The sequence below is a fragment of the Mercenaria mercenaria genome, chromosome 18, assembly GCF_021730395.1.
Source record: "Mercenaria mercenaria strain notata chromosome 18, MADL_Memer_1, whole genome shotgun sequence".
NCBI lineage: Eukaryota > Metazoa > Mollusca > Bivalvia > Venerida > Veneridae > Mercenaria > Mercenaria mercenaria.
In genome coordinates, this window is record NC_069378.1 from 3,212,064 (window position 1) to 3,356,242 (window position 144,179).

General features: G+C 34.8%; 1 protein-coding gene and 2 long non-coding RNA genes across 11 annotated transcripts; 2 read left to right on the forward strand and 1 right to left on the reverse strand.

Moving 5' to 3' along the window:
• The first annotated feature begins 5,410 nt into the window (after positions 1-5,410).
• On the forward strand, positions 5,411-16,283 carry LOC128550798 (uncharacterized). Its single transcript, XR_008368465.1, has 3 exons — positions 5,411-10,894; positions 11,307-11,406; positions 11,783-16,283. It is a non-coding gene; the product is annotated as an uncharacterized LOC128550798 (long non-coding RNA).
• Positions 16,284-19,640: 3,357 nt separating this feature from the next.
• On the reverse strand, positions 19,641-99,069 carry LOC123538663 (myosin-IIIb-like). 9 transcript variants are annotated; one of them, XM_053530602.1, is made up of 39 exons: positions 98,726-99,069; positions 91,565-91,740; positions 88,229-88,333; positions 85,731-85,830; positions 84,423-84,499; positions 82,402-82,547; positions 81,658-81,723; positions 79,348-79,438; positions 78,531-78,686; positions 77,879-78,100; positions 77,191-77,274; positions 76,687-76,837; positions 76,326-76,377; positions 73,877-73,975; positions 73,381-73,492; positions 71,672-71,801; positions 70,712-70,928; positions 69,124-69,265; positions 68,234-68,387; positions 66,800-67,021; positions 65,490-65,504; positions 59,617-59,756; positions 59,176-59,190; positions 57,659-57,673; positions 50,367-50,479; positions 49,505-49,654; positions 48,421-48,532; positions 47,620-47,782; positions 46,969-47,049; positions 46,294-46,455; positions 44,161-44,345; positions 43,628-43,912; positions 42,799-42,872; positions 41,493-41,570; positions 40,344-40,451; positions 37,728-38,357; positions 33,643-33,723; positions 27,000-27,482; positions 19,641-25,909 (listed from the first exon to the last, which is right to left on the reverse strand). In XM_053530602.1, the coding sequence occupies exons 1-39, from the start codon at positions 98,871-98,873 to the stop codon at positions 25,660-25,662; spliced, it is 5,790 nt and encodes a 1,929-aa protein (XP_053386577.1). In that variant the 5' UTR covers positions 98,874-99,069; the 3' UTR covers positions 19,641-25,659. The 9 variants fall into 9 exon arrangements, with proteins under 9 accessions (XP_053386577.1, XP_053386578.1, XP_053386579.1 ...); XM_053530603.1 differs by lacking the exon at positions 65,490-65,504; XM_053530604.1 differs by lacking the exon at positions 59,176-59,190.
• LOC128550799 (uncharacterized) lies at positions 94,154-97,092 on the forward strand. The gene is made up of 2 exons (XR_008368466.1): positions 94,154-95,826; positions 96,899-97,092. It is a non-coding gene; the product is annotated as an uncharacterized LOC128550799 (long non-coding RNA).
• Positions 99,070-144,179: the final 45,110 nt, after the last annotated feature.

Here is a 144,179-nt window from a genome sequence, read left to right on the forward strand (position 1 = left end):
TATCCAACATATTTCCAACGTCTCCTAGACGTCTAAGTCTGACGTCTATTAGACGTCGTGGTTATGACGTTGGTTAGACGTTGGATTCAGGTCGCCGACGTCGCGACCAAAATCCAACGTCTAACCAACGTCGGTACGACGTCAGGTGTTTACTGGGTTGCGGCTTATACTTTTGTGCTGAGGATAGAGGTGAAGTGCATTTGAACTTGCACACAAAATTCCTGTTACATTATAAATAATTTTACATTATAAATAATTATTATGGAGCATGAGGTTATTTAGAACAATCACCTTGATAAACAACCGTTGAATTTTCCTGTTATATCAGGGTGGAGAACGCACGTGACTTTCGTATTGTACGCACGGGAAAATCTAACATTTTTGCGTATATTTTTATTATAACCTTGACTAATTTTAATAATATAAAAATATGGTGGCATATTTCTGCCACGAGATAGCTAGGTAGCTATCACGATAATATATTATAAACTTTCCAAGAATCTTGTATTGTTTTTTTTTCTTTTTGAAAACATTTCAGCAAAACATAATATTTTCTAGATATCTCATTTGTTTCCTGGAAATATTTAGCACAAAACTACGCGTTAAAGTAAGTGTTTGAAACTGCAACGAGATACTTGGTAGCTATCACGGTATTAAATTACTATTCTAAACTTTCGAGAAAAGCTGTGCATTTTTCCAAAGAGCAATAAAAACAAATTTATTTTATATAGTAGCATATTTCCACTATGAAATAGCTAGGTAGCTATCGCGATACTTCATTCAAACAATCGTCTCGATAAAGCGAAGTTTTCTGAAAAGATTATCTCAATAGTGGAAGATTTCCTGGAAATATTATTGTGATAATTAACATAATTTTCTCGATACTTTCTCGATACTTTTTGTGTAATTGCCCACCGAGATAAATATCTTGCTTTGGGCTCTTAAACGAGTGGACGAAAAAAAAAAATCTCAATTCTAATGTAAATTTTCACAATAATGTTTCCAGGAAACTTTCGACTATTGAGATACTCTTTTCAGGAAACGTCGCATCCATCTCGTGGCAGAAATATATGCCACCATATAAAAATAAGTGCTTTCATAGACATAAAACATCTTGACAAACAATCTCAATACATTTCTCAAACACCTTGCCGAAATGTTTTTTCATTGACGAAATGTATAGATAAACGTGCACACTAGGATTTTTGCAGTGTAATAAGAAAGTATGTGGCAGATGACTAGTGCCGAGGAAAGCCCACGACTTGCTGTCTTTGATTCTTTTTATCTTATTAAAATCTGTAACAAAAATCATAAGCAAAAATGTTGCTTGATTTGAGATATTTCTTCCCTTGTGCACGATACCAACATGTCACATGGGTTGACCACCTTGTATAGCATGTGGGCCTTTTTAAAGCAGATAGTGGCCAGCTTAAATCAACAAAATACGCTTAAATTTTAAAATTGATTAATCAAATTCGAATTAAGTTATAGATAATTAAAATCATTTTTTTTTCTGTGTTAAAATCACACTAGTCACTTCCCTGCTTAAAAGAATTATCAGGTAATACAAAAGACAATCAAAAGGGTAAACTTTTTAAGTATTTAATTTCTATTAAAATCTATTGCAATAAACATGCAGGGAAATGATGTTCAAATGGCCAGAAATTTTAAGTTATATTTCTATTTATTTTTATTTTATTTCATTTATTCATTTTATTTATTCCCAGATAGCAGACATGCGTTGGCCCAACGTTGGCCCAACTGCAGACTCTTCGTTGGCCCAACGAAGATTTCCAACGTTGGCCCAACGCCATTTTGCTAATTGGCGCAACGTTGGCCCAACGGTTGGTACACCGTTGGCCCAACGACTGATATCCTACACTTATCGTTGGCCCTCCATTGGACCAACTACTGGCATCCTACACTTGTCGTTGGCCCTCCATTGGACCAACAACATTTTTTCGTCTATTATGGTTGGTCCTACGTTGGGCCAACTCTGTCTCTTTGTTGGCCGAAAGAAGGATGCCAACGCTATCCCAACGATAACGAATTTGAAAAAATAGACTAAAACTAAAATTATTTAGTACACATTTTATTTTCAGATAATTGTGATTTTGTTTAACATTTAACAAGAAGAAATCTAACATTCATTTAAAGTTTGTTTGCAAGTTTCCTGAAGAAATATCACCGAATACTTCATCACTACAACATGTCAAATATTTATTCCAGCCATTTATAAGTCAATTTTTCTTTTTTCAGTCACTGATCAAATCCTATTAAAATGAATTACTGTCTGTATTTTAACTCATTATATATCCAAGTTCTGTCTGATTGTTTTCTTTTCTCACTGAAGTTTCTATATTTTCTTTTTTTTCCTGTGCCCCACAGTGCTAGGCGCTCAATTATTACTCTCTTGAACAGCATCCTGTAAAAAACGAAAATCATAATGTTGATTAAACCATCTACGTCATATTGATAACAATAACTATACAGATGCACATAAACGTCTAGACATAAACTGTATGAAATTTATTTTTGCCTGTATTTAACCGAGAAAAATATGTTGAAATTGACGAGAATATGAGTTATTTTATTAACAGACTTTAAATACTCAACACTAGTGCCATCCGCCAGTTTTAGATAAAAGTATTCAACGTATGTTCAAGACACATAGTACTACATGCATACAGGCTATAAAAAGAAATTCTCTATAAGATTCAACAACCTTATAAAAAAAATATCCAAAAACCTCTACTTACAGTTTATAGCTAGTAGACCTGGTTTTTGTTAACATGTATAATAGTTTCCTTTACTTATAACATGTCTATGCAGCTAGAAATCTGGCCTAGAGAGTAAAATTAACCACATTTTCTGGGATTTCTTACATAACTCGGGTTAACGAGAGTTCATGTTCTGGAATATTCAACAGACTTATTGTAAACATTTTATGATTGTACAAAATTAGATATTTGTTATAGCAGTTTTTTTTCTTCAATATTTTTTTCACAAATTAGATTCTTCAGGTAGAAGATTTGAAATAGTTCAAAATATCATTACGGCTGCAGATAAGTTTAATTAGTCCAAACTATCAGATTACGAATTGGTGCAGAAAAGTATTTGATTATTAATTAAATACTGCATGTTACACCTACACAATGTGTTTACCTGTAGGTACTTGTGATAAAGCAGTGACCTGTAAAATATATAATTATTATATTATTACTTCTAATGGGCCAACGTTGGGCCAACGATGTTTTCTCTGTGTAAGTCTTTCCCTGAAAATCAGTATTGGGCCAATGCAGAGATATCTTCGACTGAAATTTAATGTTGGTTCCACGTTGGCCCAACCGCTGTATTTACAATACTTATTAATCATTGTTGGGCCAACAGTGGCCCAACAACGATTATCCTTTGACGGTTTTCCGTTGTTGGCCCGATGACTTCATGTTTACAGGGTTATTATAGCAGATGATGATGATAAAGATACATTTAAGTTTCAAGTCATTATCTTATATTGTACTAAAGTTATATTTAGTAAGCGAAGTTTGCCAACAAATTTTAAATATGAAAGGGGCATAATTCTGTCAAAAATACAATTAGAGTTATAGGGATTGTGACCACACATGCAGATGATGATTATATAAAAATATGTTTTTTATTTCAGGTTATTATCTTTTAAAGTATCAAAGAAATGTCTATAGAGGAAGCTTTCGAAAAAACTTAACATGAAAATAATTCCAAGTATAACAACTTGGTGACCTTGACGGTTTGGACATAATGGGCCCAGCCCCTGCACATACTTTGTTTCTACGCTGGACAATGTTTATGTGAACTAACAGTAAGATATAAGCAATAGTAACAAAGATACGACAGAAAAACAAAGGTTGCCGAAAAACTTTAACCTTAAAAATAACCTAAGTATAACACCTTGGCGACGACCTTGGGTATAATGGGCCCAGCCCCTGCACTCTCAGACTATGTATTTTATGGACACAATAGAAAAAAATATTCACGTAAATGCACGAACTGGTTCAGGCGGAGTTTGTATTTTTGTATAAAGGGATTTTTAGTATTGAGACAAAAGCTATGAGGGAACTTTAAGGTCAAGTTTTAAATCTAAATATAATGAGAAAATTTATACAATTTTTGGTTGCTGTTTGCCACCAATGGGATCTTCCAGGTATGTGGATGCACATGATTATTTTGACCGATGAGTATCAGAAATTAGGTAAATTCTGTATTCTTGGTGACTTCAATGCACGTCTGTCTGATATGTCTGTATATGTCTGTATACCCAGCAAACACACAACGTTAAGACAACGTTGTGTTTTAGTTGTATGTTAGTTGTGTTATTTTACAACGTTGTGACAACGTTGTAACAACGTTGAGAACTATTCAAAATAGTGATTAGAAATGTATAGGAGAAAGTCCAATGCAAGCAATGTGTGAATGTACTGAAAAGACCCTATAAAAAGACACACTGAGTTTTTATCTGAATCTTGTAAAATCTACAACGTTAGTACAACGTTGTGCAAACGTTGAGCTACAACGTTGTGTACGTAACAGTGCTGTAACGTTGTCACAACGTTGTAAAGTAACGTTGTCACAACGTTTTACTCAAGTTTGAATCACAACGTTGTTAAGGTAACGTTATATTAACGTTTTTACAATGTTGCCAATTTTCAGTGAAAGAGTAGTTATGAAAGTATATTCAAAACCGACAGTTGCCTAGAAAAGCCTGCCTACTTGCGGAGCTACCGAGGTCGCCTGCTCAGCAGCTGTCAACTGCCTCATACGTGAACTGGCTTTGCTACTCCCTTATATACTAATTTTTTTCGCTCGATTGTGAAGAATAAAGCTTGAGTCCAAATCCGGGAAAACCTTGGAATGGCGTTTAATGAGGACGTTAACTGCCATGACCCATTATTAGGGTTCAAACCCACGTCTCCGTGGTAAGCAGCCGACACCTTATCTCCAACACCAACACTCCCCTTCTGCCGCAAAACATTGCCAGTTATATAGGTAATTTGTACAGCATATGCTGTATGCAGGTCTAGAATTTTCTCTTTTTTTTATGGACATTCTGTAAATATATTTACAATCCATAAATCTGAAGATTTTTCAGTATAAATTTATAGACTGGTTGTATGAGATCTGTTAAAATTACAATTTAAATCATAACTGCAAGTTAAAATGAAATTTTTCACTCATTACATTAAGCATGTAGATTAAAAACATAGAAATTATTTCATACAGATGGATCACTTTATTTTTTCACATTTTCCAAAAATTCAAAGTTGTCAATATTGACAGAAAATCACACACAAAAAAAAACCCTTCTTATGCATTCTAAGTTTAACCCTGCAGTTTTGACCAATTTTTAGAAGGATAATATGCCCCCTGCCCCCCCCCCCCCCACCCTACCCCCGCCCGATCATACCTGGGACCTACGCTTAAGCAAATTATGTATTTATGAGGGTACATCAGAAATACTGATGACCTGAACTTCAAACTTCTGAAAAATAAGCTTGTTTCTTGAAATAAATTAGGTTAGATCTATTTTAGTGTCAATATTTTGTTGTTGTTGTTGTTGTTGTAGTATTTCATTATGTAAAGCTGATTTCGTAGCGATAGGTTCGAATCTATATTTTGCCATTATAATTTCGTTTATTTCAATTTAAGTTGTCGAATATACTGTAACATCATTGAACATAAATATTTTTTCGTAAATTTACTTCGAGTATCTCCTTCTTAAAAAGAAACGTTGATTCGGATGTAGGCCTACTGACACCTGAATATCTGCATGCGCGCCGAATGTTTACAAAGTCCGTTAGTATTTTTGGTGTCTCTCGGTGATACTGTTACACATTAGAACAACTGAATAAAATCTCCTTTCAATTAACTATCGATATATCTGGTGTTTTACGTAAGACTGAGGTAAGTACATATAAATTAATACTTATATATCTAGATTATTCTTGAATTCATTTTGGCGCAAAGTTATCCCAAGATTTGGGCCAAGTCAAGATTTTGTTGCAGATCAAATAGCCTACATATGCGTTCGTTAACAGCAACATGAAATTTATTCAGTAAAAACCCTAAAGTCTAGTTTCTGTAAAGAAAAAAAAACGAATGCAAATTGCTGCCATACCCCACCCACTTCTGTTAAACAAGAAACTTTCCATATAATATTCAGCACTGGTAAAGGTAAAGGTAAGTTTTATTTACCATCGCTTGGTGAAACAATTAACATAAGCTCTCTAGAGCTTTTCTGCGACCCTATATTAAGAACAGTTAAAACCAATTATACCTCACCCCCTGCAATTTGCTGGTACCCATTTACAGCTGGGTCGACTGAGGCAGTCGTGATAAAGTGCCTTGCCCAAGGACACACCGCAGTGGGAGTAGCCAGGATTCGAACCAGGGGCCTTCGCCTCCGTAGGAAAGCGTCTTAGCCCTCTCGACCAGTGCGTCCGCAACTATTTAATTTCTGTTTCGAAGTCTTTCAGTGCTTTCACGGGATCTACTTTTCAGATTATATTTACAGCACAACAGCGGATGTTAAGTGCTGTGTGGCGGCCATAAAAGTTGCCCCGACTTCATCTCAGTGTTGATGTATTTTCTGGTCCTTCGGGATCATTGATATCAACTCATTTAGATTTGAAGATTGATTACTGCTTAAGCCGGTGATAGGGGGAGTGGGCAGTGTTACATTATCCATAACTGCTCATGAACAGACTCAATCAAACTGAGTCTGCAATTTTCACTGTTTGTTAAAATTGTTTTGTTCTCGGTGCTTCCAAGGGATCTACTTTTCAGATTATATTTATATTTTTAACTATATAAGTATTAAATCAGAGCTTCAGATAAGCTGCGTACTTACGAAAATAAATTTTCAGAAAACCTGATTGAATTAATAAAATTAACACAAGGATGTATCTAGCCGTCTGGGTTACCGAATGCCTAGTCTGAGATTTAGCCGATCTGAGATCCCTTTACCAGACGGCTAGCAAATCCTCAAGGATTTTCTAACCATCCGGTAATAGATTTCCTAATGAATAAGTAATGATACCTGTTATTTACTGAAAAAAATACAGATGTCGATACTCGTCTGCAAACAAAACTTTGTGTGAATACATACTACAGATTTACTTTTAATCGTGCATGTAGATACGAAGACTTGCATGTCAGTACTGAGGTCATATTATAAACTCATTCTAGTGTGAAAGCTAAGTCAGGTTTCTTTGTAAATCTTCAGGACTTTTTACATGGAGAGGTGGCGATTAACTTAAATGGTATGATCCTCATGCCAAGTGGGACAGGAGAGGTCATACAAATGCATGTAAATAACGAAACTTGCATGTCAATTCTAGGTGCATCAAACATAGGAAACTAACTAAAGTCTGAAAGGCAGCCCGCCCGCTTAGCTCAGTAGGTAGAGCATTGGTCTACGGATCGCGGGGTCGTGAGTTCGATCCTCGGGCGGGGCGTATGTTCTCCGTGACTATTTGATAAACGACATTGTGTCTGAAATCATTAGTCCTCCACCACTGATTTATGTGGGGAAGTTGGCAGTTACTTGCGGAGAACAGGTTTGTACTGGTACAGAATCCAGGAACACTGGTTAGGTTAACTGCCCGCCGTTACATGACTGAAATACTGTTGAAAAACGGCGTTAAACCCAAAACAAACAAACAAACAAACAAACAAAAGTCTGAAAGCTATCTCATGTTCCTTTGTCAATCCTCAGACCTGTTTACATGGAGAGGTGGCAGATACCTGAAATGGTTCGATCCTCATGCCAAGTAGGACAGGAGAGGTGGTACATATGCATGTAGATACCAAGACTTGCATTTATAATGTAAATACCTAAGTACGTCATACATAGTAAAACCAATTCAAATCTGGAAGATATCTCATGTTTCTTTGTCAATCCTCAAGTCTGTTTACATGGAGAGGTGGCGAATACCTTAATTGGTCCGATCCTCATGCCAAGTAGGACAGGAGAGGTGGTACAAATGCATGTAGATACCAAGATTTGCATGTCACTACTTAGTATGTCATTGTAAACTAATTCAAGTCTGAAAGCTACAGTAAAACCAATTCAAATCTGGAAGATATCTCGTGTTTCTTTGTCAATCCTCAGGCCTGTTTACATGGAGAGGTGGCGAATACCTTAATTGGTCCGATCCTCATGCCAAGTAGGACAGGAGAGGTGGTACAAATGCATGTAGATAACAAGATTTGCATGTCACTACTTAGTATGTTATAGTAAACTAATTCAAGTCTGAAAGCTATAGTAGAACCAATTCAAATCTGGAAGATATCTCGTGTTTCTTTGTCAATCCTCAGGCCTGTTTACATGGAGAGGTGGCGAATACCTTAATTGGTCCGATCCTCATGCCAAGTAGGACAGGAGAGGTGGTACAAATGCATGTAGATACCAAGATTTGCATGTCACTACTTAGTATGTCATTGTAAACTAATTCAAGTCTGAAAGCTACAGTAAAACCAATTCAAATCTGGAGATATCTCGTGTTTCTTAGTCAATCCTCAGGCCTGTTTACATGGAGAGGTGGCGAATACCTTAATTGGTCCGATCCTCATGCCAAGTAGGACAGGAGAGGTGGTACAAATGCATGTAGATAACAAGATTTGCATGTCACTACTTAGTATGTTATAGTAAACTAATTCAAGTCTGAAAGCTATAGTAGAACCAATTCAAATCTGGAAGATATCTCGTGTTTCTTTGTCAATCCTCAGGCCTGTTTGCATGGAGAGGTGGCGAATACCTTAATTGGTCTGATCCTCATGCCAAGTAGGACAGGAGAGGTGGTACAAATGCATGTAGATACCAAGATTTGCATGTCACTATTTAGTATGTCATTGTAAACTAATTCCAAGTCTGAAAGCTACAGTAAAACCAATTCAAATCTGGAAGATATCTCGTGTTTCATTGTCAATCCTCAGGCCTGTTTACATGGAGAGGTGGCGAATACCTTAATTGGTCCGATCCTCATGCCAAGTAGGACAGGAGAGGTGGTACAAATGCATGTAGATACCAAGATTTGCATGTCAGTACTTAGTATGTCATTGTAAACTAATTCCAAGTCTGAAAGCTACTGTAAAACCAATTCAAATCTGGAAGATATCTCGTGTTTCTTTGTCAATCCTCAGGCCTGTTTACATGGAGAGTTGGCGAATACCTTAATTGGTCCGATCCTCATGCCAAGTAGGACAGGAGAGGTGGTACAAATGCATGTAGATACCAAGATTTGCATGTCACTACTTAGTATGTCATAGTAAACTAATTCAAGTCTGAAAGCTATATAGTAGAACCAATTCAAATCTGGAAGATATCTCGTGTTTCTTTGTCAATCCTCAGGCCTGTTTACATGGAGAGGTGGCGAATACCTTAATTGGTCCGATCCTCATGCCAAGTAGGACAGGAGAGGTGGTACAAATGCATGTAGATACCAAGATTAGTCACTACTTAGTATGTCATAGTAAACTAATTCAAGCCTGAAAGCCATTACATGTTTCTTTTGTCAATCCTCGGGCCTGTTTACATGGAGAGGTGGCGAATACAATGTACCTTAAATGGTATGATCCTTGTGCAAAGTAGAACTAAGAAGAGGTGGTACAAATGCATTAGATACCAAGACTTGCATGATGTAAGTACTCAAAGTACTTCATACAATATAGTAAAACTAATTAATTTATTTGGGTTTTACAGCACACCAACACAGTATAGGTTAAAAAAAACCAATTCAATTCAAATCTGAAAGCTATCTCATGTTTCTTTGTCAATCCTCAGGCCTGTTTACATGGAGAGGTGGCAAATACCTTAAATGGTTCGATCCTCATGCCAAGTAGGACAGGAGAGGTGGTACAAATGCATGTAGATACCAAGACTTGCAGGATGTAAATACCTAAGTTTGTCATACGTAGTAAAAACCAGTTCAAATCTCGTGTTTCTTTGTCAGTCCTCAGGCCTGTTTACATGGAGAGGTGGCGAATACCTTAAATGTTACGATCCTCGTGCCAAGTAGGATAGATTAGGAGAGGTGGTACAAATGCATGTAGATACCAAGACTTGCATGATGTAAATATTTAAGTATGTCATACATAGTAAAACCAGTTCAAATCTGAAAGCTATCTCATGTTTCTTTGTCAGTCTTCAGGCCTGTTCACACGGAGAGGTGGCGAATACCTTAATTGGTATGATCCTCATGTCAAGTGAGACATGAGAGATGGTATAAATGCATGTAGATACCAAGCTTTGCATGATGTAAATTCTTAAGTTAAATTCTTAAGGTACAGTTATGTCTCCTAAACTGCTCTCTAAATTTTCAAATAATTTTACATGCACATCACCATCATGAGCGCAAGGAACACGTGCATTTACATGTTACTTTGACCTTCACCTTGACTTGAGATACTTTTTAAAGTCAGTTTCTTCAGAAAATAAGCAATTTAGGTGCCATACGATATGGAGGTATTCATCACCTTCAGTGATAGCTCTAGTTATTTAAATTTTAAAGGTTTAATGACTGAAATTGAATCATTTGATACCATTAATGGCATAAAAAGTTTATTCAATGAGTACTGTCTTGTTCTTATAATGCGATCTACTTTTGTCAATACGATTGCTGTAGAACTGATTGGACCTACATATTTACAATAGTTTAACTGTTGTTCTGTTTCCTTTTTACAGTCCCAATATTATTGCACATTCGGTCGCAAAGATGTTGACACCACATGTCGTCTGATGATGACTTTTACGGGATCGAATAAGGTTTGGTCATTGTATTCCCTGAAAGGAATGAGAGGAGAAAAGGAACTGGAAGACCTGGCTATCTGCAGGCCAATGCTGGCTGCAGGTCAATATTGAGTAAGTTCTGTATACTGTTACAGTGTGGAGTAAATTTGTTTTTAACATGTCCAGAGAAAGAGGATAGGTAGCTTGGTAATTAAAAAAAACAACATGTTTAGAATATTGATAACATAAATCATCATCACTGACAGGTATTTTTTGGGGACAATTCAGAAAAGAAAAAGCTCAGCTGGGCCTCATGTTCTCAAACCATTTTTCAGTCTCATTTGTTGTTTTATCTAAAACATCATAATCAAGCGGGAATCCATTTAAATAGCTATTTTAGATAGTTTTAAATTTCATTTGTTGTTTCATTATATAATATAAGATTTAAATTAACGTGAGCATGGCGCCTAATGTGGATGCCTCTTTTGTGATAACGGCAATTTGATTACAACTTTTACACCACTGTAATGATTTTTTTTTTCAGATGCTCTTATGAAAACTCATAAGACAATAACTAAAAAAAGAAGCTGAGGATGCTGTTTTTAAAACATGCTCCATTCAAAAAAGGTGGATTGAAATTTAAGGTAGGCTTAGATTCTATTGCTTTTCTATTGTTCAGTGTTGATGCTTTTTGGATAAGTCAGAAAATTTACAACATTAATGTAACTTGAGCTCTTGATAATCTTCAGCTTTACTTCTTTGTTTTTGGTGTTGCACTAAAAAGGTCAGCATAATTTGATTCAGGTTTTACTGCAGGATTCAGGATGGTTGAACTGATATAAAATTAAAGAACCAAATCTTCATCCTTAAATTTTGCTTAAAACATAAATTTAAGTTTCAGAAACAATTTAAACAAATAATGTGTCTTTGCTCCAGAATCATTCTATCATTGACATTGTTTTACACAAGTACTTAATATTAATGAATTATATTAAAACAAAACATTCAATATTATTACAGAAAGGTGTGACGGGTGCGTCTGCTGCAGGCAGGGAGGATTTGACGGTCAGCCAGAGGATTTGGAGATATACTGTAATGTCTTTAATGTGGACTTGCGTGTGATTTAAGTTTTGACAAGGGTTTTAGTGTGTGTGAAAGTGTCAGTTTTCAAAATTGAGCTATGTCAATTTGCTCAAACTACATAACTCAAAGAACTTTGAAGCGGTCTTGTTGACGTCATGAGCTTTTGTTTAATACCAGTATTGGTGATAAAGGCCCATGATTATATACTGTAGAAAGTGAACAAGTTCACTGCTCAATACAGATAGTCATATAGCCTGATCTCTGAATGATATTTATGAACCAAAAGAAGGCATAAAATAAAAACATACAGTAGTGATTTGAATTATTGATATTGTTAAACTAGATCTGGGCCAGTATTCATAAAGGATCTTAGTAAAAAAAATTATCTAGAACTTAATATTCTTTGAACAGTCAAGTCAAAAACTTTTCACGCTCTAAATATTTCACAGCATGACTCCAAACTTGTATATTATACCAAAGAAAAATAGATTGGCAACTTGAAAGGCGTATAGAGCAAATCTCCCCAACATCACATGGCAACTGAATGAGGTCTCCTTTTAGTAAGCATATTTGATCACAATTGATCAAGTCAGCAAATGCTTTGAAATAAGAAAACTTGATTGTTTGTGTATAATGCTAATGGTACCTTTTTAATAATGTTACTAGTATTTTCTACACAGGAAAGCAATGAATTTTTGATTGGAAGTCTGAGAAATCAACAGTTGTTGAAAAATGGACTCGATTCGGTTTATTACGCGCCAGTGTAACATTAAATACTGACCACGTTGAAAATTGACCCCATAGATCCTTTTCAACGTTGAGAATTGACCCGTCAACATTTCAACATCAAATTTTGATCAAAGGGTCCTTTTTCAACGTTGAGAATTGACCCCGTCAACATTTCAGCATTAAATTTTGATCAAAAGATCCTTTTTCAACATTGAGAAATGGCCCCACCAACATTTCAACATTAAATTTTGATCAATGGGGTCAATATTTAATGTTACACCGGCTGTACCGCCAGTTTAATACTTCAGTAAGCATCTGTTGATTTGATCACGACTGATCAAATCGGCAAACACTTTGAAATAATATAACGCGCCAAGGTCAATGTCACCAAGGTGTTATAGTGACGTCTTTGGTTATTTTTAAGGTTAAAGTTTTTCAGCAACCTTTGTTTTTCTGTCATAGCTTTGTTATTATTGCTTATATCTTTCTGTAACTTTACATAAACATTGTCCAGCATACAAACAAAGTATGTACAGGGGGTCGGCCCATTATACCCAAGGTCAAGGTCACCAAGGTGTTATACTTAGGTTAAGGTCACAAACTTGTTATACTTGGAATTATTTTCATGTTAAATTTTTTGGAAAGCTTCGTTTATAGACATACCTTTGGTACTTTAAAAGATAGTGACCACTTTATCATCATCATCTGCATGTGTGGTAGCAATCCCAATAACTCTAATATGTGTTCTTGACAGAATTATGCCCCTTGATGTATCTTCCTTCTAAAGTAGAGGTCTCCTATTGAGACATATATTCATTTTACTGTCAAATCACCGAATAGTGGAGCGCGCTGTCTTACGGACAGCTCTTGTTGTTGAGACCCTTAGAGAATTTCAAATTTGTTGTCGCATATCTTCACTCTGATGTGTTGCACACAAGTCGCATCCATATAACCATGGTCAAGGTCACACTTTGGTCAAAGGTCAAAAGAGAGTTTATTCTAACACATTCTTTGTTTATTCTTTTACTATTTTTTATCAGAAAATCAAATTATTGATCGTCTGCGTTACTTAAATTTTGTTTTTCTCAAAAACTGTCAAAGGTAACCATTTGAAACTTGAAAAACTTGTTCACTTTTACACATTTTTATACGCCCAAAGGGACGTATTATGTTATGACGCCGGTGTCCGTCTGTCCGTCCGTTAGCAATTTCGTGTCCGCTCTGTAACTCTTGGACCCCTTGAAGGATTTCAAAGAAATTTGACACAAATGTTCACCACATGGAGACGACGTGCAGAGCGCTTGTTTTGGATGACTAGGTTCAAGGTCAAGGTCACACTTAGGGGTTTAAGGTCATATAAGTGTGTTTAGTGTCCGCTCTGTAACTCTTGAACTGCTTAGAGGATTCCAAAGAAACTTGGCACAAATGTTCACCACACTGAGGTGACATGCAGAGGGCATGTTTTAGATGACTCGCTTCAAGGTCAAGGTCACACTTGGGGGTCAAATGTCATATATGACTTTGCTTTGTGTATATTGCTCTGCATTGCAGTGCTCTTGTTTTTATTTGGCAGATCCCTTTTTTGTTCTCTTACAATAATTTTTTTGTATTACTTCCCTTTTTTGTTACTATAAATAGCTTATTTTGAAACTTTTTTATTATTTGCCATAGGGAAAAACCGAGACCACTTTTCTGTGGTACAACATGGATGGTACCTCCAATTTTTAGGTGTATTTTGACATAACTTTACCTGGTAAGAATTTTTTTGTGGACTTGGAATTTTTTTCTGGATTTTCTTCTTTTTTTTTGTTCCTGTCCTTTGGGCTTCAACAGTCAAGTTCTTTAAATTTTGCGCCCATCCTCTGATGTAACCCTTCGGGTGTATATTGCCCCGCTTGGCGGCGCTCTTATATTCATTGCAATGCAGGTAACCCTGTGATTTGTTTTTACAGAGTAAATACCTCTTACTGTCCGTCAGTCTCCAATTTCTCAATACAGTGTAACAAGGTATTTTTCTTCTTTACAGTGGTGACCTCATTCTGTTGACTAGGTGACTTTCAATGATTTTTTTGTTGAGCTATTGCCCTTTTTCGACCTTGAATTTTCAGTTGTTTTTTTTTTTTTCAATCCAATTACCCAATATCTTATCATAGGTATTGACATGATACTAGACATAATTTATTGTGATGACCCAATTTGTTAGACAAGAGGAGGTAACTCTATCAAGGATCATTTTCTAAGAATTATTGCCCTTTTTATATGCCCGTTTGAAAAATTGGACGTATTATGGGAACGCCCCTCTTCTTCATGCATGGAGGGATTTCGATGAAACTTGGCACAATTGCTCGCCATCATGAGAGGGAGTGTCAGGCGCAAAAACCAGGTCCCTAGGTCTAAGGTCAAGGTCACAATTAGAGGTCAAAGGATACAAGAATGAAAACTGTTCGGAGCATTTCTTCTTCATGCATGGAGGGGTTTTGATATTACTTGGCACAAATGTTAACCACCGGAAGACGGAGTGTCATGCGCAAGAACCAGGTCCCTAGGTCTAAGGTCAAGGTCACAGAGGCTAAAGTTCAGATACAAGAATAACTGTCCAAAGCATTTCTTCTTCATGCATAGAGGGATTTTGATGTAACTTGGCACAATTGTACACCATCATGAGACGGAGTGTTATGCGCAGGTCCCTTCTTTAGAATTACTTCCCTTTGTTGTTACTATAAATAGCTTATATTGCAACTTTTTCGTTACTAGTCGTAGGGAAAAATCGAGATCACTTTTCTGTAATGCAACATGCATGATACATCCAATTCTGAGATGTATTTTGACCTGTCTCTACCTGGTAAGATTTTTGTGTGGACTTGCAACTTTTTTTGGGGGGGGGGGGGTTTAAAGATTAACTTCCCTTAGTTGTTACTATAAATAACTTACATTGTAACTTTTTTATAATTGACCATAATTATGGAAAAACCAAGACCACTTTTATGTGGTATACAACATAGATGTTTTTTTCAATCAGTAACTTGAGAACCACTTTACCCAGAATGTTAAAACTTAATAGGATGATTGCACATGCAGAGTTTATGACCCCTATTTATTTTGGGGGTCACTGGACCTGAACAGAACATGATAAACAATTTCCATTACATAACTTTTAAAAGAACCACTAGGCCCAGAATTTTGAAACTTAGTCGGATGATTGGACATGCCAAGTAGATGATCCCTTTTGCAGCCAACTATCATTGTCTTTTTGACTTTTGCTCCTTTCCCCTATTGACTTCTTGCCTATACGACTATGCATTTGGGGAGACATGCATTTTTATTCAAAATCATCTTCTAGTTCACCTTTGCTGAACTTGCCGCTCATGAAGTCCGTATTTACCTTGTTCCTGTGGGCATTGTATTAGATTTTGTTATCGTTAAACTACATAAGCTTTTTTGTATTTAATTAAATTGAATTATCGTTATCGTTAAACTACATAATCTTTTTATAATTTTGGACTTGAATTATCGTTATTGTTAAACTACATAAGTTTTTTGTATTTGATGGATTTAAATAATTGTTACGTATGCTTTAAACTGTATTGTATTATCAAGGGGTGCAGTATTCCCATATACTGCTTAAGGGATTACTTTCGTTGTTTCTGAACTTAACGAATATTTTAGTAAATTTTATAATTAGATCTTGAATTAAAATATGTAATTGAAATTTTGTTTTGCTTATTTATTTAAACATGAGCTGTCAAAAGTAGGTTGTATTTTGGTGGTTTCACAACGTTAACCAACAACGTTGTCACAACGTTGATACGACTCCACATTTTTACGTTGTCACAACGTTGTATCTGACCGCAACACAACGTTATGCCACAACGTTGTCGCAACGTTGACACGACTCCACACTTTTACGTTGTCACAACGTTGTTTCTAACGTTGTCACAACGTACAGCACAACGTTGTAACAACATTGTCACAACGTTATTGTGCTTCCTGGGTATATTGAAGGTGTAGACAATTTGCCTTCAAGAAATGTTGTAGACTTTTCCAAAAATACACAAGGAGATATTTTCTGTGAGTTTTTAATTACATTGTAATAGCAGTTGTTGTGTATTGAATGTATTACTAATGGTTTTATGTGTATTTCAACAAAAGGAATGTCTTTTGCCGACTATATTGTTATACCATATGAAGATTTGTCCTTGTATTCAAATTTGAGGTGACGAGAGTATCAGATATTTCACAGGCGGGAACAGAAAGTAGAACCATGCCAGACCACTCGTTGTTATCTTGCTTGTTTAATCATAATATGTTCTTTGAGAAACAAAGTATGTCAGATAAATCTGCACTTAAAACGTCAATTACGAAATATGACACAAATTCCTTGTCTGTAGATTTTTGTCAGGACACTTGTTTTATTGAAACTTTAAATAGTAAGATTTCTTTGTTTGAGTCAGACTCTTCACACCAAATTATTGTCGATGATTTTTATGACTCATTTAGCATGAACATTACTAAAGATGAGTAAGAAGGTACCCAAAATGTGGGAAATATTGTATTTGGAGAGAGTAAGAAAAGGTATAGGGCTTTGAAGCCTTGGCGGAATGATAATTTGCAAGAATTGTGGGATAGTATGTGCGAGGCTGAAAAAAATGTGGGTCAAAGCAAGAGGTATTGATAAGTCCAATTTGAAGAAGGTATATATTAATAGACGTAAACTCTTTGACAAGAAAGTGAAAATGTATAAACGCAAGTATTGGTATAAATTACAAATGGACCTTTTGTCAGATGCCGAAAACAATAAACCTGATTTTTGAAAGAACATCGGTAGATTGGGTGTAAGAGATAACCGGCAAAGTTCTGTACCATTTGAAGTTGTAGCAGGAAGGTCTAATATATTGATGTTCCAGGTTGTAGACAGTGATTCTTGAATTTGCGCTTCTAATCCTGTTTTAGTTTTAAACAAGTGGAAAACAGATTTTTGTAACTTACTGAATACTGACAGGTCTGTTCAAGGTACTGCAGATAATGAAAGCAAAGATGATAGTACTGATCGTGTCACCTAGTAGTCATTTTGGCATTTATGTAATCAACTCAGATAATTGTAGATACTAAGTCAAGCTCCAAATTTATACTTGTCCTTATTGCTTTAAAGAAATGTTAGATGTTTCAGTGTACCATATCATAAAACAAACATATTATTTATGTATAGAGTGTAGTTTTAAGTGGTAATTAACTAATTTTAAACTTTTTAAAAGTGTAGTATATTGTGCATATATCTCATATAACCCTGTTTAGAGTGGCAGCACTCATTGTATTGTTTAAATGTATTGTTTAAATGTACATCTGTGCTGATGAGAATAAATAAATACTTTGTTTGCATGCTGAACAATGTTAATGTGAAGTTACAGTAAGATATAAGCAATAGTAACAAAGACAAACAAAAATTGCCGAAAATCTTTAACGAAGAAAGCTCACGCCGTCGCTGGGGCGAGTAGAATCCGAATAGCCGAACTAAAAAAAGGTTCTGCCTTGTTTTGAAATGACATCAAAATTGAAGCTGAAAATTATTATTGCCACTTGTGTGAGTCCCCAGTCTTGGAGGGTCATTCACTGAAAATTTACTGATTGAATAGCGAACTGTGCAGACCGAGTCTGGTCGCAAAAGCAGAATAGCTTGCCGCCTTGTGGATAAAGTCTTAAACTTAAGCTTTAGTATCAACTTCGAATTTTCGATTTAATTATATTTTATTACTCTTCGATATGAAGATATTACAATAACAATTGCAACAAATATAATCAAAGGGCAAAAGGGTCGGACAAGAAGTTCTGACAACATTAGAGACTGTCCTTCCCTTTAGCTGTAGATACAAAGAAAAAAAACGAACACAAAAATAACATATAATATCGAGCAATAATAAACTGTAGATGACGGCTATTCAAGCATTTATAAAGAAAAATACAACTTGAAGGATGTCTGACAGACAGCTATATCCCCCACCGCTGTTATGGATAGTGAAAGTGTTGATGGTAATGGGTGGAACCATTGACGTTGTCAAGTATATTTTATAGTCCATGTATGACGAAATCAATATAAATATCGCAGGAATAAGTTTAATATAAAAAGAATCATGAGTAGACAATTCATCAATGAAACTGGCATGGGCGAATTTTGAGTTCTGCACATCGTCTTGACAAGGGGAATATTACATCCAAGTCATATCAAAATCCTTCAAGGGGTTTAGGAGATACAGAGCGGACACAAAATAGAAGGCTCAAACCTTTGACCTTGAGTTGTGACCTTGAACTTGAGCCAATACGGCTGCCTCATGAGTTCTGCACATTGACTTGATCAGGTGATCATTTGACCTAAGCTTCATGAAAATCCTTCAAGGGGTTTAGGAGATAGAGGGGACACAAAATTGTAGAGCCAAATATTTGACCTCCAGTTGTGACCTTGACATTGAGTCGACATGGCTGATTCACGAGTTCTGCACATCGTCTTGATGATCATTTGACTAAAGTTTCATGAAAATCCTTCAAGGGGTTTAGGAGATACAGAGCAGACACAAAATGGAAGGCTCAAACCATTTTTATCTTGACCTCGAGTCAACATGGTTGACTCACGAGTTCTGCACATCATCTTGATGAGGTGATTATTTGACAAAAGTTTCATGAAATTCTTCAAGGGGTTTAGAAGATACAGAGCGGACACAAAATGGAAGGCTCAAACCGTTTATCTTGACCTCGAGTCAACTTGGCCGACTCATGAGTTCTGCACATCGTCTCGATGAGGCGATCATTTGACCAAAGTTCCATGAAAATCCTTAAAGGGGTTTAGCAAATACAAACAGATGATGTCTTTGATCACGTAAACAATTGAACAACTTTGAATAGAGCCCCCTCCCTTACTTATTGGGGTGTGTTTGGAGTGGGGTCGAGAGAGGCAATTATAAGAATTTATAGTGGAACCATTTATTTCAATTTTGCACAGAGGCCAAGACTGAAATGTGGTCAAACATGCCATAATGCAAATTGTTTGTAAGGGGTGAAAGTAGAACCAGATTCTCAATGTATTTAATAGTATATTTTAATTTGTTCAATACTCTGCACATGATTCAAAACAAATAAATAAACAAGGAAAACAATGCATAATTAGATAACATATATTTCTGAGGAGTACAAAAGTTAAGCTTCTAGATCTATATCCATCAACTTTGCAAGTCTGTAATGTAGCCTGCTGAATTTCTATAATGAACTTGTCCATCTTTCAGTTTGGACAGTACCATTAACTGTTAAAAGGGGTGCTTACCAAAAAGATACTGCCTGAATGGCGGAAAGTGCAGACCAAGATCAGTCTGCACATTTAGTGCAGACCATGATCAGACTACAAGGATGTGCAGGCTGATCTTGGTCTGCACTTGTTGCAAAGACAGAACCAATTGTGTCCAGCACGATTAGGGTTAATTAGGAGTTTACTTATTCTTCATCGTTAAATCAGCACATATTGTGATGAAACTTTGTATGAAGAAGGTTTTAACAGCTTCAGGCAGCTCAACAAATTTTCAGCTTTTCAATCTAACTGCAAACCAAGTTCTGGTGAACTGAATATTTTGTGTTTCTACAGTCTAGGTCTATACAGACTTCACACATTGATGAATAATGGACCCTGCAAAAATTACATTTCAGTATTAAAGCTATAATATATTTGCTGACAAATGAAGAGACAATACTGTTAATTTTTCAACTGCCTTACAAGGTTGCAGTTTTTCCATTATAATTCAATCTAATCTAATTTCGTATTAATTAATCAGTTACTTAAAATTAACATACCATGCATGTATATGTTATAGAACCAAAAATGACAATTTTCAAATATTTTTTCTTTTATTTCAAAAGGGTTACAATGCTTTTGTGTGTTTGTAAGCAGAGATACCTGTATGTGTACAAAACTCGATTGTACTAGTAGTTAAAAAGGCTAGTACTCTTGCAAACATCATTTTCAATTTCATTTTTATTTTATTTTTAAACAGAAAGAGAAAAATCAAAAGTTATAACTATGTATTATTTAGATATTTATTTTGATGGTTTTAACATCGCATTGACACAATTATAGGTCATACAGCAACTTCCTAGCTTTTGATGGTAAAGGAAGATCCCATATTTTTTTTAATGCCACTCCATGCATTATTTAAGAAATGGCTGGACACCCGGACAGTACCATAGATCATTATTTATCTTTATCCAGCTAAATTTTAGGGCAGCACCACTTATCATTCAGGGGTGTTCACTGAAAATTTACTGACTGAATAGTGAACTGTGCAGACCAAGATCAGCCTGGGCATCCTGCTGAACTTGGTCTCATCTGGTTGCAAAGGTAGAATCACTTGTTGTCAGCAGGCTGAAGGTTAAGGTGATATTCTATAATATTACTAAATTTCAGCTTAACATCCTGTTTCATGACTACCACTTTTAGAAAGTTTTTCTAAATTTTATTGACTATACACGTTTTTATAAACAAAACTCATCTATAACTAAATCAATTTTTACTCTACAACCATTAACAATGGAAAGAAAAAAATGTTTATTTCAGAACAATTTAGTGGTTATTCTGAGAAACAGTCCTTGCTTTGAAATATACTTAATGCCTCTGTATATTTTTTTGTATAAGTATGAAAAGGTTTGAGCAGTGTCAGCATAAATTATAAATGTTTGCAACTGTCAAGAATTTAAACTGCAAGTGTACGTAATATTTATTTATTTTCTCTGTGCATCAATGAAATTTAACAGAGAAATATACTTTATTTCTCCGCATAAAATATATTCCATATATTTCACATAACCAAAGCTTCAAAATAGACAAAATTTGGTAAAAACCATTAAAACTAATAGACAAAATTTGGTAAAAACCATTAAACTAAGTATTAAAATGCTAGATAGTGAAATATAGCATATTCTGAGTAAAATATCTATGTAAAACAGGCAATAATTCACAGCACATTGGTCCCAGCACTGTAGATTCTGTAATTTTCTCTGATATTATCAAGCACTGTCTATTAAATATATCCTGCGGTACCAATCATTTTTCTGCAACAACTATGGTGACCTCTTTACAAAAAACACTTTGCCAGCCTTGCTGAAAAGGAACACCAAGACAGGAAACATCTGTTAGACATGTACAACTTTATCATAATTTTACCTCTAAATTCTAAAAGTAAGGAGCTGGACAACAGGTAGATAAAATTAGAAGGAATCAATAGTCAATACCCAGAGTTAATAAGAAGTATGATTGTGTACATTTCAAGTGCAGTTACAGCAAAACTGGTCTAAGTGCATACAGGTACAGAAGCACTTACAACAGTTCTGCTCTTAAGACTTATTCTTAATATAACTTGTTTTTTGGTTTGTTTTGGGTTTAACGCCGTTTTTCAACAGTATTTCAGTCATGTAACGGCGGGCAGTTAACCTAACCAGTGTTCCTGGATTCTGTACCAGTACAAACCTGTTCTCCGCAAGTAACCGCCAACTTCCCCACATGAATCAGAGGTGGAGGACTAATGATATCAGACACAATGTCGTTCATCAAATAGTCACGGAGAACATACGCCCCGCCCGAGGATCAAACTCGCGACCCCGAGATCCGTAGACCAACGCTCTTACCTATTGAGCTAAATTGTTAAAGTACTGGTTAATTATGATATAAAATATTTAATATTTTATACTTTTTTGACATACATAAAAACTTATTTCTGAGACAGCTATATACGACACATTTGATGTGGTATATCACAGGTATGATAATTAAATAAATCTATTAAGGTATCCAGGATGTAACCTTTATAATTAAATCAGGGTTATACCAGTCATCTAACAAAGATCCATGAAGTAAAAGAGATGCCTCCTGGACAGAGCTGCTAAATTCTGTATCAACCTAATTACTAGCTAAAGTATAAAGTAGCTTCAAAAAGCAAATACATAAAAAAAAATCTAGTAGAAATGACATTAAATATGTTGAAAAACATAAAATTTATAATGTCTGAGTATGCATCAAGCAAAAGCTGATACAGCCTTATGACCAGATAGTTCATAGATTTAATATGATCTATGTTGTCTACTGTAACATATAAAAATATCTACCATATCTACATGCAATTTTTAAAAAAGCTTTGCTATGCTTCTGGCAAGATCTAACTAACATTGGAAGCTCAATTAATGTTTGCTGGAATACAGTATACAGATTTATGGTCCTCAATAAAAATAAAATTATACCTGCGCTGCACAGGGGTGGCAAAATCAACTGTCCGACCTGTCCAGCTTGTGCCTCAGCCCATACAAACAAGTAGAACTTCACCATATTTTACTATATAACCAATATAGGTAGAAAATAGCTACTGGCAAAAATGGACAAGAAGGTCAAAATCAGATTTCACCACCACTGACTGCAGCATAAAATATAATCCTTAAAAATAATACATTTGTAAATGGAACAAAACTGCCAAGTAATTGAATAAATTTATTCAAGTAACATGGTAATTATTATAATCATATTTATTTGAGAGAAATATAATACAATTGAACTAATGATGTTTTCCTGTGAAAACAGTTGATACTCTATGAATGATGACCTGTACAAAGAGACCATTTTGCTCTAAAGACCGCCATTTAACTCTCCAAAACAACTCGTCTTTAAATAGAAAGTTTGTATAGAACGTCTTTTTTGACATATCCCCATTTTAAAAGTAATCAAAACATCACAAAAAAATGCCATTAGAGTACCTGCCAGTTTTGTTTAGCATATTCTGGTTACATAGAGAAAACTATTTAATAAATTTCCGTACAAAATACATTAGAACAAATTTCGGCTCTCTTTACACCCTGCGATACCCATAAAAACTGGACATATATAAAACATAATTATATAACATTTTCAGAATAGAATCTAATAACTTCCAAACATTGAATTAAAGCAATTATATAAAAATACTGTTTTAATAAAAATACATAAACAACAATTACAAAATGATTTTAAGTGAAATGTCATGAAATACTTTTTTGTATTCTAACTACATATAAAAAATGTTAGGCCAGTTTAACATAATGTATAGCAGGATACTGATTTGCTATTTAGTGTTTGCCAGTTTTGAAGCATTACTAAACAGGATGGAATGGTTTTTTTTTGCAAAGGTTGTTGCTATGCAGAGGTTAATGGCTTTGTTGGAAAGAATTGTATTGGCCTCTGTGGAGGGGTACTTGCTCCTCAGCTTCAGTGGTGGAGGGAAGATCAAATGTGCCTCTCCCAGCCTTATTTTAGACAGGGACAGCTACTAGGTAGAAATATGAACATCTATACCTAAAGGAGCAAAAACATTACAATTATTAATTATAAAAAATATGATATGATTTGATTTTTTGAACACAATTTCATAATTTTTCTTTTTTTTTTAAATGGCACATTAAATGAGAACAAAAAGAAATAAGTCTTAACTGTGAAATTTCATGCAAAAAGAAAAATAAATAGAAAAGACAAACAAATTATTGAAGTTAAAATGTTTCAAGTTAAAAAGATCTATGCAGTATTTTATTTCACTCAAACATTTTTGACAATACAATATGAAAAGTTACTACTTAAAGTCAACACATATCAGCAATTTATTACAATTTTAATTTTGTTTTTTATTGTTCTTTCAAGTCTTGTTTACCCTAAATAAAAAAATCTGTAATGGGTTTATAAAATTCTATTAAAAAATGAGATCAGAACTATGATAATATATTTATGTACCAATGTTTGCTACTGATGGCATCTTAATATATGTTACTCTTACTTAATAGTGCTTGGTTTATCTACTTCTGTTTACTTCTCATTAAAAAGCCTTGTAACACCAATGACATTACACATTATTATCACAGAGTAAAAACAAGAACATTTCATCTTTTTAATAACTCTGTTAAGGATTTATGTTCAAAGTGTGATTTTCAAGCCATTTTGGACCACAAAACATTTAACATACTGCAATTTGTACAGAAAATAAAAACAATTAAAGTCATTGTCAAAATTAAAAAATGTGACTGTTTTGTAGACCTTTAAAATGATGTTTATGCCAAAATGAGTGAATCACTCAGTAGTAGGAAGTGAGGAGAACTAAACAGTGCACAACTGATGCATAGCAATTCAATAAACGGCATCTAAAAATACTACCTTCTTGCATATTCATTTGACAAATTTGTATATACAATAAAACAATGACTGCTCCAAGTCCCAAGGTGCTGAGCAAAATTTTCGAGTTATTCACAGTTTTGAGTGACCCAAACATCGAAAATGCAAGGAAAATGGTGAAAAATCACATCAATAGCTCAAGAAGCCTCGAAAAACATGTCATTGATGCTTGAACACGTAGTGTTTCTCAGCAGAAATTACTTTTTAAGGCTCAAAATGCTTTTGTATAAAATGTGGCTGCCACATTTTCCATTCTGAACATTAAATACATTAATTTCTTGTTAAATCCTATTTCCGATAAATGCTTTCATTAACATTAATTTTGTTGAAGGTTTGAACATAGCTGAATATACTAGAATGTTTCATTGATTCTATTGGTTTTTATTACCTCCCTTTATGGCTCTAACTATAACTGTTCATGTGCAATATTAATGGTAGTGCTTTTCTAACCATGTAAATGGTGCTTAATAATAAGATAAAAATTTAAAGCATTTGGACCTTTAACTTAACAATTACATTCATCTGATTACAGTTCAACTGTGAGAACATATTAATGCTGAATAAATTAAAAAATACTATGAAAACAGGGAAAACGAATATATATTTAAAACAAAAACAAAAAAAATTTACATTATCACAGACAAAAACATGTATATATCAAATTAACTCCCTTTATGAATAGTGATATTAAATCAAAGAAACAAAAACAATTTTTCAAATAAAATTTTAAAGATTATTCTTTGAATGTAAAGCTAATTAGGAGAATTAGGCAAGAATTTTAAAAGGCTGTGCCTTAAAACCAAAAGATTAATAGCTTTAAGCCATCGTTATTTACATTTTTTGCATCTAAAAACAAAACAACAAAACTGGCTTTAAATCACTCTTCCTGAGAAATAAAATCTAGACGTCCTGTCTTCCGTAACATTTTTCTAAAATCATACACTGGTTTTTCTGAATCTGTGTCCTTCTGCCGAATAATTTCTGGGTTAATTTCTGTCCGTTTCAGAGCAGACCTAAAGTTCACGATTTCTGATGATGACAATGATGAAGATGTCAAATAATTCTGATTGGTGTCCATTATGTTGTTGTTGTTCTTATTCAGGTTTACATTTATAACAGTTGGTTCCCTGCAAAATAAATTTTATCAACATAAATGAGTTAGTTTATATGAAACCTGGGAACAAAGCTTGTTTATCAAATTCTTCTTCATGAAGTACTATAAAGAACAACCAAAATTTATACATGTAGCATGCTTGTGTCATTTTTTTAAAATTATGTAACAGGCGTTTAGAAACTCATATCAGTATGTCCCTAAATGACAGCCTGTCACAGATATATAGCTGGAAATGTAATTTTCAGTCTCCAGTATAATGTGACCTTGACATTTTTGTCTAACAACCTTAAAACAAAACTGGTATTCTAATAACCATTGACAGTCATGCTATAAAGTTTAATGGTTCAAAAGTTCTCAAGCTAATGATTTCAAGGTCACTATAACCTTGACCTTTGACCCTGCACCAATTTTTTTTTCAGTGGTCTACTGATCATAGAAAAACATGCTATGAAATCTTATTGCTGAATGCCCAAATGATTAGTAAGCATTGTTAAACTCAAAGTTACCATGACCATTAACCATTGTCCTACTGACCCCTTAAACTTAAGGGTCATATGCTGACAACAGGTAATCATTCTAAGAAGTTTGACAGACCCGAACCAAAGCATTCTTCAGTTCTTGATTAAAAATGTTTTCCGTCTGCAGGTCATTATGACCACCACATCTGAAGGAGGTATGCACAAGGAATCTCCAGGTATTCTTCACAAAGTATTTTTATTCTGAACTTCACACTGTCCTTGAACTCTGACCCACTAATAGGGATCATCTACTGAACAATATGGATCATCTACCGGCCACAGAAAAACATCTTATAAAGTTAAAATACTTTAGGCCAAAGTGTTCTCAAGTTACTCATTGTAAATTAGTTTCCATGTCAAAGTCACTGTAACCTTGACCTTTGACCCCATATAGATGAAAAACTGAATAAAGATAATTAATTTATTCTATGAAATGAGAAAACTGTTTTCCATGGAGTTGTTTAACCAAACTACAGCCTATCAACAGATGGTCCTGCTCATATAACGCATTAGAAACAGAGGGTCATCACAGTACTACTGAAAAGGAACAGTAAGAGAAAAAGTAAATGATAACTCAATACTCACCCTGTTGAAAATTTTACTTTTGAAGCCGGTTTGACAGGGATGCTTCTGGTTTGGAGGGATGAGTGAAAGCCATTTTGTTGTCCATCTTTGGAATAGTTTACTGCAATAACTGTTTTCTTGCTGCCTGGAGGTGATGGTGGTCTTTGCCTGTGATTGGCTGGATCATATGCCCCATGACTGGGTTCTCGACTTTGATTGGCTGCAATTAATGTCACATGACTATGTCCCTGTCCATTATTGGTAGATTCAAATTTCACATGATTTTCATGCTGAGATGAGTTGTATTGGCTAGAGAAGTGTCCAAGTGCAAAGAGTTTCTGAAGCATATTCCATTTTCCTTTTGCACTTTTACGATATTGTTCATGTAAAGTATGTAACAGGTCTTCTTTGTTAGATTCAGAGTAAAATTCTTCACGGTCTGTTTTGAAGTCTTCTTCAATATCTGGCTTTTTGAGATGAAAGTTATCTTTCTGCACGTCTGAACTGTAAATGAAAGAAAGCAAAAGTAATGTTCATTCATGTATTTAACATTATCAAATGAAAATACAGTATAACCCAATACGAATACACACTCCCCAGTAATTTATGTCAAAACTGAGTATTGTAAAAGCAGAAATTTTCGTGAGGGTTTAATTTTCGCTATATTCACAAGGCCGTACATGTCACAAAAAGTAATCCTTGCATAAATATTTACAATGAGTATAATTCAAAGTAAAGTAGCATACCATTTTAACAATTTTGCGAATATTAAACCTCACGAACATGGATCTACTCAAATTTCAAATTCACAAAATTTTGACCCAGCGAAAATATGTGCTTTTACAGTACCACAGACTGAGCTATGCACTGGTAGTACAATGACTGATAATATCTTTTTCTAGTAGGATTATCTGTATATATTATTGCACTTGCCGAGCAGAAAAATGGGCATAACCCCTCACTTAGCAAAATGCAGCACCCTACGTTTGTTCACACAGATGTATCCATGAACAACTGAGTAAATAAACAGTACACAATTACAGGAAAAGAAACTAAAATTGAACCACCTGTAAAAAAAAACAACAACAGAATATATGAATTAAATACAACTTCACACGTAAATAAAAAAGAATTTTGCTATTAAAAGACATTAGAGGATTATTCAACTTGCAATTATATGAGCCGCGCCATGAGAAAACCAACATAGTGGCTTTGCGACCAGCATGGATCCAGACTAGCCTGCGCATCTGCGCAGTCTGGTCAGGATCCATGCTGTTTGCTTTCAAAGCCTATAGTAATAAGAGAAACTGTCAGCGAACAGCATGGATCCTGACCAGACTGAGCGGATGCGCAGGCTGGTCTGGATCCATGCTGGTCGCAAAGCCACTATCGCAAAGCCACTATGTTGGTTTTCTCATGGCATGGCTCATATCTAGTTTCTTAATATACTATGTAAGTTACAATGTTTTACACATCCCCTTTATTGCAGAACTGATATCATAAAACTGATAAATGATGACGACACTATGTTGCAAAACTGATCAAACAGCAAAATTCACTTTTCTCATTTTATCTATCTTTTTAGCATCATCTTCAACAATTTTTATTGAATGTCTTATGAAAAGTCCTTATTACAGTACAAGAACAACAAGTATTCAGGTGTAAGCAGTACACATGCACTGGTATGCAAAAATCCTGCACCACACTAAACCCTTGTTCTACATAGTCTAACCATCAGACACAACACACATGCATTATATGACTCTGACAGGATATAATTCCCATAAAATACACAATTTTAATGCTACAATGAATTTGTACTTCGAAAACAGAGACCTTATTCCCTGAGTTAACTTCTACAAATTGGAGCAATGTATTTTCCTATTAAAGTTAACATGTAGTTTAAATAAGGAGAAAAAAATTGGGACCAGGAAAATCCACTCGAGATATTGAAATATCTAAATAACCTATGTCGAGATAACGGATTTGGACTGTTATTAATATTAACAAGAGCTGTCCGTAAGACAGCCAAGCTCGACTATTCGAAATATTGTCACAGAAGCAGGAAATTATTACCCAAAATGTTAAATATAAAAAGAGTTTTAAGTTCGAAACGGGACATAATTTGACCAAAATGCATATCAGAGTTATGGGACTTGATGCTATCAACTAGTTTAATAACCCCGAAGAAACATGTTAAGTTTCAATTCCATATCTGCGTTAGTTTTGGAGATAGTAACTTGCATGTAAAACTTTAACCAGAATTTTCTAAGTCCAAAAGGGGGCATAATTTGCTCAAAATACATGTTAAGAGTTATGGAACTTGACCCAGTGAGGTTGGTAACTGACCTAGAAAAAGAATAAAAAAAAAATAAGTTTCAAAGCTATATGCCTTTTGGTAATAGCTGTATGTACTTGCACGCAAAACTTTAACCAGGATTTTCTAAGTCCAAAAGGGGGCATAATTTGCCCAAAATACATGTCAGAGTTATGGGACTTGATTCTATCAACTAGTTTTATAACCCCGAAGACACATGTGAAGTTTCAATTTAATATCTGCATTAGTTTTGGAGATAGTAACTTGCATGTAAAACTTTAACCAGGATTTTCTAAGTCCAAAAGGGGGCATAATTTGCTCAAAATACATGTCAGAGTTATGGGACTTGGCCCAGTGAGGTAGGTAATTGATCTAGAAAAAGAAAAAATAAGTTTCAAATCAATATGCCTTTTAGTAATAGCTGTATGTACTTGCACGCAAAACTTTAACCAGAATTTTCTAAGTCAAAAGGGGGCATATAACTTGGGCAAACATGAGTAGGTGCAGAGTTTATGGCGACTTGGTGCATTAATCAAACCAAAAGATTTTATAGACCACCAGAAGAGACACATGTGAAGTTTCAATTCAATATCTGCATTAGTTTTGGAGATAGTAACTTGCATGTAAAACTTTAACCAGAATTTTCCAAAAGGGGGCATAATTTGCTCAAAATACATGTTAGAGTTATGGAACTTGACCCAGTGAGGTTGGTAATTGACCTAGAAAAAGAATAAATAAGTTTCAAAGCTATATGCCTTTAAATGATAGCTGTATGTACTTGCATGCAAAAACTTAACCAAGGTGTGACGCCGACGCCGACGCCGACGCCGACACCAGGGTGAGTAGAATAGCTAGACTATTCTTTGAATAGTCGAGCTAAAAATGAATACACAACAAATTTTAATCTGACATAAAAAAATAACAACAACCATAAACGAATAATCCACTGTTCCATACTGTGTGTTGGGTGGTCAGGTAGAAACTTCAGACAGGAAACAACAATGACAAATGTTTACAAAAAACATACAAAATGTACAATATTATACACTTACTGAATTGCTGGTAGGTCAATAGTCAATACTATCTGCCAAAGATTCGAAGGACAAATGGCTCAACAGTTTTGACTATTGACCTGGATGCCATTCAACAACTGTTCTACAACATAACATCAGATATAATCAATTTCTTTTCTCCTCAAGTTTTTACTTAATCTCAGCAAAGTTCATTGTTGAACTATAGACCAGTTAATAGCAACTATGGACTGGCAATTTATGTAAGTAGTCATTTAAAACAACATTATATAGAAACAGTTGCCATAAAATTGTATAAATATCTAAACAGACAAGGTGGCTTTATAATGATTGATGATACAGATAAAAAAATTACGAAAAACCTGTCAGTTCTTTTAGAAGAACACATAAAGGACAACAAACACAAAACAACATTCCCATTCCACTTTAAATGCTCTAACTTGCAGACATCTTGATAAATACGACAAGAACAATAGCAAAGACATAACATCGTACAAAACTATGTACATGACAATGACAGTTACAAACTGTGTGCAAACTTCTAAGGGCGTGCTGGCTATAAATGCTGGAACTGCTGGGCGGCTCTCTCCTTTTTTGAGACTCCATCATGGGAGAGCGATAACAGACCCTCAAACTCAAAATCTTCATCAAGGTTTGAGTGTGAGCCTTGTGTATCAGAAGGTACACTGTTACAGTATAATGAGTCATACCTACAAAATGAGAACACATTAAAACTAAAATTTTGAAAAAGCCAGCCACCATAAGACAGACATGCAAAAATAGATTAAAAGATATTTTATATAAATGACACAGTAAAACAACAAGTACCGATGGATCAAAGATCAGCAGCTATGTCCATTTTTCAAAGGGAAGAACCATTTCAGCTATCCTAAAGAAAACTTACTGAGCAGAAAAGTAACAGTTTTAAATACAAATTACAATTTAAAATTGACAAATATCTCAGTAGTTACATATATACAAATTAAAGTGATAGCATGGTGATCTCTTTATTAAGTATAGTTTATTAAGTGGGCTGTAACACCAGTACAATGTCATGCTTTGTAACTCAACTGGCATGAATACAGTCCCTGCATCAAGCAGTCACCTGAATCAATCAGTCACCTGCATCAAGCAGTTACCTACATCTACCAGTCACCTGCAACAAGCAGTCACCTGCATCAGTCAGTCACCTGTATAAAGCAGTCACCTGCATCTACCAGTCAACTTCATCAAGCAGTCAGTCACTTGCATCAAGTAGTCACCTGCATCAAGCTGTCACATGCATCAAGCAGTCACCTGCACCAAGCAGTCAGTCACTTGCATTAAGCAGTCACATGCACGAAGCAGTCAGTCATCTGCATCAAGCAGTCACCTGCACCAAGCAGTCGGTCACCTGCATCAAGCAGTCACATGCATCAAGCAGTCACCTGCACCAAGCAGTCAGTAACCTGCATCAAGCAGTCACCTGCATCAAGCAGTTACCTACATAAGCAGTCACCTGCACAAAGCAATCAGTCACCTGCACAAAGCAGTCAGTCACCTACATCAAGCAGCCACCTGCATCAAGCAGTCAGTCACCATATCAAGCAGTCACCTACATCAAGCAGTCACCATATCAAGCAGTCACCTGCATCAAGCAGTCACCTACATCAAGCAGTCACCTGCATCAAGCAGCCACCTGCATCAAGCAGTCAGTTACCTGCATGAAGCAGTCAGTCGACTACATCAAGCAGCCATCTGCATCAAGCAGTCAGTGGACTACATCAAGCAGTCACCTGCATCAAGCAGTCAGTTGACTACATCAAGCAGTCACCTGCATCAAGCAGTCAGTCGACTACATCAAGCAGCCACCTGCATCAAGCAGTCAGTTGACAACATCAAGCAGCCACCTGCATCAAGCAGTCACCTACATTAAGAAGTCACCTACACCAAGCAGTCAGTCACCTGCATCAAGAAGTCACCTGCATCAAGCAGTCAGTCACCTACATTAAGCAGTCACCTGCATCAAGCAGTCAGTGGACTACATCAAGCAGTCCCTGCATAAGCAGTCAGTGACTACATCAAGCAGCACCTGCATCAAGCAGTCAGTTGACAACATCAAGCAGCCACCTGCATCAAGCAGTCCACATTAGACACCAAGTCTACGATCACACCTCACAGCTCGTCACCTACATAAGCAGTCACCTGCATCAAGCAGCCACCTGCATCAAGCAGTCAGTCGACTACATCAAGCAGCCACCTGGATCAAGCAGTCAGTCACCTACATCAAGCAGTCACCTACATCAAGCAGTCACCTATATCAAGCAGTCACCTGCATCAAGCAGTCACCTACATCAAGCAGTCACCTGCATCAAGCAGTCACCAATCAAGCAGTCCCCTCATTCAAGCAGTCCACCTGCATCAAGCAGTCACACTCATCAAGCAGTCACCTATCAAGCAGTCACCTCATCAAGCAGTCACTCAGCAGACCTACGCATCCTGCATCAAGCAGCCACTATAGCATAAAGCAGTCACCTTATCAAGCAGTCACCTACATCAAGCAGGCATATGCCTTAAAGAGTCACTGCCTTAAGCATCTGACTGTGCTTGGCTGCTGCTAATAAAGGTTGACTGTATAAAATTCAATCAAGTATTAAACTGGTCATAAAGAAAAGCTAAATATCAGTTAATAACAGCTTTTATCAAAACAAGGGCTGTAACTCCTGTATATAAATATGATAACAAGGGCAAATTGATACAACAAAATCATTCCACAACATGGTCTGGCATGCACACTCATTCATATATTGTACAAACAAGATATGAGCCGCGCCATGAGAAAACCAACATAGTGGGTGTGCGACCAGCATGGATCCAGACCAGCCTGCGCATCCGCTAACAGTTTCTCCAATTCCAATAGGCTTTAAAAGCGAACAGCATGGATCCTGACCAGACTGCGCGGATGCGCAGGCTGGTCTGGATCCATGCTGGTCGCAAAGCCACTATGTTGGTTTTCTCATGGCACGGCTCATATTATATTGATGAGAGTTTCAATGAAAGTCATTTTAAGTGCAGTCAAGAACAGGAGAAAAAATTCAATGTTCATGAACATACACAACTCATGCAGAAATGGCAGACACCACTGAAGAAAAAGTTTGGGACGATATTGGATAATACAACAAGGAGATATCTTCCATCATTCAACTCATGCAGAACAAAGAAACACAGGATAGAGACAGTTTATTCAAGATCTCAGTCAAATAGACATTTGGAACAACTGAATTGACAATTATGAAGACAATGGGCTTACAAGGAAAATTATAAAGAAATTACTGACGTGGAGTCCTGACCAAAGAAAAACTGTATCGGAGCATCCCATGAAGTTTCCTGTTCTGAATTCCACAAAGACTTTGGTTTGCTATAACATTAACAGATATAACATTATGAAATAAATGTTCACAGCAAAACAAAGAGCAGCAAAATATTACAGAAAGAAAATTTAGTGTTTAATCATACAAGTGTGCAGTATTTTCAACAAATATTAAAGTTTAATGTTAGGTGAATGAAAAAAAAAAAGTTCTAGATCATAGAATCTCTTCACTTTTTGGAATTATAAGCTGGCATATATTCTTCATTTTATTTATTTACATGACATGCAAGGTATTTCTGTCTGCAGTGTTAGCCTACAATATAAAAAAGATCAGTAATGTTTTACCTTGAAACAAAAAGTTATGCCTCATCTTTTAATTTAAGGTGTGCATCAAGTCATGTCCCTGGACTACAACTATTTTTTATTCTAATAATATTATGCTTGTCTCTGTTAAAACACTCTTACGCTAGAATGACGTCACGTTAACGTGCGATGACGTCAAAGTTTTTGTTGCGACCAAGAAAGAGCGCTTCTATATTTTATTTGATGTTTGAGATTAAGGGTATATTAGAATCGAAATGATTTATAAACAAGCATGCTTTAACGCTATTTATACATTCGGGTGGTAATATGTCGTTCAGATAATTTTACTCGGGCTGTGCCCTCGTCAAATTATTACAGCCGACGTATATCCACCCATCATGCATAAATAGTGTTAAAGCACTCTTTTGCTATAAATTATTTCTTAAATAAATGAGCGATGAAAAATTCTACTTTATAAAATCAAAATTACTTTGTTTCTTAAAAAAAAATTAACTTAGAAATGTAGAAACATCAGAAGAATGCCATGACAACATACTATCAGTATCTATACAGACAATTAAGTTTGTTTTTTTTCTTCTCAAACAATAAAGTTGTTTTTTTTTCTTCTCAAACTTGTAAAATATTTTAAAACTAATACAAATATAAACAAGAGCACCGCCTTGCGGATGCTGACGCTCATCTGATTTTTTTTGTGTAATAGAAATATTGTCCTACCCATGATTTTCTAAGTCTAAAAAGGGCCATCATTCTTGCAAAAAGCAGGATAGAGTTATGTTTCTTGATGTACAGTGTCCACTTATGATGGTGAAAAACTGTTGCAAGTTTTAAAGCAATAGCTTTAATAGTTTATGAGAAAAGTTGACTTAAACATAATACTCAACCAAGAAAATGATTTTCTAAGTCAAAAAGGGGCAATAATTATTGCAAAAAGCAGGATGGAGTTATGTTGCTTGCTGTACAGGGTCAGCTTATGATGGTGAACAAGTGTTGCAAGTTTCAAAGCAATAGCTTTGATAGTTTAAGAGAAAAAGTTGACCTAAACATAAAACTTAACCAAGAAATCTGATATTTTCTAAGTCAAAAAGGGGCCATAAATCTTGCAAAAAGCAGGACGGAGTTATGTTTCTTGCTATACAGGGTCAACTTATGATGGTAAACAAGTGTTGCAAGTTTTAAAGCAATAGCTTTGATAGTTTAGGATAAAAGCTGACCTAAACATAAAACTTAACCAAGAAAACTGATTTTCTAAGTCCAAAAGGGGCAATAAATCTTGCAAAAAGCAAGATGGAGTTATGATTCTTGACGTACAGGGTCTGCTTATGATGGTGAACAAGTATTCCAAGTTTCAAAGCAATAGCTTTGATAGTTTAGGAGAAAAGTTGACCTAAACATAAAACTTAACCAAGAAATCTGATATTTTCTAAGTACAAAAGGGGCCATAAATCTTGCAAAAAGCAAGATGGAGTTATGTTTCTTGCTATACAGGGTCAGCTTATGATGGTGAACAAGTATTCCAAGTTTCAAAGCAATAGCTTTGATAGTTTAGGAGAAAAGCTGACCTAAACATAAAACTTAACCAGGCAACGCCGACGCAGACGCCGACGCCGACGCCGACGCCGACAACCGCTCAAGTGATGACAATAACTCATCATTTTTTTTCAAAAAATCAGATGAGCTAAAAACATATCATGCACTCTGTAGAATAAGATACACTTATAATTAATGTCATAATTAGTCTATAAATACAATAAAACATGCAACATTTCTTACAAAACATATTTCATATACATAATATTATATCAAATCAAGTACAAATCACCTCTACCAAGTTCATTCAATAGAAGAATTCAAAGAAACACCATGATATTAAAACGTTCTCACTTTAACATTTCCATGACCAAACAAATATTTGTCATAAAAAGTAGAAAATGTGGTCTATAGGTCGTCATGTCAGCGCAATAACTCAATAAGTTCTTATATAATATATATGCACTTATTGAGTTATTGCACTGACATGACGAGGTGATTCTTTCTTTGATTTGCCCGAGTGATCTACTTTAAGACCTAAGGAAACCCAGTTTTAAAGATAATCTAGTATTCACAGAGACAAACATTCTGACAGATTATCAAGACTAGGTACAAAATGTGGCCTTACAGTGCTTACAAGGTTTTTCTATTAATTGACCTAGTGAACTAGTTTTTGACCCCAGATGACCCAAACACAAACTCTTTTTGATTTTATCAAGTGTAACACTCAGGCCAACTTTCATTAAGATTTGACAAGACTGTGACCTCTGGAGTGTTTGCAGTTAAATTATTGGCAATGTATGATGACATCCAATGGATGACAAACACCTGGTGATCACCATAGCTCAATTTGTCTATTAAGCCAAAATGCACTTGTACTTTCACACAATCAACACAAAAGCAAAGAAACTTCAATTTCAGACTGTCAACCAATCTTTCAAAAGTACTGGAAGAAAAAATGAGATATATATACTGTATATGTATTTTGATAAAAAAAACGGAATCTTTTTCCCTTAAAACTTAGCGTAACGGTTTTGAAAAATCTCAATTTAACAGAATGAAGCTGAAATGCTATATATCTAACAATGAAAATTGTTTTAATTGCTTTCCAATTCAGAGACAAAGTTACACTTACATCTAATTGTTAATTCTAAAACAAGCATTGTTTATCAATTCTATAAATATATATTTTTGTTTGAACCACTAAAAACTGCCCTTATAAAAGGCATTAAACTTTCAAATATATAGGAATATTTGTAAACAATTTTAGTTCAACTGGAAATACAAATGGTCCAAAATATTAGCAAATATCTGAACAAAATGGGAAGGTATAGACAATGTACATATTTATAAACATTTAGAGTTACACTTTAAATTGGCAAATGTTCATAGTTTATGATGATTTATTGTTAGATGTCCACAGCTGCCGACAGAACATGCATGCAAACTTGCATTATAATTTGTTCAAATATCTGAGTAATATAGAAAATATTTTTCACTATTTTACTAATCAAAAAAAAATTCAGCATTTTTCCAAGTGAGTCTAAATTTCAGGCTGAAAGCACTGATAATTACCTATCCAGGTATAAGTATATAAAAACTGGTTGACAGCATGTAATTTCAGCAGGTGTACCCTCTCCTTTGTGACCTTCTAAACTCATGCATTACAAACATAAATTTAATTTTGTACTAAATTATAAAGTTTGAAAATGAAGGCAGTTTGCAGTTTACATTTTTCGCTCTAAAGCCTACATCCTTGAAAAACCAGTACAGGCATCATATGAGCAGGTCTGGTCACGACCCCTAGTGGGTTTTGAACCTAAGAAATCAATGCTCAGCAGTTATTCCACCTATACCCTTGTTAAATTTTACAAATATTCCTATTGCCTGTTACTGCTAATTTGTGCAATGTTATAATCCCCCATTAAACTAAATAGAAAAAACGTTATCTCCTGCTAGTAATAATTCACCACTGTATTTAATACCCGAAAATCAAAAAATGTTTCAACAAACACTATACAGCAAACAAACCACATATTAAACTGCAGAAAATATACAACACCATTTAGACAAACTACACAGTACACCCAAGAAAAATACACAACACCAAAATAACCAGATAAAAAATTCCGATTAATAATCATAACCACACAAATAAATATTAACAGTCCCGAAGAAAATCAATCATGCTTTTTACTAACTTGGCTATAATTGCCTCTGCAACAGTTCTTGCTAAACGGTCTCTTGTTGATGTGTCAGAACTTGATGATTTTCTTGAAGGTGTGTTATAAGACTTCTTGGGTGTGTTTTTGTTTGAGGAGGCGGAGTAAGCTACTGTTATCTTAGTGGACATCCTTGGGGTGTTTTTGTCAGGTGAGGCAGAGGTAGCTATGGCTTCGTCCAATAGATTAATCGCTAAATCATGACTTGTAACAGAATTCTGGGCAGAAGACACAGAGTCAGTTTCTGAACTCAAATCTAAGTGGTCAACTTTTTCCCTAGTAAGAGGTATAGGAGGGCGGTCTTCAAATCTAGGGGAGTGGTCTTTATGCAAATGAGTTCCCTCAGATTGATTGGTAAGTAATGATGAATAAGACTGAAAATAAGCATCCTTTGTATTTTCTTTGTCTACTGGGCCTTCTTTAAGAATATCGTGGGCGGTGCTAATGTGCGATGGTTTGTGACCTTCAGACAAAGCCGACACCTTAATATGCAAATAAGGCGAACTAGTTCCACTCCTTAAATCAAAGTTATCTGACAGTGCATCAAAGGGACTCATCTGCATAGGAGGGGAGGGTGGGGTAATAAGCGAGCCACTATCCACTCGAATCCTGTAAATTTTCAACATAAAATAACTGTAAATGAAAAAGGGTTAAGTGTAACAATGACTAATGACAAATAAAGCTGTAAAATCATAGAATAAAATACTTTATCTACTTTTACAAACCTTCAGCCATTCATACTGTCCTTAAAGGAGGTTTCTTTATAAAAGTCTGCATTTTCATAACACAAATGTATCTACAGACTTTGCAGAATCTGTTTTTTAACCTTTAGCCTGCTAGTTATCAGTGAATCTGCTTTTGCGACAGGTGCAGACCAAGACGAGACTGCACATCCTTGCATGCTCACCTTGGTCTGCACTGTTTGCTATTCAGTCAGTAAGTTTTCAGCGAACACCCCTTCAAATAGTAAGTGGTACTGCCCAAATTGAATGATGGACCAGTCCATTGTAGAAATTTAGCAGGGTAAAGGTTAAATGTACACTTTCAATACTACATTTCAACTAATGCCATCTGCTTTCACTTATGTTTTACATATATTCTATCACTGCTGTAACTGTTTCTATGGAAACATGAAAAAAAGTAACATATAAAATTTGCTGGAGTCTGAATTGGGAATTTTGATCTTTACCAGCATAACCTGTTATATGCTGTAAAATCAGTTTAAAAATAACCAACAGTAACATCAATGGATCCAGTATCATTACATAGTTCTACAGCTGCAATTTTTAATACTCTTTTGTACGAATCACATAAAGTTCTATTATAATACAAGAAACATTAGGAGCATTTTTGAATACTGTAAAATCATTTACTTTCGTGGGCATGAAATTTCGTGGTTTTGGTCAAAACGGCAATTTCGTGGGGATATGAATTCGTGGATTTCAACTTTTGAACATAAAATGAATGGGAAGTTTACTTGTTTGTTGGGATTAAATTTCGTGGATTGACTCAACCATGAAAATAAGTCCCCCACGAATATTACTGATTTCACAGTATCTCAACATTTAACACAAAATTAAGTAGGTTTGTATTTTAAATAATATGATTATATATGATGATACATATACAGAAAATTAAAAACCAAACAATACATGTTCTCTAAACTGTTATACAATTACATAGGGATAAATGAAACTTTAACTCAACATCTAAGCAGTACTAAGATACATGTGCACTAGCCCCAAATAAACTTGTTTTGCAATAAAACTACATTTAACCTTTAGCCTGCTAAAAGTGGACTGGTCCACCATTCAATTCAAGCAATACCATTTACTACATAACTATAAATTTACTGACTGAAAAGCGAACAGTACAGACCATGATCAGCCTGCACGATTGCAGGCTGATCTTGGTCTGCACTGGTTGCAAAGGCAGAATCACTTGCCATCAGCAGGCTAAAGGTTAAGGAATAAATTTCAGGTCAAAAACTGTGGATTTTTTCAGCATATATTTGTTTCACATTATTGGTTTGTTTATACTAAATTGTACTAATATATTTTAGCTTGATTGTGATTAAAGCGACAAGCTTATTTGAAGCCGCTCTTGAGTCCCCTTCCTGGAAAAAGAACAGTAATGGTGCCATATATGATGTGGTCATAGCCCCAGTAGGGCTCAAATCCAAGATGCCTTGGTTTAACTGCCTACTCCTAAACCATCAGACAATTTTACTCCACTTTAACACTGCTGATTCACAACTGAGTTATGGCCCTTGCATCATACAATAAGGTTGATGATATTAGGTTGATGATATTTAAGTATTTCAAGTTGAAATCACATCCATATTCTAACAACTGAGATAAAACGTAAGTATGTCAGGTTAGTGATGATGAGGAAAAATTCTTTAAGTTTGAAAAAAATCCATCAGGCAATAACAGAGATAAAGCAAATGTATTTTAAAACTTTGACCAACCTGAAGATGCAGACATGGGAGCCAACATAATGCAGGGGCGAGTAGGATAGCTCTCAATAACCTTTGTATAGGCAAGCTAAAAATAAGCTTTATAAGAAAAGTCTTTTTAAAAAAAAGTGGGTTACCGTGGTGTTAAAACCTTTTCTTTGGCTGCTTGTAGAGGAGCGTCCCAGTTTGAGAGATGTTTATCATTTATAGTTGCGGCTGTTTCTCCCAGAGATAATGCATCTTCCCTACAATATCAAAGAAATAGTTCTGTTTGACAGCTGTTGGCGGAAAGCAATGCTCGACTATTCAAAATCCTTGTCGCTAAAAATATTGACTGAATGATACAGATCTAAGTCAACTATAGATATCGACACCAGCACCAATAAATGATTGAGTACAAAAGCTCCAAATTTTTTAAAATTTCATACAGTCAAGTAAAAGCAGACTAGAAAATATCTTCTGAGGTGACAAATGACTTTTGTTTGGCCTGATGGTTATGGCCATCTCTGCTAAACCTAATGTATCTTCTGTGATGAATTGTGCATTATATAAACTGCTTGGGTTCGTTTACAATGGATATCATTACTGAAAGCTGAACTACAGTGCATATTAATGAAAATGAATGAAGCATGGAACAGGTAATAAAAATACACTGAATTTCAGATACATGTGGGTTCTTTCTGCATTGTTTGAGCAAGGTACAGTAACATTCTACAACCAACACCGCTCAGTATGTTTTTCAGCTGTTCAAAGAAAGAAATAAAACACTATTATGTAATAAACAACATGTCTGATGACTGGTGTGAGACAATATATTGTCATATTGTGCCACATGACATCAGGTTCCTTACCATGTGATGAATGTAGATTGGCATGATTTTTGTGATATATCTAAGAGAATGTTAGAATTAACCCTTACAATTGGGACAAGATTAATTCTGCCTTTGTGACCAGCGTAGATCATGATCAGCACATCTGTGCAGTCTGATCAAGATCTGCACTGTTTGCCATTCAGTCAGTAACTTTTTGGTAAGCATCCCTTTTAACAATTAATGGTACTGTCCAAATTGAAAGATGGAAAAGTTCATTACAGAAATTAAGCAGGGAAAGGGTTAAAATATTCAAAGCCTTCTTTTGGTTTACCACTAATATACCACTGTTCATTATTCAGATGCTTAGATTTTTAACTACTTTGTCTCAAACCCTCATGGTCAAATTCTTGTGCATCTGAACAAAGAACAATGTCAAATCAGATGATAAAGTACAAGAATACATTGTTTATTTACCTAACGTCATTCACAGATGATCTTTTGGCTATGGTAGCATAATAACTTTCTGCATCTTCATCCATTACTGTTTTTATTCTGCAAATAAAACACAGTTTTAAATATGCAAATTAAACACAGTTTTTATCTGCAAATATAACAGAAAGGTTTTAATACTAAACATATTTAAAAGAATATTAACATTGATTCTGGCTATGAAAATTCTGCACGCTGAGCATGTATACTTAGATTTTAATTAATATTTATTACTGGACAGCATATATTATATTATTGTATTACTGTCCATACTATAGTCACACTTACTGATTTGCCTTTTACTAAACATGCATGCCTATTTATATCTATTTTATTAAAGTACATTCTATACTTCATTGCTGAGGTAAGGTGACTTATAGGCCCACTGGGTCTTGAGCTTTTTTTTGTATTGATGTTTATTTTTGTTATTTAATATGAATGCACAAGTCACTATAATAAACAACAGTGTTGGTTATACATTATATACAAAACTGTATGTCAAACAAGGAATTCATTTTTTCCCACTACGCACAAGCAGCTTTAATATAACCATACACTGTGACCCAGTGCTTAATGCATCAGTTTCAGGAATGAAATGTCAGACATTTGAATCCTACCTAGCATGTCCATCATGTCCAGCTGGAGGACCACCTGCTAGTCAAAGACTACTAAGCCTTACAGATTGCACAGCTGCTTCATGCACAGCATTAACTAATAGGCAAAATGGGTTGTAAGTCAAAAGGCTAGCCAATTCAAAATGGCTGTTATTTTAATAAAAGTATTTACTTTACTTTCAAATAAGCTGAAAACTTCATTAGAGCTAAAAACAAATAACTAGAATTCTAGAATAATACAAACAGACAGTTCTAATGTCATAACATAACAGACATATAGGTAAAGGTAAGTTTTATTTAACATCACCAACATGAGCTACACAGTTTTTTAGCACCCAACTAGGTATCCAGGTAACAGATACTGGGACTTATTTTGCCTCCTGGTACAACCTTTTGAATACTGAGTGACAAGTAAGGGACCTACCATTTTTCATGTCTTTGGTGTGACACAGCCAGGAATCAAACCACTGATCTCCCACACTCAAAGCTTACACTCTACCATTAAGCTATTCAAATGGTACAGATTAAGAAAATAGGAGTCTGAATTAATAACATAAGATTCCTTGGGTAAACTTGTAACTGTCAACAGTAGAACTTGTCTGTCAGTGAAAGTTAAAAGTATAAATAACTTTTCCATTACACATTAAAATGAAGAATGATCGATGTTAAACATATACCTCCTTTGTGAGTTAGGGGTGGAGTTATCATCTATTTGAATGGTCATTTCTTCTTCTACTGCTGCTTTAGGGTTCTGCAGAAAATAAAAACAATAATGTATAAAGTGATATTAAGAGCATTTAAAGACCCCTGTTTAGCAAATAATAGATCCATCCTTTTAACCTTTAGCCGGCTGATGGCAAGTGATTCTGCCTTTGTGACCAGTGCAGACCAAGATCAGCCTGCACATCCTTGCAAGCTGATCATGGTCAGCACTGTTCGCTACTCAGTCAGTAAATTTTCTGTGAAAACCCCTTTGAATAACAAATGGTATTGCCCAAACTGAATGAAGGACCTGTCCATTTTAGAAATTTAGCAGGGTAATGGTTAAAAGCTAACAACATTGCACGAGTATTATGCAGTTTTTACCCTCAATATGCAGGCACACTTTTGACCTGTTAAAACTCTATGCAGCAAAGTAAAAGGTTTAATTAAACACAAGGATATATACCCTAAAATCAAAATATAAGTACTGTAAAATAATTCTTGATGATTTCTTAAGCATAAAAGCAACATCTCCATGTGAAAACTTTATAAAGTAACAAAAATGTTTTTCAACTTTTATCATAGACAAGATGTTTAGAGAGAAACATTTTTTACTAATAAATCAAGATTTTAAAAAGATACTCTTTAAAATACAAATATATCTTGCTACCACCCCTAAAGGCCTTTAACCTGGAGTACTTTATACCTGGTACTTTCGAAGTAAAACTACAATATACAGAAACCTCTGTAAGGATTTGGTCTTACAATCCAAAAAAACAAACATAAAAATGAATTCAACTATACCAGTCTGTCATAGTAAGCATTCTCTTTTGTAGGCATCAGTGTTTTCAGCTGTCCCATTTTCTTCATATGTTCCAATCTTTCTTCACCGACATCTGGATCCCTCTTTGGTATTGATGGTTGCCTAGCAACTTCTACTGGCTTTGTGGGAGCCATTCTCTTTCGGCTCCCGGCACTTCTTGAACCCGTTCTTGCTGCAGCTGGTACCTCCTCTGGGATTGGCACTGGTTTGGCTGAGATATTTGTACCCTTCAACTTCGACTCAAGGTCATTGGAATATTCTACAACCTGAATAAGATATGAGCTGATTACCTTACAGTACAACTGACTTTTCAAATTTCAGACTCACAGACATAATAAATTTTAGATCTACTACAGTAATAAGAAATATGTTAACCGTTATAAATCATAAGTGGCCTTCTCATGTATTAAGATGTAAATATAGTTAATTAAAAGTGAATTATTTATTCAAGTGTCCTTAGATACAAAGAAACAGACTTATGAAGCTTTAATTCCAACTAAAAAAAAGTTCTTACCTGTTGACTGAAGTATATCAACTGCAATTCTTTTTTCTCCTTATACTTTGTAAGTTGTTTATATACTGTCTTACATCTCCACATTCTATACACAGACTGTATCAGTATAGCTGCTTCAACCTTCGAGTCCACAGTCTTCTTTTTCTCTGCTTTGACAAGGAGTTTGGCTTTACGAAATCTGAATGCTGAGAAAAATAATACTCAAAATTATTATTTTGCATAAATTAATGAACAAGGGTCATGGGTCATTAAATAGGACCAGTCTCCAAATTCCAGCTTCTGTTTGGTTGTTTCTGACCATATTTTTGAAACTGACCAATTGAAAGATTGCATTCCCAGACTAGTTTCCAAACTAAAATAAGTGTCAAACAAACAAGGGTTTTGACAGCATTCACATTTATTTCCACACATGATTCAAATCAATGAATAGCCAACAAATGTTAACAAAATGTAACTAGTTTTTTTGCAAGTTTGAGGCTTGTGTCATTTGCATTTGAGCCGTGTCATGAGAAAACCAACATAGTGGCTTTGCGACCAGCATGGATCCAAACCAGCCTGCGCATCCTCACAGTCTGGTCAGGATCCATGCTGTTCGCCAACAGTTTCTCTAATTGCAATAGTCTTTGAAAGCGAACAGCATGGATCCTGACCAGACTGTGCGGACGCCCAGGCTGGTCTGGATCCATGCTGGTCGCAAAGCCACTATGTTGGTTTTCACATGGCGCGGCTCATTTCACTATGTGTACAGCAATGTTCTTTTAAACTCCATTATAGTTATAAGGTAGCAGACCTGTAATGAAAACTTACTGTATTCTCCATAATCATGAAGAATACGCATTCTCAATTTTTCATGAAAAGCCACGTGCACGTCAAGCTATCTTGACATCTGAAGAAAGCCGAATTATCTAACACATAATTGTACAGAAATACAATGTAACCTAGTGTGAAGTTAAACAGGAAGTCGGTTTAAACTTTATTGAGAAGAGGAAAGTTTATTTATCTTCATATATCTCTTAGAACAATTGGCTTTCATTATGATATTAATTTCATAGAATGAACAATTCAATAAAATTCATGAGAGAAATTTTTTGTGACTAAAAGACTGCTGCATACCGTAAAAACTCGAATATATCACGCTAGCATGTATATTATGCACCCCCGATCTTGTATCAAAATGTTGGGAAAAATGCTTACATTGGAATATATCACGCACCAAAAAATCAGTCGAAAACGTTGTTTACAAAGTGGAAATCGACTATTAGCGGCCTGCGTGACAACGGTTTCTCATGAAAATTGCAATTGCTGCATAATCTGTTACAGACAACAGTGACAGTAACTGACAGACAAATTCTTTGTAAAGAATTTGAGAACTTTCTCAAGCTGTCAACACCTTAGTACACTTTAACAGACGTGCGAACAAACATCTCATAATTATGGGCACATCAAACGAGAAAATCGCGGCTAATTAGCGTGTTTATTTAACAATGTACGAGCTGCTGTATTGATCAGTAATAATTTGCTGGAAATAAAGAAATAACAAACTATCTGTTTTAACTGCAATTTATTTGATCACCCTTGAAAGATAATGATTTTAATGATCAAACACCTACAACTCGGAACCGCGAAATTTTGTATTTTGCCTAATTATTAAACTGACACATTATCCGGTGCTCTGGATATGTAAGATACTTATTAATTAAATTTACAAATACAAAAATTTAAACTCACAAATAAAATCAACTTTACCATATATCATCAGAGTTTTTACGTGTTTTTAGACCTGCCCAATAAAACGCTCTTCAAAAGGAGGTTAAAAAAGCACGGCCCAAAATGTAAACACATGACAGTTGACAAAATTGTCCCGATTTTCACCGATATTTTCGGGTTTTCAAGCTGGAAAAAAATGTTTGAAGCTCTACCTTGGTATATATTACGCATCCCTCTGAGAAAATGAAAAAAATCGTAAAAAAAACTGCGTCATATATTCGAGTTTTTACGGTATATATTTTTTATCACTTTTCTAAGGTTATTTTGGCAAATAATTTGCTTCTATACAAATAATTGTATTGAGAAATCTTTGGATTCAACTTAGTGAAATATTTGTTGGCAGCATGTTGCTATACACTGTTTTACCTCTCTGTAATTTTATGGCACTTTGCTTTTCCTCCTCTTTCTGTTGTTTGACCAGTTTTCTTGCACTATGACCTCTATACACAGCTTGTATTCTCACAGCTGCTGATCTCCGTTGTTGAAGTTCTGGCTGTACTTTCCTCCTGATGAGGAATCCTCTTACAACTGCAATGAACCACATAATACAATATGTTCAACCTCAAGGGCACTGCTGTCAAAGGTAACCTTTCTAAAACCTTAAAATTTTAAACATAAATAAATGGGTAGGTTGTAAATACACTATAACTGAGTTCAAACTTAGATTTCCTAAAAACCTTAACTCTTTAGACTGAAATTTTGTTTTTCCATCTAAATCCGCTAATTCTAAATCTGAAGCGAAGCAAGCCCTGAAATATTCCAGGCCTGATAAACATGAATCACCTCAAAATGTTTTTCCAACAGAACAAAATATCTGAGGCAAATTACAGAATAAAAACAAACGTTAAAAGCTTTGTTTCAGACCAAATATTTGTTTGTATTTTATAAAAAGAAATGGCACTACAATTGAATATGAACATTTTTATAATAATTATTGTGTTAAGAGAAAAAAATAAGAAAAAAAATTAAAAAATTCTGCAGCTACATATTAGATAAAAATATTGCTTCACATTTTGCAGAGAATGTGAAAAAATGTGTTACCCTTTTGGACTGTCACTGCTGCCAATTTTCTTGTCTTAAACAACTTTGTAAACCTCTTCCTTACCAGCCAACCACGAGTATCTGTAAACATTCAGAAGGAAAACCCTTCTAATACTAACATGTTTCTTTTACATAATTTGTTAAATTAAAAACAAACTACAAACACACACATACAAACATTTTGGTCTTTAAAAATACAGAAATACAGCGTCCATGATACAGTTTTTTAACTGGTTGACTCTGAATTGAAACTAACCAAATGAATGGCAAAGCTGCCATAGTATCAGACTGTCTTCAAAATTAGTTTTATAACCTAGTGCAACTGAGTGAGCCTGCCTGAATGTGAATATGCCTTTTAACTGGAATATTGCTAGGCAAATGAAGGCAAAACCAAGGACTTTTAAGAATAAATAAATTTTGTAGTAAACGTTTTACACAATTAATTTAATGACACAACTGTGCTTGCAAGGACACAAACTAGACTGTGTTCAGAACCTGTGTTTTGTTCAAAGGAGATAACTCCTGAGGCTATTTAAATTTTGAATAATTATGTCCCTTTCCTTCTCAATAATCAGAGCCAAGACTGATGAAGTCAGAATATATAACAGAATTATTTTTTAAGTCAGTAGCCAGACTAGGACACAAACTTACATCTCTGTAATATAAGAGCTGTTTTTTCCAGTTTCCATTTAAGCTGGTAGTAACGATTCCTTGAAATTATCATTCTTGATACAGCTTGTATACGTGTAATCTTGCCCTGTATCTCGGCGTATTTCCTCGTCAGAAGTTCAACATGGTAAAACTTCAGGAATACCTGAGAAAAATAAACAAGGAAGCATTTTCCTAGTCACATGTCCCATCAACATACATGTATAGTCATGCACTCTGAATGTCTACTTTCCAGTCTCTTTGTTTGGGACATCTGCCCTAACCATTTCTCTAAATACTGAACACTTCACCTGCCATTAAAATTTCTAAAAGTCAACATCTTTGTCTTTGTACAATATCTGTATAAATATTATAGAAAATTGTTTTTTCAGTGAGGCTGAAGATTTATCGACCTAGGAAAAGTGACACAGGGCGTTCTCATATAAACTGAACCTAAAAGGCAACAAGTATTTTATCATTAATTAACCTTTAGCCTGCTGGCGGCAACTTATTCTGTGCAGGCTAATCATGGTCTGCACTGTTCGCTATTCAGTTAGTAAATTTTCAGTGAGCACCCCTTTCAATAATAAATGGTACTGCCCAAATTGAATGATGGACCAGTCCATTTTTAGAAATTTAGCAGGGTAGGCCATGGAGGCTCCCTCTATTTCATACCTTGAATTTCTACTCTTTACACTTTAATATCCATATCTGAACTTGCACACTTTTAATAACACAATATCTACCCTTCTGGAACACTTAACCTCTTATTTCTTCTACATAAAAAAAAGGAATATCACTCACCTTAGTTTTTCCTAGTGCCCAGTCCTTCAATTTCAGCCTTGACAATAAAAGCTCACTGCCAGATTTGTTTGGCTGCAAGTCCCCCATCTGTCCTAGCGCTAACAAAGAGTACCTGTAAAATTGATATAAAAAGCTTGCAAAAATTCAACTAAGTTTACACTGGATATATATGTAGTCCTTTCAAAATGCTTCTATTTCTTAAAAATGATACATTTTAAACTATTTGTTGTAAATAGTTTATGAAATAAGCTTTTATCTATTAAATACAGATATAAGTTTTTCATAAGAAAACATTTAAGACCATAAAGTATGTTACTCACTCCTTTAGCCTTAAAGGCTGGAGTTTGAAACATTTTAATATAGAGCTGTTGTGAGAACACATTCAGTATTTGAACAGCAATATCTTCCGTTTGAAAATTATTGTGCAAAACAAATGGCTATACTACTTGGAGGTGTTACACTTCATTTACTCGCATGACTAGAAAAGATTTTCGTGTGGGTAAATAAGCAGGGAATTTTTTTTTCATATAAAGGGGAGAAAATTTCATTTGACTGGCCAGAAAAAAAAAGTTGGGTTGTAGCGATTTTCTCAGGTAGGTTGTTTTACCGCAAATAAATGTTTTTTAATGATAGCCCTGTCACGTTAAGTAACATATTTTTTTAATGACGCGCCATTCTTGGCGTCACGTTTATGTAACGCGTTCTTTTGTTGTATGTTATGACGTCCTGTGCGTCACTTGTTCTTCCAGTCTACAAAGTAAACAGTCAATGTAAAATGGACAACAGTTTTGTCTTCTTTTAATGTCTCCACGACAAGCCCTATGAGAACACAATCTGGTTTTCTTGGTTGTGTCCTTTGCTTTTTTATAGATTTGACTATCAGCAATATTTTTTACCTATATTTTGGCATTTAATGATCCATGCAGGCTGATCTTGGTCTGCACTGGTCGCAAAGGCAGAATCACATGCCACCAGCAGGCTAAAGACAGTAAGAAGCACTTATTATAATAAATAAAAGTCATAACGATGCAGCTGTTCCATACAGGTGGTTGCAATAAAGAGCAAAAACTTTGACATAATATACCTGTTTACAAAATCTGCAAACGGAATCCTATGTGAGTAACCTTCCCTCCTTATCCTCGTGGTTTCTAGTACACCTGTATATTTCAGCTGGGTCGTAACTTTCTTTCCGTCAAACTGGTCCGCAACATTTTCTTCATTAGGCCTTATACATCTGGAAAAAATAAATGACAGATTCTGCATACTGCTTATATTTGTAAAGCCCTAGTTTTCCTGGTAACCCTCAGCATAATGAAAACAAACTATCAGTCCCATTTGTTTATCTAAATTTTGTAGAAATTAATTCATATCCCCACAGAAACTTGTTGCTGTTTTTTTTCCAACCTAGAACATTATGTAAATTTTATCATGTAGTTTTATTTCATAGACAACCTGCATAATAATGCCTAAGCTATCACAGTAACTGTGGAGCCAATAAAATTCATGGGGGAACTACTTTCAAGTGATTTCATGCTTGCACTGATCCACCAAAACAAGTAAGCTTCTTTTTCATTCTATCTTCAAAAGGAGATTCACATCCCTATAATATATATACTGTTTTGGCTAAAATGTAATAGAGATTTAATAATTTCCATCTTTTGGCATAATGTTCACCATCAAAGTACTTTTAACACTAAATACTTTATTTTGTAGTCAGGTCATCAGTAATTAAGATCTATCAACATGGAAGGATTCTATATTCCAAGCAGTTTTCAAATCTTAGCTTTAGTTACCAGTGAGGCCCAACTGCCACCTTCACAACTCAGCCCTACACAAATATAGCTTCTTCAATATGACAGCTTGAATACCAGGTGTGGATAAAGCACCAGGCAATTATAAGGGCCAATTAATTTAATGCCTTTAAAATCACTAACATATTATAATACCTGACAAAATGTGGGTTCCCTGCTACCATTTTTGCCAGTAAGTCCATGAGAGAAAATCGGAAATATGTAGCTACAGTCTGCTGTATACGTGTCATGGAGGCTGCTGAAGATCCCTAAAAATTGCAAAAATATTTTTACTCATATCATTCTTAAAGCTATTCATTTATAAAGAAGGTAAGAAGAAAGTTTCAAAATGCTCATACATACAATCATACTCTGTCAGAATGCAAGTTATAGTTCATAGATTTAAATAACTGACAAACTATGTTCAAGCAAGACACACTAATAATAATAACCAATTTATATTTTAAAAGTAAAACTAAAGCGAAACACCTGCAACCTCTATACTGGCCAAATAACCTCACTTAGCAAATATTCACTTACCACATATTGTAAAACCTGGTATAATATACACACAAGTAAGTTATAAAATTTGAAATTTTAGTTGCTTTATTTGTAAGAAGCAGTTAAATTTCAAACTTTTTAAGCATATATCAACGCCTTTTAATGTTTAGAATCTTGGTCTAGCTCTCTTAAGAGGTACAAAAAATACAAGTTTATAACTCTGACAATATACAATCGTAAAGTTCTGTGAAATCATTAAATTTAGTGGGCATTATAGTACATGTATTTAGATACGAAAAAAAAGTTGCAATTTCACATTCAGCGCTAAAATTAATAATTTTAAAATTACACACTATTTCCAGGTTCTAATCTCATATCTGAAACACACTGTATGCAACAGTTACTGTAGTTCAAATTCACTGACTTAAAAACATCAACTTTTCTCGCAAAAATGTATCTTTATCTCTTGTAAAAATTTTCAGAAAAAAGGCAATTTAAGTGTAATCTATAATAATTATGCTACATACGAGAAAGTCACAAAAATATCATGAAAATCAAGTGTGTTTTAGTATAAAATGTTGTACAGTATTTTAGCAAACTGTTTTGTCATTTCTACTTAATCTATTTTTAAATTAATGATATAAAATTAATAAATACTTGCATATGAAAGCCTACATGTTTAAAGTGATGGCTTTTCTGGAATCTACAGAAAACTGGTAGATTATACAGCTGAATCATAAAACAATATCTATTCATTCTTTAACCCTTACCCTGCTAAATTTCTATAATCAGTTTGTCCATCTTTCAATTTGGACAATACCATTGACTGTTAAAAGGGTTGCTTTCCAAAAAGATACTGACTGAATGGCGAACTGTGCAGATCATGATCAGACTGCACAGATGTGTAGGCTGATCATGCTCTACACTGGTCGCAAAGGCAGAATCAATCATGTCCAGCATGATAAGGGTTAATCTATTATCTATAGGGGTATATCTGATTCTGCAAATTATACAATACAAACTAAAGCTGAAAATCTAGTCATAGACACTGCTGAAAGTAATAATTACCAAAATGACAGCAATAGTACTTACTAATAAAAAAAAAATGTATTACATAGCAGAATATCTCTACTTGCAGGCAAATTTAACTGTAACATTCTTTTCTACATAAATATATATGAGCTGTGCCATGAGAAAACCAACATAGTGGGTTTGCAACCAGCACGGATCCAGACCAGCCTGCGCATCCGCGCAGTCTGGTCAGGATCCATGCTGTTCGCTTTCAAAGCCTATTGGAATTAGAGAAACTGTTAGCGAACAGCATGGATCCTGACCAGACTGCGCGGATGCGCAGGCTGGTCTGAATCCATGCTGGTCGCAAACCCACTATGTTGGTTTTCTCATGGCGCGGCTCAATTATAATAATGGTAAAAAATTCAGTTATTCTATTTATATTTAGACTATTTATTCAAACTGCCAAATTTAAAGTTAACTATATGTGACTGTCCATAGGACATCGGTGCCCCCAATTCCTGTCACTGTACATCGTTTCATGACTCTAGGTGAAATATTTTCAAGACATATGCAACACAAACTTTTAACCACTTTATGTGTATTTTTCACTAAGTCAAGGACAACAACTCTGGTCTGGTTGTTTAAAATCCAAAACAGAACAGCAGGTGCACAACTTCCCTTGCTGAATGACAACCCTGTAATGTTTAATGACCCTGGGTCAAATACAACAAAAATTTGAACAGACAAACAGACAAGCGCAACTCTCACTGTCTTGTAAGCTGTACGGCCGTAAATGTTTAGACTAGGGATGGGAACGAATATTCGAATATTCGAATATTCGAAAATCGGTCGAATATTCGAATATGAAAATCAAATTCGAATATTCGTAAATTATTGTATATTTCTTTTTTTCAAAATAAGTATCATTGATTTTAGCTCATTTTAGGCAATATGAGCATGCTAAGTCTACAGAATAAAACTATGTCATGTTAGTTTATCACGTATCAAAAGATGTCCAATTAACAAGAAAATAGCAATGCATAATTGGCAGGGGCCATCGTTACTGATTAACAGTTTGCAACAGGCGTCAATGTGTCAGATGCATGTCAAAAGATGTCCAATTAACAAGAAAATTGCAATGTATAATTACCTGGGGTCATCGCTACGGATTAACAGTTTGTATTAGGCGTAAATGTGATATCTTTTTATCATTTGTTCATTTTTATTGGCGCCTGTTTTATGTAACAAGTTGTAGAATTTTTTTTTTTTTCGAAAACAATACCAAACCTGTAGATATTGTCGATCTTTTCACAATATTTTGTACGACGTTTCAGACCATCCGCAAAATCGGTTTTCATCCGCAATCGGCCGTATTCGAATTAAATTTTGAAGTACTTAATAATAAAATCAAGAAAAACGTATGATTGATGCATAAGTTCATGTTGAAGGAGGTTTAAGTCTGCCTTACTTGCTTTTTTACACGCCGATTGAAATTTTTCAAAATGGCGGCGGTAATACAACAGCGCGTCACATGTTTAAATGGGACGACCTGCTGACGGTCCAAATTATAATCGTTTTGATTTTTTGTATCATTTTGAAGCTAAAATACTGAATTAGTTAAATATGTTCATGATTATACTGACAGAATCGTGAAATAAAACTTTAGAATCGGCGGGTTTCGCTATGTAGGATCGGGTTACCCGAAATAAACATTTTTTTGGCCTTATTTACGATGATCCACGGTTTAAACAAATGAATACTTTGTGTATATGCCAATCACTTAATAAGAATTTGAAACTTCCATTAAAACTAACCGAATATTCGAATATATTCGAATATGGCAGACCGAATATTCGAATATTGATTTCAGTATTCGTTCCCATCCCTAGTTTAGACACTTCCAAGATGGCGGACGCTGAAAGTCAACACAGGTAGGTGTTCCAGTGTTTCATTGATAACATGTTTTCTTCAACACTTTTAACGGCCATACGTATAGCAAATGATAGCGGAATAACATGTTCCTCCGCGGCATTATCTAAAAGTTTGTTGATTTCATAGTTTCTCGAATTATATTGACGCAAAATGTGCCAATTTGATGAAATTAAAATCGAATCGAGGAACGCACATTATTTTCGGTCGTATCTTATTCAGTAATCATAACTGTTTGAATATTTCTGTGGTATTTTGAAGCTTTTTGCTGGTTCTTTACGATGGTAATGCTTGATTTTACGAAACATAACTGGAAATATCAAAATTTTTATGATTTTTAAATTGCCAATACAGCGGCGTAGACTATACCAACATATTCACGCTGAGCGGTGTAGACACGTTTTTTTGTGAACGGTTTATACATAGAATTAAGCGAAAAAACTGAACGGTGTAGATACAAGTTAATTTCGGCTATGCTAAAAATGCCATTTAAAAATACATGTATATGTAAATTAACTACGCGTTCAAATTCACTTAAAGTTCCAACTTCATTTTTGAAAATGGGAAAAATGAAAGTAAATCTGATCAAACCTATCTCAATGTTCATTGAAATTACAACACACAAGTTTCATAAAACTGATAATGGGCGATTCCCAACCAACTTAATACACCAAAAAAAACATATTTTTTAAAGGTGTTGACTTTTCTCATCAGATACGTTAATCAGTGAAATTAAGTTTGATAAAATTACACTTTTGTATCATGTAAAACTTTGTTATGGAAATTTAGAAACATTTATGTATGTAAATCAAAATTAACAATGTTTCGTTTTTGGTCTACGTTTTGCATAGTGTAATCAAATGAAACATTTCTTGTTAACTGACCACTTTCATATCTCTTTCAAAATTACACCGCTATTGTTTAACACAAATCTTACAATAACTATCATATTACAAAGGTAACTATATTAAAAAAATCTTTTGCTTACTACCTTACTTGATTTATACTAATTATTTTATGTTTGTATATACATGTATATGATAATAATTTTATGCGTAAACCAGAGGTATATCTGATGAAAGGCAACAATGAATGAATGAACACATCTAATGAATGGAAATGTGAAAAAGAACTATTACAACAAACATTATCATAACATATGCATATTGTTTGACCGATTTTTATACCTCACAATTTTTTCTACTGCATCGTTATTGTATAATGTCCATTCATCAGTAAAATAAATAAAAAAAAAACAGTTAAAAATTAATCATTTATTGCGGTTAAAGTTTAAATGCAAATTCAGTAGGAAAAGTGGTATATAAAGAATACTGCATTTTCTCAAACACATTCAATGTAAATTTACATAATTATGTGAATATAACTTATACTAGTACTTCTGCTATTGCTAGTGGAGTCAAAGAAAAAATGTCATCAGATACGTTAACACAAAAACTCTAAAGTGAAATTGTCGTAAACTGAACATCAGTCTGAACATCAGTTAGCAAAGAAAGCAGAGTCATTATTGTTCAATTTGTACTGCCTTTTGGTCTTGCCATAGGGGGAAGGTTCCTAGATTAAAGATATGATGTTTTCAAAGTCTACCCACAATTCATCAGCTCTTGAAGGCCATCTTTTCCATGAACGAAACATGCGCATCCTTTTCATTGGAGTCGACCTATAGGACTTTACCCACATACTATTTGCCCTCATATTTAGCCAAAACAAATGATCCAACAACAGGAACTTTCATCTGTCACTTTACGTTTTCATTGTCGGCTTTACTGTCTTGGACTTTATTTAGAACTCTTTATGTTTGGGTTTTCTGCTTTATACTTTTGATATATATCATATATATCTAGATAATGATTGAGGATATGCACTTGTCTCTTATCACCTTGGTTCATGGGCTTTGGTATCTTTTTCCCAGGCATCTGAATACTGACATGATGTTCCCTCTCAAGGAAATAAATGATTTCTGTTTTCATCATGTTCTCTCTTCGTCGAGTCGTTTTCGACAAATAGGTCTTACTATTTTCGTGTTGGAACTTTGCAGCCCTTTTCTACCAAGACCTGTTTGCTTTCTGATTGTGTCTAACACTTACACTTTTTTACTATTCTTCCACTGACTACTCTCATCATACTCTTTTCATTGACTGAGATGTTGCTTTTTTGTGCTGCCTCTCTCCCTTCAGCAATGATTGCATTTGACATCTCCAGTTTTTTTATTACTTTTCTAGAATGATTTTTTACTCCAAGAAGATTCAGATCATGTTGTGATCTAGGCATCATTTGCATTCTTGTTGTATCATTCTCAAACGAATTTGTGCTTGTGAATGGACTCTCGTTTTCCTTTAGCTCGTAAATGCTCCTTTTCCAGGTATGATTAATCATTCTTCTTTTTTCTCTATATATATTCTTTTTTATATTAAGCTCGACTTTTCGCCATTATAGACCTGAAAAATGAAAAAGTACAGATTTTAGCATACGTTCTTAATGAAAGTATGTAACAATTACCTGTGCAAAGCACCTTTTCACATTTGGTGAATAGTCTGGACATAGATATGCATTTGATTGTACACAGAAAAAAATCATCAGATATGTTAACAAAATCATCAGATACGTTAACCCATTTTATAGCCATCCGTTAGCATCAGTTGTATACATCGGTGTATACACTAAAACCACACCACATGTACATGGGAATATACACTAAACATATTAAAAATCAATGTATGTTTATTCTAAAAACGAAAATTACTGCTGTCAGATACGTTAACAAAAGGTCAGATACGTTAACTTCTTTCTGAGTGTCAACAGTAATAACACGTGAATGGCATAAACCCATAATGGAAAACAATGTATACACCATTCAAAACTTGTATCTACACCGTTCAGTTTTTTCGCTTAATTCTATGTATAAACCGTTCACAAAAAAATGTGTCTACACCGCTCAGCGTGAATATGTTGGTATAGTCTACGCCGTTGTATTGACAATTTAAAAATCGTAAAAAAGTTTATATTTCCAGATATGTTTCGTAAAATCAAGCATTACCATCGTAAAGAACCAGTAAAAAGCTTCAAAATACCACAGAAACATTCAAACAGATATAAATATTGAATAAGATACGACCGAAAATAATGTGCGTTCCTCGATTCGATTTTAATTTCATCAGATTGGCACATTTTGCGTCAATATAATTCGAGAAACAATGAAATCAACAAACTCTTAGATAATGCCGAGGAGGAACATGTTATTCCGCTATCATTTGCTATAAGTGTGGCTGGTAAAAGTGTTGAAGAAAACATGTTATTAATGAAAAACTGGAACACCTACCTATGTTGACTTTCAGCGTCCGCCATCTTGGAAGTGTCTAAACATTTACGGCCGTACAGCTTACAAGACAGTGACTCTTAAGTGCCCTGCCCCGCAAAAAAGTTTTAAGTGGGTGGGGTAGGGGGAGGAGGGGGCAAAAAGGTAAGAATCAATTAATCTTCCCTCCAAATCTTTTGCTTAAAGAATACTTGTGAGTGTGATTTATAAAGCACTAAGGGCGAATAAGGCAAGCAAAGAATTTTTCTATCAATTTATCCTTTAAAAGAAGGAAAAGCAGGAAAAAAGTGAGAATCCCTTAATCACTTTATCCTGTGAAGTGTTTAAACACAAATTAAGTGGTTACATTATATTTTTTTTGTAACAAAACAATGTAGTTAAAAGAAAAGTCAGAAAAAAAGCATAAAATTTAGAAAAAGTAGGAAAATATACAGGGAAAAGAGATGAATTGGGAAAAACAGTCTCTGCTTGAACATATTAAAACCTTCTGACCAGGTTTGAACAAAGATGTGTCTGGATAAATACCAAGGAGAACATGAAATAAAGCCAATATTGTGCTAGAAAGAAATTGTAAAGTGTAACATAAGCTTGACAAATAATCATGTATAGTGCTCTATATCTCCTGTATCAAATAATGCAGGCAGGATAAAAAATAACCAGCTTTGTTTACCGTGATATGCTTTCCCTATTTAAAACAAAACAAAATAACAAAACTTTAAAGATACTTTCACAGTTACATGTCATAGATACAAACTGTTGACTGATATTTTTTGCACCAATTTTCAACAGTACTACTGCCAGTTTACTGGTTTCTGTACACTCTTCAGTACTTATTCAAGTTTTGTTTTTCAATTGCACCATATTTACTGGCACATAAGACAATGTTTTTCATGTTTAAAAACAGATAATACTGAACATGGCAGGAGGTCAAACTCAAGACCACTCTACTGATAGTCTGATGTTAAACCTAAAGCTAACCACTGCAGGCTGGCTTATACAACAAACTGCCCTAGTGCATGTTGCTGTTTTAGCTAAACTGATCCAATTTTACATAATATTTTTTGGCTTCTGTAAAATGACAAAGTCTTCCAATAAGAGTGGGTTTACAAACAGAAAACATTGGTGCCAATGGTGTGTTTAGTTTCAATGAATAAAATTGGACTGTTAACATCCAAGTTGGGAAAAGCACAAAGCAAAACTTCTAAGGAAATTATTTTTAGCTCAAAATTGGTTTAACTGGTAAAACCTCTCAAAAGTGTAGTTAAAATTATACAGTGAAACACCGCTCTCTCGCTCACTCAAAGTCAATGACATGAGTATCCTGTATTGTTTTAGCAATTCATGTGGTCCCAGCTATATTCCTTATACTGGCCTAATTCTTGAAACCCTGAAATACTGAGGATTCTGCTAATCGCCTTAAGACTTCAAGCGACCTGTGCTTAACTGTATTATTAGATTATTCTCTCCTATGTGAATACTAGTATAATTACAATAGTACCAAGATTCTACAGCAAAATCTTACGCCGCTACACTGCTGTCATTTTGAAATTTGTGCATGTAACATAAAATCACAAACATTAAAATTTCACTCTTTCAAAACAAATATTGAAAACAAGAGAGCCATACTGGTCCTAAGAGGCTCACCTTGGTGTATTTGAGAGAGGTCAATGTCAGGCACTACAGACAAAAGTGTCATGAAGCCCATCATGTAAATTTTTTTTTAAGAATTCATTATAAACTTGTTTTCTATATTTAGCTCTGGCTACCCCTCATGGGGATAAGTTATTTAAAGGGTACATTTTTTCTGTGCATTTGAACAATTATGAAAGAGGTCAACCCAAATTTGATGGAAATCCATTAAGCAGTCCATGAGAACTTCTTTACAGGTTTGTCTATTTTGTGCAAAGCAAAGCAGAACCATGTGAACAAACTTGACAGAGATCAATGCAAGAACAGTGTCACTAGAGAACAACCTCTGTGGAGATGAATTAAGTGGTTTGAAGACGAGCTGTCTCAGGAAACGTTCTGATGGGTAACAGGACAAATGGGTACCAGAGAACCCACCTATACCTGCTCTCATTCTGAGCCTGTGGCTCAAGTGAACTACAAATAAAACAACTGAAAACTGAGCTAAAAGTGTATATCAGAAACTACCTGAAGGATTTCATGTGGTCACACTGTACTTACTAATGCACTATATATCTGAAATAGTTGTAAACTGTACAATGAGGGGAAAAAACATGCTAAGGAAGTGAATTGTCTACCAGTCATTTTGTTGTAATTATACTTGCTTTTCTCATGAAATGCATTATTTGTATTTTGGATATTTTTATAAATCCTTTTGAGGCCTGAAGCATAGTTTGTATAATATCAATGTAGCCTCTACAGTGCTATTCCAACCTCTAAATGTGTCCCAAGTTAAAATCTACCTGCAAATGTTGGCATTTATGCATGTTTCCCAGATGACCAATATCGTAAGAAAAATGTGGATATAACAATGTCTTCCAGACAACATGCCAGTCACTAATCAAGCTTAGAGAATTAATCATGGTACAGTCATATCTACGTGACTTCCTGTTAGAAAATTTGTATTCAGAATTTGGAAAACATGGTTTACAACAAACTTACTCTGCTTCCGCCCATGCTTGCTGATGTTTGACTGCGTAAACTTTGCACACTGGCGATAGTGATACCAGTTGATGTGCTGGATGGAGAATTCAGATTGCTGTTTGGTGCACTAGGCTTCAAAGACCCGCTAGCAAGATTACCTGAAAGCAAAGTACAGAGTCATTAATATGAACTCCAACTGTCCTAACATAAACTACATACTGACTGGAAATGGAACTGAAATGTTAACATTATGTATACAAGTCTGCATTTTAATGTAACAGTAATAATGTTTTTGGTAATCACTGCATGCAATGGAAGAACTTTTCTGTGGTTGTTTTTTTTTTGGGGGGGGGGAGCTAAACACCTGAATAGATTTAAAAACAAGAGCTGTCCGTAAGACAGCACGCTCGATCCACTATTCGGGGATTTGACAGTAAAATGAATATATGTCTAAACAAGAGACCTCAACTATAAGAGGAAGATACACCAAGGGGCATAATTCCATCAAATACACAATTAGAGTTATTAGGATTGTTACAACAAATGCAGATGATGATAGTAAAGATATATTTTGAGTTTCAAGTCATTATCTTATATAGTACCAAAGTTATGTCCAGAAAACAAAGTTTGTTAAAAAAAATTAAGTTTAAAAGGGGCATAATTTGGTAAAAAATACAAACCAGAGTTATGGGGATTGTTACCATACATGCAGATGATGGTGATAAAGATACATTTTAAGTTTCAAATCTTTATCTTATATTGCATTATAGTAGTATCCAGAAAGCGAAGATTGCAAAAAAAGTTTAAGTATAAAAGGGGCATAATTCTGTCAAAAATACAATTAGAGTTATGTGGTATGTAACCACACATGCAGATGATGATTATAAACAAATGTTTTTAATTTCAACACATCTTTTAAAGTACCAAAGATATGTCTATTAATAAAGCTTTCGAAAACATTTAGCATGAAAATTATTCCAAGAAGAACTCCTTTGTGACCTTGACCTTGGGTATAATGGGTCCAGCCCCTGCATATAATATGTTTGTATACTGGACAATGTTTATGAGAACTTACAGTAAGATATAAGCAAAAGTAACAAAGTTATGACAGAAAAACAAAGGTTGCCGAATTAACCTTAAAAATAACTTAAGTATAAGACCTTGGTGACCTTGACCTTGGATAAAATGGGCCCAGCCCCTGTACATACTTTGTTTGCATACTGGACAATGTTTATGTGAAGTTACAGTAAGATATAAGCAATAGTAACAAAGATATGACAGAAAAACAAAGGTTGCTGAAAAACTTTAACCTTAAAAATAACCTAAGTATAACACCTTGGTGACCTTGACCTTGGGTATAATGGACCCAGTCCCTACACATACTTTGTTTGCATACTGGACAATGTTTATGTGAAGTTACAGTAAGATATAAGCAATATTAACAAAGATAAGACAGAAAAACAAAGGTTGCCGAAAAACTTTAACCTTAAAAATAACCTAAGTTTAACAGCTTGGTGACCTTGACCTTGGGTATAATGGGCTCAGCCCCTACACATACATTGTTTGTATACTGGACAATGTTTATGTGAAGTTACAGTAGAAGCAATAGTAAGAAAGATATGACAGAAAAACAAAGGTTGCCGAAAAACTTTAACCAAGAAGGGTCACGCCGACGCTGATGCCGGGGCGAGTAGTATAGCCCCCCTATTCTCCGAATAGTGGAGCTAAAAAATTTCATTGTGGTTTCAGTTAACAATGCTTACTTTAAACCTGATAAAATAGTACTGTTTGAGCCTACATATCAGTTCCAGGGTTTTTTGTTAATTACTGAATTATATTTAAGTCCTACATAATACTGTACAGGTCTCCAGGGTGTTTCAATTTTGAGAGCATCTGGAATAATTTTAATCTCATTAGTAAATTTTTTCTTCTCCAAATTCTATAAAAGTTTACACAAGTACTGGTATGTTGTTTTCAAGCCAGTTATTAAAAGGTATTCTGAATTCAAAGACAATTTCAAATTATGACTGAAATTGGCAAAATGTAACAACTAACATCATTGTTTGAAAATTACATCTAAACCAACCGAGATGTTTTCAATCTATTACAAAGTTCCTATTACCATCATAAAGTTCTTTTTGTTGGGTTCAGAGTTGCACTAACATGATTTAGGTTATACGGCGTCTTTGCTAGCCTTTTACTGAGGAGGACCACCCCTGTAGCCAATTTGTGTCATGTTTTAGGCATGCACTGGCACCTCAGTAGAACTGCCTTCCATAATCCAACTCGATGGTTTCCTCACATGAAGAATTCGGCATCCCAAATGAGCCATATCAGTGATTGGGTAAGTGATTGGAGGTCATGGAGGTTTAAATTTTTTAGAATAATGTATAATATCTGTAGTGTTGTCCTAAATCTACAGTAATTAACCTTTACCCTGCTAAATTTCTAAAATGGACGAGTCCATCGTTCAATATGAACAGACTACCCCTTATTATTTGAAGGGGTGTTCACTGAAATTTTACTGACTGAATAGCAAACAATGCACACCTAGATAAGCACTGGTCAGAAAGGCATATAAAAGTATAACATGATAAAAAGTAATGAAATGGGCAAAAATAAGATCTACAACACAAATAACTACAAAAAATGGGCAAAGTGTTAAACAATAATGCCAGGGGAACACTTCAAAATAGAATGTGTAAAAGGACAAAGTCTGTGTATGAACAATATCATGCAATTACTGTACAGACTGCATTTAGTGGCACGCAATAACTTCTTGAAAACTCGTACACATTAATGTAATGATTTTGTTGCAATTAAAAGTACAAAGAGTAAGCTCAGACACTCAAGCAAAATTGAGGAGTTAATGGACCCAACTGAATGGTAATTTATAGGCTGTGAAAAACTGAAAACATTTCACGAAAGAATATTTCATTATTTTTAATGCTACACTGCTGATATTCTTTGCAAGTCACTAATACCAAGACTTATTGGTCTTTTGTCAAATTAGTACTGAAACATTAGCTTTATCAAACTTGAAACTTCTGAAATCTACTGGTCTAAATATTCCTTTCAAAAACATTTACAGAAAAGAAATGCACATTCATATCATACTGTATGATAACATAATCAATAAACATGTAAAGCATATGGAAGAACAGCATGAAAAACAGGAGTGAAAGGGACCTGTTTTTGATGTTTCACTGCAACATTTGTAATAAATGTGGGTTTAACTGCCATGATAATGAAGATAGAATCATGTGACATGCATTAGTTATTGTGAGAAACACGTGTACAAAGTGAAGCATTTTTGACACTGAAATTAATATAACATGGGATTCTAAGGATGGGATGATAAGGGGCAAAAAAGATATTAAACTAGAGGTGCTTTTGAGAAAAGCGCATGTCTCTTACAACTGCCCCTATAAACAAGAGCTGTCGTAGGACAGCAATGCTCGACTATTGAACAGCCTTGTCAATTGAATGAATACAAAAGTCGAAAAAGGGGCATAATTTTGAAAAAATGGAAAAAGGGTTATGGAACCTTTACAGTGCTTATCAGCTCATAAAGTGAACAAGTGCGTGAAGTTTCAATCCTTTCCCATAAGTGGATGCTGAAATACAAGCTTACATACAAAAACTTAACCAAAGACTGCTAAGTCGAAAAAGGGGCATAATTTAAAAAAAAAAGCAAAGTAGAGTTATGGGACCTACACAGTGCATGTCAGATCATGACAGTGAACAAGTGTGTAAAGTTTCAATCCATTCCCATTAGTGGGTCCTGAGATACCAGCTTACATACAAAACCTTAACCAAGAATTTCTAAGTCAAAATAGGGACATAATTTTGTAAAAAAGCAAAATAGAGTTACGGAACCTCTGCAATGTAGGTCAGTCTATCACAGTGAATAAGTATGTGAAGTTTCAATCCATTCCCACAAGTGGTTACTGAGATACCAGCTTACATACAAAACCTTAACCAAGAATTTCTAAGTCGAAAAAGGGGCATAATTTTGAAAAAAAGAAAAATAGAGTTATGGAACCTGTGCAATGTAGGTTAGTCTATCACAGTGAATAAGTGTGTGAAGTTTCAATCCATTCCCACAAGTGGTTACTGAGATACCAGCTTACATACAAAACCTTAACCAAATCGGGACGCGGACGCCGACGCATGGGTGAGTCCAATAGCTCTACAATTCTTTGAATAGTCGAGCTAAAAATGTCTAGTTTCTCTAGATGGATTAGATGAATGGACCAAATTAGACGGCTTGGACGAATGGACTCAATCAGTAATTCAAGGGCCATAATTCAAAAGTGCCTGGACGGATTTGGCTAGTTATCGAACTTGGCTGAGGTCTTATGGTCAAACACATTTTGTTCAAGTTTGGTGAAGATCGGATGAGAAATGTTCAACTTAGAGTGGGGACAAGCTTTGTGACAGACAGACACACAGACTGGAGTGAATCAATATGTCTCCCACACCACTGTGTGGTGGGAGACATAATTATGCCATTCTAAAAACCTTGTTCACTGCTTTATTAAATCTTCTTAAAGTTTAACATCAGGAGCTGTCATAAGTGACAGTGCTCTCGACTTTTTTGGTGCTTGATAAAAACTTGGTCTTATCTGAGGAAACTAGAGCTAACACTGGAGTGATTAATACTCCTTATGTGGATGATGATGTGGGACAACAGTTTAAGCTCGAGTCAAATCCATTTAGTGATAACAAATACAGAATGAAAGGGTCAGAAAGATTTAACCAGAATTTCTAAGTATAAAACAGAAATAACTAGAGCTGTCACAAGGGTGATGAATTATACACCCACATTACAGCCTTGTCACAGAAGTGAGCCAATGTCAAAGTCAAACCTCAATATCAATAGGGGTCATCTGCTGGTCATGATCAACCTCCATATTAAGTTTTGTGACCCTAGGCCCAACTGTTCTCAAGATATCATCCAGAAATGTTTTAACTGTTCTAGGTCACTGTGACCTTGACCTTTGACCTACTGACCTCAAAATCAATAGGGGTCATCTGCTGGTCATGATCAACATCCCTATAAACATTCATGATCCTAGGCCCAAGCGTTCTCAAGTCATCATCAGGAAACAACTGTTCCGGGTCATTGTGACCTTGACCCTTGACCTGCTGATCTTAGTTGAACTTGACCTGTATTTTATGATGTTACACCTGTGTACCAAAATTAATGATCCTAGGCCCAAGCATTCTCAAGTTTTCATTTGGAAATCGTTTTAACTGTTCCGAGTTATTGTGGCCTTGACCTTTGACCTACTGACCTCTATTTTATGATATTACACCTGGGACCTTGAATCATATGATGTTAGTGGTGATGTGAAAGTCTGAATGAAAATTAATTCATTTAGTAATAAATGAGAGAGTGAAACCTGAAATTGTATGTAAAAAGGGATAATAATTAATGAAATATTGGTTTGAAAGTTATGGCCCTTGTGTCATATGATGTGGGTGATGAATGGGAGCAACTACTTTAAGTTTGAAGCAAATCTATCAAGGAATAACAGATACAAAGTGAAAATGCACCAAAACTTTAACCAAGCTGCAGACGTGGACGGACAGGAGTAGGAAAGCTCTCTAGTAGCTAAGTACAGTTGCACTAAAATTAAATATCAGTCCTTGTTATTTAACTTGTAATTTTAATAACCCTCTCCCAGTCTTCTAACATCTATTACCATCAAATCTACATAATGTGGTCAAACAATTAAACTTTAATATTAAAATATTAATAGGAGATAAGTGTTAGAACATATTTTAGCACCTCTACAGTCATATCTACACCATCTGGAAGTGTTCGAACCTATAACCTGTTACTCTCCTACCTTAGGAACTCCTAACAGAGGGGAAAGCCTTACCTAAATCCCTGCTTACTGTAAACATTTATTTATATTTTTAAATTTCATAAATAGAATGTTCTGTTTATACATTGTACAAACTAGAAATCACACAAAAGAAAATAAAAGAAACCAAAACTCACACAAAACAGAAATTACTCTTACTCTATGTTTCAGTCATTTAATAGATTTAAAGGGGCATGCGTCAGTTTGAAGTTTGAAGAATATGTAAAAAAAAACAAACAAAAACACTTAAAAATGACAGACATAGCTTTTGCTGTATTACATACATCATATTCCAGTAATAACAACTGAAATGATTTAGACTGGTTGTCGGAAATCCATAAATTTTGCTGCTTGAGAATCTTCGATATTGCAACGTCTTTTCTGCAGGCAAGCCCCTTTAAGTCAAATGGAAAAAAAAGCAGATTCTACTGATGACTTACTTGCTAAAATGTAAAGTTAAACTATTCAGATTTATTAAAAAATTAGAACATATCATTCCTTTTACCCCTATTTATTACTAATGAAATCTCCTTCTCAGTGTAGCACACATTCCATTAGTACTGACCAAGGGGTGTCAAGGTGAAATATATTCTCTTTGTGCAACATGGTGCAAGGAATAAACACAAGACCAAAGGAACCTACCCAAATAGAACAGACATAGTTAATGCATGACCTTATCTTTTGAGATATTTAGAAACAGAGTAATCGGAATAAGCGAAGGCATAGTACATGAATTCAAAAAAAATGCCAGGACCAAATGTTTTTAATTTCCATCAACTCTTCAAGTTTCATAGAAATACAAATCTGAAAATACTACTTTTTTTTCAACTAGTCTTTATTAAGTTGTATAGTGATATTCTCTGGTTCATCTATCTGACTACTGTTTATCAACCTATGAGGTTTGGCATCTGAAGGCCAAAGCAGTGTTTACTTGTAAATCGGTTAAACTATTTTCACTCTACGAAATTTAGTGACTGTAGTGCAAAGCATTCTGGACTTACTCAGTGGAAACTGATTTCAGTCTCCAGGGCACTGTGACCATGACCATTGACCTATTGACTCCGAAAACAATATGGGTCAACAGTCATTCTTTAAGTATGAGGACTGTAGGTCATAGCATTCCATTCACTGATACTGTTTGGAAACCAAATGGTGTATTGATAAATGACCAACACTTAGCAAACAAACCCTGCATTTTTTTAAGGGGGACATAAAAATAATACTGACAACATATTGCTTTTATGGGTAGGTTCCAAGAAAAATCTATCAAAAATGCAATGCAAATGCAGAGGTCTGACAAACACAAAACAAACTTCAATTTATACCTGTTTTTGTAAGGGGTGTCTGGAACAGCGACCTCACTACACTGTTGTCCGAAGCACGGAGCAGGTTCACCACCTCCACCGGAAGTCGGTCTCGATTTTTCTCAAGAAACCCTGCAGCATCATATTTTACCCTGCCAGCGTAGTGATCAATGCTGAAATGCAAGCTTGAAGTTGCTTTTGGTCGACTGTAGTAATGGCTTTTCACATTCTGATGAAATTTCTCTGAAATCAAATATTTGTGTGTTTAGGTTTTTGTTTGTTTTCTTTACTTTATAAAAGGAAACTTTGGGTTAACTTAATAAAAGAAACATTAATTTGCAGTTTCCACTAAATGTAACAAAACAGTTTTGTGTGTGTTAGAAGTGCATGAGGGTATAGGTCCCACTTACACCGTCCAGCTTCTGTTAAAGTCACCCCTGAATGGAAGTACTTGTATCATATTTCAAATATAACAAGAGCTATCCGTAAGACAGCGCGCTCGGCTTTTCTCAGTGCTTGGCTCTGAATTAGAGCTTTGCCAGTAAAAAAATTTTAAGTTAAAAAGGGACATAACTCTGTCAAAATTCAAATCAGAGTTATCTGAATTGTGCCTCCTGGTGTAGACTTTGATAGTAAATAACTATTTTGAGTTTAAAGTCAAAAGCTTTAACAGTAACAGAGATATTTGACTTTTAACAAAAAATTCTAAGTTAAAAAGGGGCATAATTCTGTCAAAATTCAAACCAGAATTATGGATATTGTTTCTCCTGGTGTAGACTTTGATGGTAAATAAGTATTTTAAGTTTCAAGTCAAAAGCTTTGATAGTAACAGAGATATTTGACTTTATCAAAAACTTTAACAAAAAATTCTTAGTTAAAAAGGGGCATAATTCTGTCAAAATTCAAACCAGAATTATGGGAATTGTGTCTCTTGGTGCAGACTTTGATTGTATATAACTATTTTGAGTTTCAAGTCAAAAGCTTTAATAGTAACAGAGATATTTGACTTTATAAAAAAAAAATTAAAAAATTTCTAAGTTAAAAAGGGGCATAATTTTGTCAAAATTCAATCAGAGTTATGGGGATTGTTTATTCTGGTGTAGACTTTGATGGTAAATAAGTATTTTAAGTTTCAAGTCAATAGCATTGATAGTAACAGAGATATTTGACTTTATTAAAAACTTTAACCAAAAATTTTAAGTTAAAAAGGGGCATAATTCTGTCAAAATTCAAATCAGAGTTATGGGGATTGTTTCTCCTGGTGCAGACTTTGATAGTAAATAAGTATTTTAAGTTTCAAGTCAATAGCTTTGATAGTAACAGAGATATTTGACTTTATCAAAAAACTTTAACCAACGGCAACGGCGACGCTGACGCAGGGGCGAGTGCAATAGCTCTACTTTTTCTTTGAAAGTCGAGCTAAAAAGTACATGTATACAGCTAATTTATTCTTACCCACTAGCGTCCAATCTGTAGCTTTTGGGAAGTGACTTTCTTCATCAAGTAATGCCAGAAGACCCATGGGTTTCATCAGAAACATGTCTAGAAGGGGTCGGTTGTCAACAAATGTGATTGCACTGCCATCTACACCTTCATTCTGGTATTCTTGCTGTTAAAGGTAAGAGTAAATACAGTTGAACTTGCCTTAGTTGTCACTTGCTCTAAACATTTTTTTTTTTGGTTGAACGCCATTTTTTCAACAGTATTCAGTTATGTAACTGCAGGCAGTTAACCTAACCAGTGTTCCTGGGTTCTGTACCAGTACAAACCTGTTCTACACAAGTAACTGCCAACTTCCTCAGACGAATCAAAGGTGGAGGATGAATGATTTCAGACACAACGTCTTTTACCACATCGTCACTTCAAACCACAGGAGTCAAAACAATCTCACTTCAAACCACAGGACTTAAAACAATCTCACTTCAAACCACAGGAGTCAAAACAATCTCACTTCAAACCACAGGAGTCAAAACAATCCAGGTCAGAGTCTTACAAGGGTTGAACTGTCTTACATTACAAAGACTTCAAGCTAAGTGATAAGTTGTTCTCTTTAGAGTAATAATTTGCTTGAAATTACATTGAACTGCAAATAGAAGCTTTCAAGTGCGTATCCTACAAAGGAAGTTTACAAATCCTACACGAGTTCCAAGTATCTATCTGTGTTTATTTTTGTTTATATTAAGTCATTTTGTCACTTTTTAGCTCTAAATGGTGGATGAAGACCAACGTACCATACAACTGTAATTTCAGCCATGGGCTGATGGATGCCTGGGAAAACCATAAAATGATAAACATTTAGATCCAGACAACCCTACAATATAGAGTAAACCACTGGTTCAACTTACCAACTCCCATGCAAAGATATGCTGATTAAAGTAATACTGAATCTGTTCATTAGCGATGTTGATACACAATTGCTCGAAAGAATTGCTCGGGAAATTCTCAAACCCAAAAATATCCAGTAGACCAATAATGTTCAGTTTCTCTCTGTAAATAAAAACCAGAAAACAATTGTTTTGTGTCTTCATTGTATATAACTGAAACAAATAGGAAGTTCAATTCATGATAAAAGCTTGAAAGCTATAATGTAGAGGCAAATCTTGCTTAAAAAGATAAACATGTAGACACTCTGGGTTTAATAAAAATTATATTTAAACAAGAAGCAGCGTTCAATAAACGCTTGATGCCCCGGTGGCATCCTTGTCGATACAAGGCAACCTAAGTCCAAAACGAGGTCAAGTTCAAGGTCAAGGTCAAACTGAGGACAGGTGATGTCTCAAAATGAGGAATGGTCCCAGGTTACATCTGCATTAGTGTCAATTCATTCTTGTAAGGGGTATTGATGCTAGACGAAACAGTCCCATTTGGTTAACCAAGAGATGGTCCATATAAAGCAACCTAAGTCCAAAATGTGGTCAAGGTCAAGGTCAAACTGAGGTCAGATGAAGTCTGAAGATGAGGAATGGTCACAGGTTACATTTGCATTAGTATCAAGTCATTCTAGTAAGGGGTACTGATGCTAGACGAAACGGTTCCATTTGGTTAACCTCGTACGGACAGACGAACAGACAAACGAACGGACGAACAAACGAACAGGACAATCACTATATGCCTCCCGCATCAGTAGATGCCAGGGGCATAAAAAATTTTCAAAACGTCTCCATGACCAAGAACTGTACTCTCAGACTGGTTTATATTTTTGGCATGCTAGAACTGTTTTATGCATCCTTTTGCATATCAACAGTTCAAGTAGCAGTTAGATTGTTTCTTGAAGTATGTCAGCTGCTAAAAATTACCTTGAATTGTTTCTCATTTAATTATGTAGCATGAGAATAACTTGTATGCAAAACTAATTAATCAAACATATACTGGTATTTGAGAACCACTGAGCCTAAAGGCATCCTCTATTGAGAACATACATTTTGTCTTGTTGTGGTTTTCAATGAGTAAGTTCACAGTTTCTTGATTATGATCCGATTCGGTTTTACATCTCATTTACATCAAAATGAAAATGAGGATGAGCTTTACACTCACCTGTTGTTTAAATTGGATAAAGCTTCAAAGGGCAAAAAGGTATTTTAGTTACTGATACCAAATCGTATTACCAACGTTGTTATAAATATTAAAATTTTGACAGCAGTAAAGCCCTTACTGACATGATAATGAGACTATTAACCTTTACCCTGCTAAATTTTCAGAATGGACCAGTCCATCATTTAATTTGGGCAGTACCACTTATTATTCAAAGGTGTGTTCTATGTAAATTTACTGACCGCAAAGTGAACAGTGCGCACCATGATTAGCCTGCACGTCTCTGCAGGCTGATCTTGGTCTGAACTGGCCGCAATGGCAGAATCATTTGTTGCAAGCTGGCTAAAGGTTAATAAATTTTACGCAAACAAATAAATTCACTGTACAGGGTAAACTACTCACAGCTTATACATCTCCTTATCTGGTTGTAGTAAAATATTGATTTTGTTAACAATCCAGCTGAACAGCCTTCCATACAGTGATTTTGACATGGCATCTCGTACATCCAGTGCCTCGTGCATAGTGTTCTCACGAATGATCACTTCACCACGTGCAACCATTCCTGTTGTTGTCAATACCTCTATCAGATCTCTTGATTCCAAGCCCAGCAGTTTTGCAACTGAAATTAAAATTTTGAATATTTCATGTGCGATTTTACTTCTCCATATTATCATATTACAGACACAAGCCATATTCTACTTGCTAAGAATTTACACTTGGTAGCTGGTTACTCTAACAGAATAAATGAGTTATATTTTATGGTGAATCAACAAAAAAAGGTCATTATATTGCCTATACTCTATTTGGGATAATTTACAACTGTTTTAAGTTTGCTAATCTCTTTGTTAGGGATATGAGAGAAAATAGAGCTATTGTGAATATTAAAGCCTACATTTTGGAAGAAATGAGCATTGCAAAGTTTACAATTTTTAATAACTCTACAACAACTTAAAACTTCTTATACAAACTACTTTAGGTCTATCATTTTACCCCAGTGTTTTACAGGGTAATGTTTTGGACTATATTACCTGCATTAATAAGTTCTGTGTTAGCCACTTTAACACTGTCTTCTGTGTGACCTTGAAACTGTTTCTCTACAAATTCTACATTGCCCATGTAAAGTGTAAACTATATTACCTATATCTGTAAGTTCTGTGTTAGCTACTTCAACACCATCTCCAGTATGGCCCTGTGACTGTTTCTCTACAAATTCTACATTGCCTGTGTGAAGTTTGACCTATCTTACCTATATCTGTAAGTTCTATTTTTAAAATTAGCTACTTCCACACCATCTCCAGTATGGCTCTGTGACTGTTTCTCTACAAATTCTACATTGCCTGTGTGAAGTTTGACCTATCTTACCTATATCTGTAAGTTCTGTGTTAGCTACTTCCACACCATCTCCAGTATGGCCCTTCGACTGTTTCTCTACAAATTCTACATTGCCGGTGTGAAGGATAGCTGCTATGACTCCAAATATTGAAGACACCTCCTGTTTGAATGCAAAGTACAAACACATGTTGAATATATAAACATAATGAAAGTAAATCCAAATAGCATTCTGAGAACTGTTTTCTCCCATGAAGTATTTCTAATTTAAATTTCTTTTAATACATTTAAACAGTTTTAGAACAAAATGCTACACAATCAATTTTCACATGAACAATCTGTCCAATAATTATTTTAATGGTCGGAACTTCCATTTTTAAGGTTCAAAGAAAGCATCCGATGATGTAACTACAAAGAAGTGATACACCTTTAAGTGTTACATTTGTGAATACATGTATATAAACTGGAATACAGAGGTACATGTACTTTTGGGTGATTTCGAGGTTTAATTTTGTTCCTGTACCCCCATGCAAAAGCAGACTTTGTTCAGGGACTTGTGTTATATTGTTTATAGTAGTTTATAGTATATCCATATCCTGTTCTGTTTACCTCTTTTGTCCAAAATCTCTCCTAGGTTTTGCATGTTTACAGATTACATACCAGATTAATTACATTACTTGGGCTCTCAATGAAACAAAATAAAAAATGGAAAAAGTCCAAACATCACAAATTTTCCTTTTTTTAAACCTTTACTCTGCTAAATTTCTAAAATGGACAGGTCCATCGTTCAATTTGGGCAGCATCACTTATCATTTAAAGGGTGTTAATTGGACATTTAATGATAAATAGTGAACAGTGCAGACCATGATCAGCCTGCACATCTGTGCAAATTGATCTTGGTCTGCACTGGTTGCAAAAGCAAAATCACTTGCCGCCAGCAGGCTAAGGGTTAAAGAAAAATTTTGAAGTGTTTCTGTTTTTAACATAATCTCTCCTTTAAGCTTATTTGTGAAATATTTAATTTCGCAACTAGAAATTCTGCAGAAAACAGTAAAATTAACATAATTTTAAATTAAGACTACATACTATTTTTACTAAACCCTAAGATTTTGAACATTTTTTCTCATTTACAGCAGTCACACTGAAGGCTAAGATAAAACAATAAGCTCAGCTAAACAAAAAATTTTAATGCTTGCCAAAAGAGGTGAAAATGACAGAAAACAGAGGATGCAAAAGTAAAAATAAGAGGCAGATATTGTTTTACATTTTCGGTGGGTTTCTTGTGAGGGGATAGCAAGGAACAATACAGAATAGAAAAACAGAAACTGAAAATTGCCGTGGCGATGGTGACATCAAGCAGAGTAAGATAGCCCTTTGCATTTCTCGAGGTAAAGCTAAAGATGATTCTACAGCTTTTCCCTGATGAGGTAAGGTATGAGAAGCCTTTTGTGGCATACTTTCATTAATACACTATATCAATTAAACAGATGGCTGAATGATTTCTTACAATGAAGGAACTATATCCAAGTTAGGTCTGAAGCCAATGTTAGCATATAAGCAACTTGTAGCAGTCTTATGTAAGTCACAATGACATGTTTTAGAGCTCTTTTTGGAGAAACCTGTTTGTGTATTTACAGACCAAAATCAGAAAGTAATATATTTACCCAATACAAATGTACTAAATTTACACGTTCTTGAACCAAACTGGAGAAAAATTTGAACACTTATGTAAAGAACTTTACCTCTTCCTTAAATCCAATAATGCTGAAACAATGCTGAATGGCCTTGAACTTGACCCTGTTTACAGACAAGGTCACCATCTCTGGTTGAGAACTGCTATGCTCACTGATATACCTGTAAACAACCATACATGTGCAATACATATATGTATACATTCTTATGAAATATTATTCTTGCCAACATCACATAGGGTAGAAATAACACTGAGCTTTGGTTTTGTTTTGTGTTTTGTCTTTCATTCATCAAGTACATTTTTCTTGCATTTCAGGTATACACTCACTGTGTTTCAAAAATTCATAGCAACATTACCGGTCTGATACTTAGAATATGTGGACAATGTAACCATGGTAACAGACCAATGGCATGGCTGCATTCTGGGACCAATATCAAATCCAAGTTTCTGGCTTTGCAATCTTTTAGATTTACAAATGGAGAAAACAAACAAAGACCAGACAAAAAGGTCACCCCTGTATAAATATGTATAAATACCAATCGTACCTGTAAGTTGCATTTTCATGAAGATGATACTTGTGGCTCTTGTCCTCACTAGGTAACCCATCATGTACATAGTAAAATATGTGGAAATTCTGTTCACCCCTGAGGAAGTATACAAAAATCTACATTGCACTGATGAAACAGTTAAATATGATTCACAGTCACCTGTGTAAAGCAGCCACCTTGCCATAAACAGCCAGTAAGATAATTTCCCAAATTGAATTTTTGTTCTAATTTCAACTTGTGTTGACAAGCCACCTGCATGAAACACCTGTCAGACTGTGCCCCTCCCTTGGCTGGCTGCTTAATACAGGTTTGACTGCATGATAAAACAGTAATATATGACTATATTGAGCTGGTTTGTTTGATGGCGGTCGACTGGGTTCAGGAAATCATTGTGGAGGTCATAGAAATTTCAGAACTGAACTGTTAGAATTGCTAAATGTTAAAGATATTTAGAATCCTTGGCAACAATGAGCACACTTACTGCAACATAAGGAACACACCACAATAAGATTTCCACAATGTTACTGACAACATGAATCATGGCAGGTACAGTGCAACCTCTCTAGGAGTGACCACCACTTGGAAGACTGAAATGTGTTTGCTGTAAAGATGTTGCCATGGACAGCTTATTAATAAATGACTTTGAATAAATAAGTAGAATAGGAAAGAAAACATCTGCCTTTGTAGGGAGGAATGTGCTATGTTGAGGTTATATTGTTTTTATAGGTTAAACAATGACTTTTTAGCTTCTGATGCCCTTAATATGCACATTAATTCAGGCACGTGGAAATCAGCCAGCAGGATGGCTAAATACAACAAAAGAATTCTACACAATAAGCCAGGTTCTGAACACACAGTGGTGAGGTGCAAATTATCTGGTCAGTGACCTTTACCACTTGGCCGTGGTGCCACAGGGATCCTTTACACTGTATCACCTGGAGACAATTTTTAAAAATTTAGATCTGACTAATCTAACTTTAATGTTCTGGATAATTATATTTTTAGTTTATAAACAGAAAAATAATCTTATATTTCACAAAATAATTTGGAAAGTAAGGAAAAAGTAGTAAAGGATTTAATCTTCGGTAATATGAAATATGGTGAATGTGTTGTTGGTCTCAAATGCCTACATGAGCATTACTAAGTGGACAGGATTTCTCAAACTGTTTAAAGTTTTTTTTTATTTATTGGCTATAAAAAGACTTCTTTGAAAGATCTGATATATGAATATGAATTTTGATACTCTATAAATTGCTGAATAGGGAATAATAGGATGTTTTTTGTCAAAAGTTACAGCAGGTTTTGAGATATCAACTTCATACATTTTTTGTGGTTTCAATTAATTTGAAAAAAACAGGGACAATTTCATGTTATTGTGGAAACAACATCAGACAATACTGTGTTTTCTTGTAACTAAGAGTTTTACAATTAAAACTAATTACGCCGTAATGCATTTTGGTGTAAATTTTCTTGTCAAACCTTTTCAGTGTGTGCACCTTGATGTTATTACTAACAAAACAAATGTAAACTTTCATAGATAACTAAGCAAAGATAATGACTTTGTTGTTTCTACAACTGATTTAGAACAAAGGATTGTTGTTTTCTTTAAGACATAAACAAACATGTTTTAGCTTTCTTTTCTGTAGACATGTTCAAATATTTAACCATTATTATTGCAGTATTTACATGGACTGGCGTATCCCGTGGTCTTCATTATTATAACATAATTACTGAATTTTTATTTTACCTATCTTGATGTCTAAATTATTTTTTAAACAAATTTCTTTTCAAAAAATTATTTTTCTAATTTCTTTTACAACCATAGGACTAAACTTAGAATCATGGCAAAAATGTCTGTACATATCAGAACTCACAGCCCAACAGTATCTTCCATGGATGATTCCAGCAGAAGAGTTAGGCACTTTGGGATTTTTGTAGGATGGTGCAAGATGCAGATGACTGTACCATTTTGAGAAGTTTTTCCTTGTTGTTTTATATGCAAGGTATAAAGTACTGATATAAAGCCAGAAAATCTGAATAAATTCTGTAACAAGACCTTTTGAAAACAGACAATGTGACCTAGTAAAATAATTATAGCAGATTTGGTTAAGCGAGTCTTTTCATGAAAAATGTGACACTCTTCAAGCCTCCTAGCACCGGCTTAAGGGGAATTATATTACACAGATACTGAATGGACTCCATTATCCTCCATTATCCCAGTCTCACCTGAAATTAGCAATTTTATTTAGTAGAGTAGAACCTTAAACCCATGGCCCGTTTTCCTTATCCTGAATTTTACCACGAAACTTTAGATATTCTCTAGATTATTACAGACCAGTAACACATTGCTGTTCTTTGCATTCATATAGGCTGAACAATGCTCAGTTAGATACAGTGTACAGGAAATGACAGGGTAATAATCCAGACTGAACTGTTCTATACTTACTGTGCTTGAAAGATAACTCTGGATTTCTCCAGGAGGTATTCTGTGATTTTAGCTGTAAGGTATGATAAAAATGATATCAAATGCTTGAAAACAGAGCTAATGAGTTAATTATTACAATCTAATAAAAGTATAAATTTAAGCTTGAAATAATTATATCTTCAGTATGAAAAATTACACACTTTCTTTGCATACAAGCATAACTTAAGCAGGAATCATTTTTTCCAAATTTTAATCTGTATTTTTTTATTAAGTTCATTAAATTCCTTTCTATGGTAAAAAATTACATGCACATCACTGAATTTTAAAATAAGATAAATTATGGAATTTTATACTGAAATGTCACACATCCATGTTTACACACCTCCAGTGACAGTTCCATTCTCAGTGAAGAACATTTCTAGATATTTGCCGAATCTGCTCGAGTTATCATTGATAACAGTCTTGGCATTTCCGAAAGCTTCCATCAACGGGTTGACCTGCAGAATTCTCTCCTCCAAATCACGGTTAGGTGCCTGTAACAACAAAAAACAGGTCTGTATCCAGCACTTTCTCTACTATTTGCAGACATCACCAAGTCAAAAAGATTTTATACAGTTGTGACTTATTGTAAATATGTGAACACACTATTGATATAGATTATGTTACAATAAACAATCTACTTGAAAGTGACTTGCTTTCAAAATTGGAAGATGTTGGCATGTTACAAAAAATCATTCCGACTAATTCGATTTCAGTGTGACACTGCAGTGCAGTTCAGTCATTACTGATTTTTCAACTGGCAAGATGTGTTCAAATCATTCAATATAAAGTCAGCCGCCTTAAATCCATGGAATGACCCTCTCTCTATTAGAAAGTTTTCACTTACCATGCCAAGCTGTGTGAGTTGCTGCACCAGAAAGTTAGCACTCATTGTCTTCCCTGCCCCTGATTCACCACTGATCACAATACACTGTCAATATAAAAAAATTCAGTGAAATCAACTGGTACACCATTTAATGCAACAATTTCAGCATGCTCATTGCAAACCTACATACAAATGATAAACATTTACAATCGAAATATAAATATTGCTGAAACAAAAACTGTAAATGCAAAATGAGGGAAATCGTACTCAAAAATATAGAATAATCACTTTTTAAACTGACTTGTTCACAGACCACTCAAGGTCAATATGAACGTTTGACTGACACAAAAAATAGATTACTCCAGGGACTACCCTTAATCTGATGAAGTCTGCCAGCAGTAGGTTCAAGCTTTCTCAAGTAATTCATCAGAAACTGTTCTCAGTCACAACGTCACTGTGACCTTGACCTTAGGAGTTTTGACTCAAGAAACAATAAAGGCCATTTACTGTTTACAGGCAATTATCCTACAAATGCGACGATTGTAGGCTGAAGTCTTTCTCTAGTTGATGATCAGAAACCAAATGTTCTACTAACAGACCAACTTTCATACAATGAACCTAATGTATGACATATTCATGTGTAAGGTCACATACTATTTAGTTATAAAAAAGACAACTTATAGCTAGGCATATATGGGATGATTTTTACCTGATGCTTTTTCTGGTGTACCATCATCTGATATGCTTGATCGGCGATGGCAAAAATATGGGGAGGGTGATCTCCCTTTGCTGCATTCATATACATCTGTGAGTGTTCCTCATTGTAAATGGTGAGGGAGGAAAACGGATTTACTGCCAGCAGAATATCTCCGATATATGTGTAAATAATTCCTTGAGTATAACGTGTAAACAGCTGGGCTACAATTGACTCCTGAAAAAAATTTCATTTATTGATAACGATGTCATCAATCTAAAGTGAAACATTATTTCTACAAATTTCTATGCATGACATCAACTGTGTTGGTATGACGTAAAACCAAATAAAACAAACAGCAAATAAAGAAAATACAGAAAGAATATGGCATTATACAGAATAGAGTATTTTTGACCATTACTCTACAACATTTTGCTCATCATACATGGAACAATTGACATATTATACAAATTGAATCCTTAAAATTTCCCTTCTATAAACGTATTGATATAACCTCGTTTGACCTTAAAATAGAAAAAATTAGTTTAAGTCATGTCCAGTGGGTACACTTATTATTTTTCTTGTCAAAATATAAGTCCTCTCAAAGTGTACATTGACCAACAATATTTTCAGATTCTACATGAAATGATTTAAACTACCTTATTACCTCATCTAAGACCTCCAGCTGTGTAAGATCATTTGTTGTCGGTGGTGGTCCCTGTCTGGACTTGCGAGATTTCAGCCGACCTTGCTTGGTTGTGACGTCAGGCTCATGTATGATACGTTCTACTTGAGAAGTCAAGGCTACCAACTGTTCCTTCAGCTAAACAGTTATAAAAAATAAATATAAATCATTAAGAAATTCATTAAATCAAAAATTGCACACCAGTATTTTCTTTGAATTTTTCTGTTTCTAAGAATTCCTCAATCATTTTGAATAAAGTGAATATATGCTACTGAAACAATTGTGGTAAATTACATGGGAACATACTAGAAAAAAGTATTGATACACACACAATCAAATCTGTATTAAGCAGACAGCCAAGAGAGCAACACAATCTGGCTGCCTCCTTGGCAACACAATCTGGCTGCCTCCTTGGCAACACAATCTGGCTGCTCAACACAAATTGGAATTAGAACAAAAAGCCAATCTGGAAAGTTAGCTGACTGACTGCTGAAGACAAGTGGCTGTTTAATACAGGTGGTCACTAAGACAGGTTCAACTCTATTAAGCTATTTTATAAATTCTACTGAATTAAGCATACTAATATAAAGACTACTGATACTACGGTGGTTAAGAAACTGAGAATGATGGAAAAATCTTACAACACTTAATAATGTCCAAGTTCATCACAAACTGAGTCAAAAAGGAGATTGATCAAGATGAAAACTAGAGGTATCTCATCTCTCTTTAATCAAACTTTTTTTTATCTATCAATTAAAAAGTGAATCCAATGTTAAATTACATGAATTTTTTACAGTACCTTAGTAACATCTTCAGGCACCTGTGCAATGAATGGATGTTCTAGAAGATCCCAGGTGAAAGGTCTCTGTTCATAGTCCTTATTCAGACATCTGAAATTATTTATATTTATAATTCAAAAAGAACTGTAAATCAGAAAAAGCCTCTTTCAAAACTTGCACTGCCTGGCTCAATATTATTTTCCATGGTGCAGATCAAACTGTATTGCACAGTTGAAACAAGAAATGTGGAAATTCCACAAAAGCCATGTTTTCAAACTTTGCATCAAACCAACAGGTTCTGTTTAAAAAATACTCATGTTCTATTACACATATCTGACCGCATCCAATCATGCTATTTGGAAGTACAGATATAAGAAACGTAGATGTGTCATTGCTATATGTAATTTATGATTCCCTGATAAAAGCTACCTAAACACAAAGTTTGCTGACAACAAGTGACCCCCAAATACATTCCCAACCTTTGTATTTGATAATAGCTATCTACACACCAAGTTTATTGATATTAGGTTTACCCAAACTAAAGATATTGAGTGGAAGCCATTTTTCTATTTTTGTTAACTGTGACCTTGACCTTGACCCAATGGTATTAAAATGACCATTTTATCAAACAAGAGGGTCATGATGACCCTGGATTGCTCACCTGAGTAATATGAGCTATATGTTTCAAATGTCAAACTGATACAAAAATATTAAGAAAGTCAGTAGGTCACATTCATGGTCAATGAAATTCAGTTTTACGATTGGTGTGCAAAACTGTGTATGTCATCCAAATTTCAAGGCTGTATCTTAAAAAACAAGAAAGTAGGTCAGCAGGTCAAGTGACATCATATTACTTGGGGTCATCAGGTAATTATAATTAAACAGTCTTGGAAATAGGATCAGATAATTTTTTCTTATATACCTCATATAATAACTAAGTGACCCCGGGGCGGGGCCTCTTTTAACCCAAGAGGCATAATTTGAACAATTTTGATAGAGGACTACTAGGCAATGCATCATACCAAATATCAAAAGCCTAGATCTTGTGATTTCAGACAAGAAGAATTTTAAAGTTTTTCCCTATATAAGTCTATATAAAACTTGGGACCCCCAGGGTGGGGCCATATTTGACCCTAGGGGGATAATTTGAACAATCTTGGTACATGACCACTAGATGATGCTACATACCGAATATCAAAGCCCTAGGCCATGTGGTTTTGTACAAGAAGATTTTCAAAATTTTCCCTATATAAGTCTATATAAACCATGTGACCCCAGGGCGGGGCCATATTTGATCCTAGGGGGATAATTTGAACAATTTTGGTACAGGACCACTAGATGATGCTACATACCAGATATCAAAGCCCTAGGCCCTGTGGTTTTGGACAAGAAGATCTTAAAAGCTTTACCTTTCGGTTGCCATGGCAACTAGAGTTCTGCATGGAATTCACTTCTTTGAACAATTTTGAAAGGGGGCCACCAATGGATCATTCCTGTGAAGTCTGGTGTAATTCTGCACAGTGGTTTTCAAGAAGATTTTTTTTAGAAAATGTTGACGGACACATGACGGACGACAGACACTGAGCAGTCACAAAAGCTCACCATGAGCCTTTGGCTCAGGTGAGCTAAAAAATAAATAAAAAATTTGGATCACAGTGGGGTTTGAACCTCTACCCATATTTTCCATAGCACAGTAAGTAGCTATGGCCCAATGTTCTAGACCACTGTGCCACAATTGAATTTTCTAAGTATGAAGATTAACCAAGTTATGCTGACCATGAACTTTGCCCCATTGACCCTTTGTTTTTCTATACGCTACCTAAAAGCCAAGTTTAATTTCATACATCAATGCAAACTGAAGTTATTGAGTGGAAACCATTTTTTCTATTTTTAGCAATAGTGACCATGACCTTGAAACTAGTGACCTCATATGCGATCCCAGGGTTGTGGATTCAAGCCCCATTGGGGTCATGACTTCTCATATGAAACCAGTACTGGTTTTTCCAGGAAGCAGTCTCGAGATTGGTTCAAATAAGCTTTAAGCTTTGATCACAATCCAGCTTAAATACTGTAGTATAAACTAAAATTCCGCCTCTATGCAAGCTACCTATATGCAAGGTTTCATTTGAATCAGTCATTCCTAACTTGTTATTGAGTGGAAACCAGAAGTTGACACCACCCACATGCCCGCTAACCTACATTTGGCAATCTAATTACCAGTTTTTTGAAAACCTGGTTAAAAAGACCATAACTGTATCTTTAAGTCTCTGGTTAAACTCCAGTAAATTTGCTCTAATTACAATATTTAATGAAAATCAAGAAAATAATACCTTGAAATAAAGTCCCGACAATTATCCGATGCTTCTTCAGGGTTCTTCATCTTAGGAGGTGGGTTTCTGAAACGGTTTATGAATAAAACTTGTCAAAAATAAAAGAAACATTTTTAATTGCCAACAGCAGATCAAGAGTAGACATACCAAAATACAATGTAGATGGAAGTAGATTTTAGCATATCATATGGCACTAATCATGTTATGGAGTTTACTGGGTCAAATGCCACCATTCCTAATCAATTCTACACAGTGAACCATAGCTAATGCTGTCAAATGTGACAGTTTGAACTTCAACATCTGCAGTCTGATCAGTAGAACTTATTTTTTGTCTGCAATGGGATGTTAACTAGTGGCTAGTTTTCATATATTCAGAAATTCATCTAAGAACAAACAATAGCTGAGACTCTATTGCACAACTGTTTTCAATGGAATTTTATGAAATCAACAAAAGAAGGGTCTGTGTGACTTCAGCAAAATGCATTTAGAGCTCAACTGTGATATGTTATTTTGCTACTATGGATGTTTTTATCACCCAATTGGGAAGCTCTAGCTTTCAATACTTTGACTATGATCACAAGAGACAAGATACAACAATGAATCTGTTATTTACACTTACTTTTGAGTTTTACAAAACTCTCACTCAGTATGGATGTTTATCATCCAGTGGAGGAGCTAAACCTATTATACCTATGACAGTGTTAATAAAACTATCATATACCTAATCTGAGTGGTTACACCTACCTTGGAATTCTAAAAAGTGCTCTCATTGGATGTTTATCAGCCAATGGTGGTGCTCCATCTATCAGTTCTATGGCTGTGATACCAAGGGACCATATGTCACATCTAATGTCATAATTATAATCCAGCTGTCTCTCACAAGCTATCACCTGTAAATATCAAACAACATCAATTTTAACCCTTACCTGCTAAATTTCTATAATGAACTTTTTTGGACAGTACAATTATTAAACTGTTAAAAGGGGTGCTTACCAAGAAGATACTGACTGAATGGTGAACAGTGCAGACCATGATCAGACCGCATGGATGTACACGCTGATCTTGGTCTGCACTGGTCGCAAAGGCAGAATCATATGCTGCCAGCAGGCTAAAGGTTAACATCTTCTGATACATATATTCTTCAAAATAGATTCAGATTTGGTTACTTGCATTTTATATTCTGGGTAAGATATATATATATCAACTTTGATCTGAAATACTTGTGCCATTCAACTAAATAATCATTTTACAACAAAATAATTCTGTTATAGTTTCTAGTCAAGTAAGAGTCACTTATAGTTCAAAGTTTACTTAGTTTCAAACTTACCTGACAGCTGATAAGATTCATTATACTCAGTCAAGCCAATGGCTAAATATTTTGTCTTAACCTTTAGCCTGCTGGCGGCAAATGATTCTGCCTTTGCGACCAGTGCAGACCAAGATCAACCTGCACATCCGTGCAGTCTGATCATGGTCTGCACTGTTCACTATTCAGTCAGTAAATTTTCAGTGAACACCCCTTCGAATATTAAATGGTATTGCCCAAATTGAATGATGGACCAGTCCATTATAGAAATTTAGCAGGCTAAAGGTTAAACTAAGGCTACATCAATTGAAATATTCAATGTACTCTAAAATGAAATTTTCAGGAATGGGCATTTATTAAATCCCATGTGAAAACAAATGCACCACCTTGTAGGTGCTGACGCTCATCTGATTATTTCTGTATAATAGAAAAATTGTCCTACCCATGATTTTGTTTGTCCAAAAAGGGCCATAGTTCTTGCAAAAAGCAGGATGGAGTTATGTTTCTTGATGTACAGAGTCAGCTTATGATGGTGAACAACTGTTGCAAGTTTCAAAGCAATAGCTTGAATAGTTTAGGAGAAAAGCTGACCTAAACATAAAACTGAACCAATAAATCTGATATTTTCTAAGTCCAACAGGGGCCATAATTCTTGCAAAAAAGCAGGACAAAGTTATGTATCTTGCTGTACATGGTCAGCATATGATGCTGAACAAGTGTTGCAAAGTTTAAAGCAATTCTTATTTATCGTAAATGTTTGTATACATGTGTATTGTTGTTGTTGTTGTTAACTGAAGGCCATACTGAAAATAAGTTTACGTTTCATTTTCATGTTATGTACACTTTGTATGTTACCTTCTTTAAATAAATAAATAAAGATTTCATCATAAAGCAATAGCTTTGATAGTTTATGAGAAAAGCTGACCTGAACATAAAACTTAACTAAGAAATCTGATTTTCTAAGTCCAAAAGGAGCAATAATTCTTGAAAAAAGCAGGATGGAGTTACTTTTCTTGATGTACAGGGTCATCTTATGATGGTGAACAAGTGTTGCAAGTTTCAAAGCAATAGCTTTGATAGTTTAGGAGAAAAGCTGACCTAAACATAAAACTTAACCAAGAAATCTGATATTTTCTAAGTTCAAAAGGGGCCATAGTTCTTGCAAAAAGCAGGATGGAGTTATGTTTCTTGCTGTACTGGGTCAGCTATGGATGGTGAACAAGTGTTGCAAGTTTCAATGCAATAGCTTTGATAGTTTAGGAGAAAAGCTGACCTAAACATAAAACTTAACCAGGCAACGCCGACACCGACGCCGATCAAGTGACGACAATAACTCATTTTTTTCCAAAAAATCAGATGAGCTAAAAACGAACTGTAAAGCAAGCAGTGGATTGAACCATCCAAGCCATTCAGCTTTAAACTTATAATTCCAAGAAAGGTATGAAAAATTTATCAGTACCTCTGGAGCCATCCAGTATGGTGTACCTACAGATGTCTTTTTCCTGTCTAATGTTGCTTGCAGGTGTCCTGACACCCCTGTAACAACATGACAAATACATGATGTATTATACATCTGTTAGTTATTGTCATGGAAACTATTACAACACTGCAAAACAGTCTATACAGTAAAGCTCACAATTCAATCCTATGGGCATAAAATATCAAAAGACTTGATCAAAGCTAGAACGACTCTTTTGTAGGGACATAAACCTACGGATATTTTTTTCTTCATTATAAAGATAAAATAAATAATTTAATATCATGTATTGATATAACCATATATCGGAAGACAATTATTCCCTCAAGAATAATAATAATTTCACAGTAAGTTCAAAACTTTTCCATTTTATGCCTGATTACCCACTAATTCATATCTAAATGTATCTATTTGTTTCACAGCAACAGCTTGTTCTAGATTACGGTGATATACTAAATGAGAAATTAACTTTCCATACTTTTAACCAATCTAAAGGCATTGAATTCAATATATATAAACATATGTGCCATTCAATGAGAAAACCTTTATTAATGACAAAAATCAAATTGAGATAACAAAATACCCATGTAGAACATTCTTTCATCTTTCAAATCTGAAAATTTGATGTAATTATCTGGACTATTTCAAGAGTTACAATTATTTTAAGAAAGTCACCAAAGATATTTTGAGATGTGATGTTCAGCATGTCATAAAGCATACACCATGCATGCTGTGTATTTTTCAAGTAATTAATGCAACAAATTGTGTGTATCACCTACAGAACATCATGCATTTGAATATTAGGGAACAGTTTAAAATGATTTTAATGAAAAATAACACTACAGTAACCATAAATTTTTGATTTCATCTCGGGCCTTTATCTACACACCTCTTTATTTAATGATGCATGGGTGTTTTGGAATACTGGTATATGTTGTCATGACAACACAAGTAACACAAATAATTTCCCTTAGATAAGTGTTTTACAATATACTTGTTTCTAGTTTCTGCATGAACACAAGAAAAGCAGTCAATTTCTAGTACATGTATTTTAAACTACTTATTATGCAATAAATATATCATGTCACTAATAAAGGTTTTCTCATGGAACTGCCCATATGTATTTTTCACTACTGCTTTTCTAGTTAGCATATCTTACCTGCTAGAAATGTAGTTAAGTGGCTTCCATGCCAACAATTTTATTAAGGTTAAAGAACAGTTTTTTAAAAAGATATCCAATGGCCATTTCTCACTAAAATATTAGTGTATTGAATTTTGTTTTAATCTTACCAAAGTCTATCAATTTAATGTTTCCCTTATCTGTCAGAAGTATGTTATGTCCCTTGACATCTCTGTGTACAACATGATTTTTGTGTAGAAACATCAGTACCTACAAAACACAAGAGCATTATGTTATGTCCCTTGACATCCCTGTGTACAACATGATTTTTGTGTAGAAACATCAGTACCTACAAAACACAAGAGCATTATGTTATGTCCCTTGACATCTCTGTGCACAACATGATTTGTGTGTAGAAACATCAGTACCTACAAAACACAAGAGCATTATGTTATGTCCCTTGACATCTCTGTGTACAACATGATTTTTGTGTAGAAACATCAGTGCCTACAAAACACAAGAGCATTATGTTATGTCCTTGACATCTCTGTGTACAACATGATTTTTGTGTAGAAACATCAGTACCTACAAAACACAAGAGCATTATGTTATGTCCTTGACATCTCTGTGTACAACATGATTTTTGTGTAGAAACATCAGTACCTACAAAACACAAGAGCATTATGTTATGTCCCTTGACATCTCTGTGCACAACATGATTTGTGTGTAGAAACATCAGTACCTACAAAACACAAGAGCATTATGTTATGTCCCTTGACATCTCTGTGCACAACATGATTTTTGTGTAGAAACATCAGTACCTACAAAACACAAGAGCATTTCGTTATGTCCCTTGACATCTCTGTGTACAACATGATTTGTGTGTAGAAACATCAGTACCTACAAAACACAAGAGCATTATGTTATGTCCTTGACATCTCTGTGTACAACATGGTTTTTGTGTAGAGACATCAGTATCTACAAAACACAAGAGCATTATGTTACATGCCTTGACATCTCTGTGTACAACATGGTTTTTGTGTAGAAACATCAGTACCTACAAAACACAAGAGCATTATGTTACATGCCTTGACATCTCTGTGTACAACATGATTTTTGTGTAGAAACATCAGTACCTACAAAACACAAGAGCATTATGTTACATGCCTTGACATCTCTGTGTACAACATGGTTTTTGTGTAGAAACATCAGTACCTACAAAACACAAGAGCATTATGTTACATGCCTTGACATCTCTGTGTACAACATGGTTTTTGTGTAGAAACATCAGTACCTACAAAACACAAGAGCATTATGTTACATGCCTTGACATCTCTGTGTACAACAGGATTCTTGTATAAAAACATCATTACTTATAAAACACAAGGGTACATTGATCTTATTTGCTGGGTTTTCTACTGGCAGTTACTTGTGGAGAACAGGTTACTTTGCACTGGTTGGGAAGCCAGGAACACCAGTAAAGTTAACTTCGATACTGTTGCAAAGATGAAATACTGTTGAAAAATTGCTGTTAACCCAAAATGAACTAAATCTATTATTTGAAGAATTAGCTATTAGTATAGAAAACAAACAAAGCTTAGCTCAATATGGAGAGTGCTGATCTAAGGATCAGGGGGTTGTGAATTTGATCACCATGTTACGTATGTTTTCCACTGACATTGTGTCTGAAGTCATTTCATCCTTCAGCACTGACCAAATTATCAAATTCCTTTACTTGTTTAAGTTTGTTTGTTTTTGTTGGGTTCAATGTTATACTGTCACAATAATGGGTCATACAGCAACTTCCCAGCTTTGATGGTGGAGGAAAACCCCAGGACTGGTGCCCCTACGTGCATTATTTCATCACAGCAGACACCTGGGTAGAACCAGGATCGTAAGTCAGCTGGAAGGCTTCCTCACACAAGAATTCAATACCATGAGTGAGGCTAGAACCAACATCTGTGAGGCACCTGTTTGAACACCAGTGTAGGCACCAGTGGTATACATGGAATTATTACGCATCTGAACTCCTTACCATCATAAATTTGACAATAAACTTCAGTCACGCATAATAACAGGTAATTGGTCAAACTGTCACTGAAACTATTTATCTCAATGAAGTCTTGAACTTCAGAATGGAAGTCAAATATTCTTCCCATAGAGTTATAATGATACTATTATCAATGAATAGAATATTAAATGCTAAATTGATAAGCCAATTAACATTTACAGTTTAACTGATCTAGTTGCCCTTTCCAAATAGAACTTTTACATGCTTCAGCATGTATATACACTAACATTACAAGAAATTTAAGAATTATACATGTATACAAAAGTTATTAAAGATATCATAGCAAAATTCTCAGTTTTATTTTTAGATGAAATCATATTAAAGATTAAATTAAATTAAATGCAGTAAGCAGTAGTTTCAGCATGATAGATTCCCTAATGAGTAATTATCAGAGGCTATGAAAATTTATTTCCAGGAACTATGGATATAAAGCTGAAATACTGATACCAGTCTCATCAATGCAGAATTCTGATTGGTCTATTATTAGCTAACTCCTGTAATTGACCAATGGCATGCTTGCATTCTTAGACTGGTCTGCAAACTAATTTTTATGCCCTAGGTTCCTGATGACATTCTATCAATACTTTAAGATCATACCAGTAAAGTTTCCTTTAGAATGTGTGCTAGTAGGGTTTCATCAATTTTCTTCCCAATATCTATCATGTGCTTGGCTAGGTCAGTAACAGATCCCCTTGAACAGTGCTGAAATAAGAAGAAAACAAGAGGACCATGAAGGCCTTGTATCGCTCACCTGACCTATTGACCTAAAGATAATCAAGATTTACATTCCGACCAAGTTTCATTTAGATATGGTCATAAATGTGGCCTCTAGAGTGTTAACTAGTTTTTCCTTTAATTTGACCTAGTGACCTAGTTTTTGACACCACATAACCCAGATTTGCATTTGGCCTAAAGATCATCAAGATTAACATTCTGACCAAGTTTCATAAAGATACATTCTTGCCTACCTAGTGGGGAAAGTATACATTTATCCGAGCACGCGCCGGGGATAGATATTTCTGTCTTTCCCTAGGGAAAAACCTTGTCTAAAATAGCGTGCACTAAGGTGACATCACATAGTACTGGTACCATTGTGACGTCATAAACTTTATAAATAATGTCAGGAAATACCCAAACCTATTTGTCGCCACAATCTATTTTGAACATGACAGGCAAGAAAAATGATCTAACATGTCTGCCTGTGTAAGACGGGGTTTTCCCTACCTGAGGGACAGTGTGGAATGGAAAACCGAGCGTTATCCATGCTGTCCCTAGGGTAGGGAAAACACCTGTGGCTTCTAAAGTGTTAACAAGTTTTACTTTTGATTTGACCTGGTTACCTAGTTTTTGATACTACTTGACCCAGATTTAAAGTGGACCTAAAGATCATCAAGATTAACATTCTGACCAAGTTTTATGAAGATACAGTCATAAATGTGGCCTCTAGAGTGATAACAAGCTTTTCCTTTGATTTGAACTTGTGACCTAGTTTTTGACCTTACCTGATGCAGATTTTAACTTGACCTAAAGATCATCAAGATTAATATTCTGATTAAGTTTTATGAAAATACAGTCATAAATGTGGCCTCTAGAGTGTTAACAAGCTTTTCTTTTTGATCTGGTGACCTAGTTTTTGACCCCAGATGACCCAATATCAAACTCGTCCAAGATTTTTTGAGGGTAACATTCTGACCAAGTTTCATTAAGATTGGGCTAAAATTGTGACCTCTAGAGTGTTAACAGTCAAATTGTTGACGAAGACGAACGCCGGACACAGGGCAATCACAAAAGCTCACCTTTGAGCACTTTGTGCTCAGGTGAGCTAATTAAATTTCAAAAACCTGTTCGTCATTACGTGACGGGCGTTTCCCGACTAGACCAGATGGCTTCCACGCTGGTTCCTTTGCTATAATTAGTAAATGTTAAATTTATTTCTGCATTATAAATGTTAAACCTTTGTACTATTGCTATAGTGTCATGTAAAGGCGGAACAATTACGGTGTGGTAAATGTGTATGTTACCAGATGTGACCAATGGGAAAAGTGCATTGTGACACAGTCACTGCATGGTTTCAAATATGTAAAATTAGACTCTGAATTATTTCAAGTGGTAAGATATACATCACCATCATGGTTTAGAAATTTATATTCTGGTATGAAATACATGGTTTTTGTTTAAAGTGCGTGTGAAGACTACTTAATACGTCCATATGTTTCACACCCAAATGCCAACTACTAAACCACAGTCTATTTCTTAATGAAATGGTGGACATTTTTCTACACCACTTAGTACTCTAAAACGATTGCATTTGATGAAATGAAATGACTAGTTTACCAAAGTTAGTTGGCTTTTCCAAAACAGGGCTTCAAATATCACAACGCTTAGATGAACGACTGTATATAGACGTCGCATCGTCATTCCTTTAGATTACACTGGACATTAGTTATAAGACACTTTCATGACGATGCATGCTAGTACCTCTGCTGATCCAATAGTTGCCGTAAATTGAAATCTTTATTGTTAAAAAAACGTAAAAGTATGCACAACTGAATCAGTGTAAACAATGTTAAGGAAGTTCTGCATGTCTGAAAAAACGGAAGTGATAGCGTAACGTCATTTATTCGGAAAACGTAGAATAAAGCCTGGATTCGGCGTAAAAAATCAAAATAATGTCTTAAAATTAACGTGAAATGTTCGGTACCCTTTAATCATGGTCAATTATCTCAAAAATAAGCACACAGACCTATACATTTTATTAAACCAAATTTAATAGGCCATGTGTTTATTTATAACTGTGAGAAGTTTCATAGAAATCAACATTGTAGAAAAAATTATATTTGAGAAAATGTTATGAAAGTTATGATTTTCCCATAGACTCCCATTATGAAATATTGCGCGAGGTCCAAATTTTTCAAATCAGTCTAACAAAAAATCAAGCACACGACCCTATCTTTTTTATTTGCTGAATTTTCTTGGTATATTCTGAAGTTTTGAAAAAATAGAGTTTAATCAAATTCTACATTGTAGAAATAATTTCGATCCAAACGTGCAGAACTACCTTAAAGGAAGACCAAACAAAAATGTATTTATATGATATAAATAGCAGTTTTGCAGTTTCCATTTTGGTGTGTAATACATGGGTGTGTTTGAAATACTAAACACTTCAAATACTTAAAAATATATTTAAAAATGAACAGTACTAAGTGGCATTTATTTCTGAAGTTAATCAAACTGTGTTTATATCTGACAAATGAATATTTATAGATTGAATGAAAATAAACATTTGCAAAACTGTACATGTCATCCAAATTTCAAAAACTATCTTAAAAAACAAGAAACTAGGTCAGTAGGTAACATTCCACATGATCCATATTCGAATATAACCTGAAGATCATCAAGCTTAACATTCTGACAGAGTTTCATGAAGATACAGTCATAAATGTAGCCTCTAAAGTGTTAATAAGCTTTTCCTTTGATTTGACCCCATCTGACCCAGATTTGAACTTGACCTAAAGATCATCAAGATTAACATTCTGACCAAGTTACATTAAGATATGGTCATAAATGTGGCCTCTAAAAGGTTAACTAGCTTTTCTTTTGATTTGACCCGGTGACCTAGTTTTTGACCCTAGATGACCCAATATCGAACTCGTCCAAGATTTTATTGAGAGTAACATTCTGACAAAGTTTCATTTACATTGGGTCAAAATTGTGACCGCTAGAGTGTTAACAGTCAAATTGTTGACAACAACAGACGACTGACGAAAGTCATAGCTCTTAATGGTGGTGGAAGATGTTTAAAAAGGACATTGTTACAGCGGCCATGGAGGCCCTGCAAAATCACTAACTATACTGAATTGATTCAAATAGGAGGTACATAATTTTGTTGTAAATAAACCCTGAAGGTTTATAAGATTTGAACATTTGTCTCACCTCCATGACCATCCAAAGTTGATCGTCTGTTCCTGAATCTCCCAATTTTAAATACAACCCGTAGAATTTCGGCATATTCGGATGGTCGTTAAAATCTCTGAGAATTCTATATTCCTCTTCAATTTCCTCAATAATTTCATGAATGGACTCCAAAATCTTCACAGCTGCTATTTCTCCTGTAATCAAATTGCATAATTCAAAATCTGTAAATGAAAAAATTGAGTATCATCAAAACTGCAACTTTTTTTCCTTTCCTGGTCTTTGTCTTTGGTTTGGAGTCACATCTAAACAATTTAGGTCATATGGAGACTTTTCCTGCTTTTGCAGGTGGAGAAAGACCCCAGAGTCACCCCTTCAGGCCCTCTTCACATTATTTCATCACAGGCAGGCACCTCAGTTGAACAACCAACCTCTCATACGTCAGTTGGATGGCTTCCTAACATTAGTTTGTTTGTGTAGTTTTGTTTAATACTGTTTAACACTAATATTATATCTGTGTTCCTGGATTATGTACCATTACACATTACATTTTTCTTCACAGTTCTGCAAAGTAGTCAAGTTCCTAGACTAGCCACTAGACTGATAATAAAGTTTTTGTCACAAAATTTCAACTTCTATAATTTCTTTTATTTCACAAACTTAGCGACAAATGCCAGTCTATTTTAGAGATTCTTTCAAAGAACTGATTGTAGTATGATATTAGACATCGGAATCTGATATAGACTGGCTATATTCACAATACTAAAAACAAGAGCTGTCCGTAAGACAGCCAAGCTCGACTATTCGAAATATTGTCCCAGAAGCAGGAAAATATTGACCAAAAAGGTTAAATATCAAAAGAGTTTTAAGTTCAAAAGGGAGAATAATTTGACCAAAATGCATATCAGTTATGGGACTTGCTGCTATCAACTAGTTTTATAACCCCAAAGGCACATGTGAAGTTTCAATTCAATATCTGCATTAGTTTTGGAGATAGAAACTTGCATGTAAAACTTTAACCAGAATTTTCAAAGTCCAAAAGGGGGCATAATTTGCCCAAAATACATGTCAGAGTTATGGGTCTTGGCCCAGTGAGGTTGGTAATTGATCTAGAAAAAGAAAAAATAAGTTTCAAATCTATATGCCTTTTAGAAATAGCTGTATGTACTTGCACGCAAAACTTTAACCAGAATTTTCTAAGTCCAAAAGGGGGCATAATTTGGCCAAAATGAAGGTCAGAGTTATGGGACTTGCTGCTATCAACTAGTTTTATAACCCCGAAGACACATGTGAAGTTTCAAATCAATATTTGCATTAGTTTTGGAGATAGTAACTTGCATGTAAAACTTTAACCAGAATTTTCTAAGTCTAAAAGGGGGCATAATTTGCCCAAAATACATGTCAGAGTTATGGGTCTTGGCCCAGTGAGGTTGGTAATTGATCTAGAAAAAGAAAAAATAAGTTTCAAATCTATATGCCTTTTAGAAATAGCTGTATGTACTTGCACGCAAAACTTTAACCAGAATTTTCTAAGTCCAAAAGGGGGCATAATTTGGCCAAAATGAAAGTCAAGAGTTATGGGACTTGCTGCTATCAACTAGTTTTATAACCCCAAAGACACATGTGAAGTTTCAAATCAATATCTGCATTAGTTTTGGAGATAGTTACTTGCATGTAAAACTTTAACCAAAATTTTCTAAGTCCAAAAGGGGGCATAATTTGCTCAAAATACATGTCAGAGTTATAGGACTTGACCCAGAGAGGTTGGTAATTGACCTAGAAAAAGAAAAAATAAGTTTCAAAGCTATATGCCTTTAATTGATGGCTGTATGTACTTGCATGCAAAAACTTAACCAAGGTGTGACGCCGACGCCGACGCCGACGCCAGGGTGAGTAGAATAGCTAGACTATTCTTTGAATAGTCGAGCTAATAAACAAGGAGCTGCGTTCAATAAACGCTTGATGCCCCCGGTGGCATCCTTGTCGATACAAAGCAACATAAGTCCAAAATGAGGTCAAGGTTAAACTGAGGTCACCCGTCCCTAGATTTGCCACCTAATGCCACTCCTTGCCACTTATTTCCATGAAAAAAGGGTGGCAATTGGTGGAAATAGGTGGCATTAGTTGGCGTTTGGTGTAATTCAGCTCTTTTTTCACCGAAGTGGTAAATTTGCCACCAAAAGCCACTTTATTTTGGTGGCATTAGGTGTAAATTTGAACATAGTTTTTCTTTATGGTGGCAGAAAGGTGTAAATTGGTAGAAAGTAGAACATAGTTTTTTTCATGGTGGAAATCAGGTGGCGTTTAGTGGAAAATAGGGACTTAGAAAATTTTCTTGGTGGCGAATAGGTGGAAAAAAAACTTAGAAATTTTTGTGATGTTTGATTTAAAAGAGAACTGTAAGATATTGGATTACCCTGTACAAAAATCTTCACATGGACTCAGGTTGGAATCAAGGTATAATGGACACTAAACTTCAAACTTCAGGCCTAACTGACACGGAACCTGACTTTGCTAAAACTCCACATTGACAACAGCTCATAGAACACAAAATACCCCCCCCCCCCCTTGATGCATTCAATAACTGTACAAGAAACAGAAATCATTTGGTCACTGTGCACTGGACGTTTGATGTACTACCTTTAAATCAATTATTATGGGTCATTTACCAGTCATAAGTGACTTCTGTATCTGTGATCTTAGACCAAAGCATTCTCTAGTTATTGGGCAAAAAAGTTCTAGTGTTCTGGGTCAATGTCACCTAGACCTTTGACCATTGACTGACCTCAAAATCAGTAGGGGTCGTCTGCTGGTCATGATCAACCTGCCTATTTAGTTTCATAATCCTAGGTCAAAGAGTTCTCAAATTAACATCCGGAAACAGCTTAACCATTCCAGCTCACTGTGACCTTGACCTTTGACTTACTGAACTAAAAATCTATAGGACTTATCTGCTAGCTATGTTCAACCTTCCCATTCACTTTCATGATCCTAGGCTCAAGAGTACTAGAGTTATCATCTGGAAACTGTTTAACTGTTCCAGGTCACTGTGATTTTGATCTTTGACCTATTGGCCTCCAAGTCAATATGGGTCACTGCTGGTCATGACCAACCTACATATAAAGTTTCATGATCTTAGGCCCAAGTGTTCTTGAGTTATCATCTGGAAACCGATTGGTCTACATACCAAATGACTGACAGACTGACCAACATCTGCAAAACAGTATACCCAGGCTCCTTCAAAGGGTTTCATTAAAATGAGAATAAGTCTATGCTGACTCTAGCTGGACAAAAATAATATTCAGAGTGGTATACAGAAAATTTGAATTTTTGTTCTTTTGTGAGACAGAATATTTATTGCTTATTATATCTTTGCATTATATTCAATGAAAGACAGAAAAAAGTGGAAAATAGGTGGCAACTAGTGTAAATTGGCTGTACTAGCTGAATCTGAAAAGATCATTTTTAAATGTGTCTGCAGTGTATTATTTCTGCATGAGTGAAAGTTGGTTAAAGATAAGATTAATGATAGATCAAGTTACAAGCTCCCACACAAGTGTATAGAAACAATCCCAGGTGGAATTTGGGTCAGTTAAGATTTATATATGCAGGCAAACATCAGGTCAGATGCAAAGAAATAGTTCTTGCCTTTTCTCTTCATTTATTGAAAAAAAAAGAAGTGTTTATAAAAAGGATGTTTTTACAATAGCTTTTCAACTTAAGGATTTGACACCTTCTTTAGCTAAACAAGAAAATGTATGTGTGGAATCAATTTATCTGTGTAGTAATACCAAATTTTGAAATCTGGCATTTGATGAGTCAGCCTGTGAGAAAATGGAAACACATTGTGAGAGGTAACAATATTATACTGTTTATTTTTTTTTAATTATTACTGTCTTTAACATTGTCTTAATTACTTACTCTTAACAAATACTTGAATTTGAAACAACATTAAAATTTTACCAAACTGCTTTAAATTAAAATCAACAAATCTCCTTTTATGTCTTAGGAAGTTTGGCAGATGGATAAATCGCAGGTATATTTTCTGGAATATAGCTCAATCATGTTTATAACACTGCTTGTAAAATTGTATCATTTTGTAATTATTTACATTATTGATTAGCACTTGGGATACAATATGTTCTTTAAACTGTTCATACCAGGTATCTTCTGTGAAAAAAGTGCAACTTTGTGACATGATATGCCTGCCTGACTGTATATACCTGAGCAGCATACAGCTTATTACTGCATAAAAGAAACATATCAAGATAATTTTGAATCAGGTAAATATTATATGCTTTTATAAAAGCTAATGTTTAAATAACCCTTATTTTTTAAAGAAATACACCAATTAATAAAAATTCCTGGCATATTATATGATAAATATTAATTATAAATGTGATGAAAAACCCAAGTGCTGTTATTACCTTTTGCCAAAGGTGGAGGGATATTATTTTTGGCGTTGTCCTTTCTTTTTTATCTGTTGTAATTGGAAAAATATTTTTATAGCTTTGTCTTTAGAATCACTAAACCTCATGTAATTATTATAAGCTCATTAACACTGCTTAACACTGCTCAATTATTTAACTAGTAAAAGAAGTATTTCCCCTTGATTTGGTAAAAAATAGGGATTTTTCATGCATCTATTGATGGATCTTCATGAAACTTTACAATAATGTAGATCGCTACAGGACAGCATTGCATGTGCAATTTCCATCAGGATAACTTCGGTAACCAAAGTTATTGCCCTTTAATTGTTTTTCAATCCATAAATTTCTACATAACAAGTAATCCATTGATAAATATTCATGAAATTTGACACAAGTGTAAATCACCTTAGAGCAATGGTGCTTCCACATCTTTCATCAATTCTCAAGTTCTTGTTATTGATTCAAGATGCATATATTTCCACAAAACAATGTAACCGTTTGAGTGAATAATATTTTTTCTTCAATGTAGATTTTGATGAAACTTCTCACAGTTATAATTAAGATGTTGCATATTACTGTGAAATCATTTTTATTTGCGTAGGACGAATTTCTGTGTATTTCGCGCAAGAACCAATGCGTGAAATTAAGACCGCGCTGTTATTATTTTTTCATTTATTTTTTTCATTTATAAATTGAAAATGTGCCCGCGCAAAACAGTCCTTTTTACGTTTGCTCGAAATTTCATGCCAACGAATTTAAATGATTTCACAGTATTTGACATAGATTAAGTTTGTAGAGTTTTTTGTTATGTCAGTGAGTCTTTCGATTTCATATATTTCCTAGAGGAAATTTACAATTTTCAGCAAAATTATTCAGAATGTTAGAAAAATATATTTATTAATAGATGTATGGTTTGCTGTTACAGATTGTGTGCTGGAAAAATGGCCTTACATCCAAAGGAGTGAAATTTGGAGAGTCATTCGCCATCTACTTAAGCCATCCTGGAATATGACAAAATAAGACTGCATTGACAACATCCTGATTCTCGTGTTCAGATCTTTTGTGATTTCTTGTGAAGAGTCTTTGATTTTTCATAAAATAAAAAATATATTAATATAATTTGATTTTTGCTTACTACTGAGTTTTTTCAGATTCAGCAGGTGCAGCCGATTTCCACTAGTTGCCATGTATTTTCCTACTATTGCCAGCTATTTGGTGGCATTTAGTGGAAAATAGGACTGCCACCATAGTGGCGTTTTGGTGAAATTTTGTCAGCTTACTGCCACCTGTTAGGTGGCGATGGGTGGAAGTAAGTGGCGTTTAGTGGAAAATAGATTTTACACCATAATGGTGGCATGTTAGTGGTAATTTGTCTAAATACTCCACTTACTGCCACCATGAAGGTGGCTATTGGTGGAATTAAGTGGCAAACAAATTTTCCACCATAATGGTGGCATAATGGTGTAAAACTGTCTAAATACTCCACTTATTACCACCTGAAGGTGTACACAAGTGGAAAGAGGTGGAATTTAGTGGAAAATGGGTTTGCCCCTGTCCTCTTTATTTTTTCACCATTTTGGTGGCATTTTAGGTGGCATTTTGGTGGAAAATTGTCTAAATACTCCACCATTGAAAAGGGTGGCATTATAGTGGCAAATCTAGGGACGGGATTAGGTGATGTTTGAAGATGAGGAATGGTCACAGGTTACATCTGTATTAGTATCAATTCATTCTTGTAAGTGGTATTAATGCTAGACAAAATGGTCCCATTTGGTTAACCAAGAGATGGCCCATATAAAGCAACCTAAGTCCAAAATGAGGTCAAGGTCAAACTGAGGTCAGGTGATGTTTGAAGATGAGGAATGGTCACAGGTTACATCTGTATTAGTATCAATTCATTTTTGTAAGCGGTATTGATGCTAGACGAAACGGTCCCATTTGGTTAACCAAGAGATGGCCCATATAAAGCAACCTAAGTCCAAAATGAGGTCAAGGTCAAGGTCAAACTGAGGTCAGGTGATGTCTGAAGATGAGGAATGGTCACAGGTTACATCTGCATTAGTATCAAGTCATTCTAGTAAGGTGTATTGATGCTAGACGAAACAGTCCCATTTGGTTAACCTCGTACGGACGGACGAACGGACGGACAGGACGATCACTATATGCCTCCCGCATCAGTAGATGCTGGGGGCATAAAAAAACAACAACAAAAAAACATCATATCTAGGAGCTAGACTATCAAGTTCCCTAAATGCAGCAAAAGTGACTTCCCCTAAAACAATGAAGGTGTCCTCTTCCTCAAATGTGACAAAGGTATCAACCTCTCAAAACATGACAAAGTTGTCAACTTGTCAACACCTATGAAAATTTGGCAGAGGCATCAAATTATAACATAGATTTAGAGCTAATAATTTCATTTTAAAATCCTTCCTTGTCGAAACTCATCTAAAGAGGGGGAGGAATGTAACACATTAAAATTCAAGTTTCCTCCAACATCAAAGTAATTTTTTATAAGGTGTAAGATGGATATTAAATATTGCATGATATCAAACTGTGATTGAACAGTCTCATAATGAGTAGAACCATTCTTGATCTTGATAGTTACTATGGCGATGATAATCAAATCAACAACAATTCTTCATCATCTTAAACATAGAAAAATGCTTTGCTTTATTGATATTACATACATATTTTATATCTCCTACATAATATCAAATCTGTTATAAATATAAGTAAAACAATATCATCTTACCAGTTTGTTTGTTCTTGGCCGAGTAAACCTCTCCGTATGTTCCTTCCCCGATGAGGTCAAGAAGTTCCCATGAGTCCTCAGGGTTCTCCAGCTCCGAGAACTTAATTTCCCTACTATACTGGTCATACATGCGGAACATTGCAGTCATTTTTTGTTGTTACTTCTTTCGCCCAATATATCACTGGCTTTGTTATTCAATGTAACAATGTTTCAACAGTTGTAGTATTATGTTGCACTTTAATTTTCTTCATTTTTAAGCAATTCCTTTCTCCTGGACATCATATTAATGACGTATTTTTCAGCATTATTCTGTAACTGATAAATAAAAAATGTTTAATATTTCAAAATAACATCGCCAACAAGTGGACTTAGACCTTGTGTTAAGGTAGTTCTGCACGTTTGAATCGAAATTTTTTCTACAATGTAGAATTTGATTAAACACCGATTTTTCAAAACTTCAGAATATACCTGGAAAGTTCAGCAAATAAAAAGGATAGGGTCGTGTGCTTGAATTTTTTCTAGACTGATTTGAAACATTTGGACCTCAGGCATTTTTTCATAATGGGAGTCTATAGGAAAATCATAACTTTCATGATATTTTTGCGATTAGAAATTTTTCTACGATGTAGATTTTAATGAAACTTCTCACAGTCGTAAATAAACATAATTATGGCCTATAATATGGTGAAATAAAATGAATAGGTCCGTGTGTTTATTTTTGAGATATTTGACCATGTTTAAAGTGAACCGAATATTTCACGCTAATTTTAACAATTAATAATTTGAATTATTTAACGTGTCATATGTTTTCATACCATATTTTGACTTTAGAAATATAGTAACAGTGCCATTTTAATGAATTTACTCACATGATGTCATTAATTCATCAAATGATTTTCATTTCCGTACGCCGAATCCAGGCTTTATTCTACGTTTTCCGGATAAATGACGTTACACTATCTCTTCCGGTTTATCAAACATGCAGAACTACCTTAATTTCATTCTTTAATTAAGAAAATTAATAATCAACCCGCCTCTCTGGAACCTAGAAGTGAAATCAAATTACAGTTATATGTAGATTGCCCTTCTGGAAAACATCTTCTACAATCCTAGAGAAAAAAATCTTAATTTAAATTTTTTTTGAAATTAATCATTTTTTGAAAATTTTACTGAAACATTTTTGTATTACTTATACTGAGAAATCAGTAAGACCATTTCTGTGGATTTCATGGTAATATCAATTCACAAAATTAAATTCTGACAAAAGTGAATATCTCCTTTTTATGTAAATCCATCAAAATAAAAAATCCATAAACCGATGTCTTCATAAAATTTATGTTTCAATGATTCCACAAAATTTTATGCAAGAAAAAAAAACACGGACCACCTCCTCCACTGAGCATGATAAAATTAAAGTGTATTTCGAAACACCCACTCAAATGGGCGTCCTATATCAGACAGAGAATGAGAACATACTGTTTGTTTTGCATAAATTCATCAACTTTTCTACGGATACAGACTTTTTATACATCAACATTTTTTTATAATTATAATCAGTTTATGAAGACGGTGTATTTTTTTTTTAATATCGAAATACTGGTATTTTTTCTTTAATTTCCAATATTTCAACTGAATAAATTATGTTTTTGGTTCAAGTCAAAATCAAGGTTATTATGATTTAAAAGCCATTACCTTTTAAAGAGGTAAGGTAAGTATATACAGCATGATCAAGTCAGTATATTTTTAGCAATTCATTTTTTTTCTCCTATGTTAATACTGGAAATATTAGATGTTGTGCAATTGTAACAGTTCAGATACATGACATTAAAAATGAACTGCATAGTAATACGTTGTTGTTGTTTTTTTTTGAAAAGTGAGCAGCAAAAACTTAAAAGCAGTATTATCTTATTTTTTGTTTTGTTTTGTACTTATAACTACATTCACATGAATTAAACGTTCACAACTAACAGTTAAATATGAATTTACTTATCCAAATATAAATTTATAGATCAGTTACATTAAAAATGTGTTTCTTAAATAATGCTTTCCAGACAATAATGTTAACACAGAAAAATATGACAAGCTAATTAAGTCCAATTAGCAGTCACTTCATGTAGTAATGATGGATTTTACATAAACATGCAATGGTAACATTTATAACTTCATTTGAAGTTTCAGATTTCAAAAGCTTTATATGGACAGTTCCAGTACTGGATCATGTTACCTACAATTAGAGGAAGTACAGTTAAAATTCAGTTATTAATTAACTAATACATCTATTTTAAGAATGTTCAATAAATTTATACTGAGACACTAAACCCTCTTTGCTCAAGGGAAACAACCTGTTTATAATGAAAATTTGTGTGACTGAATGCTGTTCAGGTTATTTCATAGCAATGGAAATATCCTGCAATAACACTGTATAATGAGTATTGCATTTGACAGACCAAAAGAATTATCACTTTGTTGACACTTCAGAAAAGGGCGTATGTTCTCAGTGACTATTTGATAAACGACATTGTGTCTGTAATCATTCGTCCTCCACCTCCGATTCATGTGGGAAAGTTGGCATTACTTGCGGAGAACAGGTTTGTACTAGTACAGAATCCAGGAACACTGGTTAGCTTAACTGCCTGCCGTTACATGACTGAAATACTGTTGAAAAATGGCGTTAAACCCAACACAAACAAAGACACTTCAGAAAATGTCACAATTTCTTAATTTGATCTCAACAAATTTTACTGACTTTATCCAAACAATCACAAAATATACATAATTAAGATTACTACTACAGTCCCCCTCCCTGTGAAATTCCAGGCAACAAAATTAAGATTTCAGAGTTTTCAACCATATACCAATGGAATAATGATCTTCCTCCTACTCATAAAAGGTACATTTCATGCTTTGCAATTAAGCCTAAATCTTTCCTGGCCATTTATAGCTATAAAAGTAGCATGCTATATATGAGTAAATCATGGTGTAATATGTCAATATGACATGTTGTCCATACATCCAGGCCACTAATTAGTAGCTTCAATGTTATGGAATTTTCTCTTAAAAATGTTCACATTTTCATCCATCATGAAATACTGTAAACTGTTAATTTTACGTAATTTAACATGGATAAGGACTTTAATTAAGCAAAATAATGAGATCCCCGGCCCAGGCTATCAAATATATAGCCCTCTACCTTTAAGCTTTATAGGTATTAATAAACATAGAACCATATAAGTTTTTTGTTTTTTATAATTTCAAGTGATTTTTGCACAGTTAATATAGATATATCTGTAAACTATAAATCTTATGTCCTCTCATAATGTTTTTTTTCAGCCCTGGACCTTCATGAGTATTTCCTATATATTAAAACTTGTTTGCTCAGAAGGCTTGCATGCAGTTATCATTGAGTATGGGTGTGCACAAACAATTATAAACTAAAACACCAAACAAACAGAAATGCAGAAAAAAATCTACTATATTTTTATGCATATTTGGAAATGTAATCTTTCTCATATCGAGGGTTCAACGCGTTGAACCTTCGATATTAAATATTAATGCTATATAAAAATCACCCTGCTTGTGAAAATCTTGTGCAGGCCCTCACAATTGGCCTAACAGGTAGTTACGTGTACACTGTACTGCCCAAAGTGCCCAGGTAGGCAGAATGTGCAATTTCGTTCTAGATTAAATATGCACTTTGAAGGAAGAAGGGGCATTAGCCCAGACACCTGGTATTCATTGCTATTCAGTCTGTACCTCTATAAAGTATTATAATTTATAATATCGTATTACCATGATGAGGTGAATGAACCTAAATTAACATGCACTTTAAAAGAGAAATATGTAGGCGGGGTTAAATCCCTGCTAATTAGTATCCATTTTTTTGTGGAGTCTGTCTATCTATATAGCAACACTAAAATTTACCACAACAAAAAAAACCCTGTTACTCAAAGAATGTTTTAAAATTGTGTTTCACATATTTAGCTATGTCAGATAAAAATGTATACTCAAAGAAGTTTGGGTTCATACTTCAGCAATGTGAAGGAACACAACCTTCAGAAAAACTTAATTTATTTCTTCTAAATAATAAAATATTCATTAATTTTGAACATACTAAAAGATGTTGAATTCAAGGTGTTGTAAAGTTGGATTTTTACAACATAATGTTACATAATACATAGTTTCAGTATTGCATAATATTATCTAACAGTCTAATATTTTATCATAAATGTTTGTATTTACAAATAGTATGGTATTTTAAGATTTGAAAGCATAGACATTTAGCTAGTCTATTAAGGGCATTCAGCTAGTCTATTAAAGACTGCTGATTTATCTATGTAGATCATTCTTCATGCACATTCACACAGTTCAGAATATTCATTTGATACTTTATTATTGCTTATTTACTTCATAGTCATCAGTACTTTCAGTTCATCTTTACTGTAACAAACTGCATTTGATATCATTACATACATGTATTTTCACTTTGTATTTCCATCAGCTATTTTTAGTAAGACCAGTTATGAAAGAACTTTGAGCTATTTTTAGATTAAAGACAAAGAGCTTACATAAACATTGTCAAGGTCATAGCTGATATGTAAGATAAATGTTGAATGGCTTATCAGAAAAATGCTGACCAATCAGAATGTACTTTACATCCTTCATGGTTGAATGCATTCTGGAAGAGTTTACCTCAGTAGAATTTCAGAGCCATTTCTTCACTTTGCAAAGAATTTTTGGACTGACAACATCTTAAAAACTCTCTTAGGGTTTAGTAATTAATAATTAATTAATTTTGTATTTATTTTTGGCTATTTATTTAACCTAAGAGTTTTACTAAATTCATAGTAATTTTTCTTTAAATTAGTAAGTAATTTTCTTTAATTAAGTAACTTAAATTCTATTGTTTTAACTGCAATTGCTTTAGATTTTCATCTTTAAATACTTAAGTTATTATTGGTAATTAATTTACATTGCTGTTAATTTTACACAGAGTCATACAAGTACAGAGTCACAAAAATACATTTAGATACTTAATAATACCATTTATTTAGATTATTATTTACTTTTAGGCAGAACTTGAAACTTCAATCTTTTTATGCATTAAGCTGATTTGTCATCTTTATCAGTATTTTTGGCATTTTTCTAACTTGTATATTTAGATCACTTTGTAAAATATTAGTTTAGAAAGATAAGTAAAAATTTGGTTGGTTTCTAAATTTATTCAGCATTTTGTGTTTTTATTTTCCCTTTCTAAGTAAAGGGTGGTGTCATCCTGACGTGTCAGTTATTCCGACGTAATGAATTAATACTAGCAAACCGCTAGTATAGATCACTGCTTCCAAGCAAACTATTAAACGAACATATAGATAGGCTGTTTTACAAGACAGCGGTTAAGTAAACAAAAATTTTATTCCCCACAACAATGGCGTCAGAATCGGGATAGTTTTGAAAATTGTTAATTTTCTCAACTTGGAAGCAGCTTATTTTAGGAAACAGTAAATTTTTGTATTTTTGAAACAGTAGATTTTTCAGAATTATTTTTGAAGGCAAATTCAGCAACTAAGTATCTAAGTGAACTGCCACACAACAGTATTATCTTGTCCTATCTATTCTTTCTTCAACTGTGCTAAGCAATTTGTTCTATTTCAACTGACAAGGATTGCCGTAAGGTTGAAGCTCAGAGCGAGTTTGATCAGAAAGCTTAGTTTCAGTTTATTAGCATATAAGATAGAACGGTAAATGCATTGACAACCTTCCGACTATACGGTGTGGAAGTCGGGTAAAACTGGGCGTTACATGACTTTATCGTTTTGTTATCATATCAGTACAGCGGTAAAAGCATATCTCTGGCTATACGTTGAGAAGCTGGAGCACGCAAGTGTTATATATGACTTTTATGGTTGTACACCTCTTTTCTTTCTTCTGCCCTGGCCTATTGTTCTCTTTTAAATTATAAAGGCCAATTCCTTTAGAGACCTTGACCCTCAAGCAGTACAAGCCAATTGCAAGTACTCCAATATTACACTGAGATCTGCAGCAGACCCAGTTTCAGATCTATGAAGTGAAGTCTTAGCCAACTAATAACTCATTCATTTCAGCGTCCATAAGTGCTCTTAAGTATCCATAATTTACTTTTGGCTTTATTGTGTGGATGATTTCACTATTTCGTCCAAAAAGGCTACCCTCTCAAAATTTTCAACTTCAGAGCACTCCACAGGCATTTTACAAAATTAACCTCAAAATTCTGTCCGTATATTGGCTTCCACCAAATAGAGAAAGAATATTTCTCTCAGTAATTGTCACAGCAAGATATTGTCAGCTGTCAAGAAGCACAACACAGCCATACGTTTCACCAATCATAACTACAGAGGATGGCACCAGAAACAAGCACTCTACCAGTCCTGCCACTCTACACCAACTACAAACTGAACCATCACATCATGTCTATATGTGATGACTTCTTATCTTCCGGCAACCAAATCAGAAGTCAAACCTTAATTTCTGATGACGACCAGGCATCTATGAGAACAAACAAAACACCACTACTGCAAGATGCTTCAACAACTACAAACTGGAATAGACCTGTACTGGAAGCAGGTAGAGGAAACACCGCCACCGGAGTAACGAAACAAATCCAACCTCTGCATGATCCATTACCTGCTCATCCATCTTCTACAAGCAGTCAGCCAGATGAAAACATAAACCATCAGCCAACCTTTGAAGCTTTATACAGTCACAGAGGAAAGCTTCAAGCAAGCCAGCATAGAACGCCTCAAACCACTGCTCTTGCCAACATCAAATTCAACTATCTTCAAGACGGTCTACCACCACTACCACAATTGTATCCTGTTCCTGTAGTGGGACACAACCTACCAACCAGGCTCCACAACAAGACCAGACTGCAGTGCCTCGTCTGTCCTCCACTGCAAAACTACAACATTGTACCTTCTTTGGCAATCCAGAAACACCAGAGGACTGTAATACCAAAGCCATACTTCAAAGAAGAAACAAGAAACACCAAATCACCTAGAGGCAATTATCCAGAAGACCACCCCTGTACAGACCATAACCATCTTCCTACATGGTTTACTCCAGGTTTTTACCGAAGCACACTACCAAAGAAAACCATGAAGCAGTTGTAACCAACTATCAAAGTATCAACAAGGAGTCCTTGAAGAATAACCAGATGTTTATACTGGTATACCATTAATGATGTCATTCCAAGATGTCCAGATAACCCAGAGAAGATGACATCTACAGATTTGCAACCAGCATTCGTATATGACCCGGTCCAGATGATGAAAGATATTCCACTTGATCGCGGTAAAGACCAGTGTTAAGTATTAGTGTTACTAAGTATTCGCGTAAGAAACATCACGCTCTTTCCGCTCAATTTATGATTTCGGTGATCTAAGATTTTAAGTATCATACATTTAAAATGTTACAACTCCATGCCATGCCATTTTAAAGTGTAAAATAATTTTGTGTAAATCATTGTATATCATTTGATTTTCTGTTTGTTCATGTTAAGATTTTTGTTTTTACCTATTAATTGATGTTCACCATACATTTTTCATGCTAAGAATTCAGGCTGATATATTTCAGTAATTTTAACAATTTTTACATACGATAAGTAAAAAGTTTTACTTAAGAATGTCTTGTATATGTGAAAATGTTTATTAGCTGTCATATTAAGAGAAGTTCTTCAGAATGAGTCTCTGTAAGGCTTCCTTAGGGTTCTTAGTGATTTTTTGTTCGTTTACATAGAATCTAAGTTTCTATGGGCTTGATATCATTATATAGGTATAATAGGTATCAAATTTTTGTGTTTTCTATAGGATCTAATTTCTATAGGCGTCTGTTGGATGTTTATCACAGACATATTTTTGTTGCTATTGTAACCCTGGGATATAAGCGATCGTGTCATATTGGTGCGTATAGCCCCACTCGCGGCTAAGTCTAACGCACAGCATTTTTGTGAGTTTTCACAATGGTGTGAACTTTAATTTTGTTGATTAGTTGATAAATATATTTACATACAGAGTATATTTCTTTATAGAACTGTTAATCAGATTATGAAGACTTAAAAACATCCTCTTCACATATAGATTTACAGACTGACAATGAGTTTTGCTTTAATAATTTCATTGATGCATAGGTGAAAGATAAAAATACCTTAGTCTGAACTTGTAAGTCTTAAGTATGTGCACTACTTAATGCTTGAGTTTTCATAGTTTTATTGTTATTATTGTATTGTATTTTTAATGGAGATGTAACAGAGTAAAATGTTTTCGTTATTCGATAGAACAAAAGACTATCTAAAAACAATGCATTTGCATAGTATATAGTGATGTTTCCTTTCCTTTCTTCAAGTGCTATTCTGACGAATAAATGTTAAAGAGAAAAAGTGTATATATAAGTGAAAAAGTGTTTTGATCAGAATAGCACCGCGCAACATCTACAAGACTATTTAAGTTTACATATGCTACTGAGAGAAATAAATTTGTGCAGAGACATTAGGTACAATGAACATTTAAGGTGGTTGTACCTGCGCACACAAACACGCGTACTGAATATAAGTTAACAGTGGGCACGATATAAACATTTAAGGTAGTTGTGTCCACACACACACACACATATATATTCTCAAATAAACGCGCATCTGAAGACATCAGTAATCCCGAAACTAATGCGACAAAATCTAGTGCAAAGACATTGGGCACAATGAACATTTAAGGTGATTGTGTCAGCACACTAGTATGATAAATCCCGAACGTGACATAAAATTACCCAAAACTAATGTGACAAAATCTAGTGCAAAGACATTGGGCACAATGAACATTTAAGGTGATTGTGTCAGCACACTAGTACCACAAACCCCGAACATGATGTAAAAGAAGATGATGTGAAGAGACAAAAAGAAGACAATAATTGTAATTTGTATTCTCACATTATATTAAACATGTACTTCTTTTCATATTCCAGGACACAATGATTACATCGATAACTCATGAATGCATGACTCCCAAGATAGATTGTTTCTTGAGCTAAAATGTCATATTTTAGTATGATGCGACATTTAGTTTTAGCATCCTTTGAATTTCCACAAGCTTTCGTTTTTTTTGAATTTTCAAGTTTCATCTTGAAAAAATTTATTACTTTTCTTAAAGTTATAAATTTTTTCTTTTCCCAAAACCAGTGTGTTGTTGTAAAGTTGGATTTTTACAACATAATGTTATATAATACATAGTTTCAGTATTGCATAATATTATCTAACAGTCTAATATTTTATCATAAATGTTTGTATTTACAAATAGTGTGGTATTTTAAGATTTGAAAGCATAGACATTTAGCTAGTCTATTAAGGGCATTCAGCTAGTCTATTAAAGACTGCTGATTTATCTATGTAGATCATTCTTCATGCACATTCACACAGTTCAGAATATTCATTTGATACTTTATTATTGCTTATTTACTTCATAGTCATCAGTACTTTCAGTTCATCTTTACTGTAACAAACTGCATTTGATATCATTACATACATGTATTTTCACTTTGTATTTCCATCAGCTATTTTTAGTAAGACCAGTTATGAAAGAACTTTGAGCTATTTTTAGATTAAAGACAAAGAGCTTACATAAACATTGTCAAGGTCATAGCTGATATGTAAGATAAATGTTGAATGGCTTATCAGAAAAATGCTGACCAATCAGAATGTACTTTACATCCTTCATGGTTGAATGCATTCTGGAAGAGTTTACCTCAGTAGAATTTCAGAGCCATTTCTTCACTTTGCAAAGAATTTTTGGACTGACAACATCTTAAAAACTCTCTTAGGGTTTAGTAATTAATAATTAATTAATTTTGTATTTATTTTTGGCTATTTATTTAACCTAAGAGTTTTACTAAATTCATAGTAATTTTTCTTTAAATTAGTAAGTAATTTTCTTTAATTAAGTAACTTAAATTCTATTGTTTTAACTGCAATTGCTTTAGATTTTCATCTTTAAATACTTAAGTTATTATTGGTAATTAATTTACATTGCTGTTAATTTTACACAGAGTCATACAAGTACAGAGTCACAAAAATACATTTAGATACTTAATAATACCATTTATTTAGATTATTATTTACTTTTAGGCAGAACTTGAAACTTCAATCTTTTTATGCATTAAGCTGATTTGTCATCTTTATCAGTATTTTTGGCATTTTTCTAACTTGTATATTTAGATCACTTTGTAAAATATTAGTTTAGAAAGATAAGTAAAAATTTGGTTGGTTTCTAAATTTATTCAGCATTTTGTGTTTTTATTTTCCCTTTCTAAGTAAAGGGTGGTGTCATCCTGACGTGTCAGTTATTCCGACGTAATGAATTAATACTAGCAAACCGCTAGTATAGATCACTGCTTCCAAGCAAACTATTAAACGAACATATAGATAGGCTGTTTTACAAGACAGCGGTTAAGTAAACAAAAATTTTTATTCCCCACAACAAAGGTATATGTTTTACAACTGTATGTCATAGTGCTATCATTTTACCCTTAGCAAGTGGCAAGTGATTCTGCCTTGGCGACCAGTGCAGATCAAGATCAGCCTGCACACCTGTGCAGTCTGATCTTTGTCTGCGCTGTTCGCTATTCAGTCAGAAATTTTCCAGTGAACACCCCTTGAATAATAAATGGTACTGCCCAAATTGAATGATGGACTAGTTCATTTTAGAAATTTAGCAGGCTTTAATTAACGTTAAAGGCATACAACATAATCACGATCCTGTTAAACAATACTTACTTCTTAGTCATTTTATTCCACAATGTTTTTTTCTTATAGATTACAATATAAGACACATGTTATTGTTATTCAAACATAAAGGGATGTCTGCATGGTGAATTTCTGTTGTTAGATTATGTAATAACACAACCAAAATCACGTTTATGAAGTAAATTGTCCTACATTTTTTTGTTTTAAAAGCAGGATGTAATTTTTTTCTGATCAATTTTCATGCTTTTTTTACTGTTCATTTGTTTATGAACAAACAACTCCCATCCCTTTCACAGTTACATGTCAAAGTACCAGTACCATGTTTGCATCAGATCATTGCTCAGTAAAATTCTGAAGATTATGATTGGATGACAAATTCATTTTTGTTTACAACCACACTCACAGTTACATATGCCCCCAGTGCCCATCCACATGATGGCCTGTCAAATATAACTGGGTTGGTAGTTTTCTGTCTCAGTATGCTGTGACCTTGACCTCTGACCCTCATGACCCCAACATACTGTTAAAATCTAACTGGGGTCATTTACTGACCATAGGCAATTATCTTTTGAAGTCTGACTACGATACCTCCATAAAAGTGTACTCTAACTATAGATCAGTAACCATTTTCAGTTTTAACTTTAAAGTTCACTGGGATACTGACCTCTGAAATACTAGCCTTTAAAATATCCATTCACCAAAGGCAATCATTCTTAGAAGTTTGTATCAAACAGTTTAGACAAAATATGGAATGGTATGCAAAACTACACTAATTTCTATGTCAACAAAGGGCAATAACTGAGCTAAAGTACTTGTCCTAGTTATGTAGTCTTGCCTACATATGTAGACTATGATGGTAAACAACTGGTCAAAGTTTCAAAGCCATATGACAAACAGGTTAGGCATAATATAGACTCAGGTATGAAAAATTTAACTGATTTCCAAACGTTAGACTTGTACAAAAACAACCCATTCCCAAGTCCAAAAAGGGCCATAATTCAGCCAAAATAGTTGACAGAGATGTCTACTCTTGCCTACAGATGGAAATGATGATGATAAACAAGTGTTTAACCCTTTTCCAATCATATCGCCCCAATCCGCCCTTATCGCTTATCCAACGAAACGCCTCAATCCGCCCGTGCTGTCTACAAACGATTCGCCTGAAACCGCCCGGATAATGCACTGTTTAATATTCGTCTTTTTCCGATTGAAAACGACGAAAACTTATTGGTTTAAAAGTTTAAATCGGTTAGGAAAAGTTCATTATACGATCATGCCCGAGTCTCGCTTTCAAAACGTTACTATTTATACAGCAAATTTTGGAAATCCCCAACTCATTTTCAGAAAATAAAATTGTACATGTACCAAAATGGCGGATAGCGATAGAGATTTCGGACAATTTTGTCACGACGATATTTACGAAATTCTACGTCGGGATCCAGATTCAGATGTGAATATTAGTGATATTTGGTCGGAGAAATTATCAAGCGACTCTGATACGTCTGAAATAGTAGAATTATACTCGTGACAAATAGAAAATAACTCGGAATGTGACACCCCTTTGGAAGACCTACGACCGTTGATGAATTATTGAAATCTGACTCGAATATTTCATCGAGGTATGTTAGGGACTTTATTCGTGATGGCGAACAAAATTTGACTGAAATATCAAATAGCTTTTATAATTTGTTTGACACAAAGTTCGATTCATTTTTTTTAATGATTGCTGAAGAAACCAAATTTTTTATGGTACTGGTACAAGGCAAGAAATTCAACATAAACATCAACAGATTGACTGAAGGGATGATGATGTTTGGGAGGCTCAGGGAGAAACAACAGCAAATGAAATACGGACTTTCTTCTTTGGTTACGATAATCGTCAGAAAACGTAACATTATGTGAAATATTTCTGGAGCTCCGATGACCGACTTCGAGTAGAGGGTTTTACCAAAACATGCTTATTCAACGTTGGTGTAAGTTGAAAAATCATCTCAAATAACCGTGATCAGCCTGATCCGACCGACAATGTCGCGACAGGTTATTCAAAGTCTGGCCACTTATACACCTTTATAACAGAAATTTCAAGAGTGATATTACCCATCCAAGTCGTAATCTGTCAGTTGATGAAGCAGTGATTGGTTTCAAAGGCCGGTTTTTGCTGAAACAGTAAATACCTAATTAGCCGAAAAATGGGGACTCAAATCACGAATGTCGGCAGACTCTATTTATTCATTTATTAAACTTTATTTATCTATTTATTTATCATAGTTTTCGTTCAGGCAATCTCATAGCTTTTCAAAGAAACATTTGGTCAGGTGTCAAATTGAACTACTTGCATATGAATAAAATCTGTATTAATTTTGTTGATTTTTTTTTTAATTTAATAGAAAGTACAAAAAAAATAAAACAGTAAACAAATCAAGGAAGTGTTAAATGTAAATATCAATGGGAGATATTGTTTAGTCATGTATATAGACAAATATTTCAACTATGATATATATATAATACAATTTCATTTGCAGTATATAGTATATATTTTATGTGTTTATATATAATTATGAATGTATTGCAAGTTTGTACATAATCAGAATTTAATTGTGCATAAATAATGTCAGTGTAAGATGTGATAAAATGGAAAATAAAGCAATAAAAAAGGAATTTATATCAGAGGAAATCAGCAAATATCAACTAAGTGTCAATGACTGGAAATTATTAGTGTTAATTGAGTGGGGATTAAATAGACATACTCCCCACTAAGATCTTAGCAAGTGTCATCTACTGTAAGTTTATTTAATTATCTTCCATCCTGTGCATGTGTTGTTATGTTTTTTGCATGGCCTTTGTTACTTTGAATAGTTTAAAGTGAAACACCCCCTCATTTTTATGTGAATAACTGGCAAAATATTATCATAGGCAAATATCTCTGTTCAGACAGGCTTATCAGATCACACAGATCTATGTTCCCAGTAGGTATAGGTTTCCAGTGGAGTACTGATTGGAAAAGGGTTAAAGTTTCAAAGTCATATGTCAAATCGTTTCGACAAGACGTTGACTTGTATGAAACAAAAGGACCATGATGGTCCTGAATCGCTTACCTATCCCCACATGACCCAGTATTGAACTGAGTATGACGTCGTTATTTCTATTATTTGACATAGTGACCTAGTTTTTGAGCACATGTGACCTAGATATCATCAAGATAAAAAATTCTGACCAATTTTCATGAAGATCTATTGAAAAATATGACCTCTAGAGAGGTCACAAGGTTTTTCTATTATTTGACCTAATGACCTAGTTTTTGATGGCACGTGACCCACTTTTGAACTTGATCTAGATATCATCAAGGTGAACATTCTCACCAATTTTCATGAAGACCTCATGAAAAATATAGCCTCTAGAGAGGTCACAAGGTTTTTCTATTTTTTCAACCTACTGACCTAGTTTTTGAATGCACATGACCCAGTTTCAAACTTGACCTAGACATCATCAAGTTGAACACTCTCACCAATTTTCATGAAGATCCATTGAGAAATATGGCCTCTAGAGGGGTCAAAAGGTTTTTCTATTTTTAGACCTGCTGACCTAGTTTTTGACCGCATGTGACCCATTTTCGAACTTGACCTAGATATCATCAAGTTGAACATTCTGACTAATTTTCATAAAGATCCCATGAAAAATATGGCCTCTAGAGAGGTCACAATGTTTTTCTATTTTTAAAACCTACTGACCTAGTTTTTGACCGCACATGACAAAGTTTCAAATCTGAACTAGATATCATCAAGGTTGAACACTCTCACCAATTTTCATGAAGATCCATTGAGAAATATGGCCTCTAGAGAGGTCACAAGGTTTTTCTATTTTTAGACCTACTGACCTAGTTTTTGACCGCACATGACCATGTTTCAAACTTGACCTAGATATCATCAAGAAGAACATTCTGACCAATTTTCATAAAGATCCCATGAAAAATGTGACCTCTAGAGTGGTCACAAGCAAAAGTTTACGCACGCATGGACGCACTGACGGACAGACTGACCGGACGCCACGCGATCATAAAAGCTCACCTTGTCACTTTGTGACAGGTGAGCTAAAAAAGCAACAACAGTTTTTAAGTCCAAAAAGGGCCATAATTCAGCCAAAATAGTTGACAGGGTTATGTACTCTAGCTTACAGATGGAAACCATGATGATAAGTTTCAAAGCCATATGTCAAATAGTTTTGACAAAACATGGTTTTGTATAAAAACTGAACCAATTTCCAAGTCCAAAAAGGGCCATGATTCACCCAAAATAGTTGACAGAATTATGTACTCTTGCCCACAGATAGAGACTGATGTAATAAACAAGTGTTCCAAGTTTCAAAGCCAATGGCCCATATGTCAAACAGTTTACAAAAAATATGAACTGGTACGAAAAACTTAACCATTTAGATTTGTAAGTTAAAAAGGGCCATAATTCAGCCAAAATCCTTGATGGAGTTGTGTACTCTTGCCTAAAACTGGACATGGTCATGATACACAAGTGTTGAAAGTTTCAAAGCTTTATCTCAAAAGGTTTAGTCAATATGACTGTGGACTAGCTGGTACGAAAAACTTAACCATGGAGTCACACATGGTCAGTAGGATAGCTCTACTTATTCTTCAAATAGTCAAGCTAAAAATGCATTTAAATAAAAGATTCAAACTAGACTGTGTCTGAAAGGTTTAAGTTTTCATATGCACAAAATCTTAAACTAAAATATTTTTAAAAAAAAATCCTTTGAAATTGGAGAAAAAAAAAAACAACCATATACTATGAGGCCAAACTTTGATCCCAGTTTAGGCCAACACCGGAAACCACATTGTCTTCTGACAGACGGAGACACATGAATACAAGCACAACACTATATCCCCTCTTTTTCAAATGGAAGGGGGATAGTATTAGTTACAATAAACCCGACTTGAAGTGAAATTATATTCATCAGAATGTTTGTAAGATTAACCTTCTAAATATTTCTCATGTATTCTTAATAATATTTATCATGACATGTACCAGTTAAACAAAGCCATCCAATTTTTTTCAAATCCCATGCATGTACCAGTTTTTCCCTAGAAATCCGGGAGTCTGAATAAATGTGTTTATCAGTTTTCCATCAAGTTGTTCTGTTGAAACTTTCTCTAAAATCAGTAAAATGCAGCATAAAAACATTCCATTTTAACACCAAACAACTGATAACGAAGTTAAATCTAAAATTCAGTCAGAATTTCAAATTATTTTTGAAATTCCTACAGATGCGTTTTTGCTATCTTAAGGAGTATCATAAATATCATGTTCAGGCCAACTAAAATTGTTCATTTGTTTCTTCATTACCAAAGCTATTAATATAATTTAATATAAGGATCATACAGGTTAAAAAAACACGAGTAAAAATTAAAATTTAATGCAAAAAGATTTTTTTCCAATATTAAGACAAAAGATGCCCATATACTTCAGTTTTTATTAACATTAATTACTTTTATGGAAAACTGACTTTGCAATGATTTGAAAGATAATTTTGATGTTCTTTATAACTACCAAAACTTACTGACTTGTCTTATTTTAAGCAAGACATGTTTTAAACATTTATGTTATCAAATAAAACATAATTCCTTCCACTCTGTTGTTGTAATTTTTTGTTTGAACTATTCAACATTATATTTTCAACTAAAATTAACTGAGAGATTTTTGGCTGTTTGACGAAACATGTGCCAAGTACAAAAAATATTATGGACTGAGAAACATCAATTTTACCTATATCTAATCTATACTATACTAACTGCAAATATGTGTTTGTTATCAGGGGATTTTTTTATCTATTTATCTTGAACATGTTATGAAAGTGTAGAAATATTCAGTGATTCAAGGGGTATATCAAGGCAGGTTGACATATAAATATTTGCAATGTGCAAATATTCATTCAGGATAACTTCCTACATCAAGGCCATTCTCTTTTAAATAAGAGTCCCAAAAATAAAATTTTGTTTCCTTTTTTTTATTGGACTTTTCTCATAAATTTTTTATCATTTTTGTTTTTACAAAAAAAATGTGATAACTCTGATGTTAGATAATTATACACTGCTTATTCACAAAATGCCCTCTGTGACTTTAATCTCTCACATAATATACAGACTTATACATAACACTTTATTGCTATTTGAACTAATTACAAAGTACATGCACATGTAGTAGGGTAGAGTTTAAGTGTGATTTCAAATCTAAGGAAGACACTCTACCATGTCGCTTTAAAAGCAAGCTCATATAGCAAGGCAGTATAAGTGCAACCTTATACTCTACCCTACCGGTATATAATTATGTGCGCACATATTGTAAATGCAAATTACTACAACACACACAAATAAATCTATTATACTTTATATATACAAGGGGCGTGTTTACATGTTTTCTCAAAGCAATCATGATATCTATTCTACAGGCATTTATCATGCTAATTCTTCTTTATTTGCAAACTTAATACAAAAATATGTACAGGATTTTTATTACCAATGCCCCTAAAACACCACAAGAAATTGTTCAAAACATAATTCTGTTTTACTGGGCAATCTGAAATGTTATCTAATTTCTAGCCATTTTAATTTTCATTCAAGATAACTATCTTTCCTTAATTGCAAATGCCCTGAATTTTTGTATAAATAACAATTGTGCTTTATTTACCCCTGAAATAAATCATTCCAATCAAGGCAAAGGTATACAGTTTGAATAAAATGATAAAAGTTTCAGTGCTCACTAATTAACAGGTAAAATATGGTATCAATATATTACACAAAATAAGAATACAATCAAATAACACAACTTAATCTCTACAAATATTGAATACTACTGGACCTAGGATATAAAGAATATGACTACAGTCATGTAAAAGTAAAAAAAAATATCCTTCATTTTCATACAAAACTGAACAATAATGTTTGTCTTTAACACCACTTCTGAATGTAACAGCAGGCTATGAACCAAATCAATGTTTCTGGATTCTGTGCAAGTACTGATTTGAGCCGTGCCATGAGAAAACCAACATAGTGGCTTTGCGACCAGCATGGATCGTGACCAGACTGCGCGGATGCTGGTCGCAAACCCAATATGTTAGTTTTCCCATGACGTGGCTCATTTGCTCTCTAGAAATAACTGACAACTTCTCCACAGGTATTAGAGGTGAAGGACACCTGACTTTAGATACATTATGTTCAAACTGTTCATGGACAACATACACTGTGTCTAGAGAAACCAGAATTTCCACTTAAAAACTTTGTGATGATAGGACACATAAGTGCGAGTCTTGTAAGTAATGGTACTTTGGCAATATGTACAACTGTATGTAGAAAGAATGGACTGGAGATAGAAAAATGGCCAAATATATTCATTATACCTGATCAAAATGAGTAAATATTATATTGTCTTTATATTATGGTTCTTTAGTAAGTTATATCCTTCCATGTATATTAATAATTGCTATATATTATAAAAGTAAAAGAAGAGACAAGAACAACAGCAAATTATTTGACCATTTAGTGTGATACCGACTGAAACTGTGTGAAAATAAAAACTACACTGAATTAATAACCACTTGACACATAATCTTATTGATGTTTGTTGTGAGTTATTCGAATATCCTTCAGAATAGTCTGTGTACATATATAAAATAGTTACAGAACAAAAAAGAAAATTCTTTGACCTCTAAGTGTGACCTTGAACTTTGAGCTGGGGGTTTTACATGTGACACAATTATCATCTACATGTACTAATGGTAAATGTGCCAAGTTAAGCCTGCCCCCTTAGCTCAATAGGTAAAAGCGTTGGTCTACGGATCTCGGGGTCGCGAGTTAGATCCTCGGGCTGGGCGTATGTTCTCCGTGACTACTTGATAAACGACATTGTGTCTGATATCATTAGTCCTCCACATCTGCTTCATATGAGAAAGTTGGCAGTTACTTGCGAAGAACAGGTTTGTACTGGTACAGAATCCAGGAACACTGGTTAGGTTAACTGCCCGCCGTTACATGACTGAAATACTGTTGAAAAAGGCGTTAAACCCAAAACAAGCAAACAAACAAAACAAGAATATTCATCTATTCATACAAAAATTATTGATCTTTAGGCTGTCCTTGACCTTCCATCTAGGTCCTCCACACAACAAACTGTCCAGTTTAACTGTCAATATACAACATACTTAAACTGTATTTATCACTTGCAGGGCCTCTTCTGCCATTCACCAATGTAGCCAAATGCTACAAATTCAAAGAAATGGCTACAGATTTTTGAAAGTGGCAACAAGAATTTTATTAAAATGTGGCCAAATTTCAGCTTCACACAATTTCTGTCAATAACTGGCTACAATATTCTGAGGTCCAGGGGAGGCCCTGGCTTGAAAAATAGGTAAATGATACAACCAGTTACCTACGGTTGTTTAATATGCACTGATGCTTACAGATTACAAACATAACCATTTTCTTGATTTTGCTGAAGTAATTGTTGTCATCAACTGTAAAACGTTTAAAGTGACCCACATTTTAAACTGATTCGGAATACCCAAGTAGACTGTATGTATGTACTGTATACATTTAATCGTTTACCGTGTCTACACAGCAATATGTGTAAGCGATAAAACCAATAACTGTAAATGACTGTGTACTGTGATTTATCCTCCATTATTTTGGTCCTTCGAAGTTTCCAAGGTTAGATTGCCCATCACAAGGCCATCAAATTATTTTGACTAGTTTAGAACGTAGATGAACAATTCATTTAGTCTGCATTCCCTTACAGAAAAAAATGGTCTCCGGTGAATGGATGCAGTGAATGGTAGGTGAATAATTGGTTAACAGAAAGTGAATGAAGTTGGGATTATTAACTCTTTATTAACTTTTCACATGCAAATGAGGTCTGCAGTGAATGACTGCGGTGAATGACTGGTGATTGAACTGCGAACAGTCTGCGGTGAATGAGCTACATGTACGAACATTCTGCGGTGAATGAGCTGCGAACAGTCTGCGGTGAATGAGCTGTGAGCTGTCTGCAGAAAGTTTTCATCAACTTGTAGTTTCAGAAGAGATGTTATTTTAAGAATATATCTAGTTGATGGATGAAAAGGCAGACAGACAATGAACAATCACCATAGCTCATCCTGGCACTTAGTGCCAGATGATTTAAGAAGCTAGTGAATTAGCTGGACACCTCTATACTTTTACATGTACAAGAATTTAAAGTCATGAAAACTGATGACAAAAATAAATCTGCATCTGTTTAGAATTACATGAATCAAATAAATGGAAAATATATCACATTTTACTTTTGATTTACATGCCTTGTGTATATAATAGACAATATATAAAAGCACTTACTGTAGCTGATCAGGGTTGGCATGGTATTTACCGGTGCGGTAATTACCGGTGGTAATTCCCGTACCGGGAAATACTCCTAAAAATTGCAAAAGTGGGAAATACTGGGAAATACTCAAATTTTCAGCAAAAAACAGTTTATTTTGACAAAAAACCCCACAAAAAATCTGTTAAATAACTAGCATTTGCATGCACACATACACTATGGCAAAAATCATATTATATTCCACTGTCAGACCCCTGGTGACCATGAAAGTTCCTTCATCACCAGTCCAATTCCTCTTTGGACCTTAACATGCGGAAGCAAAACACCAGTTTTTTGCTGCTTTTTTCACTCCAAGTCTATTTCTAAGTTTTGTTTGAATGACAGCAAAATTAGAAAACACTCTCTCAATGCCACCAGAGCTAGCTGGCATAACCAGAAGTTTTTTTGCTAGTTCACAAAGTTCCAGACACAGAGTTTGTGATTGTTCCACAGCACGCCACCACACTGCTGGCTTTGTGTTGTTGATAGTGGCTTCATGGAGTAGAGCTTGTGGTACCTCTAAGCTTTGGGTCATGTAGGGAATTATTTTACAGCAAAGTATTGTTACTTTATTTGCAACAAACATGTGCAATAGGATAGTTAAATCATACATGTGATAAGTTCAGAATCCCAAAACTGGAGGTTTGCCATTTTTCAGCTGGAGTTGGGGTCTCAAAACTGGAGGTTTTTTATCGACATAAATTAAGCGCGCGGGCACATAACTTAGAGATAAAATCCAGTATTTTTGGCCACACTAATGTATACACCAGAAGAAACAATCCTCATAACTCTTGATTTGAATTTTGACAGTGTTATGCCACTTTTTAAATTACATTTTTGTTAAAGTTTTATAATGTCTAATATCTCTGTTACAGTCAAATCTATTGACTATTATGCCCCTTTTACTGGCAAAGCTTTAATTGCCCCTTTTACTGGCAAAGCTTTAATTGCCCCTTTTACTGGCAAAGCTTTAATTCAGAGTCAATCACTGAGAAAAGTCGAGCATGCTGTCTTACAGAAGCTCCCTCTTGTTCTAACTTTAAACTTTTTTAACAGATTAAATTTGCAGAAACAAAGTCTCAATTTAGGTCTGAAATGGTGGTGAACATGCATTAACATTATTCTACTCGAGGAAGCTTTAAATTGGTCTGAACACAACTCATAAATTATGTAAATTCGATCTTACCCCACCCATTTTCGTATAAAAATATGAATTTGGCATAAAAAATAGAGAACAGAAATGCATCAACATGTATTTACCTTTACCAAAATAATGTAGATTGATGTTATCAAATAAATGAGTGTGTATTTTCATCCAATTTTCAATGAAATAAGTCTGACTTTTGTAAGAAGTTAATTTGGTAAACATTGGAAGAAAATGGCGTAACTGCATAAGGGGAAATAACACTCCTGTTCTAAAAATAGTAATGGGTTAGGTTTTATGAGATTTTATTACCGAACAAAACTTTTCTTTGAATAATTAAAATTCATTTCAGTTGGGAATTATTTCTTATGACTGAGAGTTTTTTTGCTTCAAATTGGTAAAAAATGGAGCCTAACTGGCATTGAGAATAGGCCGATATTCGGCCCCGTGAGGCAGGCGGAAAAGGCCCTGCTTGCCTAATCCCTTATCAAAACAAACAATTAATAGGCCTAATTCACCTTTGACAAACAACTCTTTCCTCCAGCTACATGTGTGTCAAACATGTATAATACACAACAGTCGGTGATACTTTGATATACTGTGTAAACATGTTTGGCACTCCTCGGTAATTATCAATGAAAAGCGGGAGAAATATGGTTTTGGTCGGGAGACGGGAGGCAAGGTGAAAAAATCGGGATTTTAACCCTCCCGCGCGGGAGATCACATGTATGGTTAAATATAGTGCTTGGGGCTATACTGTATATTCTGAATCATTATAGAATCTGTCAATAATCCACCAATTAGCAGTAACACCTCCCCTGTATTTTGGAGTGTATAATTGGACTATTTGAAAGGAGTGTAATCTTGTCTGAAGTTAGTATGATAAAATTTTTGGGTCAAATTTACAACGAATGTAAGGCCTGAAGAGTACTCCCCAGTATTTCCCGCCGTCCCTGGAAATAGGAGTATTTCCCGTCTTTTTGCCAACCCTGTAGCTGATACCATGCTATTCACATAAATCTGCTGTGCTCCACATGGTCCATAATTTCCAACTATACAAACCACTTTGCCGCCAAAACTGGTGCAGCTATTTTATTTACAAATCATGAAATTAAAGTTTCTCCGGTGAATAGAAAGTGAATTAATGATACAATATTTAAAATACCAAGTCCCTGTTGTTAATGAAAGGTGAACTGGTTGCATCTGCGGTGAATAAGAAGTGAACACTGGAGTCTGTGGTGAATAGAATGTTGAAAAAGAAGTTTGATCACCAATCATTCACCGGATGCGGTGAAAGGCGAACTGCTGCTGCGAATAGCTCCATTCACTTTAATTTCTATTCACTTTCCAATGATTCACCGGAGAAGGCTTGTTCTGTAAGGGTTTTTCCAAGGATTGAAAGTCTGTTATTGACTTATTCTGAGTACATACGTACAATCTACTCCAGTATTCCGAATCGGTTTAAAATGCGGGTCACAGTAACCATGGCACCTTAATAGCTCAGTTGGAGAGTGTCCGCTTCGAGTGCAGGAGGTCTGGGGTTCAATCCCCGGCCGCGTCTTACCAAAGAAGAGAAAAATGGTACTGGTAACTTTGCTTGGCACTCAGCATGTAAAGAGTAACACCAGGGGGTAAAGTAAGCACAGGTAATAGACAAGCTTAGGCCTACTGTTGCTGAGTGGCTGCTTTTTAATTTCTGACATTTGCAGCCACCGCGACGGTTTGACCTGTCACAAATTTGCCACATCACTCTCTCACAGCTAGGCTTCATGTCAGATGTGAATAATACTGAAAACCTAAAAAAAATTGTAGGGAGACTACCGGTCCACATTCGGTCTAAGTGGGTTGAACGTGCAAGTAGCCTAATAGAACAGGGAGTCGAACCAAATTTCGATCACCTGTTAACCTTTGTAAAGGAACCTTCTAGAGTTGCAAATACTATATAATTATGGTTATGACCTTGCAAATGAGTCTAATAAGCACATAAAAAACTTGCCCCGAAAGTCCCATGATAACCCTTCACAATGAAATAAAGTTGTAACACTGTCCACTGGATCTGATAAGAGAAACTCAGGTAAATCTCTCCCAGAAAATACCCCTAGGGCACGATTATTATGTATTTATTGCAAGAAGGCCCATAAATTAAGGGAATGCCAAGAGTTTAGACTAATTGATATTGATTCAAAGCTGAGAGTTATCAGAGAGGGGATCCTGGAAAACCTGGGATGGGCTCATGGGATGGGCTCGTGGGATGGGATGGGATGGGCTCAAGGACATGGGCTGAACTTATTTGGCCCTAAGATTTTCTCAGATTCTAGAAGGTTTCTTAAGGTGAACAGTTCTCTATAAAATAAATGATACTCCTGGGAATTCATGCCATACTGTCAATAAGATCTGGGCGAGAGTAACAAAATGGGTTAATGTCTTATTCTGTAGGCTAATAACAGTATATTGTTATCATTATTATTGTTAATTCTCTTGATTCAGTCAGTAGTACACTTAATAAAACAGTAATAATTTTAAAGTAATATTATGAAAAATAAAAACACGTAGAACAGTAATAATTTTAAAGTAATATTATGAAAATTAAAAAATATATACTTCTTGCATGTGTATTTATAATTGATACCTTTATGAAATAAAAGTAGACTTATTATTATAGCAGAAGAAGTTGAATATCAAAACAAAACAATTTGGTATAATGAAGAATTATGAAGATAAAGGGTAGAATTACATGTATATATGTCACAGGGAGAAAAATGATGAATTCAGCAGTTGACCTCTATTCCAAGTAAGAGAATGAACCTACAACATAAATGTTTGATGAAAATTCATTTTGAGAGAAAATATGAAATGGAACTTATGAAAAATCAGTTCTGAAAAAAAAGTTACTGAAAAGAAAACAATAATTGACAAATTTCAGAATAAAAAGATGACAGAAATGAATTTAATATATTAGACATATTATAACATATGAAAAGGGGGATTCTCAAACATATGACAGTTTTCAGTTTATTGGTAATAGATTTTGATGTTTACATTAACACAAAGTGGACAATAAATGATTATATTTTATCCAAATTAATTGCTTTTTTTTTGCTTTAAATATAATAAAAAATGATGTTTATATTAACACCAAATGGACAATAAATGGTCATATTTTGTTCAAAATAATTGCTCTTTTGCTTTACTTATGATAAAAATACAGTCCATAAATCTTTCATCACTTATATTGGAACCGTAGAAGTACATTCTAACAAGTTAGAAGACCAAGTGTTGGTATTTTCTTTCTTTGTTTCCCTTCTTGGCAGTCAATACAGTGTGAGTCTCACTCTGGGAATTGTAATTACAGGCTGTGTCCCTGTTATCCTTAGCTGACCTCTTAATTGCCCAGTTGAACTTTTAATTCATGTTTCTCACTATATATTTCTCTGACTTTGGGCCCACGATCCCATGACCTTCAGCCCATCCCATCCCATCCCATGAGCCCATCCCACGAGCCCATCCCAGGTTTTCCAGGCTGCCATCAGAGAGCATGAAATGTGTGAAGATTGCATGAATTTTAAACATACTGCACAAACAGACTGTCCGTAATTCATGAGGTGACGTCACCACATGACTGGAGGTATGTACCCTCTAAGAGTAACCCTGCCGACATGGCGCCAAGAGGTATTGATCTGCAAGAGAACGAAAGGCTTGAAACATGGTTGTCTGGCCCGAAATTCCTTAAAGGTAATGAGGCAGAGTGGCCAGCTAAGGTAAGTAACATTACCTTGCACGAGGATGACATAGAGCTCAAGCCTGAGGCTAGCGTACTAAACACACAAGTGAAGCGTGATTCGAGCATGGGTACGTTGCTAAGTAAGTTTTCCGACTGGCATAAGCTACAAAGTGCAGTCGGTTGGCTACTCCGTTTCAAGTGGCTTTTAATGCAAAAATTCCTGCCGAAAAGGCGAAGTCTTCATAACAGGGTAAATAGTAAAATCCTAAGTGCGACGGAAATGCACAGATGGCCATATCCAAACTAATTCAAACACAGACGTTTGAAAATGAAATGTGTGAAGTGAAGGCTAACAGTCGAGTTTCGAATTCGAGCTCTTTGAAAAGGCTATGTCCTATATTAAAGGATGGTGTTTTGCGAGTCGGTGGGCGAGTAGAATTGTCCGACCTGCACGTAGATGCCAAGCATCAAATCATTCTACCAAGTAGCCATCACGTGACTAGAATCCTGATACAGAAATACCACGAACAGAATGCGCATATGGGTCCGGTACATATTTTGTCTTCATTGCGGCAAAAGTATTGGATAATTCACGGACTGAAAACTGTGAAGTCAGTCCTTAGCCAGTGTATTACGTGTAAACGACAGCTGCAACGACCGGAAGTTCAACAGATGAGCGATCTTCCAGAAGAAAGACTCACTTCGGACATGCCGCCATTCACCTATGTAGGAGTTGACTATTTCGGACCTATGTTCGTAAAATCAGGTCGGAAACATTACAAAAGGTATGGTTGTCTGCTTACATGTCTGACAAGCAGAGCTGTGCACCTTGAAATTGCACACAGCCTAGATACAGATTCGTTTTAATGTGCATTGCAGCGATTCATTAGCCGTAGAGGACGTCCGGACAAGATTTTCAGCGTCAATGGTAAGAATTTTGTAGCTGGCGAAAGGGAGTTAAACGAATCTATCAATTCTTGGAACGAACAAAGTATGTCTAGATTTTTTCAGCAAAATGAAATCGGATGGCATTTCAATCCACCATACGCCGCTCATATGGGTGGAGTATGGGAAAGACTTGTTAAAGCAACAAAAAGAGCTTTAAAGTCCGTCATTGGGGACAGCTTCTCAATGATGAAGCACTGTCCACCCTTATCACGGAAGTTGAGAAAATATTGAATGATAGACCAATCACACAGGTAAGTGTCGATCCCAAGGATCCACAACCGCTTACACCAAATAAGATACTGCTGATGCGTTCAAACGCATGTTTTCCACCAGGTACGTTTGACAAAAATGATAATTACTGTAAAAGATGGTGGCGACAAGTTCAGAATTTAGCAACCTTTTCTGGAAAAGATGGGTGCGTGAATATTTGCCGACCTTGCAGGTAAGACAAAAGTGGCATAATACACAAAGGAATGTGTCCGTAAATGACCTCGTTCTCGTCTGCGATGAGCAGACATCACGTGGGAAATGGCCATTAGGCATCGTTCTTGAGGTAAACAAAGGTAGAGGCGGACTCGTAAGGTCATGTAAGGTCAAGGTAAATGGGTCCGTAAAGGTACGGCCGATTACGATGTTATGCGTGTTAGAGCAGGAAACTTTTCATGCTTACTGATAACAATGATCAGCCACGGGAATTAACGCTTTAGCGAATATTCAGACGCTACTATATTATAAAAATGTACATATATTACTGAAGTATATTAGTATGTCTCACTCTTCTGGAAGATAGTGAATGTTTTTATTGTTATGAAATAAGTATTATATTCTTCGTCTTCCTTAAAATATATGGATGAACTTAAGTAAAAGGGTTCATCGAGGGCCGGTGTTTCAGACTCCGAATATTTGTTCAGGTTTTGATTGTCGGGTTTACTAATTTTTGATGGACATTTATCATGTCCGCTGTCCAACGTAATGTTAATTTATAGTGTTCTGGTTCCTGCCAACGCTTTAGGGTCACAAGAGATGAGTGTCACCCATATATACAAAATGAAATTTTGAATTTATCTGCTTAGAGGGCACTTTCTGCATTTTGGTTGGTCAAACTGTCCCTAGAAAATAATAACTATATGCAAATGCAAAATTTGCCGCATTGCCAGAGCGCAGTTGATTTTAGAATTTGTCGAGTAAGGCATGAGTTCTATATGTTTCAATTCACTACGTTTTGGGCACAGATAACATTGTTCAGTAAGTTAATTTTTTGTTTTTACTGCCTTGTTCGGAGGAATTATTTTGTTCAATTTATTTATTTTTGAAACAATTACACATTTTATTATTAAGGTAGATGATTTTGTATTTTTATTAAGTAATGGCTTTGTTCACATAACTAGTGCAGGATTCCCGCAATTTCTTTGTTAAAGATGTACAATGTATTATGTTTTCTTTATGTTAATACTTGTATGTTCGTATGCGGTTTTTATGCGTATTCTTTTATGTATTATGGTTACTGATAGTTTGAATGTTTTGACTTTCAGATAACCGCTACGCTACGCCACACTATTGTATGTTCTACGTAAGGAATAAAAGTGATTGAAGTAGCGCGTGTATTGCATCTTTTTCTTGTTGCCCAAAATACTCGGGGTGAAGCTGCCCACTACAGTTATGAAGTAGTGCTATAGTACATATTAATGATTGCAACTCAGTTAGTAAAGAGTTGACAGATCGACAAGGTGTCTCTGTAGCTCTTGCAATGAGAAGAAGACGGAGTGGATGATTGATAGGAGCGCATGAAAGATAGAAGTGGAGGACAGATAGAAGTGGATGGCTGATAGGAATGTCAGTTGATGATTGGTAGAATTTGATGATTGGTAGGAGTTGATGATTGATAGGAGTTGATGATTGATAAGAGTTGATGACTGATAGGAGTGGATGACTGATAGAAGTTGATGATTGATAAGAGTTGATGACTGATAGGAGTGGATGACTGATAGAAGTTGATGATTGATAGGAGTGGATGACTGATAGAAGTTGATGATTGATAGGAGTGGATGATTGATAAGAGTTGATGACTGATAGAAGTTGATGATTGATAGGAGTGGATGACTGGTAGGAGTGGATGATTGATAGGAGTTGATGATTGATAAGAGTTGATGACTGATAGGAGTGGATGACTGATAGAAGTTGATGATTGATAGGAGTGGATGACTGATAGAAGTTGATGATTGATAGGAGTGGATGACTGATAGAAGTTGATGATTGATAGGAGTGGATGACCGGTAGGAGTGGATGACTGGTAGGAGTGGATGACTGGTAGAAGTGGATGATTGATAGGAGTTGATGATTGATAGAAGTGGATGATTGATGGGAGCTGATGATTGATAGGAGTTGATGATTGATAGGAGTTGATGATTGATAGGAGTGGATGACTGATTGGAGTTGATGACTGATAGGAGTTGATGATTGATAGAAGTTGATGATTGATAGGAGTGGATGACTGATAGAAGTAGATGACTGATAGAAGTTGATGATTGATAGGAGTGGATGATTGATAGGAGTTGATGATTGATAGGAGTGGATGATTGATAGGAGTGGATGACTGATAGGAGTTGATGATTGATAGGAGTTGATGATTGATAGGAGTGGATGACTGATAGGAGTTGATGATTGATAGGAGTTGATGATTGATAGGAGTGGATGACTGATAGGAGTTGATGATTGATAGGAGTGGATGATTGATAGGAGTGGATGACTGATTGGAGTTGATGATTGATAGGAGTTGATGATTGATAGGAGTTGATGATTGATAGGAGTTGATGATTGATAGGAGTTGATGATTGATAGGAGTTGATGATTGATAGGAGTGGATGACTGATAGGAGTTGATGATTGATAGGAGTTGATGACTGATAGGAGTGGATGACTGATAGGAGTTGATGATTGATAGGAGTGGATGATTGATAGGAGTGGATGACTGATTGGAGTTCATGATTGATAGGAGTGGATGACTGGTAGAAGTTGATGATTGATAGGAGTGGATGACTGGTAGGAGTGGATGATTGATAGGAGTGGATGATTGATAGGAGTTGATGATTGATAGGAGTTGATGATTGATAGGAGTTGATGACTGATAGGAGTGGATGATTGATAGGAGTGGATGATTGATAGGAGTTGATGATTGATAGGAGTGGATGACTGATAGGAGTTGATGATTGATAGGAGTGGATGATTGATAGGAGTGGATGACTGATTGGAGTTGATGATTGATAGGAGTTGATGACTGATAGGAGTTGATGATTGATAGGAGTTGATGATTGATTGGAGTTGATGATTGATAGGAGTGGATGACTGATAGAAGTTGATGATTGATAGGAGTTGATGATTGATAAGAGTTGATGATTGATAGGAGTTGATGACTGATAGGAGATGATGATTGATAGGAGTGGATGATTGATAGGAGTGGATGACTGATAGAAGTCGATGATTGATAGAAGTGGATGATTGATAGGAGTGGATGATTGATAGGAGTTGATGATTGATAGGAGTTGATGACTGATAGGAGTTGATGATTGATAGGAGTTGATGACTGATAGAAGTTGATGATTGATAGGAGTGGATGACTGGTAGGAGTGGATGATTGATAGGAGTGGATGATTGATAGGAGTTGATGATTGATAGGAGTTGATGATTGATAGGAGTGGATGACTGATAGGAGTTGATGATTGATAAGAGTTGATGATTGATAGGAGTTGATGACCGATAGGAGTTGATGATTGATAGGAGTGGATGATTGATAGGAGTTGATGATTGATAGGAGTGGATGACTGATAGAAGTTGATGATTGATAGAAGTAGATGATTGATAGGAGTTGATGATTGATAGGAGTTGATGACTGATAGAAGTTGATGATTGATAGGAGTAGATGGCTGGTAGGAGTGGATGATTGATAGGAGTGGATGATTGATAGGAGTTGATGATTGATAGGAGTTGATGATTGATAGGAGTGGATGACTGATAGGAGTGGATGACTGATAGGAGTTGATGATTGATAGGAGTGGATGACTGATAGGAGTTGATGATTGATAGAAGTGGATGATTGATAGGAGTGGATGACTGATTGGAGTTGATGATTGATAGGAGTTGATGACTGATAGGAGTTGATGACTGATAGGAGTGGATGATTGATAGGAGTGGATGACTGGTAGGAGTGGATGACTGATAGGAGTGGATGATTGATAGGAGTGGATGATTGATAGGAGTGGATGACTGGTAGGAGTGGATGATTGATAGGAGTTGATGATTGATAGGAGTGGATGACTGATAGAAGTTGATGATTGATAGGAGTGGATGATTGATAGGAGTGGATGATTGATAGGAGTTGATGATTGATAGGAGTTGATGACTGATAGGAGTTGATGATTGATAGGAGTGGATGATTGATAGGAGTGGATGACTGATAGGAGTGGATGATTGATAGGAGTGGATGATTGATAGGAGTGGATGACTGATAGGAGTGGATGACTGATTGGAGTTGATGATTGATAGGAGTGGATGACTGGTAGGAGTTGATGATTGATAGGAGTGGATGACTGGTAGGAGTGGATGATTGATAGCAGTGGATGATTGATAGGAGTTGATGATTGATAGGAGTGGATGACTGATAGGAGTTGATGATTGATAGGAGTGGATGATTGATAGGAGTGGATGACTGATTGGAGTTGATGATTGATAGGAGTTGATGACTGATAGGAGTTGATGATTGATAGGAGTGGATGATTGATAGGAGTTGATGATTGATAGGAACGAATGATTGATAGGACTGCTATGAGTGTATAATGTAATTTAAAAAGGGGGCTAGGCTTTAATTTTAAAAGACTAAATTATTCAATGTCTTGGAGAGTATATATTCATACTCTTGACCTTTTAAAATTGTTGAAATATAAAACTGACAAGTTAGCGTAGCTCTGGGCAGGTTAAGACATAACACCAGGAAAACTACATCTTAATTTGGTAATCGACAGTCTTGCCGATGCATATAAAAGGTCTATGTACTAGACATTCAGGGAGCGAGATGGCAGAGCAACCAACCGTGGTTCTGCCAACGTAAGTCAAAATTACCATTATGCCTCGTTAGGTTAATTTCCAAATATGTTATGTAGATTTCATGAAAGACAACTTCAGGATATACATAATTAGTTCTTAACATTTTAAAGTAGCCAAATATTATTTGAAAGATGGACACTGAGACAGTAAAATTACTTGTACTAAAAGACTTTCTTTAAATACCTGAAATTAAATAAACATCGGAAACGAACTATTGTGTCTTCAATCTTATATATGTGTGTGTGAAGGTTCTACCACAGGTTTTACAAGTCTATTTTACTGGTGTCATGTGGCTTTTAGAGGCCATTACACTACAAGTGCATGATTTATATGAGTGGATTACTGATAGGAGTGGTTGATGGTTGATAGAAATTAATTACCGTTAGGAGTGGATGATTGATATGAGTGGATGTTTGATAGGAGTATACGATTGATAGGAGTATATGGTTGATAGGAGTATATGGTTGATAGGAATGGGTGGTTGATAGAGGTTGATGACTGATAGGAGTGAATGCTTGACCGGCAGAATGACAGGAGTGGATGATTGGTAGTAGTGGATGATTGATTTGAGCTGATGATTGACCTGAGTGGGTGATTGACAGGATAATTGAAAGGGGTCGATAATTAACAGGTATGGCTGATTAATGGATGATTGATTAATGTGTATGATTGACAAGCAAAGCTGATTGACAGGTGTAGATAATTACCCAGATGATTGACAGGAGTGGACAATTGACTAGCATGGATAATTAAGTGGAGTGGATGTTCAACTGGAGTATATGATTTTAATAATTCACTTAAGTTATGTTTTAAGAAAAAATGTCAATTAAAATTATCAAGTTAATAACTACCACAATCTATAAGATGAACCTGTAACAGTATTATCAAAGGAGCCAAGCTCATGTCACTAAATCTATAGACATATTAGCAAATGACAATATCATAACTCTGTGATAGCCTGCTTACTGTTGAGAATTCATAGATCCATGTTTTGAAAGCCGAGTGACCGCTATAAACTGGTTCCCCGTATTTCGAATCGGTGTTGTATAATTGTCCCATCCTTCGGGATCATGGAGTTTATTCATTTTTACTATTATAAAATTCGGCTGGAGCCGGTGCTGGGGTCGTTAGGGGTTCTGCTCATTTCATTACCACTCATGAACAGACTCAGTCAAACCATGTCTGCTATTAGTTTGCTTGGTTTCATTCTATTCTTTGAAAGTATCTTCGTTACGAATGTATTTTAAACGCATAATTAAGTCTAAACGAAATGACATAAAATGTGTTAAAGCAATAAATTATAATATTATTACCTGTATTCCTGCCAATGTTTACCAATATTTGATGCACAGGTAAGACTGACCGAAATACATTGGGTATTATACATTATGCCAACCCTTCAGAATAATGTTTCTCTGAATTATGACAGAGACCATTTAAACTCTTAAAATGTAATGTCTTCACCCGACGTGATACGATATTGTGTATACATATCTCTAATATAGATCCACAGAAACACTGCTGTAGAGATTTGCTTTATATGTAATTAACATCAACCTACAATCACTAGATCAATCTTAAAGTCATTAGTCTAAGATATAATAAGCTCTTGGAACACGAAAATATTATTCTAGATAAAAAACGTATGATTGCATATAGGCATGTCAATTACGAGTTGCTGTTATGATGTAAACACGGTTGTCGTGACGAAACTAATTAAGCTATATTTCAAATCACCCTGCCTGTCTGACGTTTACTGAGATAACAATTATAGTTTATTAGATTTGTAGCATGAAATATGCATGAGTTCAGCAGCGGAAATATTGCGCGACTTTAGGAGCGCAATATTATTCCGCGAAAGAATGAGTGCATATTTCAATCTTTTTTATTACATACGCATTTATACTTAATATTATTATATAAATGATATAAATTTGTTCTTAATCCTGAGAAAAAAACTGAAAATATCGTCGTTAAAGAACGTTTTAAACGCGACAAGATACATGAAACTGACGTCACAAATGACATCCCGAATCCCGATATGAAATTTGGACGAAATATGTGAAAATATTGACGTTTCAGGTTTAATTGAAACTTAACGGAGTTTAAAAATGAGTAATAATACTCTTTACAGTTTGGAAACGTTAATATATACAGTGCAGAATCCTGCAATCATTTGTTTTGGTCATCAAGATTTGTTTATAGTTAATTTACACCAGCCATAAAATGCACAATGACCTGTATTTTGAATGAATCACAAAACACAAAAACTCATTTTGTCACGTAGATCAGATGATCCTACAACAAACTGCTGTGTAACAAATATGTTAATTCCTTTGTTTTATGATGATAAAATTTAAAACGTTACTAAGATTTCAATGGCCCTGTCTCTCATACAGAGATATTGTTCTTCTATTTATGCTTATATGGTTAACTTTGTCCAGCTTCACGAGCCTAAATTAAGTAGGAGAAACGGCAAGAAAACATTTAATTTGCTCTTTGAAACGATATTTATAACTGGGGCTAATTAATAAATTAATCTGGCCTGATTCAATTACGCCAGCGATGCGGAAATTTTGTTTTAATCAAAATTCATATCTGAAATGTACTTGCAGGATATGGAGTCTATCTTGTCTCCACGTGACGTCTAGTGACCAATTGAAATGAAGGAAACTTGTAGGAGGCGAGATAATAATATCTAACGAAAATAATACACTGTCACGAAAAGACATTGCGGATTTATATAGAAAACTGTTTGTTCATACCCTGCAATCACCTTATTACCAAACGCGATGCTAGTGTAGCAAGATGACAAGATGGTAAGATAGTAGGAGATTAGGATTGGCGATGGTACGATAGAGGAATAGCGATATTAGGATCATACTATCGCCATGCCACTGTCTTGCCACCACCATCCTACATCGCCATTCTACCATCCTATCGTCTCCGTCCTACTATTAAACCATCTATCGCGCTTTGATAATTATGCGATGGGCGATAGCAGGATGTGAACAAAATAGTATTTGGTCTTCTACTGTAGACTTGAAGATTTTTGGCAACATAACTTTTACTATAAAAAGTTAGAGGTTTAGTAGGTACTATAGGCAGTATAAAAGTAATTGATAGTTCAATTTAAGAGTAGTATACAATTATAAATTTAAACACATGGTTTTCGTTTGTCTATAAAGGATACACCGATAAAAACATTTCGACAATTTAAATACCCTTAGTATTGTATTTTCCAAAAACCAGATATTACATAAGGCTACATAAATAAAATTTAACTTGATTCTCTCAAAAGGAAGAAAAGAGCTTGGCGGATAAGGTCACAATAAAATCTTGACAGTATGAAGACGTACATTTTGTAAATGTATGATAAAATTAGGTTCTTCGCATCGTATTACAGATTTTTTTCTGAAAATAGATTACGACGTGTTTGATTTACAGGGTTTATGTGACAAGGTCTGTTCCCTTAATATATCATATGAAAGGTAGTGTTCACAGTGTTATCATACATTGCCAAGCATGAATAATTTTACAACTGGTATAAGGTGAAAAGAAAAGCAAGGAACATTTATCTTCCATGAAAGATTTTTTCCCCGTAATATTTGTTTGCTGTAGAAAAAATGGTACATTTCTTTGTATTACTACCTTTACATGCATTGAGTTCTGAGACTTAAAGTCACCAGTTATAACATTCTGTTTACATCGACCTTTATCTGCCTTGTACAATAGGTCAACAACTATCTAACTCATATAATCAACACAATATATTTCCAGGCATTAATTATTAAAAAGGCGAAATTCATCCGTCACTACTCAATAGTAAAATGTTTAAAACGATGTCAAAGAAACGGTATTTTACAAATAAAGATGATATTTAGAACGTAATTCGTGCGTCATGATTCTAAAGTATATTGCCAGCCTTTGCTTCCGGCTTGACATGCACAACGTCCTAGGCAGCATAAATCCCTGAGTTCCTGTTGCGGTGTAGTGCTTGTTTTTAAATGATAAAGAAGTAAATGTGTTCAGTTTGGAGTGCGGTTTGACAGTCAATCAATAACGCGTTAACGGATGACGATATCTTAAGTCTTATGCCATTAACAAAGATGGGCTTGCTTACCCTTGAGACTAGAATCTCTACAGTTTGAAATGACTTTATATAAGCAGGTAATCAGTACACCAAAATGTAATTTACAAGTGAATATCATGCTGATTTGCCTCTCCAAATAAAAGTAGTAAGTGGGCGGCATTTAATTGTCGAATGTTATCGCAATACAGTAAAATAGTTATTACGTTACACAACTGAATTGCTAAATTCAGAGATTTAACTATGGTTGAAGTGTTAACGTCATAACACAACCATATGGACACTCTTAATGTGTCATTTGACAGATAAGACTAAAAGGTTTTAATAAACATTTAGATAATACGATTTTAGATAATGTATTCCTGGTCTGTAAATTAGTTTTCAACTTATGACATCACCACATAATTTATATAATTTAATTCAGCATCTATAAAACTTAAAAGGGTCTGATAATGCTACTCTTGATAGTAGAGTTCCGCTTACGTCATAGCAAAGGATTGTATAGAATATATCATCCTTTCCGACAGCAACCATTAAGCGTCTTGTTGCGGCCGTATAATGATACCCCATACTTGGACCAGGTGTTATTATCTTTTGGAACGTTAGTCCATTAGATGGTGAATGTATTAAAGAAGAACGCTCAGAAGGTACATATGCGTGAGTGATGCTGCACTTTACGGTACAAAATATGAGGCGCTGCACTGTCCATTATCGATTATGAACAGACTGAATAAAACAGAGAATTATTTTCGGTATAATTTTTGTTCCGTCCGATTAATAAATAGAAGACAATAAAATAATTACGGCTTGTAATTAAGTAACGATATATGTTACTTATAATAAGCGCTGCCTACATAGTATAAAATGTAAAGTATTTAAAGCCGACGTGGTTTCAATATTTGGTAACACATTTGATTTTATTAACTACCACAACACCAGTCTATTGGTGCCATTTTGCGGCTGTAAAAAGGTACCCCCGCATTTGGATTTCGTGTTGTAACATTACAATTTCTGTCCTTTGGGATCATGTAGTCCATGCAGCTGTACTAAGAAGTTCGCTTAAGCCTGTGCTATGGGACATGAGAGATGTAAAACAGTTTATTACCTCCAGAGAACGGACTCAATCAAACCGAGACTGTAGCGTTCTATGCTTCCAAGGAATTTTCTTATAAATTTTACTGCAATGGCGGATATTAATCCTTATACAAAATCCCTTTAAGATAACCAAATGTATCTATTCAAAGATTAACTATAAGAATTCTACGGAGAACTTTGTCAAAGACAATTAAAAATCTCTGTTACTTCGTTGCCTGTATTCTGCTCAAGACAGATATTAACAGGAGAAAGACGAGATGTTTTATATATGTTAGATATTCAAATACATTTACATGCTGAATAAAAGCTGTCTTTGAGTCTCTCAATAACGGATTAGTTTAGTTTTCAGAATTTACAGACAGTTTAACCTCGAACAATAATATATATTCCTCTTATTTTACAGAGATTCCATTCCATTTCTGTCTCAGATAACAGTAAGTATCAAAAGAGTAATTTTATCGAATAAGTTCCTTGCATTATATAGATATATAATCTGCCCAAACGACCTTGACGTATGTAAGAATCAGTTGTGTTTGTAGAATGGTTGTATATCACACTTATTTATGGAATTATACACATAAAACGTGATAATAAGAAAAGAAAAAAAATCACATAATTTATTATGCATGTAATGAAAATATTTTAGCATTACAATAAAATATAACTGAGATAAAAAGTCATTCAGATTTGACAAAAAAAAAAAACAAAGACAAATATCAAACAGGAAATGCCACGTACCAAAAACGCAGCCTCCACAAAACGAAACACACAGCACGTAGACGTGCACACCAATCACAAACACACACAGAGGACAAAACGAACAAACAAAGGAACACAGTGGGGCACCGCCTTGGAACACTCAGTGGCAAAAACACCACTGGGGAGCTTAAACCGGTTTATGGTGCGCACCAAAACTCACTCTTACCCCCACCATGTTTCAAAGATACGGGGCAGTGTAAATAAAGGTAATCCCCGACAGGTGAATCTCTAACGCACGTAATGGAAACAAAAAGGCATGGCATGTAAAACACAAAAAATGCTCGTGTATAAATATATAAAAAGCAAACCTTAAGAACCAAAAACGTATGTACTCAATGTCTTTTCAGAAGACAGAGCAACAAGAGAAACACCCTTAAGGACCCGACAAAACAGGCCAGAGGACAGATATCAAAACAGTTCAGTCCTGATAGGATTTAAGAACTGCTTACCATAGAGTTCTTCACTTCTTTCGTCAGACACAATCAAAGAGGGAAGCTTAGTGTCCAACTGTAATCGGGTTGAACACTAAACATGCGGTTTGTCTCAAAACAGTTGGGTCGTAACCTCTATTATAAAACGTTTTATAATTTTACCAAATACAGTTGGAAAATTACCATGACCCAAGATCTTACGAAGTTTGTAAACCACATCCCCATAAAAAAAAGGATTTAGAAATACCTTTCGCAGAAGTGTCTTTAAATTAGTATTGAATTTTAAAACTAAATCAGAATTACGATAGTAAAATTAAGCAAAATGTTTACGCAATTTGTAATAACGGTTGCCTTGCTGAAGAAGTTTATTTGTAATATATTGATTGCGTTCATTTAAATCATTGACATGACTACACGCTCTCGCAAACCGAATTAATTGAGAAATATATACCCCATAAGATGTAGCCTGAGGTAAATCCCCATCCAAATGGGGAATATGTACAATACTGAAAGGACTTCGGACACTATCATATGCTTCTAGCCTATATTGTGAATGCAAAATTCTCATTAATTATTTAAACAATACCCAATTCGTTTCGAGTCAATTATAAACCAATGTGTTAGTTAACTTATAACAGCAGAAACTGGTTTGTATCTGCTCCTATCAAGATGTTTTTCTTATTTATCTGGGCCAGGGTATATTTTCTTGAAAAAATAAAATGTTTAATTTCCATAAAAATATAATGTCATCACTTTACGGAAGTTTTAAATATATGAATTCCAGTCGAAAAAAGTGACAAAATCTGTTTATTTAAGGAAAAAATAACACTTTAAGATTAAAATCCTATAAATAAATAAATGTACTTGATTTATATATACACTGTTCATAAAGTTATTGATTAAAGTTATTGATGCATTACATGTATGAATAATACATGTATAAGTGAACGGTCAGTTTTATTACAGTGGGTCAGTACATGTACATGTCTGTATAGCTCTGTTATAAGTGATAAGATATTTGTGTGCTGTATAACATTAATACTAAGAAAAGGCAGTAACCTTATCAAGGCCGTAGTGTGGGTTTTGCTTGGGATAAGTACCAGTGGCACAGATAATATTTGAACATAGTGCAATTGCGACCAGCATGGATCCAGACCAGTCTGCGCATCTGTGCAGTCTATTTAGGATCCATGCTGTTCGCTAACGGTTTGTTTAATTCCAATAGGCTCTGAAAGTGAACAGCATGGATCCTGACCAGACTGCGCAGATGCTCAGGCTGGTCTGGATCCATGCTGGTCGCACAACCACCATGTTGGTTTTCTCATGGCACGGCTCATTTCGCTAAAACATGTAATAAAAATGTATCCGAAATAAAAGTTCTTTGTGGGGCTTGCCTAAGAAAGCTGTATCGGAAAAAGTTAAATCGGGATAAGTCTGACAACAACCAATCTACAGAAAATGTTGTCTAATCAGGGCTGAAGTTAAGGGCAAAACACATTCGAAATGTGTCATTTGTAGGGCTAAAGTAGAAGCAGGTCACTGCATAAAAATTCCACCCGAAACTCGGCTGGACCTTTTAGTTTGTTTTCGTGTCTAGCCGTATTTGTTTATGCCATCTGCATGGTAAGCGACTTGACATATCACTTTCGTGGCAGAGATCTGTAGTACAACATCAGTCTTATGACAACTTCAAAAATAAAAGAGAATGTTACTGTCTTACCTTTTATGTACATTGTGCAAAAGCAGCAAATCCAAAATGGCTGGCAAATATCTCTTATCAAATATCCACTATTGTAAGTACAGTTAATAAATTTGCGATTTTTGAAGTAATATTAAATGAAATTCAGTTTTGCTGCATACAATTGTCAGGTGTTCAATTATGTTCTAGTGTTCAATCATTATATTTCATATTCAATTATATTTCATTTCTTTGGGCATATTTTTATCTCTTGCCTTGTAAAAATATCAACCGGAATCTAGTTGATCTTTTATTTGCTTACACTCCAGAAACACACATTGTTTTATGAGCGAAATATATTTAACATCCCTTTAAAAACAGTAAAAAACAGCATCTGTTTGTCACTAAACCGGAAACTATATGTATCCAATCTTTGTAATTTCCATTTTAACTTTTTTCTGTAAATAGCAAGTTGTCTACATAGTGTACAAATGTTTCTATACATAAACTTTGGCTACAACATTGATCATTCAACATCCTCTGGAGACATGTTTCTGATTATCTAACTTTAGAATATCTGACAGAGAAGATCACACTGGCGGATAAAATATTAGTTAAATGCGTGCAGGTTTCATCAAGATTATATATGACTGTTATGTAAGACTGAAATCGCCAGTTCTCTATGTTCACATATCAGATAGTTACATTTTGCATAGATATTATATTTTTAAAAGAAACAAGAGAATATCATCAGCAAAGTCAAAGATAAAAACTGTTTAAAATGACAATCGGGTTATCGTAAAACACGTTTTGAATTATCTTTCTATTTTAGAATTCTGGTTATTAATTCAATTTTCTAGGTAACACAAAGATATATGAAAGAGGTAAAATTGATTAAATACCTTATGGTTTTTTTTTTTATATATGAACATGTGCATACATCCTCCATTTTTAAACAATAACGATGTTTTTCTGTCAATGTTACTACTCTGCATTAACACAGTAAGCGCAAATGTTATGTATAATCTGCACGAAATTCACGCACGTTAAACAGGTACATGGACTTAGATAAAACTACAGGGGTTTGAAACGTAAGTATAGTCTTCCGTCAAATTACAGCACAGAGACTGTAAGTATTAAGTCATGCACTGGAAAAGTACGTCGATAGCAGATTTGGCTTGACAAATTTCACACTTTAATGATCATTTTATTTTAAATTTAGCAATAATCTTTTTATAAGTTGTTAACAATGGCACTATTTGCATTTTTTTCAGTAAATAAAATGCAACATTTTCTCTCATTTACAGTTTTAAAATGGACATTGGAACACGACGACTACTTTTGGCAGCGCTTCCGGCTTTAGTTCAACCCCCACCGAATGTAACAGAATATAACAACTGTGATAGATCATGTTTGGTTACCTTGACATTGCCAACACCAGATCCAATGCTAGACATTCGTCACCTGTTTTTAAACGATTCTAACATTTTTACAGGAAGAAACTTATTTAGGATTTTTTTCAGAAAACAGGTACAATTTTTATAATATGACCGCTGATACATCAGAAAGTTTAATGGGTTTAATTACCATCCTGAACATAAGAATTAATAGAAATCACAAGTTGTCTCCAGTTAACAGAGTTCTGTTGTTCATGATATGGATGTTACCCAACCTTTGCAACACTGGCTAGCTTGTTCAATGTCAGCACCACATACGTACATGTTGAAATTCGTATTATGCTAAGCATTTTTTACCAAAAAATAGACATTATATCACGTGGTATGAATGTTTGGCTTAGAAAACGTGGCGACTGGGACTCATTGTATCCAGCTGTTGGTGCGATTGATGGCACATCACACGAAATTCTACGCCCTATGAATGAGCCACAAGAACAGTTGTATTCTGGGTACAGGCACTTCCATGCCATACATACACAAATTGTTGTAGATACAGACGGTAATTTTTGTCACATCGAGTCGGGATTCCCGGGCCATCTCGATGATGCGCAGCAATTCAACCTTATGCCAGAAATCGGTGGTGACCAACTTCCGTTTCCAGATACATGTGTTTTACTTGGGGAGAACATTTACCCTAACCGACACCCTCTCATGACGCCTTACTCTACACAACAAATAAACAGACGTGACGTCAGAGAAAGACGTAAGTGTCGCAAGATAAACAGAAGAATCCAAAGTTATAGAATTTCGGTTGAGCATGCTATAGGAGAGATTAAGAAATACAAGTCAGTTAGCTCAAGTTGGCGTCATTCTAGACATTTACTTCCGAAAGTTGTGAAAATATGTGCTTGTTTGGTGAGACGCCGAAATACTACAGATCATATATTAAAATAACGAATTCCTGTGGTGTTTATTATTCATTGTTAAAATACAGTTGAGAAAGTCCCCGATTATCAGTACAAGTACGAAGTAAGTTTCTGTTTACGTTTCAGTTTAAGTTAGAAAGGTCTATTACAGAGCATTTCAACATTCAGTAATATTATAAATCTAAACTATCATGGCGGGTAAGAAAATACAACAAGCTGAATAAACAGGATGATAACCCCTCTAGTCTTTCAACTTGGCTGCTGTTTTACAAATTGCTTACACCCTAGAAAGTAGCCTAGTCGTTATATCTAAACATGTTTAGAACATATCTATTCCTCTCTATCTTAAATTCAAATACGTAAAAAATGGTATAAGCAGCTTCCTCGCATGGCGCTCAGCATTAAGGGGATAGTGCTAGGACTGGTCAGCCCGGTGTCAGTATAATGTGGCTGGGTGTGGGGTATCATGCCACGTGTCTACGGCGTGATATTCCAGGGAGGCAGCACTATAAAGTTTGGCATTGTGCTCACTGCTACAAGTAGACACCGTTGTTTATATGACTGAAAAATTGTTGAAAAAGACGTTAAACCCGAACACACACACACACACACACACACACACACACACTATATTAAATTCAGTTAAAATAACTTTGTTTCACCAAATCAGAAACTATATAGCGAGAGTATCCCCTATCTTTCTTATTTACGTCAATATTGCAGTATGATCACTGCTACAAATAGCACACCGTGTTGTATACAAATGTTCCTATTCATAACAATTGACTGCACCATTGATCATTCAACAGGCTCTTGAGACATGTTTCCGTCTATCTAACTTTGAAATATCTGGAAGAGATGATCACGCTGGCGGATAAAATATTAATATACTTCATGCAGGTTTTAATAAAGTGTGGTCATAAAGATCAAATGTCATTAACTTTAGACTGGAATTGCCGAAATTGCCAGAAATATGTCCAAAATGATGGGCTAGCTACTATTAATGATAATGATTTTGATATCAGAAAATGTCATGTTTTGATGAGTTATATGCTTACATCATTTTATTTTGAGACAGAATTGTAAGTTAACAAAATATACATAAAACGTATTCATCGTATATAATATTTTGTGACAGTACACTATGCTTTAATTTATATCATCGGCTAATGTAATATTGTTACTAAATTGGCGATCCATAGGGTTAATTTCGCTTTATTTCAAATTTTAAAAAAAGCTCTACGGAGAAGTTTATGTTCTGTTATCAATGATGATAAAGATACAATAAATTAACGACATGTGCAAAGTTTTTTAATTATTGAGTGCCAGTTAAGCTGATCGATATGTAGTGAATATTAGGTTACTGTCTTATGAATGTAAATTTATCATACATGTCGAAGAAAAATACAAGTTGAGGCGCTGCCGAAAATTTCATTCTTTTTCGTTGTCAAGTCTGGTTATTTTAATTTATAAAGATATTATTCTAATTTCCTTTATTCTAACTTTTCATTTAAAATCATTTTTTAATTCATCTTCAGCCATCTTACTCTTGGTCACTACGCCTTCCTCTTTGATTGTGAGATGGCGGAGCATTTCTTGGACTCTATGGTGCCTAACTTTTAAATCTGGACTGGTTTGATATTTGTCCCCATACTGTTCTTTGTCGTGCCCTTAATGTTGTTTCTGCAGGTCCTGTGGCTACTGCAAAGTCATCGAGGACATAGGTTTACGGTTCAGTGCGTTTTGATTGATATATCTTTACATGAGCATGTTTTGTGTTTTAAAACGTGTTTCTGTGGTTACTGTTTCGTGTGTTAGAAATTCACCTAACGGGAAGTAATCTACTTACACTATTTTGTCATATGGAACTATAGTAAAAAAAGGATAGAATTATATATCAAACAGGGAATGCCATGTTCCGAAAACGCAGCCTTCCCAGACGAAACTCACAGCACGCAGATGCACACTACCAACACACAAACACCCGCATACAAAGCAAAAACATGAAGACAAAACGAACACAGTTTGACACCGTCTTGGAACGGTCAGTGGCAAAAACACCACTGGAAAGCTTAAACCGGTTTGTGGTGCGCACCCAACCTCACTCTTACCCCCACCATGTTCCAAAAACACGGAGCAGTGTAAATTAAAGTAAGTCCCGACAGGTGAATATCTAACACACGCAATGGAAACAAAAAAGCATGGCATGTAAAGTACCAAAATGTTGTTGTATAAATATAAAAAGCAACCATTAACAACCAAAAACGTATGTACTCAATGCCTTTGCAAAAGACAGAGCATCAAGAGAAACACCTTTAGGGCCAGACGAAAATTCTCTAAATTTTGACCTTTTAAACTCCTAAAGTGTAATGTCTTGATCCGGCGTGATACGATATTATGTTTACAGATCCCTTATATAATTCCACAGAAACACTGTTGTAGGGATTTGCTTTATATGTAATCAGCATCAACCGACAATCACTAGATTGATCTTAAAGTATTAGACTAAGACAGAATAATAAATAGAACACGAAAATATTATTCTAGTAGATAAAAATATGTAGCATTGCATATGGACATGTCAATTACGCCTTGCAGTTATGACGTAAACTCATTGACCTATATTTCTATAGTAGCATTTCATATTCTATGTTTTAGTATAGTTTACGTAAAAACAGGACATCTGAAGGAATCACTCATTTGAACAGCTACTTTGATCTTGTACTGCTTACATTCGTTTTTTAATTACGAACGTGCTTTCACACACTTACATTATTAATTCCTAACGAATTGCAGACCTGAAGTTTGATATTATTTTCAGTGAATTTTCCACTTCGTTATAATATTTAACGAATATAATATCGTATCATGTAAAAACGTGAGTGCTATTCTTCCTTAATGGGGTCTGTATTCTTACAATTTAATATTATATCGTTTGTAAATTTAATTTGGCTTAAGATTTACTAAAAACCTTTCTGAAATTGCGGATTTATATGGAATCCTGTTTTTTCCATATTCTGCCATCGCCTATTGCCTTATTATCAAAGCGCAATGTTAGGATAGGTAAATGACAGGTGATAATAGGATACGATGGAAGGATGACTGGATGATATAGTGCCATCTTACTATCCTACAATCTCTATTCTACCATTCTTCCATCATATTTTACCATCCTTCAATCTTACCATCGCCATACTCGTATCCTACCATCATAACCTTGCCATTCTACTATTGTGCTATCCTACCATACCGTTTTGTTATGAGGCGATGAATGATGAAGGCTGCATTCCTGTATGTGGAATCAGCAGATCGAAATTCTAAATTTAAAATATTATAAGTCTACTTCAGTCACTGGAGATTTGCATTTTAGTGTCTTAAACCCGTGTGTAATTTTTATTGTGTTTAATATCGCATCGACACAATTTAGATCAAATGGCGACTTTCCAGCTTTGATGGTGGAAGAAAACCTAAGGTGTCACTCATTGCATTATTTCATCATGGGTGGTTATCTGGGTATTACTACCGACCTTCCATAAGTCAACTAAACGGCTTCCTCACATGAGGAATTCAACGCCCCGAGTAAGGCATGAACCCACATCTATGACGGGCAAGTAAAATAAAAAAGTGGAAATTCACAGGTCGTCCAAAACGACAAAAAAAAACAAACAAAAATGGTGCAGGCTCGATTTGATTTAGCCTGTTCATGAACGGTAGTTGAAGTGCAATTCAAAGTCAGCGAACTTTACCACTCGGCCGTGGACGCCGCGTAAACCTGAGATTGTTGATACTTATATGTTTCTTTAATGTTGTAGGCACTTAAGTGCTTACTGATATATGTAACACATAATTATTAAACCGGTAGGATAGCTGTAGCAAGACAGTAGGATGCTAGGATATATCACCCTATCATATTACCATCGCTACCCTATCATCCTGCTATCGCTATGCAGCTATCCTAATCCCGCCTTCTTTACATCGCCATTCTACTATCCTACCGCAACCATTCTACCATCCTACTATC

Excerpts from the sequence above, each read along its gene's own strand:
- LOC123538663 (XM_053530602.1), bottom strand. The coding sequence starts at position 98,873 with ATGACTGCAATGTTCCGCATGTATGACCAGTATAGTAGGGAAATTAAG. Across the intron at positions 47,783-48,420 it reads GGGCACTAGGAAAAACTAAG|GTATTCCTGAAGTTTTACCA; the intron begins GTGAGTGATATT and ends TATTTTTCTCAG. Across the intron at positions 47,050-47,619 it reads AGCTCTTATATTACAGAGAT|ATACTCGTGGTTGGCTGGTA; the intron begins GTAAGTTTGTGT and ends GAATGTTTACAG.